We start from the raw sequence: 102730 nt of genomic DNA on the forward strand, positions 1-102730 counted from the left end.
TTGAAGAGGAAGCTGGTTCCTTGGTGGCTCCTGGCTTTACGCCTGAAGGGGCTCTGGAAGGAGGGGATATCTTATTCTTCGTGGTCTCAACACCACTTTCTTTTCTCCTCTTGAAACCCCAGGCCTGTCTTTGGGGGTGGAATCTGTTGTGTAGGATCACATTTACACAGAGTGTGGCTTCTCTGCTTCTCACTACCACAGGTAGTCCTGGACTAACAACACCTCATTTAGTGACCATTGAAAGTTACAACAGACCAGAAAAAGTGACTTACGACTGTTTTTCACACTTACGCCTCTTACAGTATCCCCAGGGTCACGTGATCAAAATTCAGACACTGGAGAACTGACTCATATTTGTGACAGTTGCTGTGTCCCGGGGTCGTATGATTACATTTTGCGACCTTCTGACCATCAGAGTCAGTGGGAAGCCAGATTCTCTTCATAACCATGTTACTAACGTAACAACTATGGGAAGAAAGATTGTAAAATGGGGCAAAACTCAGTTGACAAATGTCTCAGTTAAGAACATAAATTTTGGGCTCAATTGTGATCGTAGGTTGAGGACTACCTGTAGTAGTGGTTATTTTTTGGAGCAAGGGTGGTGGGAGTCCTTGATTGCAAGAAAGCAATCCCATGAGGATGGTAGGGCCTTTCCAAATCCACTTAGGGGGAAAAAATGAACTCTTGCCCTCAGTGAGTTCAGATGTTGTGCTACTCCTTGGTTTTTTTCTAACTTCAGTTTGTTGAATAAGCCCACACGGCTCTGTTCCACAGATTAGCAGAAGGCTAATGGCCTGAAGATAATAAATCAACTGCTGTTTTCCCCTGCTGAGTTTCTGCACCATGACATCATCTTGAACCAAGCAATGTTGTATATCTGGGTCAAGAAGATGGTGAGAAAAGTCAACTTTGTTTTTCCCCCGACTGGTATTGGATGAAACAGAACCAACAGCAGTTAAATGTCGATGGCCAGCTTGGTGTGTCCTCTGTCTTGGCCTTTATGCCTTGCAGAGGAATTCTTGAGGAGACGTGCAAAGTCAGCAGCCATCCAGCGGGACACTTCTGCCTGAGACTGGCCTCAAAATCTGAACGCTCCTTTTGCTCACACAGGAGCTGAAGTAATTTGTCCCCACCGCTAACTACCCAAAGAACTGCTTAGTGCTGTCTCAACTTGAAGTCCTCCAGAAAGAATTGGGGACAGAGTCATCATTTCAAACCTCCGCTTTGGCTGAAAATTCAGAATGATTGTCCGTCACTTCTAGAGGGCAGAAGAATGGATGGATATTTTTTTTTTAAAATTTGATTTATATGCCGCCCTTCTCCAGAGACTCAGGGCGGCTTACAGTGCGTTAAGCAATAGCCTTCATCCTTTTGTATATTTATACAAAGTCAGCTTATTGCCCCCACAAACTGGGTCCTCATTTAACCTACCTTAGAAAGGATGGAAGGCTGAGTCAACCTTGAGCCTGGCGAGATTCGATCTTACTTTAATTGCAGACAGCTGGTGTTAAATTACAGTGCTTTTAGTCTGCAGAGCTATCCAGGCTCCTATTGAGTTCTATAGTTAAATAAAACTGAAGCCATTGCTCAGAAGTACGTAATCTATCCTCCGCACACATTCAATTCTGGGTGATCCTTGGACATTGCCTGGACAAGTCCTTGCACCCTTCTGGGCAAGGTTTTTGCAGAAGTGCTTTGCCACTGCTTGCTTCCTAGGGCAAATCAGATTCCAAGCTCTTTGATCTAATAATCCCTTCTGACATTCCATACGCTAGTTGAAAGCCAACAAGCAAGATATTAATACAATACAGGTAGTCCTCAATTTACAACTACATTTGAGCCCAAAATGTTGTTGCTAAGCGAGATAGCTGTTAAGTGACTTTTGCCCCATTTTACGCCTTTTCTTACCACAGTTGTTAAGTGAATCACTGCCGTTCTTAAGTTACTAGCTGGGTTGTTAAATGAATTTGGCTTCCCCATTGACTTTGCTTGTCAGAAGGTCGCAAAAGGGGATCACGTGACCCCAAGAGACTGCAACCGTCGTAAATATAAACCAATTGCCAAGCATCTGAATTTTCATCACACGACCATGAGGATGCTGCAATGGTCGTAAGTGTGAAAAACGGTCAGAAATCACTTTTTTCAGTGCCGTTCCAACTTCAAACGGCCACTAAACAAATCATTGTAAGTTGAGGACTACCTGTAGCTATTTCATACTTCTATTCTCCAAGAACAGAAGCAACCATTTATGTCTCCTTCACTATGGAATGACCTCATTTCCTTTTACAATTTGGTGCGTCATGTAGCACCTCTTTTTTTTTACTTTCAAACTCTCATCAATCAGCTTTATGGGTTAAAATTACTAGGTTTTAGACATTTATTTATTTACTAAATTTTTAAGGTTGCCCAACTTCATTAGAGAACATCAGACTAGAAACCCAGAGACTATTGAGTTCCAGTCCTGCCTTTGGCACGAAGCCAGCTGGGTGACTTTTTTTTTTTAATTTGATTTATATGCCGCCCTTCTCCGAAGACTCAGGGCGGCTTACAATGTGCTCAGCAATAGCCTTCATCCTTTTGTATATTTATACAAAGTCAGCTTATTGCCCCCAAACTGGGTCCTCAATTTACCTACCTTAGAAAGGATGGAAGGCTGAGTCAACTTTGAGCCTTGGCAAGATTCGAACCTGCAGTAATTGCAGGCAGCTGGTCTTAATAACCAGCTTAATAACAGGGTGCCTTAGACCACTGTACTACCAAGGCTCTGACTTGGGCCAGTCACTGTCTCTCAGCCCTCGAAATCAGGCAATGGCAAACCATTTCAGAAATCCTGCCGAGAAAACTTCAGGAACCAATCCAGGCAATTGCTAGAAGTCAGCACTGAGTTGAAGGTACACACAACTCCACATTAAATGTGGGCAGCGTATAATGTCAAATCAAGTCAAGGGTAACTTTATTACAGGTCACTGACTCAGGCATCATTAAAACGAAGTACTTATGAGATACAAAGTACAATGTGACGTACATGATAAAAAGGCATGATAAAAAGATGTATAGCTGTGTTTGTGGTCAACAATGCACAAATTCAATTGGCTACAAATTTGAACTTTGCAACAGTCAAATTCTCATGGAGTCCTTTTCTACCAAATGAATTCTACTAACCCATCTGGACATCAGCCAAGAAGAGGGGACAGTAACAGGGGGCCTTAGTAAAAATTAAGGGTCAGTAAAAATTGCAATACAGTAGGATATGAGCTCATGATCCGATGCGCCCCTCTTTACAGGGAAAAAGCCTTTCAACATAGAGATTTTGCAGTATTTATTCTCCAGTGTCGCTGATGGCAAGATATTATACTGCAGTGTAATAGTATAAAAGCCCTCCAAAGTTTGTTGCTTGTAATTTGAGCCAGATATAATGTCGGTTTATAAAAATCCTAATGTGCCCCAGTTGAGCTCTAAGTGACATCTTGGCATATTCTATTTGCAATTCTATGTCAATAATTCCATGTTTAAGAGCTTTCATTGCCTGATCTTGTCCCAGGGGCAGCAGCATCTGACTTGGCAGCCCCGTTCTATGTAGTTTGTCATTTATTTGGCATGTACGATGTTAAAAAAATAGATTCATAACAACGAACAAGAACAACAAATGTCTGGAACAAGCAATAAAGTTCCGTACACAACCTGAACAGAAAATATTCCCCAAAGAAAAGGACTGCTACCCACCTTAGCCCAAGGCCTTGGCGTAGGAGCTATGAGCACATGAAAACTCACTTCTTCTTCTTTTTTCAGTTTGTGAGTTCCAAGTAGAACTAAGAAGAAAAATCTCCTGGACTGGCGTAGATGTTCCAAGTGCCTACAGCGACTTGGTTTTGCTAGAGTTGAGTTGGGGTCTGCTCCTCCCTATCTAGACCCCTCAGAATCTCCACACCCTGGACAAGACCTCAACAGGATCTCACATCTGAGATTGAATTAAGAGGTAGTCCAGTGGTGGGATTCAATTTTTTTTACTACCGGTTCTGTGGGTGTGGCTTGGTGGGCATGGCAGGGAAAGGATACTGCAAAATCCCCATTTCCTCCCAATCAGCTGGGACTCAGGAGGCAGAGAATAGATGGGGGCGGGGCCAGTCAGAGAAGCCAGGTATTTACAGGTTCTCCAAACTACTCAAAATTTCTGCTACCGGTTCTCCAGAACTGGTCAGAACCTGCTGAAACCCACCTCTGAGGTAATCCTCAATTTACGGCCACAATTGAGCCTAAAATGTCTGTCGCTGAGTGAGACAGCTCTTAAGTGAGGATTACCCGGTTTTATGACCTTTCTTGCCACAGTTGTTAAGTGAATCTAGCTTCCCCATTGACTTTGCTCGTCAGAAGGTCGTAAAAGGGGATCACATGATCCCAGGTCACTGCAACCGTCATAAAAATGAGTCTGTTGCCAAGCATCTGAATTATGATCATGTGACTATGGGACGTGCTGCAATGGTTGTAAGTGCGAAAAATGGTCATAAGTCGCTTTTTTCAGTGCCATTTAACATGGAATGGTCACTAAATGAATAGTTGTAAGTCAAGGACTATTTGTAGAGTATCAGGGAAATGTTGGGCTGAAAAAGGAGGTTAAGAGGTCTAAGCAATGGAGAAGCAGACCATCCTGTGGTTCAAAAATTATGCCTCCAGCAATTGGTCAGTAGATGGTGGTTTTTCTCTTGGAACCGGACGATGCTTCAAGGTTGCCCTCCTGTTTTTTGCCATTTTCTACAAAAGACAAGTGAATTGGATCCAATTGATTTACCTCTCTTTACTCCCATGGTCTAAGATGCCCAGGGCCCTTTTTGGAGTTGCACCTGAGAACTCATGTCGAAAGAGAGATTGGTATTGAGTCGCCAAGAATGAGAATTTAGAGATGTTCACTCGTCCTAAAGTAGGGAAGAGCCTGTCTGCTTTACCAAAAAATAGAAACTCTAAGATGATCATCACAAGAACATGTAGAATAATGTGAAAAACTGAATGAAGGGGATCTAGATGCTGCCTCCGTTTGAAGTTGATGAAAATTGTCTACGAGAGTTGGGACAATGATTTGGCCTCTTCAATGTTCTTCATATCATTTGTAGAGGAGTGCAGAGATGGCTTTGAATAAAATATGTGATAATTTTCTGGAAAAATATGAAGAGCTGAGGTGGCACAGTGGTTATGCAATGCAGTATTGCAGGCTAACTCTGCCGACTGTCAACAGTTCGATCCTGACCAGCTGAAGGTTGATTCAGCCTTCCATCCTTCTGAGGTGGGTAAAATGAGGACTCAGATCATTGGGGGCAACATGTTGACTCTGTAAACCGCTTAGAGAGGGCTGTAAAAGCACTATGAAGCGGTATATACTGTATTTTTTGGAGTATAAGACACACTTTTTCCCCCCTAAAAGAGGGTGAAAATTTGGGTGTGTCTTATACACCGAATGTAGCCCTGCCGCCGGCCCCCACCCTTTGGCCTCTGCCTCCCAGCAATTTACCTCCTTGCAACAAACAGCAAACAGCCCGTTTCAGCTTCAGCACAGCCTGATTAGCACAAGCAGTTGATTGTCGGTTGGATCGGCTTCCCTAACTCTCAGCTGTTTCAGGCTGCAGGGATTGCCATTGCCTATTGCCGCGCTGGTCTCCGCTGTTTGCTGCAAGCAGGCAAATTGCTGGGAGGCAGATTTCTTTTTCTTGTGCTAATCAGGCTGTGCTGAAAATGAAAGTAAAGCAGGCTGTTTGCGGTTTGCTGCAAGGAGGAAAATTGCTGGGAGGCAGAAGCAGAGGCAGATTTTTTTTTCTTGCTTTCCTCCCCAAAAAAGGTAGGTGCGTCTTATAGTCTGGAGCGTCTTATACTCTGAAAAATACGGTAAGTAAGCGCTATTGCTATTGCTATTAGCCTAGGAAAACAGGAAGCTGGGAAAAGAAAGATTACCAAGCTCTTCCTCTCTTTGGTATGAGATGGAGAGTGGTCAGGCTTCCATGATTCATCTATTATAGTCTATTTCAATAAAGTATATCCTAGAATTTCTTGTGGTCTGTTTTTGTAGGAGCCAATCTAATAATTGTCTCATTTTGAATCTCTGCAAACGTCAACTCCACTTTTTTGCAGAGATATTTTCTGCCTTCCATCTTCCTTCATCCAGTGTGATGCCTTCTACATATAAGCATAACTCTGAGAAATGTGGGGCCTTCTGAACTACTGAGTTGAGAAGGACCCTTTCTAGGATAAACTGAATTATTTGCAGCTGTTTCTTAAGATTCTACAAGAATGCAGAATGCAAAACAACAATGTTAGAAGGGACCTTGGAGGTCTTCTAGTCCAACCCCCTACTCAAGCAGGAGACCCGATATCATGTCAGACAAATGGTTATCCAGTCTCTTCTTGGGAACCTCCAGTGATGGAACAATCACCACTTCTGAAGGCGAGCTATCCCACTGGTTAATTGTTCTCACTGTTAGGAAATTCTTGGGAATTTGAGGTATTGATTCTTTCATTGCTCCTCTGTTCTCTTCTTTCTTTTTTTTTTATAAAAGTAGTTTTTATTGAATATAAATATTAAAAAAGACATACGTAACATATACATAACAAACATTTATACAACATATACACAAAAAGAGTATAATTTCTTCTTAAGCATTTTTTCAGAGTGACATTCTACAATTCTACTTATGATATATTCCTTCACTTCTCCTTAATCTAATAACATTTTTTATTATATATATATATTTAAATCGGTAACATTTCCCCCTATATTTTTTGTATATTTCTGATTTTTAACCAATTATACCAATTATTCCATATTTTATAATAGTCTGATTCTTCTCTTTCTTGTAATTCTTTGGTTAACCTACCCATTTCAGCGCATTCAAAAATTTTTCCTATTACTTCTGTTTCACTTGGTGTTTTTTCTTGCTTCCAATTTTTTGCGTAGGTTATTCTTGCAGCAGTTAATATGTGAATTGTGAGATATTTGATATCCTTAGGGTATGATTTGTTAAAGATTCCTAATAGAAATGTTTCTGGTTCTTTTTCAATCTGTGTTTTTGTTATTTGTTCCAACCATTTTTTGATGTTAGACCAAAATTTTTTTGCTGCCGGGCACGTCCACCATAAGTGATAGAAAGTCCCTTGTGTCTTTTTGCACTTCCAACAAATCGGGCTATTTTTAGGTTGTATTTTTGCCAATCTGGTTGGAGACATATGCCACCGATAAAACATTTTCAGTTGGTTTTCCTTGTATGCTGTTGCTTTCGTTAAATTTAGGTTTATCTGCCAGAACTTTTCCCATTTTTCCAAAGGTATTGTGTGTTTGATGTTTTTAGCCCACTTAATCATCGTTTCTTTGACTGTCTCTTCTTCCAATTTATAGCGTAGAAGAAATTTGTAAATTCTACTAATTAATTTATTTTCTGAATCTAATATAATTTTATCTATTTCTTGTTTTTGATTATAAATTTCGTATGTTTTTATATGTTCTCTGTATTTGGATTGTATTTGAGTATAGGTCCACCAGTCTATTTCTCTGTGTAAATCTGTCTCCAATTGTTGTTTTGTCTTTAATTTGCCTTGATAGTCAATTATATCTTTATATCTAATTATTTTTGTCTTATCTGTTAAATTTGGGTGCCTAATTGATTCTGCCGGTGCTAGCCAATTTGGTATCTTCATATAATGTTGTTTTTTAATTTTAAGCCAAATTTGTAGTAATGAGTTTCTTATTGTGTGTCTTTTAAAATATGAATGTGTTTTGTATTTCTCATCCCACATAAAGGAGTGCCAGCCAGTTTGGAGTTCGTGTCCCTCAATTGTTAAAATTCTAGAGTCCTTTAATTCTATCCAATCTTTGACCCACGATAGTACTGCTGCTTGGTAATATACCTTCCAGTCAGGGAGTGCAGCTCCTCCTCTATCTTTTGCTCTCTTCTTTCTATTTGTCATTCTTTCCCATACCACTTTTTACAATGTTGGCAAGAATTCCTTCATTTTATTTTGTTTTGATTTGCTTGATTTCATTTTGGTTTAATGGGTTAGGAAATGAATGCTATCAGTTTTCTAATCAAGATTTTGCAGTGACACATTCCGACTCCCAAAAGACAAAGATATATTAAGGTTTCTGGAAAGTTGCTGAAAGTTGTTTTTTTAGGAGAGTGAATTGGAGAAAGAGAAATGCATTTGACAAAGCTCAGAGGTTTGGTTAGCCACCTGTTTGTCATAACCCTAACCTTGCACCTTGTGAATGGACAGAACAATTGTGTCAAGGAACTTGATGGGTGCTTTTCTTTTGCTTAAAAATGCTTTTTAAAAGAAGCGAAGAGCAACCAAGATGATTAGGGGACTGGAGACTAAATGACGGTTGCAGGAATGGTTGCAGGATTTGGTCTAGTGAAGGGAAAGACCAGGGGTGATATGATAGCTGTCTTCCAATATTTGAGGGGCTGTCACAGAGAGGAGGGAGTCAACCTATTCTCCAAGGCACCCGAAGGCCAGACAAGGAATAATGAATTGAAACTGAACAAGGAGAGATTCAACCTGGAAATAAGGAGAAATTTTCTGACAGTGAGAACAATCAACCAATAGAACAGAAGCTGCCTACAGAAGTTGTGGGAGCTCCATCCCTGGAAGCTTTCAAGAAGAGACTGGACTGCCATCTGTCAGAAATGGTGTAGGGTCTCCTGCTTGGGCAGGGGGTTGGACTAGATGACCTATAAGGTCCCTTCCAACTCTGTTGATCTGTTATTTTACTTCTTCATCCACTGCATACTCCTGACCCAAACCACCATCTCCTCCTCCTCCTGCTGAATTTGAATTCAGAATGCATATTTTGAATCTTGATTGATTTGAATCTCAATCAAGTACTAATTTATTTATTTTATTAAATTTATTAGCTACCCATCTTATTCATCTTTCTGGTCCTAATTACCATGGTTAACTAAGGACTACTGGTGTAGTGGTGCATTTATCCTAATAGTAAACCAGTGACAATTGATGAGTACTAAAAAGATAGCTGATTCTGTGGACTGGTTTCAATATGGATGAATCATTTATTTATTCATGTCAATTGATTAGCTGCCCAACTCCAAAGGACTGCAAGATCCAGGTGGTTGGCTTGGCTTAGGATAGTGTATAAAGCAGTGGTGAAATCCAATTTTTTTTTTACTACCGGTTCTATGGGCGTGGCTTGGTGGGCATAGCTTGGCTTGGTGGGCGTAGCAGGGGAAGGATACTGCAAAATCCCCATTCCCTCCCCACTCCTGGGGGAAGGATATTGCAAAATCTCCATTTCCAAATCGCCAGCCAGAGGTGGTATTTGCCTGTTCACCAAACTACTCAAAATTTCTGCTATTGGTTCTCCAGAACCTGTCAGAACCTTCTGGATTTCACCGCTGGTATAAAGCCAGCCGATTGTGCTTCACTCAATATAAGCCATGGATAAAGAACCGCTTATATAAATGGATAAAGCAGCTTCTTGTAAGGATGAACCCAGCCTCTCACTAGGAGTAGAAAGCCGTCACTAGCAGGGAACTTCAGATCATTTTCTCTTTTCATCTGTGCTTCAAAGTCAACTTGAACTGAGGCCAGGATCAATTATTGCCAGGTCTATTTTTCCAGCCAAATCATTTTGCTCTCTATAAATCCACCAGGACACCTGCTGGCAAGCGGGAGGTAACTGAAAGGGAAGGCTTGTTCTTATCCTAGATAACAAACCAGGAATGGAGTGGAATGGAACAATGATATTATTAATAATATTATTATTAATAATATTATTGACACAATAATATTTATACAACATTAATTAAAAATAATTGAAAAACAACCAACTTACAGCAGGGTCCCCCCAAAGTGGACTTTTGGGAACTGCCCAAGAAGTTGATCTTATTGTTTTTGCTACTATTATTATTCATAGTGCTATTAGTTAAAGTAGTATTTATTAAATTATTTTCATATAATAAATGCTTGGGGGGGGGGGTCGATGAACAGTCTGAAACTTCATGAAGAGGTTGCTGAACTGAACAATTTTCGGACCCCCTGACTTAGATTGTTAGAAAGAACAGAACAGAACAGAACAGAACAGAACATTATTTATTGTCATAACAAAAATTCTTTCTTTGACTGACTTGTCTATCTGCTCAGGCATTTTTCAAGACATTACATTTATAAATAAATAATATAAATTTATATTAAATGAAACCAAATCTGGAATGAGACAAAATGGCACTTCTATTTTCTGCCTCTGCTGTTTTTGAGACATTCTGGCCCCACAGTTGTTTTCACCAAGCATTCATCATAGTTTCCATTCAACGTTTTTGCCTCCCTCCCTGATTCTTCCTTCTGGAGGAACCAAGAATTTTAGTGACACATTTGAAGGGCAGCTAAACCTCTTTGCTACATCCATTGGAACTGAATATATGCCCGGAGTAAGAGGGTAGCACGGCCCTGGTTGCTTCCCCCACCCCTCCGGCTCTGTTCGGAGGCCACTGATGGAATGAAAAAGCAGTGGGAGCTTTGGCCAAAGATCTCCAAGGACTCTCAAATCCCAAATTTAGAGGGAAGCATTTCCAAAAGAGCTGAGCTTTTTATGACCAATTGAAGAAGAATTTCTTTCCCCAGTAGGAAAGTTGCAGCAGGCTGGATGGGGAAGACAGAAAGCCAAACTCACTTAACAACTGTCTCATTTAACAGAAATTTTGGGCTCAATTCTGGTCGTAAGTCGAGGACTACTTGTCTTGGGTCTTTCTCTTTCATTCTGATTCCTTCCTTTCTGAATATTAAATTCAATTAATTAAACCAAGGTTGGGAAATTGAAGGAAGAATTACGGATGTGAATACTGTGACTTTTGAAAATGTGTGTAAAGTTTATTATTGCAATATGTACTGTAAGGACCCGGGAACTAGGAACAACCTGAAATTCCTGAAGAGAGGCACTTTCAGAAGGGTGAAAGAACTGGTGGTTTAATGGTGAAAGCTAAATAAATGCTTTAGCCAGAGAGAGATGACCTCTGTTCTCATTGCACCTGAAAGGCAATGGCTTAAACTGTCAGAACTAGTTAGTTTCTATTCTCTATTCCTTAAGGCTGTTTTTTTTAAAAAAATTCCAGTGAAATATATTTGCCAGGAGAGAGACTTTTGAGCAATAATTCTCTCCCCACCCCCCGCCCCCCGATGATTTAGGCTGTAATTTTCCAAAAATCCTGCTTCTGCTTCCCCACAGCCTTGGGTAGATGGCTCTTTCCATTGCTGGAGAATTCATTGATCAGAAAATCTCAAATGGACAGACAGATTGAAGGAGTTGAAGTCCAGACATCTTCCAATGGCCAAGGTTGAGAAACACTGCGGTGAAGAGTGAGTTTGCAAATCCCCTTCAGTTCTTTGGCAAGGATAAAGCACATAAATAAAACTACCAAACTGATGGAAATTTTGATGGCAAAATCTCACTGCAGGACAACACCTCCTTCCCCCCCTGGCTAGTCTTCGTGGACAACCATGATCTGTTCTTGACATTTCTAGGGTTGTATGGTTGCCATTAGTGACAGCAGTTTTTCTTCCTCTTCTTCCTATAGCTCTCTCAAGGCTTGCAAAACAAGATACGTGCCACGAAGTCACGATTTTCCAAATGTCACATCTCCACCCTGCATTTAGTTGAGTTCACTGGGTGCTGCTTAAAAAGAGGCATAAGGAAGGTGGCACAACCTCATGCGCCTTTGCTTGGTGAAATCTCGAGGGCTATCAGATGTAACCTTTAGTTGTCTCTTTGTTGCTCCAAGTTAGTTCACGCGGGGTTCTTCAATCCATCCTTTATTTGAGGATAATGAGACCCCAAGAAATTATTCCATGTGTTTTTGTGATGATCATCTCAGAGCTTCTGTGTTTGGTAAAGCAGATGGTAAAGCTACCACAGGGCAAGTGAACATCTCCAAATGCATTCTTGGCAACTCAGTACCAATCTCTCTTTCGACATGAGTTCTTGGGAGCAAGTCATGGGCATCTTACACCTTAATTGGTCTAAGTTGGTCCAAGATAGACAAATCAATTGGATCCAATTCACTTGTCTTTTGTAGAAAACAACAAGAAACAGGAGGGCAACCTTGAAGCACCGTCTGATTCCAAGAGAAAAACCACCATCTACCAACTCACTTTGTTGCTGGAGGTATCATTTTTGAACCACAGGATGCTCTGCTTCTCCATTTTTAGACCTCTTAACCTCCTTTTTCAACCCAACATTTCCCTGATACTCTACAGATAGTTCTTGACTTACAATCATTCGTTTAGTGACCCTTTGAAGTTACAACAGCACTGAAAAAGTGGCTTATGGATGCTTTTCATACTTATGACCGCCCCCATGATCATGTGATCAAAATGTGGATGATTAACTGTGGAACTTCTGGTCTCAATTGTGGTTGTAAGTCACGAACTATCTATATATCATTTATTTCAGATTTCCGTTCCTCCCTAAAATACAGCATTAGGTGAGTTTCAAAGTTCTGGATCACTTTTGAACCTACCCCAACCTGATGTTGTTACAAGCTATTCATCTTTTGGAACCCTGCACTTAGAAGGATCATCTTCAGCATGAAAGATCTGGCTCAGAAGGGACTGTGGACGCCCACAGTGCTCCTCCAAAGGATGACGTCGTCTCCATTTGATGGACTTACGATTGAAAATGGGTAGGAGTTACTGTTGCAGGCATCAAAGTCAGTAGGAACGGGATGAAGAGTGTTTAACAAGCAATGTCTCTTTGTTTTGTACCAGAGATACTACTCCTCTCCCACGTTGATCTAGTGCTAGTTTGATAGTTGGATCTAAAGAGCCAATTTGGTTTAGTGGTTAAGGCAATAGGCTAGAAATCAAGAGATGGTGAGTTCTAGTCCCACCTTAGGCACGAAAGCTGGCTGGGTGACTTTGGGCCAATCACTAGGAGATGGTGAGTTCTAGTCCTGCTTTAAGCAGAAAACTGGCTGGATGATTTTGAGCCACCTAGCCCACCTCACAGGATTGTTGATATGGGGGGTGGGAAGGAGGAGGAAGGAATATAATATTTGTTCGCTGCCTTGAATTATTTATGCTAATAATAAAGGCAGAATTAAAATGAATGAATGAATGAATACAGCTCCATGCTTGCTGGGATCAGGAAGATAGGGTCCTTAGCTCCAATGGCTTGGAAATAAGTTTAGAAAGTAATTTACTACCAACAGAGGGCAGAAGATACCAGGGTAGGCTACTCTTTAAAAAAAATAATAAAAGGAGTAAAACCTCTAGGCTGGAGGACTATTTCAATGAAAAACATATTGTTCTAGAATTGATACAACACAATCCTTCTCCACTTAACTATCCTCAGAAGATCTCATTAATCATCTGTCTGGGTCTCTGTGCTGCACCTGTTGAATATCACCCGTAGCTTTGGTGAGAGTTGGAGGTTCGTTGTTAACTTTTATGGCATCCTTCTTATAAATCTGGCCTGAACTAGTCTTAGCGTCCTCAGGCCCCGATGCTGGCAGAACGGTGCCCCATAAAGCTTAATATCTTTGCCTTAAAGAGTTTTACTGCCGCTGAGACAAAATTATTGACCTGGGTGTCATTGGGCAGACACACTAATATATTTGTTGAGGAAGATTTTTTCTTCTTCTATTCAATCCTGTCCAATTCTCAGAGACTCTAGACAAGTCGCTGCAGTTTTCTTGGCAAGGTTTTTCAGAAGTGGTTTGCCATTGCTTCCTTCCTGGGGCTGAGAGAGAGTGACTGGCCCAAGGTCCCCCACAGCTAACTTCGTGCCTAAAGCAGGACTGGAATTCATGGTCTCCCTCTTTCTAGCCTGATGCCTTAACCATTAGAACAGGGGTCTCCAAACTGGGCAACTTTAAGTCTTGTGGACTTCAACTCCCAGCTGGCTGAGGAATTCTGGTATTTGAAGTCGTCAAGTGTTAAAGTTGCCCGGTTTGGAGAGCCCTGCATTAGCACTAGGTACCAGTAGCTCTCACTAAGGAAGATTAAAAACCTAATAAAAATATTAATAAGACTTCACTTGCTCAATGGTTATGTTATTGATCTTCCAATCATGAATTCAACTGCTGTGTCTCTTGTAAAAATGAACTTATAATTGTCGCTGAAATCAGTGTTTAACTTTTCATTGCTACAGCTTGTTACTAATGCTTGCAGATTCCACCTTTGGCCCATCTGAGGTAAGGCAAAATAGCTGCATAGCCAGCACCTGGAAGGACTGAAATAGGATCAAATGCCAGCACAGAAGGGTGGAACTCATGGGGGGGGAGGGTTTGATATAAAAATTAAAAGATAGGGAACAGATAGTCCTTGATTTAGGACCACGATTGAGCCAAAATTTCCATTGCTAAGCAAAGGGATTAAGTGAGTTGAGCCCACTTTTACAACCTTTCTTACTACGCTTGTTAATTGAATTAGTGCCCTTCGTAAATGAATCATGCAGTTAAGTGAATCTGTCTTCCCCATTGACTTTGCTTGTAAGAAGGTCACAAAAGGTGATCACAGGAGCCTGGGACACTGTGACCGTCATAAATATGGGTCAATTACCAAGCATCTGAATTTTGATCATATGACCATGGGGATGTTGCAATGAAAAATGGCCATAAGTCAATTTTTTTCAGGGCTGCAGTAACTCTGAATGGTCACTAAATGAACTATTGCAAGTCAAGGACTGCCTGTACAGTACATGGTGCAATATACTTCAGAATACTTGTGGGGGTTGCTCTAGAAAAAAACAAAACAACATTGTTTGGCTGCGCCTTTTTCTAAAGTGAATATTTTGGGAAGAAAATGTTCCATGACTCCTTTTACGTCTTCCCCTCATCCCGAGGAATCCGTGAGGAAGAGGTGGCTTTGATCCTGCGATGACCCCCAAGGTCCCTCCCAACTCTATTACTGTCCATGTCCCTGTCCCTTGCTTCCATCAAGCCTCCTTGAAGCTTTGATCAAACGGCGCTTGTGGTTTTCGAACAGGAAGTTCCCAGAGGCCTCGTTCCAAAACAGGCTGGAGCTGCAGAGATACCGGGAAGCAGACTCTTCTCTCACCAGCCTGTTTCTAACACACAAACACACTCACACACCACTCCACAGGTTTGCACAGAATGCCAGCTTCAACACCCATTGTTTGAAGATCTGGAGGGCTGGTGAGCAGGCACAGACCCAGGAAACACCACAAAGGTCCACCCCCCCACCCCCTCGACTGATAGCATCCCTTGGCCACATCAAAAGAGTTCAGACCTGTTTGATATGCACGTCTCTCCCAGAATTGGGAAGATGTAAACAGAGGGCAGCCTCAAGCCTCAGGAAGGGTCTGTCAAAGGAAGGGTGGGAAAAAGAGGGTCTCCCCTCCAACTGGCTCCAGCTGCCCTCAAAGTGGGAGGCCTCTCTTCACCACAGAAGATCAAAGAGGCGCAGACATTGGGAAATCATCCAGGTAAACATTGGGGAACTGACTGGCACTCCATGGAAGAGTGGGTTTATGTGTAAGTTGGTGGGTGAGGGTATATCTGGGCGCATGTGCATGCACACCTATGGAGCTCTATGATGTTCCAAATTGCAACTTTATCCTATTGCCAAATTTTATCATGCTTAAGCAGAATCTCTTGAACTAAAGAGGACAAAAATATCGAAGACATATTGATACTATAAGTAAACTAAAAGCCAGAATATGTACTTGAATTGTTTGCATTTGCAATAATTACTGCTTTATTTTAATAAGTGTTGAAAGAAGGGAACTATTTTTATAATTTCAAAACTGTTTTATTCTTGAAAAATCACTGGTTATGACTAAAAGATATTCGTTGGATGACATCTTAATACAGGTAGTTCTTTACTTCAACCATTTGTTTAGTGATCGTCCGAAGTTACAACGGCACTGAAAAAAGTGACTTATGACCATTTTTCACACTTATGACCATTGCACGTGATCAAAATTCAACCACTTGGCAAATGGCACGTACTTATGATGGTTGCAATGTCCGGGGGTCACGTGATCACCTTTTGTGACTTTCTGACAAGCAAAGTCCGGTTACTAGCTTAACAACTGTGGCATTAAAGGTCATAAAATGAAACACAACTCACTTAACAACTGTCTAGCTTAGCAATGGGCTCTATTGTAGTCATAAGTTGAGAACTACCTGTACTGCAGTGATTCAGTTAACAACCATGGTAAAAAAAAGTCACAATCAGGCACAACACGACTATCTTGCTTAGCAACAGAAATTCTGATCCCAATTGTGATTGTAAATTGAGGACTGACCTGTATGTCAATATTATCCTATGAAGTAAAGTGTTCATAATGCAAAAGAAAAAAACTTTTGGGGAAAAAACGGCAAATTTCACTTAACAAATTTCTCACTTAGCAACAGAAATCTTGGGTTCAATTGTGGTCAAAAGTCGAGGATTACCTGTATTGGCTTTGGAGTTTCACTTTGTTAATATAATGTTAGGAGTAGCAGTTCTATACAGGTAATCCTTGATTTACAACAGTTCATTTAGTGACCGTTTGTAGTTACAATGGTACTGAAAACTGTGACTTATAACCGTTTTTCACACTTGCGACCTTTACAGCATCTCCATGCTCACATGCTTGGCAGCTGTTTCATATTTATGACAGTTGCTGTGTCCCGGGGTCATGTGATCCCCTTTTGTGACCTTCTGGCAAGCAAAGTCAGTGGGGAAGCCACATTCACTTAACAACAGAGTTACTAACTTAACAATTGCAGTGATTCACTTAACAGCTGTGGCAAGAAAGGTGGTAAAATGGAGCAAAATTCACATAACGAAAAATTCACTTAGTAACAGAAATTTTGGGCTCAGTTGTGGTTGTAAGTCGAGGATTACCTCTACAATGCTTCCCAAAAAAAGGGTCAATGTGCATACATCAAGAAGGTCCAGCACAAGTCTGTTGGGTGTTGTGTTGTTTTCACTGGCAGCCTATGAATATTAAGCTGCAGAGGCTGTGAAAGTCCATCAGAGGACGCCCAAGCTCTCCGCTTCTACTCTTCTAAATGAGGAAATTCACTCTGGATTTTCCAGCTGGCACAATTAGCAGAAATATCCTGTAGGACAGGGGTCTCCAACTTTGGGAATCTAAGACTTCAAGTGGACTTCCACTGTAGCAGATATTCAGTATATTAAATAATTTTATATTAAACCAAGAGGACGGAGGCATCCCTTAAGTCCTGGGAAGACGGAGGGGACTAAGAACAGACTCAGAATGATTCTTCCCCGAGGAATCCTCACTTGGAGAACGAGTGGAGGAGTCTGTCTCAAAGCTGGGTGGCCTCCTGGGGAAGAAGAACATTGTTAAAAGAATGAGAACACTTGTGAGAGAATGTGAAAGTGGCAGAGGGTGAAATTCATTCATTCAATCAATCAATCAATCAATCAATCAATCAATCAATCAATCAAAATAGAGCTTGGAGGTCTTCTAATCCAACCCCCTGCTCAAGCAGGAGACCCTATGGCATTTCAGATAAGTGGCTGTCCAGTCTCTTCTTAAAAACCTCCAGTGATGGAGCACCTACAACTTCTTGTGGCAAGCTGTTCCACTGGTTAATTGTTAGGAAGTTTCTCCTTAATTCTCTCCTTGGTTAGTTTCTATCCATTGTTTCTTGTCCTGCCTTCTGGTGCTTTGGAAAATAGGTTGACCCTCTCTTCTTTGTCCGTCACAAACAGGAGGGGGTCAGGTCAACCTATTCTCCAAAGCCTTCAGATACTGGAATCCTGCCATCACGTCCCTCCCCCGAGTCCTTCTTTTCCCTTGAGTGGCCAAGCCCCAATCCTGCAATCGTTCTTCATATGTTTTAGCCTTCAGCCCTTTAATCGTCTTAGTTGCTCTTCTCTGCACAGAATTCACCTGAGTGAGTCTATTTCTCCCTTTTTCCTCCAGTTATCTCTGCTTATTCTTCTCTGCAAAACAAATGGAGATCTGCCCATTTTATTGCCTCATCCTTTCATTGTTGGGTGGGTCAGAGACAGAGCAAGGTCGGTCGTAATGGTCATAAAGCTGGTCACCCATGTGACCAAATCAATTGTATGACCTTTTTTTGCAACGGTTGTTAAGGGAACACCACCTACGTTGTAGGTTGAACATTGGAACTGTAAAATGAATGCTACTGTCTACGGGACCGCCTGCTACCACCAATAGCCTCCCACCGGCCAGTACGCTCCCATAGAGAGGGGCTCCTCCGGGTGCCGTCAGCCAAACAATGTCGACTGGCGGCCCCCAGGGGGAGAGCCTTCTCTGTGGGGGCACCTACGATCTGGAACGAGCTCCCCCCAGAGATATGGAGGATCCCGGATCTGCACACCTTCCGTCGCGCGCTTAAAACATTTTTATTTCATCAAGCTGGCCTGGCCTAAATCATTTCCTCTTTTAAATTTAAATTTTAAACATAAATTTTAATCTGTTTAATTATGGGGTATTTTAAAATTCAGCCTAAATTATTTAATTTGTTTTAATTATTTTAGATTTTGTATTTCCTGTGTTTTATCTTCTGGCTGTTCACCGCCCTGAGTCCTTCGGGAGAAGGGCGGTATAGAAATTTAATAAAATAAAATAAAATAAATAAAATAAAATAAAAGCGAACAGTGTTCGGTAGGGGCCAAAAATGGAAACAAATGCCAAAATGTTGTAAAAGGAGGTCATATGACTGCAGGACACTGCAGGACACTGCAGGACACAGCCCTTAATGCACGCTGGTTGCTGAACGCCTGACAAACGGTCACATGACTCGGTCACATGACTCGGGGGCGGCAAGCATCATAACTTCAGAACCAGGTCCTAGGGAGATGCATTGTAACTTTGAATGGTCACTAAAGAACAGGTCATAAGTCAACTCACTACGTGTATACAATAGACTCCTGTCTGAAAGAGAAATAATGGATCAAATACCTTAAAAGAGGGGTCTCCAACCTTGGTAACTTTAAGACTTGTGGACTTCAACTCCCAGAATTCCCCAGCCAGCACAGTTAGAATTCCCCATAGCTGGCTGAGGAATTCTGGGAGTTTAACTCCACAAGTCTTAAAGTTGCCAAGGTTGGAGACCCCTGCCTTAAAGGATAGGTAGTCCTCAACCTATGACCACAACTGAGCCCAGAATTTATGTTGCTAAGGGAGACATTTGTTAAGTGAGTTTTGCCCCATTGTACGACCTTTTTTGCCACAGTTGCTAAGTGAATCACTGCAGTTGATAAGTTACTTGTTTAAGTGAATCTGGCTTCCCCCATTGACTTTGCTTATCAGAAGGTCGCAAAAGGGATCACGTGACCCCGGAACATTGCAACCGTCATAAATATGAACAGTTGTCAAGCATCTGAATGTAAATCCATGAATGACCATGGGGATACTGCAACCGTCATAAGTGTGAAAAATGGTCATGGGTCACTTTTTCAGTGCCGTTTTAACTTCAAATGGTCACTAAATGAGCTACCTGTGTTGTCTTCTAGACTTTGTGCCAGGAATCCAACTTCTAGAATTCCTGGTCAGTCCTGCCCTACAATCACCCTGCATGAAATACCACAAGCTGCAGTGCCAACATACCTGGAGAACCACAGGCAGAAGAAAACTGCTACAGGTAACAGTAATTAAAAGCCTGCTTGAATTCACCCATCTGGAAGACTTCCTCCGTTTCACTAAGCAATCCTTTCTGCTTGTTTTGTAAAAGAAGAGATAACTTTGAACTGATGGTGAGTTGACATTCTGAAGATGAATTTCCTAAGACGAAAACTTTCTGTATGTTTTCATTACAAGCCCTTCATAAGGAACACCTCGTAAATTCATTTTCCTCCTCCTAGCAGTACTTTTCAAAACCGCAAAGCAATTATGTTTGTCTCTGCCCTCCAGATGTTATCAAAGTTAAGAATAAAGGCATTTAGCACAGACCCTTTGAAGGCTTTAATGATAGGGTTTCTACCAGATGTTTAGCAGCAAAGATTATTTCTTCCCTCAATTATACACAGGAAATAGCAGGTCTCTAGCCATAAAAATGTAGCTATAAACGGCAATATCTTTGTGTTGAAGAAACCTTGGATTAGATATTGTGTTGCTGTTCTAGTTGACAGATTTATCCTCCCTCCTGGAGAGGAAATTATTTATTCAATTAAAAAACAAACAAACACAAGTAAGTACTTGGTTAAAGTTATTTCAAAATAAAAATGAATGCGCTGTAGTTTTTTTAAAATGCAGTTGTTACTGTGATGTGGCAACACCCACAGTCAATAAAATATTTCCTATCTTCCCTTCTGACAGATTCCTTAAACTCTGAAATTCAGAATAGTGTTCCTGAGGATGCTCTCCAACTTTTATCTCAGAATCTGATACAGGTACTCTTCGACTTACAACAGTTCATTTAGTGACTATTCAAAGCACTGAAAAAAGTTACTTTTGACCAGTTTTCACATTTATGTGAAATGTTTTCACACATTTGCAGCATCCCCATGGTCATGTGACCAAAATGCAAGTGGTTCATATTTATGACAGTTGGTGTGTCCCAAGGTCATGTGATCCCTTTTGCGACCTTCTCACAAGCAAAGTCGATGGGGAAGCAGATTCACTTAACAACGGGGTTACTAACTTATTAACTGCAGTGATTAACTTACCAACAAAAGAAAAGTCATAAAATGGGGTAAAACTCACTTTACAAATGTCTTCCTTAGCAACAGAAATTTGGGGCACAGTTATGGTCGTAAGTCAAAGACTACCTGTATTTAGGAGGTTTAATAATGCTTGCCAAACACCTTTAGAAAGTTATAATGTGTATATCGTTGCTACTTAGCTTTTATTACACAAGAGGCTTCTACTTCATAGATTGGCATGGAGAAGGATGATTATTTAAATTTACCATACATCAAGATTACACAACCTGAGGCTCCAGAGTGGGATGTGGCCTCTGAGCATTGATTGCAATTCCCAGAAAAATATGCTATTAAATTATAATTGGATCTGACAGAAGGAAATAATTATCACATAAACGAAGCATATTATGTTGAATTATTACTTAGTTGGGTCGTAGTTTATTCACTTCTTGTCTCCTTTGTTTTAAACCAATACAGGTAGTCTTTGACTTATGACCATCTTATGACAAGAGCCTGGTGGTGCAGTGGACTAAACTACTGTTAAAGTAGTATTTAGCTGCCAGCTGCCTGCAATTATTGTGAGTTCAAATCTCACCAGGCTCAAGGTTGACTCAGCCTTCCATCCTTCCGAGGTAGGTAAAATGAGGACCCGGATTGTGGGGGCAATAAGCTGACTTTGTATAAAATAGAACACCGCTCGGGGCGGGGGGGGGGGGCGGGCAAAAGCCCTACTAAGCAGGTATATACAAAAGTATGAAGGCTATTGCTTAAAAGCATTGTAAGCTGCCCTGAGTCTCCGGAGAAGGGTGGCATATAAATCAAACTAATAAATAAATAAATAAATCTTAATTTTGACCATGGGGATGCCGCAAAGATCGTAAGTGTGAAATACGGTCATGTCATTTTCAGTGCTGTTGTAACTTTGAAGTGTCACTAAACAAACTGTTGTAAATTGAGGATTACCTGTAGTGCATTATTGCTTTAAAATGTACTATGTAAGCACAAATCACAGAGGCCCAAATAGCAATACATGAATATAATATAGTCATAATTTCTATTCTGTTTTAGGAGATGTTTTCCCCTTGACACCACATTTTTTTTAAAAAATTTGATTTATATGCCGCCCTTCTCCAGAGACTCAGGGCGGCTTACAATGCGTCAAGCAATAGCCTTCATACTTTTGTATATTTATACAAAGTCATCTTACTGCCCCCACAAACTGGGTCCTCAATTTACCTACCTTAGAAAGGATGGAAGGCTGAGTCAACCTTGAGCCTGGTGGGATTTGAACTTACAGTAATTGCAGACAGCTGGTGTTAATCACAATGCTATCAGTCTGCTGAGCCACCAGGCCCTTTTACCTGACTGTGGCTAGCCTTGCCACAGTTTCATAGATAACCCTGAATGAGCAACTCACTTCAATGACAGCTAGAAAGGAGTTTTGGTCTCGATGTCCACTATACTTCACTTCCCCTGTGAGACCAAGTCTCAGCTTTGAAGATGGGTCCTCCTCTTTTACCTGAGGGCAGAACTTCTCCCAGAGAAGAAGGTGGAATTATTCTCCAAAGTACCTGAGGGCAGGACAAGAAGTAATGGATGGAAGCTTATCAGAGGGAGATCCATCCTGGAACTAAGGCAAACTTTCCTGACTGTGAGAACAATTAATTGTTAATTGGTTAATTGGAATAGTTTGCCTCTAGAAGTTGTAGTTCTCCATCACTGGAAATTTTAAAGATGAGATTGGACAGCCACTTGTCTGGAATGGCAGAGGCCTCCTGCTTGAGCAGGGGGTTGGACTATAGGACCTCCAAGGTCCCTTCGAACCCTGTTATTCCATATTCTATGTTCTACTTTGCATCCTGACATTAACCCTGCAGCACTGGAACAGGAATTATGGTTTCTTGGGTCTCGTGGAGATATTATTCTTAGAAGAGATATTTTCCAATTTAGGAAAATATAAATACCAGCATGAAGATAATGTATATAGCATTTTCATCTTTGATGATGGGATCATAGCTACCTATCAGAAGAAAGCCCAATTTATTTTTAAGTTATTATTTGACCAAAAGGTTATTAATTAATTCGATTAGTTGGGTTGTTGATAATCAAATACTCCTGGGGAGTAGTTTGGGAGGGCAGATTCAGTTCAGCCCTTCCCAAGATAATTTATTACAAAAGATTTACTTACGCAATTTAATATTTAATTTATTACGCAATTGTAATTATTATCTCTGTGGTAGAAAATAAAAATGTGCGGCCATCAGGAAGCCCACTGAACTCTTCCCTTCTTATTCAAATGAATAAACATCATTTTCTTTGACACAAAATTGTTTGTAAGAAGAAATACAGTACCTCTCACAATCCTCTGTGCCCCATCTCAATAAGATAGAATGATTTGCACACCTGTTCATGCCGTGAAAGTGTTTGCTCCTTTCCAACTGGCAAGATAAAACGCAACAGGCTACCTATGTTAGTCCAGAGAACACAATTCTTTATTTGAATACCTGATAGAGTAAGTACAAACTGAAAGTGTCTCAAAATAGTTTGCTGACACACCTGAATGACTCAGAATAAGGTGTGGCAAAAAGCAGGAACTTTAAAATGTTTGAGCAAATAGTCTGAGAAACGGATTTATATTTTATAGGAATTGCTCATAAAATCCATCTGGATTCAGCGCTTTTAAAGATTCCATTCTGTTATAGCTCACGCACACTTATTTCACATAAATATTTATCCAGTCCATGCGATACTTCTCTCTTCAGATCTATGTTGGCTACAAACACCGAAGTAAAAATCCGTTAATGCTATCTCCCAGTTTCCAAGTCATTAATAGTGCTACAGGTCATCCTCGACTTACAACCACAATTTTGCCCAACATTTCTGTTGCTAAGTGAGACATTTGTAAGTGAATTTTGCTCCATTTTACAACATTACTTGTTACAGTTGTTATCACTGTAGTTATTAAGTTAGTTAAGATGGTTAGTTAAGTGAATCCCTCTTCCCCATTGACTTTTCTTGCCAGGAGATCACAAAAGGGGACCAAATGACGGCGGGACAAAGCAACCATCATAAATATGAGTCAGTTGCCAAGAGTCTGAATTTTGATTACATACCATGTGGATGCTGCAATGGTAAGTGTGAAAAATGGTCATAAGTCACTTTTTTCAGTGTCGTCCTAACTTTGAATGGTCACTGTTGTAAGTCGAGGACCACCTGTTCTTAAGGGCGGACCTGCTGCCATTTGCAGAAGTGGCTTACAACAACACTGTGCACAGCAGCACCGAATTAACCCCTTTCCAGGTCACCAGGGGCATGGACTTTGTCCCCATGCCTGAACTGCCCAGAGAACCCCCCCTCCTCCATGACCCTGTCTGAGTGGATGGAATTGCTGAGGAAGGGCCGGGGAACACTATAAAAGTGCTAGCGGAAGCCGCTGAGGCATATAAAAAACAAGTGGATAAACACCGATCTCTTCAACCTCCCTTCCGTGTGGGAGATCGGGTTTATCCATCAAATCCAAATTGGCCATACAATTCATTTTAAGGATTACCTAGGAGCAGTAGTGGGATTCAAATAATTTAACAACCGGTTCTCTGCTCTAATGACCAGGTGGGTAAGTGGCTCAGTGGTTGTGTGGGCGTGGCCAACTCAACATCACTCACGCTGATGGGCGCTTCGCCTTACCTGTTACAATGTAATAAGGGTTAACCAGAGAGGCAGTTTCTGTAAGCAAGGCAATAAAGGTTAGGCTAGAAACAACAGCAGAATGTTTCCTTCCTACCTTCCTTACAGGATTAGCCCTGTAAAGTGAAAAAAAAAAACAAAATAAGATTTCTTCCCACAACCGGCCCTCTGAACTGCTTAGAAAGGTAACAACCGGTTCTCCCGAATAGGTGCGAACTGGCTGAATCCCACCACTGCCTAAGAGTGACCTAATACCTAAAAAGGGAGTAGACAGAAAACATATAAGCATATAGCTGTCCTGATATCCATTTTCCCTGCCAGCTCTAGTTAAAATCAATGCAGGATATTCGATAACGGCGTACATGTGACACACTTGCATACGTGCACATATCTATGTGCCGTGCTCCATTTGTCATTGCGTTCCATCAGTCGCTGGCAGGGGAGGACTCTGCTATTGTGAGCACTGAAGTGCTGTTAACGAGTGGAAATCTGGTGCAAAGGTAAGGAGCGAAGCCTGGACTTTGGACTCTCCTTTTGCATAGGCAATGATGCAAAATAGACGTTTTGTTCCCAAGAAAGGCTTGGGGGGAGGAGAGAGTTGGCCTAAAGAATATCTCTTCTGCGGCCAGTTATTGACAGTAGGGAGGAGGGGATGATGATGATGATGATCATTTACTCCTATATACTCAGATGTTACTTTAACAACTCTTACCAGTCCCAGACTGTGAATCAAACTGAACATTAAATCTATCATCATCATCATCATCATCATCACCTTGGGTGCAATCCCAAAACAACTGGAGCACCACTTGAACACCATAGGCATTGACAAATTTGCCATCAGTCAATTGCAGAAGGCGGCTTTACTTGGAACAGCTTCCATCCTGCGACGATATCTGTAAAAACCATCAAACATCCAGATCTGCCTATCCCAGGTCCTTGGTAAGGACTCGATAGGTAGACAAAAATGCCAAACCCAGTCTGAACATCTGGCTGAGTGTGCGATGGCTAATAATAACAATAACGACAATCACAACAACAATAATAATAATTTATTAAATTTATATGCTGCTGGACTTTCAGCAAATCTGGGTGGTTTATAATTGATAACAATTAGAAACAATTCTGAAAATAATTCAGAACAAACCACCACCACCCAAAAAACCCTCCAAACAACAGCACAAGGCAATCCTAGGCTTCATCAACAGAGGGATAGCATCAAGATCACGTGAGTACCAATTGATAAGGCTTTGGTAAGACCACCCTTGGAATACTGCATCCAATTTTGGTCCCCACAACACAAAAAAGATGTTGGGATTCTAGAAAGAGTGCAGAGAAGAGCGACAAAGATGATTAGGGGTAAAACCTGGTTACAGGAACTGGGTATATCTAGTTTAATGAAAAGAAGAACTAAGGCTGACATGATAGCCATCTTCCAATATTTGAGGGGTTGCCACAAAGAAGAGGGGGTTGACCTGTTCTCCAAAGAACCTGAAGGCAGGACAAGAAGCAATGGATGGAAACTAATCAAGAAGAGAAGCCATATGGAATTGAGGAGAAACTTCCTAACAGTGAGGACAATTAACCAGTGGAACTGCTTGCCTCCAGAAGCTGTGGATGCTCCAACACTGGAGGTTCTTCAGAAGAGATAATTTGTCTGGAATGGTAGAGGGCCTTGGACTAGAGGACCGCCAAGGTTCCTTTCATCTCTGTCATTTGTTCAAATGGCACAGAAAACAAACCTGAAGTGGAACAAAAATGAAGAAAGGGTCTCAGTCATCCTCACCAAAGGTTCGGTTGTCAGTTCCACAATTGTAATAAAGGGCCAGCAGAGATGGTTTCCTTGTGGTCTCAAGTGGTCCTTCTGGAGAGGAGGGGAAAGGGTCTTTTCAGTACCAAGGGAACTGGGACTGTTTTTCTCCACCTACCACTCTTTTACTCCCAGGGGATGTGAAGAGAAGAGGGAGCAAAGCAGTCCCTTTATCGCTTTCCTTTGATTTCTGTTGGAGAACTGATTGCAGAAGATCTCTCTTTCAAACATGGATTGGCAATAAAAGTAGAGGTGAGTTTTTAGCCCAGTGGATGAGACCCAACTATTTCGGCCAGAAAGTGGAAGACCTCCAAATCTATGGCTAAGGATTGGGACAAGTATTTGGGAATGGGTCTACAGTAACATCAGGAGCAGGGGCGGGTTCCAAATCCTGTCACTACTGGTTCGCTCGTGTGCATGTGCTCGTGTGTCACTTCTGTGTCCGGGCGGAGCTTCCCACCACCGCTGCTACTGAGGTAAATAGCAAATAAAGAATAATGTAGATAAAAGAAATAATGTGAATAAAATAGGAATCATACAGAGTCAGATATATGGGCTCTGGGGGACCCTCTCTATTCACATTATTATAAGGGGAAGACGTGCTTGGATACATGAACTCTGAGAGACCCTATCTATTCACATTATTATAAGAGAGGAAAGTGCTTGTTGGAAATTACATTAACAAATAGTTAAACCCCTTTAAGTGGTAATATATCTTCTGAGACCTAGATGTCACGGAAAGGACTGCCATATGGAAAAACATCTGAGTGACCTCACTGTGAATGACACAAAGACCTATATGTTACAAAGAGTTACTTAATCCAATGAATTTACCCAAGGACAGTAGTAACTCTCCCATTAGCAACTCTGAGCACTTAAGAAAAGTTGTGTGGCTAAGATAATTTTGTAAACTAAGATTAATGCTTTAAGTAATTAGATGAACTTATTATCCAGTGTATGTAACCATAGAAGGAAAATTGGATGTATGATCTCATGATTAAAATGGAAAATGTATGATCTTACTGAATCCTTTGTCTTAGAAATGTATAAAAACCATTGTATCAGAGTTCTTTGGTTGTTCAAAGCTTCAGGTACAAATCTGGCTCTGAACCTTGCGCAATAAAGCTGTCTCTGACTGACCTGGGAATGTTTTTTAGTCCTTCCATTCCACTACACTACCGGTTCGCCCGATCCGGTGTGAACCGGTAGCAACCCATGACTGATCAGGAGCCAAAGGTGCAGGATGGATATCCAACTGGTTGTCATGGCTTATGCTGGCGGGGGGAAGCAAACAGGGAAAGCAAACAGCTGCCTTTACCAAGGGCCAGGGATGAGCATCAGACCATGCCATGCTCAACCAGAGGCCCTTCTGTGCAAGTAGAACCAATGGACAGTCCTGAAGAAGAGGAATCTGGAAAAATACGTAGAATCTGTTGATGGCTTCCATGCATTTTTCTAGAGAAGAGCTTCAGATGTTCTTCTGATATAACTAGTCTTATTTGTTGCATTCCTTATAATTGGTGACTCTGTCTTTTCTTCTACTCTTTCATGTCTGCATTTGTAGCCTTTTGTAGAATGACCCTTTCCTTTAAAGATAATTACAGGTAGCCCTTGACTTACAACCACAACTGGGACCAACAGTTCATTTAGTGACCGTTCAAAGTTACCACAGCACTGAAAAAAGTGACTTATGACTGTTTTTCAGAGTTATGACCTTTGCAGCATCCCCACGGTCATGTGATCAAAATCCAGACACTTAGCAACTCGTATGTATTTGTGACGGTTGCAGTGTCCTGGGGTCATGCGATCCCGTTTTGTGACCTTTTGACAAGCAAAGTCAATGGGGAAGCCAGATTCACGTAACAACTGTGTTATTAAATTAACAACTGTAATGATTCACTTAACAACTGTAGCAGAAAGATCATAAAATGTGGCAAATCTCACTTAACAAATGCCCCACTTAGCAATAGAATATTGGGCTCAATTCTGGTTGTAAGTCAAGGACAACCTGTATAGAAGAAGCTCTATTCTAAGTTGCGGAATATACAAGTTGTACAATATAGTTTAAGTTGAGAAGACTCTAAGAGTTCCTTTAATTTATTACTGGGGTGCCTCATATGGACCCCCCCTAGGTTGGAATGCTTTTGTGGAAAAATTCTGGAAATTCTTCTACTGCTAAAATATTACTATTAATTCCTGCCTATTCTATATCAGGGGTGTCAAACTTGATTTCATTCACAACACATCAGGGTTGTGTTTGACCTCAGGGGGCCAGAGTGGGCGTGGCCAGCTCAACATCACTTGTGTCGGGGGCGCCTGTGGGGGCCCAATCGCTTTGCCAGAGAAAACAGGCTCTCCTCCTGCAACCCTCTGCCAGGGTGCGGTCCTCCCGAGCACCGTTTTCGCTGGCAGAGGCATTGCGGGCCAGGTCTTCACTGTTTCCAGGGCGGCCCCGCAGGCCAGATGTAAGCCCCCGGGCGGGCCAGATCCGTTCCCCGGGCCTTGAGTTTGACACCCCTGTTCTATATGGCATAGCCATTTATTTTATAAATAATACTCAGGACAAATGTGATACCATGGAACAAGAATTAAGAGAAGGCAAATTTACTTTATAGACTTATAGGCATCCACTTATGACATTCTGATGATTAAATGGGCTCTTTTTCTGAATTTCCACAGTAATTCCCAGTGGGCCAAAAGTCAGCAAATATGGAAAGACATAAGGAATCCTAACTTCCAAGACTGACTACAGTTGTTCGTTGGAGAGTTGCTCGGCAGTGAGATGGGCGGCATTTAAATTTAATAAATAAATGCAACAGTATTTCAGCTAGAAAATGGGATCTGTGAGATGCAGAAGAGCGTGGAGCTCTCGTACAACAAGTGCTTTAGAAAAATATTTCAGGAAAGGAAAGAAAGAGAAGAGGGAAGGAAGAAATAGAAAAAAGGAAGGAAAAGGAAAGAAAGAGAGAAAGAAGAAATAGAAAAAAGGAAGGAAAAGGAAAAAAAGAGGGAAGGAAGAAATAGAAAAAAGGAAGGAAAAGGAAAGGAAGAGGGAAGGAAGAAAAGAAAAAAGGAAGGAAAAGGAAAGAAAGAGGGAAAGAAGAAATAGAAGAAAGGAAGGAAAAGGAAAGAAAGAGGGAAGGAAGAAATAGAAAAAAGGAAGGAAAAGGAAAGAAAGAGGGAAAGAAGAAATAGAAAAAAAGAAGGAAAAGGAAAGAAAGAGGACGGAAAGAAGAAATAGAAAAAAGGAAGGAAAAGGAAAGGAAGAGGGAAAGAAGAAATAGAAAAAAGGAAGGAAAAGGAAAGGAAGAGGGAAAGAAGAAATAGAAAAAAGAAAGGAAAAGGAAAGGAAGAGGGAAAGAAGAAATAGAAAAAAGGAAGGAAAAGGAAAGGAAGAGGGAAGGAAGAAATAGAAAAAAGGAAGGAAAAGGAAAGAAAGAGGGAAGGAAGAAATAGAAGAAAGGAAGGAAAAGGAAAGGAAGAGGGAAAGAAGAAATAGAAAAAAGGAAGGAAAAGGAAAGAAAGAGGGAAGGAAGAAATAGAAGAAAGGAAGGAAAAGGAAAGAAAGAGGGAAGGAAGAAATAGAAGAAAGGAAGGAAAAGGAAAGGAAGAGGGAAAGAAGAAATAGAAAAAAGGAAGGAAAAGGAAAGAAAGAGGGAAGGAAGAAATAGAAAAAAGGAAGGAAAAGGAAAGAAAGAGGGAAAGAAGAAATAGAAAAAAGGAAGGAAAAGGAAAGAAAGAGGGAAGGAAGAAATAGAAGAAAGGAAGGAAAAGGAAAGGAAGAGGGAAAGAAGAAATAGAAAAAAGGAAGGAAAAGGAAAGAAAGAGGGAAGGAAGAAATAGAAGAAAGGAAGGAAAAGGAAAGAAAGAGGGAAAGAAGAAATAGAAAAAAGGAAGGAAAAGGAAAGAAAGAGGGAAGGAAGAAATAGAAGAAAGGAAGGAAAAGGAAAGAAAGAGGGAAAGAAGAAATAGAAAAAAGGAAGGAAAAGGAAAGAAAGAGGGAAGGAAGAAATAGAAGAAAGGAAGGAAAAGGAAAGAAAGAGGGAAGGAAGAAATAGAAAAAAGGAAGGAAAAGGAAAGAAAGAGGGAAGGAAGAAATAGAAGAAAGGAAGGAAAAGGAAAGAAAGAGGGAAAGAAGAAATAGAAAAAAGGAAGGAAAAGGAAAGAAAGAGGGAAAGAAGAAATAGAAAAAAGGAAGGAAAAGGAAAGAAAGAGGGAAGGAAGAAATAGAAAAAAGAAAGGAAAAGGAAAGAAAGAGGGAAGGAAGAAATAGAAAAAAGGAAGGAAAGAAAGAGAAGGAAGGAAAGAAAGAAAAGAAGGAAAGAGAAGGAAGGGATGGAGGGGGCGGAGTCAGGAGGAGGACCCACCCAATCCCTGGCCCCGCCCACCAGGGCCACTTCAGGCGCGGCGCAGCAGCCCCTCCCCCTCCGCCCTTTCTCCGCCCTCTGCTGGTTTCGACGCGCTCGCGGCTCGGCTCCTTTTCCCGCTGTCCGGAAACTCGCTGGCACCAGCGGCGGCGGCGGTGGCCACGTTGCCCGGGCCGGAGCGAGCGGGGCTTGCCTGGGTCGGCTGGCCGGGCGAACAGGCGGGCGGCGGGGCGACGAGGAGAAGGAAGGGCAGCAGCCCCGCCGCGCGCCCTGAGGCGGCGCCCCTCCCCCGCCAGGTGAGGAGGCTTCCCTTCAGGTAGCTCGATGCCGGGGGAGGGGGAGAGGGGGCAGCGCGTGCGCATGCGCGGGGCAGGGAGACCGGCCGCCGGCCACGCCCCTTCCCAGCAGGTGGCGCCCCCCCCCCCGTTTCCTCCCCCCCCTTGCGTCTTTTTTGTATTGTCCATGGCTGGATTGATTTCTCCGCAACTTCTTAATTTTCTTTTCATTTAATTCAGTGTTTCTCAACCTTGGTAGCTTGAAGATGGGTGGACTTCAACTCCCAGAATCCCCCAGCCAGCAGTGCTGGCTGGGGGATTCTGGGAGTTGAAGTCCACCCATCTTCAAGCTACCAAGGTTGAGAAACACTGATTTAATTGATCTTTCGCTTTCAAATAAGGAATGAATCCTGGGGGGAGGAAAGTTTAGATAGAGCCCCCCCCACTTCCCCAGGAGACACACTGCTTTCCCCAACTTTGCCTCCTTGTCCCCCCCCCCCCAAATCTTGGCTTCCAAGTCCCATCATCCCCCGTTGGCCAGGTGGGCGCCTCCTGCCAGCATCAGGTTGGACTGCCTATAACTAAGCAGGATTGCAGTTTGCATATTTCACTTTATAACTACTTTGGGTGCTTCAGGTGTGCCTCAGTTTTTTTCTTCAGCAAATGGTGCTTTTCCCCCAGGATTAAAAGGATTTCCATAAGCCACCAAAGTGCCTACCTTCCCTGTCCCTTTTTACTCCTTTTCTTTTCATGTATTCAAATCATGTTTATACTTTTATCTGTTCTCTTATATATGCTTGACAAATAAATGAAATGAAATGATTCCCCCCCTCTTTTTTTTTTAAACTTTCCAGACTCACTTTGTGGTCCCTTAGTATTAATGAGGATCCTGTGGGTTTCTAAGTCCTGATAAAGCTGCTGGTTAAGCCTGCTGAGAATTTAGGGGTATCCTCACTGGTGATGGAGAGATTTATTAATCTCGTAGTGAGTTTCTGTGGTTGAGAATGGATGGAATCTGCATCTTTTTTGTCCAGCTCTACTGTGATAATGTAATTAGGAAAGAAGGATACCTCAAATCCTGGCTTGATGCGGGTGCTATTGTTTACCTTACAAGGAGTCTTGTTCAAGAAATTTGGACCAACTGCTGATAATTGGGGGCCGGTTACTACAGGTAGCCCTCATTTAGCAACCACAATTGGGACTGGCAACTCAGCTGTTAAGTGAAGTGGTTGCTGAGTGAAAAGTAACCATGTTTATGAGCTTCCTTCAACTTTGCTTTACAAACTTGCAAAGATTGTTAGTGTGAGGCTTGGTCACAAAGTTCCTTTTTCATCACTGTTATAACTGCAAACAGTCGCTTATACAAGATAGTCATTAAATAAGGACAACCTGTAATTTTTAGCCTTGGTACTTACAGGGTTGCTGGGAGGGGAACATTTTCTTTGCCTTGTGGGTAAAGCAAGTGGCTACACACATATATATTCTGTCCAAACTATACCTCTGTTGGATAAAAACGGGTTACATTTATTACAGCTCTGCACTGTGCAGACATTAAATAGTTTAATTTCTCAAAGCAGTCTTTTGAGCTATGCATAAACTACAGAAAGAGTGGAGATTAAAGATTCAAACTTTTAAAAAAACTTTTTTGCCTATATAATCAGCATGATTAAAGATTCTTGTAGTATTTTTTTTGTATCTACAATAGCAAGAGCCATTGTGACTCGGTGCATCCCTGCAGGGAGTAATAGCAAACCACATTCTTAAAGCTACATATATCACCCATTCGGGACCCAGTATTAACTGTTTCCCTCCCTAACGGGAGAAACCATATGGGGTTTGGGCCCTGGTACACCTTTCGCCATTTCTGTTTGTGCATTCTTGACCCATGGCTACCCCAAGGGCAGTAACAGCTGCTGTGTAATTGAAGTTCTAGTAAATGTATTTAGGGGCATAATTCAGGATTGCTTTTAATTTGAACTGCCACATGTTCCTATTATATCAAATAGGAATGCTTTTAAGAAATAATATCTGGCTCTAGAAATGCAGTAATTTATTCCTGAGCCGAACATATTAAGAGGCTTTACCTGATATAATTGTCCACCTTGTTTTTCTTTTCCCCTCCTTTTTCTGATACGTCTGTAAAACCATGGAAAGGCTGTATTTGGAATAACACTGTGATTCACAGTTGCTCTTTTCGTTGGTTTAAATGTGGACTCTGCCCTTTTTGATTAGATAACCACTTGTTTGTCTTCGGTTTGAAAGAGTGTTAACTGAATTTGCTTAGCTTTAAGGAGAGCTTTGAGATGAAGGGATAATTTGCTGCTTTGGGAGTATCGCTCACTTTTGAATGTTAAATGTTTCACCAGACCTCTGGGTAAAACATTCAAAACATTCTGAAATAGCATCTTTCATTTTGCAAACACTCCGGTAAGAAAGGTGCATAATTACATAGGAATGAAACAGGCATGAAAAATGTACAGGCCAGGAAGAAGTACTGGTATTTCTGATAATGTTTTACTTGGGTGAGGCTAATAAAATGCATCCAAATAAACATTTTATACATGGCGAAGTATGTAGCAATTTTAATACAAAGTTCCATCTGGCCTATTTTTTGGTGGGATAAAATAGGGCATTTCTTATGTTTGAGTATGTAGTGGGGGAGAAAAAAATCTGCATTCGTAATTTATAATCCAGATTTTAGAAACATGGATAGAACAAGGGTACAATTTCAACATCTGGTGATAAAAAAAACAACTGTGATATTCCCATAAAATGTTCTTTTTAAAATTCAGATAAAGATGTTTTTGCTGCTTTAAAGAGCTCACCTTTTTAAATCCCAGGTGTTACACAGGAAATTCCTGGGTAAAGTTTGCCTTTTCATTTAGAGGCAACATAGTAGTTATAGTTCTTTACAGAAGAGAATTTAGGTGGAGCCTTAGATGGTGTGCTGATATATTATATAAAAACATATATTAGAGACTGGAAAATACAAATGACTACTTAATTTTTGTATAATAATTTTGGAGGGGTATCTTTGGTAACAAAGACAGCTTCATACCATCAATAATGTTATAATTTAAATAGCAACCACACTTAAACTTATATACCGCTTCATAGTGCTTTTATAGCCCTCTCTAAGCAGTTTACAGAGTCAGCATATTGCCCCCAACAATCTGGGTCCTCATTTTACCCACCTCAGAAGGCTGAGTCAACATTGAGCCGGTGAGATTTGAACTGCCAACTGCAGTGAAGTACCCTGCAGTGCCGCACTCTAACCACAGCGCCACCTCGGCTCTAAATATTAATCAACCAAAGACCATAGGGCCGTGATGGCGAACCTATGGCACGCATGGGCAAGCAAGCTGTTGCTCCAGTTCAGCTCCGCTGCCATGCTTCCTGCCAGCCAGCTGGTTATTGGGTCTCTGCCGCTCATGCACAGGTATGGGGCACATGTGGGGCGTGCGTACATGTGCGGGTTTCGGGCACATGCATGGGGGGGCGGGGTGCATGCCGGGGCCACACACGCATTGCATTTTGGGGGTTCAGTCACACACGGCGCATTCACACACACTTTGGGCACTCAGTCCGGAAAAGGTTAGCCATCACTGCCATAGGGTCATTTTAAGGAGCATGATGCTGCTGGCTTGTTTTTCCACATTTATGCTCTTTTCATTCCCTAAGCCAGTGATGACGAACCGTTTAGACACCAAGTGCCCAAACTGCACTCACATGTCCAAACTGAAATGTGTGTGCGCATGTGCACATGTGCAGACATGCGCACAGACATGCACAAATGTGCACATGTGTGGATATGCGTGCATGCACAGCAGACACCTGAAGACCAGCTGGCAGGCGGGAGGTGGGGCATCTCCACACGGGCAACATGCGCAGGCATGGACATGCGTGAACATGTCTATGCATGGACATGCGTGCATATGCAGCAGAGTCCTGATGACCAGCTTGCCAGCGGGCGGGGGGGCTTCCCAACACCAGCAACGTGCGCATGTGTGGACATGCCTGCACGCATGCATGGACATGTGCAAACATGTGCATGCATGGACATACGCACATGCGCAGCAGAGACCCAAAGACCAGCTGGCTGGTGGGAGGCAGGGCATCCCAACATTGTCAGCGCAGCAAGAGGTAAGATCTTTTTCTTTTGTGAGCTTCTGTTTTGTCGTTTGCCGGGAAACAGAAGCTCACAAAAGAAATGCCATGGAGATCTGATCTGGGGCGATGGCACGCATGCCAGCAGAGAGGGCTCTGCGTCAGTGGTGAAATTGAAAAAATTTCCCTACCGGTTCTGTGGGCATGGCTTGGTGGGCGTGGCTTGGTGGTCACCTGACCGAGTGGGCATGGCCAACTTGATGTCACTCACCTTACTCACTGTTAGAGCCAGGAAATGTCATGGATTGAGTAACATGTGGTGAAACTCACTTAACAACACGCTTGCTTAGCAACCAAAATTTTGGGTGCAATTGGCATAAGTCAAGGACTATCTCTGCCTTCCTCTGCATAGCAGCCTTGTCCTAGTAAACTCCTCCTTTCTTGCAATTTTCCTCTCTGTTAGAGGCACCAAAATAATCCAAACGATGTAAGGTTTCCTGCTGCAGTAGGGGGTTGGACTATAGATGACCTCCGAGATCCCTTCCAGCCCTAAATTGCGACTTCTGAAGCCACGTCTTGTGCCAGGGTTTGTGGTGCTTCCTTCCTCATCTTTTTTCTCTCTCTCTCTCCCTTCCTTCCTCCCTCCCCTCTCTTTCTTTCTTTCTTTCTTTCTTTCTTTCTTTCTTTCTTTCTTTCTTTCTTTCTTTCTTTCTTTCTTTCTTTCTTTCTTTCTTTCTTTCTTGTCTCTCTCTCCCTTCCTCCTTTTTCTTTTTCTTTCTCTCTTTCTCTTTCTTTCTCTTTCTTGTCTCTCTTTTCTCTCTCTATCTCTCTCCCTCCCTTCCTTCCTTCCTCTTTCTTTCTTTCTCTTTCTCTCTTTCTTTCAGTGGCAGAAGAAGGAAGAAAGTGCACTGGAGGGTGGGTGGCCTGGCCTGGCAAGTTCCCCGTCATGGGTTGGATGCGGGCAGCGGGACCCGAGGCGGAGGGGAAGGCAAGCAGATGGCAGTCACCCAAAGGCCCCGTGGAAGCCTCGCCATGTCCCCCCAAGGTGGCTCCTTGGCTGAGCGCAGCAGATCTCCCTCCTCGCCGCCAGTGTCAGCCTTACCTTTTAAATCCTCCACCGGCATATTCAGCATGCCCATCATCCCAACTGAGCCAGCATGTTGGTAAGGCTGACAACGGCCGGCCCTTGGTGGAGACGCAGCCAGTGCACTGCGGCTGAGGGGGCGGCAGTGCTCCGGAAGGGCAGACGGACGTCCTGGTGCTGCACATTCTGAAGCACATTCTGCCCTTCTGAAGCCCCCAATGCTTTGAGTTTCCCTTTGCCATCTGGCTTGACTGCCCAAGTGAACCTCGGAGCCTTCTCTTGCCCCGGTCTCTATCCTGGAGGGCTGCGCATTGCCCCCCGCCAATCCTTCGTACAAACTGCCCACCCCAATTCTGCAAAGGCAGAGTCCCCCACTTGCAGGGCAATCGAAAGAGGGTAGGGGGATGCCTCAGAAAGGGCTACCTTCCATCCGAGCTCACGTGCCTTCTGTGCCGACTCTGTGGGGCTTGGGGTCCGAAGTAGCCCACTGGCTTCCCATCCAGCCACCTGCTTGCTCTCTACAGATCGGCTCCTGGAGTCCGGCGCTCTGGAGGAAGGAGGCTTGGCCGTGGCACCACTTCCCACCAGTGAAGAAGTGGAGCGAGAGGTGTGGAAGTCGCCGATGGCCAGCTGGGCAGCAGCTCCCTATGTGGGGAGAGGGCCAGGCCCAGCTGTGCCATCATGGAGCCCGCAGTGCTTTCCCTTTCGCCTGGGCGGCAGCGCTTACCTGGGCAGGCCAGTGCGGATAGCCGTTCATCTTGGCAAAGACCAGGTCGCCACACTTGTAGTTGTGCGGCCGGCCGGAGCGGGACATGGTGCAGGCAGAGAGGCTGATGCAGCCCCCACCAAGGCTACCTTGGCCGAGCAATCTCTGTGTCTCCCCAGCAACAGTCACGCTGGGGCCGCCTTGCCCCCTGCCTCTGTGTGCTGCGCTTGGAAGGGGCCGCTGCTCTCGCCGCCCTCCTTCCCCCCTGGCTGCAGATGTCCACCTGCCCTCCTGAAGCACCACCGCCGCCGTTCGCTTTTGTTTCGCAGTGGGAGAGGAAAGAAAGCGAATGGCACCACCACAGCTGTGCTCCAGTGCTGCACATGTGGTGCGCATTTCCAACAGCCCTGGGACATCCGCCTACCCTCCTGGAGCACCGCCGCCGCCACCCCTCTCAGCCCCAGCGCAGCATCTGCATTTCCACCAAGGGCCGTCCATCCACCCACCGGTTGGCCCTGCCTGGGCACTGACCTCGGAAGGCAAGGTGGCGTGGGGGACCGCCAGGAAGGCCACGGGGAAGGCAGGCATATATGGCAGGGCTGCGGGGAAAGGAGTAGCCTGCTAGCTCCCTTCCCCGCAGCCCGTGGCCCTGACATGCTTGCCTGCCTTCCATGTGGCCTTCCGCTTGCCTGCCCGCAAGCTGGCCATGGGGACACTGGGAAGGCCGCATGGAAGGTAGGCAAACATGTCTGGGGTGCGGGGAAGGGAGTGGGGGAGGCAGGTTGGGACAGTGGGGGGGCAGAGGCAGCTAGCTAGGCTGCGACTTGCAGGCTTACCTGGCAGGCAGATCAGGGCCACTCAGTTGGGGCGCAGCACTTCAGGTAGGCAAGCTGCAGAGCAAAGACTCGGCAGGGCAAGTGAGCTGCGACTGGGGGACCAGTTCGGGGGCGTGGCCAGCCAGCGGTCGCTACTAGTTCGGCGACCCAGGCCAAATGTCCGCTACCAGTTTGCCCGAACTGATCGGATTTCACCTCTGCTCTCCCTGCCACAGGTTCACCATCACGACCCTAAGCAGTCAGACAATCTTTGAGAGATCTATTACAGTAGTATCATTACATATTAAGAACTGAATAAGATCCTAATCATAGCATTTGATTTGGGTGTAAATTTCCTCAAAATGAAAATGGAGGTGTGTGCTTTAACAATTCAGAAATCATGTTTTATCAAAAGGTCGTCATTAGATTTACAAGTATGCTTTTCTGCTACATATTAGCCCTCTCAGTACTGTATATTTATGTTGGAACCTGATACTCTCCTAATAAACATGGCATGGGGAAAGCCAACTGAAGTGAAAAACATTTAATACAACTAACCAATTGCTGATCTTAAGTGCCCTGAAATGCAGAGCTGTCTGCTAATTTTTATAAATTCACCGATTTCTAATATTTTCTGCAAAAACTTAATGCGGCGATGTTGAGATCTATTAGCTTATAAGATGGAAATGTATATGATGGTGATCAGAATCAGAAGTCTGAATTAAACATTGTATGCCCCAGAATGTTCTTTTTCTTTAATTGTGCTTGATTCTTGGAGAGTGAATGGTCAAGTTTCTGCAGTTTTCTTGGCAAGGTTTTTCAGAAGTTGTTTGCCATTGCTTCCTTCCTGGGGCTGAGAGAGTGACTGGCCCAAGGTCCCCCAGTCATTTTTGTGCCCATGGCAGGCCTGAAAGGCATGATCTCGTAATTTCTACCCTGATACCTTAAGCACTACACCAAACTGGCACTCACAATAAGCCCAGAATAAATTATGCTAAATATATGTACCGTGTTTCCCCCAAAATAAGACCCTGTCTTATATTTTTTTGAATCCCAAAATAAGCGCTTGGCCTTATTTTTGGGGAGGTCTTATTTTGGGGTGCATGGAGGAAACCAGAAGAAATGATTGACTCTGCATGCATTTAAATATTTTCAGGGAGGGCTATTTGAGTGCATGCGCTCAAAAGCCCAATTGGGCTTACTATCAGGGGATGTCTTATTTTAGGGGAAACGGTATATTTGGCCTATTATTAGTTTTCAAGAAATTCAGGTAGTTCTCAGCTTACGACTACAATTGAGCCCAAATTTTATGATGTTAAGTGATAAATTTGTTAAGTGAGTTTGCTCCATTTTATGACTTTTCTTGCCACATTTGTTAAGTGAATCACTGCAGTTCTTAAATTAGTAACATGGTTGTTAAGTGAATCTGGTTTCTCCATTGACTTTGCTTGTTAGAAGGTTGCAAAAGGGGATCCCATGACTCAGGAACACTGCAACTGTCATAAATGTGAGTCAGTTGTCAAGCATCCAAGTGTAAATCATGTAACCGTAGGGATGCTGCCACGGTCATAAGTGTGAAAAATGGTCATAAGTTATTTTTTAAAGTGCTGTTGTAACTTTGGTCACTAAGTGAACTGTTGTAAGTCTAGGACTACCTGTAATAGCAAAACCTCTAGCCTGAAGATTATTTCAATTTAAAACATCTCGTTCTAGAATTATTCTCATTAACCATCTGTCTGGGTCTCTGTGCTGCACCTGTTGAATATCACCCGTAGCTTTGGTGAGAGTTGGAGGTTCGTTGTTAACTTTTATGGCATCCTTCTTATAAATCATGCCTGAACTAGTCTTAGCGTCCTCAGGCCCCGATGCTGGCAGAACGGTGCCCCATAAAGCTTAATATCTTTGCCTTCAAGAGTTTTACTGCCGCTGAAACAAAATTATTGACCTGGGTGTCATTTGGGCAGACACACTAATATATTCGTTGAAGAAGATTTTTTTTCTTCTGTTCAATCCTGTCCAATTCTCAGACACTCGAGACAAGTCGCTGCAGTTTTCTTGGCAAGGTTTTTCAGAAGTGGTTTGCCATTGCTTCCTTCCTGGGGCTGGGAGAGAGTGACTGGCCCAAGGTCCCCCAGCTGGCATCTTGCCCAAGGCAGGACTAGAAGTCATGGTTTCACAATTTCTGGCCTGATGCCTTAAGCATACACCAAACTGGCTCTCATAGTAATTATGCTAAATAAGGTGTGTATTTGGCATATAGTGTTCAGGAGTAGATGAGTTTTGGATAGAGTCATTGGAAGGCAGAGGAGTAATGGAAATGAGTATTTGGCTACGGCCAGACATGGAAGTGGTGCATGGTTGCAGGGAACAGTCGAAGAGAAGAGAAGACGAGTTGTATAAATACATTGACATTTCAGCTATTCAAAATTCCTGAAGTTGTTTCTAAAAAAACTTTGAAATTAGGCCATTCTTAATATATTTCATGGAGGTAAGAAAATGGTCTTAAAAATAGCGTCTCAGGACGCTTACAAAAATAAAATAAGTTTTTGGGAGTCCTGTGTTTTCACTGTAATTTTATGAATGAAGAATGTAGTTTCACAATAGAATCATAGGGATGGAAAGGGCCTTGGAAATCTTCTATTACACACACACACACACACACACACACACACACACACACACACACCTCAGAGGTCTGGAATGGTGTAAGAGACCCTATACCATTCCAGAGAAATGGCTGTCCAATCTCTTCTTAAAAACCTCCAGTGATGGATCACCCACAACTTCTGGAAGCAAGTGGTTGCAATGATTAATTGTTCTCACTGTCAGGAAGTTTCTCCTTAGTTCTAGGTTGGTTCTCACTTTTACACTCTTCCACTCTACTTCTTGCCCTGCCCTCAGATGCTTTGGAGGATAGGTTGACCTTCTCATCTCTGTGACAGCCCCTCAAGTACCAGAAGACAGCTATCATGCCACCCCAATCCTTCTCTTCATTAGGCTAAGCATACCCAATTCCCTCAACTGTTCATCATACTTTTAGCTTCCAGGCCCTTTATCATCTTTGTTGATCTTCTCTGCATTCTTTCTAGAGTCTCAACATCTTTTCTGTGCCATAGTCACCAAATCTAGATGCAATATTCCAAGTGTTACCAGTGCAGTATAAAGTGGTACTAACAGTCTACATGAACTTGATTCTATGGGTCAGTGGTCTCCAACCTTGGCCACTGTAAGTCTGGAGGACTTCAACTCCCAGAATTCCCCAGCCAGCTTTGCAGAGTTGAAGTCCTCCAAGCTTACAGTGGCCAAGGTTGGAGACCCCTGTTCATTTAGTGACTATTTGAAGTTACAACAGCACTGAAAAAAGGGACATAGAACCATTTTTCAATTGGAGCATCCCCAGGGGCGTGTGATCAAAAATTGGAGGCTCATATTTATGAAGGTTGCAGCGTCCCAGGGTCGTGTGAGCCCCTTTTGCGACCTTCTCACAAGCAAAGTCAATGGGAAAGCCAGGTTCACTTAACAACTGTGTTACTTAACAATTGCAATGATTCACTTAACAACTGTGGCAAGAAAGGTCATAAAATGGGCCAAAACTCACTTAACAAATGTCTTACTTAGCAACAGAAATTTTGGGGCTCAATTGTGATTGTAAGTCGAGGACTACCTGTATCCTTTAAAGCCGCCTTGAATTGCCATGTGCGAGTAGGCGGCAATATATATTTTCTAAATAATAATAATCCTTCTGTTGATGCAGCCTAAGACTTCATTGGCTTTTTTGGCAGCTGCAGCACACTGCTGTCTCATATTTAAGTGATTAAGTAATTGTCCATTAGGACTCCAAGGTCTCTCTCAGTTACTATTGTTGAGCCAGGTACCATCTATTCTACACCTGTGCATTTGATTTTTCTTAGTCCAAGACCTTACTTTTCTCACCACTGAACTGCATCTAAAATTACTGTTAAATTCAAAACAGAAGGTGTTGTTTCTTGTCATTCTACTTCTGGAATGAATTGTTCATGATATGATATGCTAATAAGCGTCTGACTATCTCTTCTGAATAATATTTCCAAATTATATATTAGATAAGAGGATTTGTTGCTGTGCCACCTTTGAGGAATGATTGGGTATGGGAAAGTACATCACTGTTTGGCTAGACACTCTGATTAACATTTCCAAATTCTGTTGGATAAGGAATTTTTCTTGCCAAGTAAATTTCAGGGAGTATTAACGACGAGGTAGGGCAAAGAGTGTATCTGTGATTAGTATTGTATGGACAGTTTGCCCTTTCCAACAATCTCTTTCATGTCTGAAGCTGCTAAAAACGTTGTACGTGGCATGATTGGGCTAGAATGAAAAAAAAGGGCCAAACTAGAAATGTGGCTGTAGGCATTGTACTTCGCTAATACTTCTTAAGATAGAATAATTGTTTAGGATTAACTCTTGTAAAAGCAACTAAACTGTAATTTTCTGATAAAGATTGAATGGTGCGTGTATTGAAATGGGCTTTTTAAGAAAATTGTTGGTAGACACTGAGTCTCAACGTTGTATTTGCTGTTTAGAAGCTAAACATTTTATTGCTAAATCTTTTCAGTGAATGTGCTAAATCCTCTCTCATTTTCTTTTGTTTAGGGATTTTGTGTTTTAATTGCAGCAGACAGACATGATTTGTTCAGTCTTGGTCCTTAAAATTGCATACCAAGTTCTTTTCTGTCTTCTCTGAAATGAAAGACATAAAGAGCAAAGTGTGACGAATTGTGTCTAGATTTCTGTGTTTAAGAGTGAAGGAATATATTTTCAGGAAGATAAAACATATTCAGAATGAGAGTAGAAAATATTATCTATAGCCACTGAAATTTTCCAAAAATTTCATTTCCAGAGTAAAAAAAGCTGATAAATAAGAGGAATTAAAAATATGTGAGTATATTATTTTTATATAAATATTTATTTGATACACTTTTTTGGGATCCTGTTCCAGTTCGATGACATTTGAAAAAGATTCTTAAAAACAATATTCATACTAAAACCTAATAATAATCCCCAAACAATTTGAACATCACTTGAACACTGTCGGCACTGACAAATTCACCATCAGTTAATTGCCAAAGGCAGCTTTATTTGGAACAGCTTAGGTCTTTAACGCCTATAACACCAACAATGTGAAAAACATCTGCCATCCCAGGTTCTTGGGAAGGACTTGATAGGTGGATGAAAATGCCAAATCCAGTCTAAACATCTGTGTGACAAACCATAATTACAAAGCAAGTCCAGCGAGAAGAAAAAGAATGTAACAGTTCTGGAAAGAACAACATCCAGAATCAGAAAGAACAGAACAGAGGCTAGTAGATCAATGTCGATGTATACTATCGAATAAAGTATTGACTTGGTAGAACTGGTAGACTAGTAGAACTGCAGAGATACAAAGATACTGCAAAGAAATCAAAGCCTTGCCAGAAGAAGCTCAGATTGTAGAGGCAAACCAGGGGGAGTCAGCAGCAGAGGAAGCCAGCATGCTTACTTACTTACTTACTTACTTACTTACTTACTTACTTACTTACTTATTTATTTATTTATTTATTTATTTATTTATTTATTTATTTATTTATTTATTAAATTTTTATACTGCCCCCTCTCCCGAAGGACTCGGGGCAGTGAACAGCCAAGATTAAAAAACATATAATATAGACATTAAAATACAGTTAAAAGAAAATTAAATCCAAAATGGCTCCCCAATTTAAAACGCCTTACCTATAACCCTATAATTAAAACAAATTTAAAATTTCCACATGTAAAAGGGGGAAGATTTAGGCGAGGCCGGCTTGATGAAATAGATGAGTCTTAAGCGCGCGGCGGAAGGTGCGCAGATCCGGGATCCTCCGTATCTCCGGGGGGAGCTCGTTGAATTCTTTTTATTCCCAAAACCAAGCATCCTCTCCTATGCCTTCTCAAAAAGAACAAAGACCTCTAAAGAAGTAAAAGAATTGAAACAAAGAATGACTGAGCACTGAGGACAGCACAAAAAAGCAACCAGAATAAGGTTGCTTGCGTTGAAGAAACATCTAGCACAAGCATTGAAAGATGCCAATACTGTAATATCAAACATAAACCCTAGCTCACTTCAAGAAACAAACCAACTAATTTACAGCATGGCTGCAGTTATATCTGAATATCTGGAATGCAAATTCAATAAAGAAGGAAAAAAAATCAAACAGAACACCACCAAAACAGAAGATTTGACTGGGAAATAAGATCAGCATGCTAAGATCAAATGCAAGCAAGCTAGAACAGATGAATAAAAAAAGCTGAAGAACAAGAAGACCAAAGAATACCTGATCAATACTTAAGGAAGCTCTGGAAATAATAAAGTTGCAAATAATAGCCGGCTTGAGTCTTCGGAGAAAGGCAGCATACAAGTTGAACAAATAAATAAATAATAGCTATAGCCAAGAAGATCAGCAAATACAAAGCTCAAATTGCCCGTTATAGGCAGAATTGCCAATTTCAGTTAAATCAGAAACGTTTCCACCACTTTGCCATCTATGGAGAGACTACAATGAACCAATCAACACCTGACAACAAGAAACAATCCAAAAAAATACAGCAAAAATGTAGCTTGGATAAAGGAGGTAGACAACAATAAAATAAAAGTGTGAAGTGAACTTGGAATAACAGCAGAAATGATGGGAAAAAGGTAAGAAAGATAAAGAATTAGTCAGCACCAGGTGAAGATGAAGTGCATAGTTTTTGGTTGAAACATCTGACTGGTCTACACCCACTCATTGCCAAGCAGTTTAACAACATACTGCAAGCAGATGCAATTGAAGATTGGTTAACACCTGGCAAAACCTACCTGATAATGAAAGATTCAAAAACAAAAAGGGGGGGGGGGTGCACCAGGCAACTACAGACCAATTACCTTGTAATTGCACACGGCAGTCAAGAAGAAGGTTAGAAGTGAATATATCGTAAGAGTGATGAGAGAGATTTTAAAGTCTAAACTCAGTGGAGGAAATATCATTAAGACAATTAATACGGAGGCAATTCTAGTCATTAGATACACAACTGGAATAATGGACTGAAGTCAAGCAGAACGAAAAGCCCTAGATAGGAAAACCAGAAAAAATAATGACAATGAATCATGCCCTTCATCCTTCAAGTGATGTTGACAGACTCTACTTACCTAGGAAAATAGGTGGGCGTGGGATGTTGCAAGTACATCAGACAGTTGAAGAAGAACAAAGGGCTTTGCGAGAATATTGGAAGACCATGAAGAAGATGCGCTGTTGCTAATGGACCATGAAGTTTTACTGAGAGGCCACAATAGCCTACAAAAAAGACCAAATGGAAAATGGAAAAGAAAGTGCAAAGTACAGGTAGTCCTTGACTTACGATCACAATTGAGCCCAGAATTTATGTTGCTGAGAAATTATTTAAATGAGTTTTGCCTCATTTTACAACTTTTTCCACCATAGTTTTAAGTGAATCACTGCAGTTGTTAAATTAGTAACATGTTAAGTGAATCTAGTTTCCCCATTGACTTTGGTTGTCAGAAGGTCACAAAATATGATCATGTGGTCCTGGCACACTTACAACCAGGGGTGAAATGCTCCTGGTTCGGACTGGATCACCTGATCCAGTAGCAATGGCAGTAAGTGGTTCAGAGAACCGGTAGCAAAAATCCCTGCCACCCCCCCCATGCCCAGCTGAGCTGCGCGATCATCAGAGGCTTTTTTTTTTACTTTTAAAAGCATTTTTTTCTACAAAAAAAAAAGTAAAAAAAAAAGCCTCTGATGATCGCGTGGCTCAGCTGGGATCGTCAGAGCCTTTTAAAAGCATTGTTTTCTACAACCTCTTCAGCCGAAGAGGTTGTAGAAAAAATGCTTTTAAAAGCCTCTGACGATCCCAGCTGAGTTGCCTGATTGTCAGAGGCTTTTTTTTCTTTTAAAAACATTTTTTTAAAAAAAAGAAAAGGAAAAAAAAAACCTGACGATCAGACAACTCAGCATTTGTTCTGGCGAAGAGGTTGTAGAAAAAATGATTTTAAAAGAGAAAAAAAAGTTGGCCACGCCCACCCAGTCACATTACTCCCCACTAAGCCACGTCCACAGAACCGGTAGTAACAAATTTTACATTTCACCACTGCTTACAACCATCATAAATATGAACCAGTTGTCAAGCATCTGAATGTAAATCATGACCATAGAGATACTGCAACTGTCATAAGTTTGAAAAATGGTCATAAGTTACTTTTTCAGTAACTTCAAATGATCACTAAATGAACTGTTGTAAGTTGAGGCCTGTATTACAAAGTATACGAAAAACCTAGTAGGTAAAGCAGATAGCAAGAAGACCTGGCAATGGCCAAGAGCAGTAAAGTTGAATAAAGAGACAGAGGGGCTAATTCTGGCTGCAGAAGCCAAGCCTTAAGATGAAATGCACAGAAAGCCAGAATTGAGAAGACAGCAAAAGACAGCAAATGCCACCACTGCCAAGAACCTGAAGGAGCTGTGAACCACCTAGTTAGCTGCTGCAAGAAGATCACACAGATTGACTACAAATAATGGCATGACAAAGTAGCAATAATGTCTACAAGCAAGAACTGCTGGGACCCCAAAGTAGAAAAAGTAATAGAAAACAAAGAAACTAATGTGCTCTGAGGCTTATCTGCCCCATAATACCCCAGACGTTACAATTGTTGAGAAGAAAGACAAAAAAGTCTGGATAGTGGATGTTGCAGTACTTGGAGACAGCAGAATAAGAGAGAGACCTGGAGAAAATCACAAAAATATAAACGTAGAATGACTGTGGCAAAAGAGAACAAAGGTAGTACCAATAGTAGTAGGTACTATTACTATCCCAAAACAAGTACCACCGGCATTGATAAGGTCACCATCAGTCAATTCCAAAAGGCAGATTTAGTTTGGAGCATCTTACATCCTATGATGCTACCTTTAATACCATGAAACAATAGCAATAGCACTTAGACTTATATACCGCTTCACAGTGCTTTCCAGCCCTCTAAGCGGTTTACAGAATCAACATATTGTACTCAACAATCTGGGTCCTCATTTTACTGACTTGGGAAGGATGGAAGGTTGAGTCAACCTTGAGCTGGTCAGGATTGAACTGTTGAACTGCTGGCAGTCAGCAGAAGTAGCCTGCAGAACTGCATTCTAACCACTGCGCCACCACTGTTCATATAACATCTGCTAATAACATCTGCCTATCCCAAGTCTTATCCAACAGCTGGATAAAAATACTAACTTCAGTCTAAACATCTGACTGACTTGGTGACCAACTAATAATACTATAGCTAAATGGCACAAAGTAGCACAGAATACTAAAACTAGAAATTCGAAAGCCTGTCTTGGAAAAATAAAGATTTTAACCTGGTTTTGCACATACCAGCGATAGCTAACTCTGCTTATATTGTGTGTTGTGTTGTATTTCATAATTAAAGAATCACAACAGAGGTCTAATAATAAGGACACTTCTCACTTCAGAAGATGACACTATAGAAAATAACTATTTTCTAGAAGAAAATTTAAAGAATTTAAAACTCAAGCAGGTTTCGGCAGGTAGAAATAAGCCTTTCAGGGTGACCAGAGACTTAAAAATAAGATCTGGTATTTTGAATTGTGAGTAAAAATGAAGTTTTTCAACTCTGGTTAGATGTCCCTTTGAAATTTTGTCCAAGCATAAATTTAACTCTTTTCATGCCAGCTAATTACTTTCAAGTTGTCTTGTATGAATTTTAAACAATTAGAGTGTCACCTTTAGAAGATAGAATTAAAAGGTATTGAGCTTCTTTGAGACTAACGTATTATTCACAAAACAGATTTCCTTCGTTTTATAATTATGTTCCCCCCCCCCCCCAGCCATGTGTAATGTGAAATCAAACTAGGGGGAAAAAGGGAGTTGGAGTATGGTGTCAAATTTTGTAACCCAAATTTATAAAATTTTAGAGCCGTATTCTTAAAGCCCTACATTCCTCAGATGGACTTCTTTCCTTGTCTCATGTACTGTTTAAAGTGAAAGCATTTTATCCCATCTTTTCTACGTACAGCTGGATTTCTAATGTGTGTAGTTATGACAGTGGTACAATGCATCACAGCACTACAGATTTTATTAGCATTCTTCTTATGTTAATTCACAGTAGATTCACTAGGTCAAAAGCTGGAAAAGGAGCTGAAGCTCCTTTTCCAGCTTTGGAACACAATGTGGTACACCTAACTTACTTTCTGGTGTTACGAGAACTCTTTTCCCTTTATATTTTGCTATGAGTATTGGATAAGATGTTGATGGCCGTTTCAACCTCATAGTAACAATAGTCTTTGTTCAGTGACCGTTCAAAGTTACGACAGTGCTGATGAGGGAACTTCTGACTGATCCTCATGGTTGTGGCCATTGCAGCATCCCTGCAGTCACCTGACCATGATCTGGATGCTTGGCAGCTGGCTCACAATTACGATGGTTGCATCACCATGTGGTCACATGATCACCATTTGCAAGCTTCATTGCCGGCTTCCAACAAGCAGAGGCAATGGGGAAGCAAGCAGGAAGTTGTGAATCACGATCATGTGATCGCAGGAGGCTGAAACCCTGCTGGATTTGCCTAATTATGACACCTGGAACTGCTAGAACTGCCATTTTAAGTTGGCACAGTCACGCTTAGCAATGGACGTACTGGTCCCACAATTGAGTGCAGAATATCCTTTGCTAAGCAAAACAGTTATTGAGTGATTTTTCAACGTTTTTTCCTCTGTGGTTAAGCGAATCATTACAATTGTTAAGTGAATCACACACTCATTAAGTGAATCCAGCCTCCCCTGTTCACTTTGCTTGTTAGAATTTAATTTAATTTAATTAATTCAATTTATATGCCGCCCCTCTCCGAAGACTCAAGGCAGCTTACAATGCATTTAAAAACCATATATAAAACATTAAAAGTTAAACCATTAAAAACAATTAAAACCCATTCACATCATTCATGGCTGGATCTCGCCAAATCGCAAGAGCGAGATCAACAGCCCCAGGCCTGCCGGAAGAGCTGGGTCTTCACCGCTTTTCGGAAGGCCAATAGGGTGGGGATGGTCTGGACCTCAGGGGGTAACTGGTTCCAGAGAGCTGGGGCAGCCACAGAGAAGGCCCTCCCCCACAGGCCCGCCAGCCGGCATTGTTTAGCTGATGGGACCCAGAGGAGACCAACTCTGTGGGATCTTACCGGTCGCTGGGAGCTATGCGGCAGAAGGCGGTCTTGAAGATAACCTGGCCCTGATCCATGTAGGGCTTTAAAGGTAATAACCAACACCTTGAATTGTGACCGGAGACCAATAGGGAGCCAGTGCAGCTCGCGGAGAATTGGTGTAATGTGGGTGTACCTAGGTGCACCCAAGACAGCTTGCACGGCTGCGTTCTGGGCCAACTGTAGCCTCCAAACACTTTTTAAGGGTAGCCCCATGTAGAGCGTGTTGCAATAATCTAACCGTGAGGTGACAAGGGCATGAGTGACTGTGAGAAGAGCCTCCTGATCCAAGTAGGGTCACAATTGGTGCACCAGGCGAACTGTGCAAAGGTCCCCCTAGCCACAGCTGTCAGATGTTGCTCTAATCTTAGCTGTGAGTCTAGGAGGACACCCAAATTGTGAGCCCATTCTGAGGGGGACAATTTCTCTCCCCCCCCCCCAGAATCAAGGACGGACAATCGACATAGTCTTTAGGAGGCAATACCCACAGCCACTCAGTCTTGTCTGGATTAAGTCTGAGCCTGTTGACTCCCATCCAGACCCTCACAGCCTCCAGGCACCGGCACATCACATCCACCGCATCACTGAATTGACGTGGGGTAGAGATATACAGCTGGGTATCATCCGCGTATTGCTGCTATCCTACTCCGTGTCGTCGGATGATCTCACCCAGCGGCTTCATGTAGATGCCAGTTAGGAGGGTCTCAGATGGCAGTCACAAGACATCTGCATGCTGTAATGGCTGTAAGCGCGAAAAAGTCATAAGTCACTTTTTTCAGTGCCATTGTAATTTCGAATTGTCACTAAACAAATGTTGTAAGTTGAGGACTAACTGTATAACAAGTGTAGAAGCGCATAACAGGTGTGGAGACAGGACACAAAGTAGGAAAACACTGCCCATCCTAAAGGTGAATTCAGAAAGAGGTTTTGGCAGTAAGATCTCTTGGACATTTGCAGACCTTTGGCGCAAATTCATTGTATTGGTGTGAATTGCACACAGCAGTGTTTTCTGTTTGAATTCTTGGATGAAAATGATCAATTGCATAATAGCATAATTGCATAAAAGATATTTCTGTAAAACAAGGGAAACCCGTACCTCCTCCTCTTTTGATTGAACATCACAATGTAAACTTTTGAGTCCATCATTTCTTCCAGTTTCATGTTCAGCCCTGTCACCACTTCAGTTAAATGTTATCAAGGTGACAAGACAATTGAATATTTGGGTGAGGGGTCTTTGGTGCCCTCTGAGCTTGCTTGTTTTCTTGCAGACGTTTCATTACCCTAACTAGGTAACGTCATCAGTATTAGCAAGGAGTGTTGTTTGCTGTCAGTTTATATTCTGGTTTCTTGCCCGTCTGTGTGGGTTGGGTCGATCTTAGAGATTCGTTGGTTGGGCTGTTTACATCAAGAATATCTCAGAAACCACAAATAGACTACTACAACCACATGTAATCAGCGTAGCACACAAGCCAACTAAAGCCCTTCAAAACATCTTAAGCAAACCAAAAGACCCAACAACCCCAGAAGAAAAAACAGGAGTCATCTACAACATACAGTGTAAAACTGCAACCACCACTATGTTGGACAAATAGGCAGAAGACTGGCAAAACATATCCATGAACACCAACTGGCAGAAGACATGACGAAAATTCTTTAATTTCACAACATATAGATTTAACCATAGTTTCAGTTGGGAAAATGTGACCATCCTAGACCAGGCCAAGTCCAAAAGTGCCAGGGAATTTCTAGAAGCCTGGCACTCGGACAAATCAGCCATCAGTAGACACATGGACAACAGCTATAGACTATGCAATAGAGACAATCAACCAGCCCAAAAGAGAACAAAAAGACTCCAGCAGCTCTCCACCAGCACCCATATTAGCATAATGCCAAGGTCAAAGTCAGACCAACCATCAAATAAGCAACACCCCAGTCAAAGAGCCTTGATAGTACAGTGGTTTAGTGCACCCTGTTATTAACACAGCTGCCTGCAATTTCTGCTGGTTCGAATCTCACTAAGGCTCAAGGTTGACTCAGCCTTCCATCCTTTCTAAGGTAGGTGAAATGAGGACCCAGTTTGTGGGGGCAATAAGCTGACTTTGTATAAATATACAAAAGTATGAAGGCTATTGCTTAACGCATTGCAAGCTGCCCTGAGTCTCCAGAGAAGGGCGGCATATAAATCAAATTAAAAAACAAAACAAAAAAAAACTGCCATGAGCCATCAGTAAAGGGCCCAACCAAAGAATCCCTGCCCCAACCCACACAGACAGGCAAGCCACCAGAATCTAAACTGACAGCAAACAGCACTCCTTCTTGACACTGATGATGTTACCTAGTTAGGGCAGCGGTTGGCAACCTTACACACTCAAAGAGCCATTTGAACCTGTTTTCCACAGAAAAGAAAACACCGGGAGCCACAAAACCCTTTTGACATCTAAAATGAAGATAACACTGCATATATGGTTTTTTACCTTTATGCTATGTATAAAAAAACCTTATTTATCCATGGTTGGCTTACTGGGGGTCAAAAAGCTCAGTAAATTGTGTGTCGGCGGGTGTCACACATTGGTGGTTGTGACGCATATTTTGGGTGACAGGGAGCCGCAGCAGAGGGATGAAGGAGCCACATGCGGCTCCAGAGCTGCGGGTTGCTGACCCCTGAGTTAGAGTAATGAAGAAACATTACAAGAAAACAAGAAAGCTCAGAGAACACCTAGGACCCCTCATTTCAATCCTGAGCTACAAATATTCTCCTTTATTGGAATATTTGTGCATTGATGACCCCTTCAGTTCATTTTGTGTGTTCATACAGTTCTTAAATAGACAAAAAGTAAACTTTGTAAATAGGAAAAATTTCCAATCAACAAGTAGGTTAGAAATAAACCACCTAATAAGTCATATTTGATTGAAAGTAAGATAATGGCTTTTCTCCTTTGTACATTTGTGCCTGGATCCTTTGGCATTTTGGAGTATTTTGGGTGACTTAGTGTGCATTGACAGCTTATACAAAATGTATTAAAGCTTCTTTGATGTCTCCTTTGCATTCTGTGAACTCAGGCAAACAGCAAACAGCAAACAGCAGTTTGCTTTACAAGCATTACTTGGTATCTTGCCAAAAATTGGTGGCTGTGGGCAGATTCTTGTCCAGGATCTATTCCAGTTTTGATTTTTGCCATCTTGAGATAGAGCTAATAAATGCTGCTCTACGAAATGTCCAAGCACGAAGTATTGAATTACAGATAGTCCTCAATTTATGACCGGTCGCTTAGCAACCTTTTGAAATTATAACAGAGCCCCAAAAGTAAGTTACGACCCAGTTTCAAAGTTCTGATGTCACACACACACCTTGTGGTCATGTGCCGGCATTTTTGGTGCTTGGCATCCAGCCCTCACTGACAGCCAATTGTAGTCCTCTGTGGTCACGTGACTGTGATTTATGAAACCAGCTTTTACTTCTGGTTTATGGCGACATAGTACAGAGCCCTGTAGTTGAACAATGGGTTCTCTTCACAACTGCCATATTCGCTTAATGACTTCCACAAAATTGTGTCCAGTCATGTGGCGATCTGCTTTACAGCCATCACGACGTATGACTGTAATTGCAGGGCTCAATTGCGGTCCTAACTCGAGGAATATCTGTAGGACCAATGTTTTGATTTAGTGTAGAGAATCTTTCTCTGTGTCTAATACTGCTAACTATTCTCTTGCCCTACATTCTACTATTTTTGTATTCCTCCCACACTGCGCCAGTAAATACAAGCTGGTTTGTTTGAATTCTTCCTCTTGAACTTTTTGTAAACTTCTATTGCAGCTGCTTTCCTGTGTAACCTGATGTACAAAATACCTGTTGAGATCCTTACAGCAGATAAATTTAGGTGGTTGAACAGAAATGTATAGGCATTAAGCACTGGAAAAGGAGTTATCTATAACTTAGAGCTTAGGTTTAATTACTCAGAAAAGTACATTGTTTATAGATTTGAGGCTAGGGAAGTTATTTCCAGTTAAGGAGGCCATGAATGAAAAAGAATAAAGATCAGTACTCACACTTCCTACACCTGTATAGTATTTGATAATTCTAATACTTACATAACCACATCTGTGTGGCATTTCTGCATTATTATTTCTTAGAATATTGTTGCATTGTATTGTTGGTTATCTCTCTGATGTTGTTTCGTGATAATTGAAATGATGGTGAAACTCCATCGGTTTATTAGGATACACGACATGCACTTATATTACGAGTGCTTTAATATATACATACATTCCTACATTCACACACACACATACATAATGATAATGAAGTTACATTAATGAGTTGTTGCCGTCTTTACAAACCTGTGAAAGGCTGCTCAGGGTCTTCAGAATATGGATGGCTGACAGACAGAGCTGGGAAGCTTAGATTCACCTGCTAAGCTGCCTCTTGGCTGTCATTTTAGCCAGAGATGATGGCACTGTGAGCTGAGCTCGATGGCAGAAAAATGATGGTGAATCCATGCTGGTATGGATGCAGAAAGCTGGTTCAGAGTTATAGACAAGAAGCAATACAGGTAGTCCTCGACTTACAACCATAGACAAGGGAACCATTTCAGGAGCGAGATCATGCCATTGCAAATCCCTGTCTCGGGAAATTCCAGATTTTCTTGCATTGTGCACCTTCTGTTATGCCTTACAGGTAGTCCTCAAGTTACAACCATTCATTAACCATTTATTTGAAATTACAGTGGCACTGAAAAAAGAGACAGCTGTTCCACACACTTATGACCATTGCAGCATCCCCACAGTCACGTGATCCCATGATCGAAAATCAGTATACATTTACAATGGTTGCAGCACCCCAGGGTCTTGTGATGGCCACTTGCAACCTTCCCAGCTGGCTTCTGACAAGCAAAATCAATGGGGGAAGTCAGATCAGATTCTGTTAACTGTTGCATGATTCACTTAGGGATTTGCTTTTTCAAAAGGCAACTGGAATTTGTTTTTTTTCTTGAGGAGGACATTTCGCTTCTCATCCAAGAAGCTTCTTTCAGTTCCGAATGAATCAGTCAGCCAGACTGAATCAATCATTCAGCCAGAACTGAAGAAGCTTCTTGGATGAGAAGCGAAATGTCTTCCTCAAGAAAAAAACAAAAAAATTCGAGTTGCCTTTTGAAAAAGCACCTTTGAGATGAGCAAGATGGTTGTTAATCACCTGATTTTGCAAATTTTGCCATAGTTAAGCAAATCACTGCAGTCCAGTTGCCTTTTGAAAAAGCACCTTTGGGACAATCGCGATCTGGATGACTGAGAATCTCCATAGACATTTAACCATTTGCTTAGCAATGGAAATTCTGCTCCCGATTGTGGCCATAATTCGAGGACTAGCTGTACACCTCTTTTAGATTGCCTGGGGCTTCCAACCATTTAACATAATATATTTGTGAGACTTGAATTTATAGAAGGGTTTGTGCTTCACTCAGGCAACATAAAGCATCAGACTTTTCAAGATCAGATATCATTAGTCACCAGGTAGTAATTGTATGTGTTTGTGTACAGTCTATATTGCACGAAATGTTCTTTTGTCGTCAACTAATACTTCCTGTTTACCTGTCTTTTCTTGTTTCTGATCTTTGCCATAATTTCAGTTCCTTCTCACTGTGTAGTCCAGTGCTGCAGTATCTTTCAAATGGCATCTTTTACAGAGGTATTCTAGTTTTATTAACACATGTATCCCTATTAAATGCAAATATTAAATGGAATCAAAACATACGATTGTGTCTCGGCTGCATCACCTTTCAATTTCTTAGAATTGTTTGGGAAAATGAGGCAATTTGAGTATCTTTCTATAATTAATATTTGCAATTTGAGCAGGCTGCTAACCTATTAAATGCATTTGTATTTGCATTATGGCTAATTACGGATTTCCAAATGGTGCTTTATGGAACTCTGGTCAGTGATAAAGGTTAAGCTGATTGATGCTTTCTCCCAGTTGTGGCACTAAAAAGGCCAGTGTGCTCAAATTGGACATCAGCAATGAGATCAACACATATATCCACCAATCAAAATAAGAAATAGATTTTCCCTTAGGCCAATATTTGAATTTAAAGGCTAAGAGCCAGAATTTCAAGGTCACTGCTTTTTATAAGCTAGTTTTATTACGGATACTAGAAAAGCCGCCTCTAGCTACTCCCAACTTTAAACCTCAGGTTTTATATATATGAACAGTTCCCGGATTCAAAGCTTACATCTGCTCTTATTAATGCACCTTAATGGAATAAAAGCAGGGGAGGGGGCTTGACATCTGCGCTACTGTTGCAGAATAAAACCTCAGGCTCTTTGCCTTGTCCTTCTAGCCCTTATTCCAACTTTTATTTATTTCCTCTTCCTCCAAGAACAGAATAGGCATCTTAAGGCAGGGGTGGAATGTAAAATCTATTACTACAGGTTCTGTGGGCGTGGCTTGGTAGGGGGGTAATGTGACGGTGGGCGTGGTCAACTTTTTTTTTTTTTTACTTTTAAAAGCATTTTTCCTAATGCTTTGAAAAGCTTCTCTGCCAATCAGGGAACTCAGCTGGGATTGTCAGAGACTTTTCAAACCATTTTTTTTACCACCTCTTTGGCCAAGAGGTTGCAGAAAAAAATGCTTTGAAAAGCCTCTGATGATCCCAGCTGAGCCGCGCGATCATCAGAGGCTTTTTTTTTTTACTTTTAAAAGCATTTTTTTTCATCGGAAGAGGCTGTAGAAAAAATGCTTTTAAAAGTAAAAAAATAAAAAAGCCTCTGATGATCGTGCGACTCATGGGGGAGGGGCGTAGGGATTTTTGCTACCGGTTCTCCGAACCACCCGCTGCCATCACTACCGGATCGGGTGATCCGGTCCGAACTGGGAGCATTTCACCCCTGTCTTAAGGTCTAAAAAGAGAGATTTGTAGTAAATTAAAATTTTACCAACTGAAAACCAAAGAACTGTTTGCCATTGTAGAGGCAATTTTCCGCTAAGCTCAAACAACAGTGAAAGTAGTTTACCAAACTTTACATGAAGTGGTCCAAATATTTACATAATTTTTGTGATAATGTCACCATGCAAATGATAACCTACTCTCCAGACATTTCTCGGCATTGAAGAATACCCATGCTCTTGGCAACTTCATCTTCTGCTTGCCCCCTGTGGCAGGGGTCCCCAAACCCCGGTCCGTGGCCCAGTGCTGGACTGCAGCCAGTTTGGAACCGGGCAGCGGGAGTGGTGGGTAAATGCGTGAAGCTGCATTCATGAAAGTGGTGGCGCCTGTGTGAAACCATCCTCTCTTCCGCCACTCTGCTGCCGCTGCTTCCGTCAGTCCGCCCAGCTGGAAAGTTTGGGGACCGCTGGTCCATGGGACAGAGGCGGTGAGGCCACTTGTTTACTGAGGAACTGTGGGAAATGAAGTGATTGGAAAGCTGCCTAGCACAATGGTGAAAAACAAGTGGCGGTGACTGAGTTCTGGTAACAGCAAAGTCTGAACCTGCGCACAGGTGATAATAGTGGAAAACATCGGCTCACCTCTGTACTGTCTGCATTTGTAGATTCCGCCCTAGTCCCATTGAAAACAATCTGGATCCCGCTGTGGAAAGATGGCTGGGACAAATCTCCTGTGGGTATGTCAGAAGTGGTGCATTTATTCTGGGCTGGAATAATTAGGGCAGAGCTATGGAGGAGAACAAGACAAAGCTTTGTGATGTGATCTAGATTCTTTCAAGCATGTGGAACATGAGGAAGTGGAGAGGGTTCTTTGTGGTTTGAGTCAGTAGGCTTGAGCAGTGCATTTTTCTGGTTCTTTTTGGTGGCCAGGCAGGGTGTGAGATAATTAACTCTTCCTTGTGGGAGGAGGTAATGCTACCTGCCCTAATCAGGTAGCAATCCTTTGGAATCTCTCAGTGTAATTCAGTACCATCAACAGTATCTTTGTACTGTTAGTTAACGTGATTAATGATAGCGATGGTGGTTGGCAGCGATCAACCCCGTTGCCTAAGTCGATAATTCCTGTCTGTAATTGTATATGAGAATTCAGAGAATGCAGAATAACGGAGTTGGAAGGGACCTTGGAGGTCTTCTAGTCCAACCCTCTGATCAAGCAGGAGACCTTACACCAGCGGCCCCCAACCTTTTGGGCACTGGAGACCGCTTCCATGGATAGAGGTTTTTCTGTGGACCGGAAGGGGCATGGTTTTGCATGCTGCCTGCATCCCACGGATGAGGCTTTGCTTGTTTGTGTGGGCCAGTTTCTGGCATGCCACAGCCCAGTGTTGATCCATGGACCAGGGGTTAGGGACAGTGGTGGGATTCTGCCGGTTCTAGGCGGTTCAGCCGAGCCGTTTGTTAAATTGTTGGCTCGTCCCGCCCCTTACTCCGCCCCTCTGCATCACTATTTATTCCCAATAAATAGTGGTGGGCGGGGTGGGGCGAGGGGCGGGCGAGCCAGCAATTTAACAAATGGTTCGGTGTTTTTTTGTAATTTATTGGCCTCGCAGCACACCGAACCATTTGTTAAATTGCTGGCTCACCCGTCCCTCACCCCTCCCCGCCTCCCACCCATGTGGCGCCAGCCTACCCTAGCCCATCCAGTCGCTGGGGGAGACGTGCGACTTTTCTCCGCCCCGGAACACTGGCTGCCCAGGCTGCAGCTGAAGCTCCGCATCGTAATGGGCTCCAGGAGGAGGAGGGGTGCCGTCTGCCTCATTGCGAAGCTCAGTAAGAGCAACCAGAGCCGGCTGCAGGCGCAGCTAGGCGGATGCACGCACAGTGGGGCACAGACTTAAGGTGCCGCCTCCAAGCCAAGGGGCGACCTGATGGTGCAGTAGGTGCGCTGCCGCCACTGCCCAAATGGGAGAGGAGAAAGAGATGGAGAGAAAGAGAGGTGAAGGAGAGAAAGGGGGGGAGAAAGAGAGATGGAGAGAAAGAGATGAAGGAGAGAAAGGGGGGGAGAAAGAGAGATGGAGAGAAAGGGGGGAGAAAGAGAGATGGAGAGAAAGAGATGAAGGAGAGAAAGGGGAGAAAGAGATGGAGAGAAAGAGATGAAGGGGAGAAAGGGGGGGAGAAAGAGATGGAGAGAAAGAGATGAAGGAGAGAAAGGGGGGGAGAAAGGGGGGGAGAAAGAGATGAAGGAGAGAAAGAGAGGGGGAGAAAGATGGAGAGAAAGATGAAGGAAAGAGGGGGGAGAAAAAGGGATGGAGAGAAAGAGATGAAGGAGAGAAAGGGGGGAGAAAGGGATGGAGAGAAAGAGATGAAGGAGAGAAAGGGGGGGAGAAAGAGATGGAGAGAAAGAGATGAAGAAGAGAAAGGGAGGGAGAAAGAGAGATGGAGAGAAAGAGATGAAGGAGAGAAAGGGGGGGAGAAAGAGAGATGGAGAGAAAGAGATGGAGAGAAAGGGGGGGAGAAAGAGAGATGGAGAGAAAGAGATGAAGGAGAGAAAGGGGAGAAAGAGAGATGGAGAGAAAGAGATGAAGGAGAGAAGGGGGGAGAAAGAGAGATGGAGAGAAAGAGATGAAGGAGAGAAAGGGGAGAAAGAGAGATGGAGAGAAAGAGATGAAGGAGAGAAAGGGGGGAGAAAGGGGGGGGAGAAAGAGATGAAGGAGAGAAAGAAGGGGAGAAAGATGTAGAGAAAGATGAAGGAAAGAGGGGGGAGAAAAAGGAATGGAGAGAAAGAGAGATGAAGGAGAGAAAGGGGGGAGAAAGAGAGATGGAGAGAAAGAGATGAAGGAGAGAAAGGGGGGGAGAAAGAGATGGAGAGAAAGATGAAGGAGAGAAAGGGGGGGAGAAAGAGATGGAGAGAAAGAGATGGAGAGAAAGGGGGGAGAAAGAGAGATGGAGAGAAAGAGATGAAGGAGAGAAAGGGGGGGAGAAAGAGAGATGGAGAGAAAGAGATGAAGGAGAGAAAGGGGGGGAGAAAGAGAGATGGAGAGAAAGAGATGAAGGAGAGAAAGGGGGGGAGAAAGAGGGGGGAGAAAGAGATGAAGGAGAGAAAGAGGGGGAGAAAGATGGAGAGAAAGATGAAGGAAAGAGGGGGGAGAAAAAGGGATGGAGAGAAAGAGAGATGAAGGAGAGAAAGGGGGGGAGAAAGAGATGAAGGAGAGAAAGGGGGGGAGAAAGAGAGATGGAGAGAAAGGGGAGAAAGAGAGATGGAGAGAAAGAGATGAAGGAGAGAAAGGGGGGGAGAAAGAGAGATGGAGAGAAAGAGATGAAGGAGAGAAAGGGAGGGAGAAAGAGATGGAGAGAAAGAGATGAAGGAGAGAAAGGGGGGAGAAAGAGAGATGGAGAGAAAGAGATGAAGGAGAGAAAGGGGGGAGAAAGAGAGATGGAGAGAAAGGGGGGGAGAAAGAGAGATGGAGAGAAAGAGATGAAGGAGAGAAAGGGAGGGAGAAAGAGATGGAGAGAAAGAGATGAAGGAGAGAAAGGGGGGAGAAAGAGAGATGGAGAGAAAGAGATGAAGGAGAGAAAGGGGGGAGAAAGAGAGATGGAGAGAAAGAGATGAAGGAGAGAAAGGGGAGAAAGAGAGATGGAGAGAAAGAGATGAAGGAGAGAAAGGGGGGAGAGAAAGAGATGAAGGAGAGAAAAGGGAGGGAGAAAGAGAGATGAAGAGGAGAAAGGGGGAGAAAGAGAGATGAAGGAGAGAAAGGGGAGGAGATAGAGAGATGAAGGAGAGAAAGGGGGTGGAGAAAGAAAGAGATGAAAGAGATGAAAGAGACACACAGATATACCTGTTTAAAAGAAAATACTGGGAGCCACAAAATCTGGGTTGGGAGTAAGTGATATGGAGTTGGCAATGCCCACCCAGGTTTAAGGTTGTGTTTCAGTGTTTACATGTGTTTAAGGTTGAGTGTTTAAAGTTGCAGACCCCTGACCTACCCATCCGATTGCTTCACCCTGCAGCCAGCCCTGTAGGCCTGCGCCTGCCTCCCACCTGGACAGCAGCAGCCTATCTACCCCGCTTGTATCACCTTGCCCTGCAGCCGGCCCGAACACCCCCCTTGGACTGCCTCAGACTGCTCCAGCAGGTCATTTTTATTTAATTAATTTAATTAAGAATGCTGCAATGGGCATAAATGATGATTGGTCAAAAGTGCGAAGACTTGTCAGAAATCACTTTTTTCAGCCCTCTGGGTAGTCCCTATGTGCATATGGACTACTCAGAGGGCTGAAAAAGTTATTTTTGAGTGGTCCTCGCACTTTTGACCGGTCCTTGCACTTAACAACTGTCCTCACATTTTACATTTAGCGCCCTATCTTTTCACCGTAGTGAAGAGAAGTAGTTGTGAAATGAGTGACACAGGTGTTAAGAATGCTGCAACGGGCATAAATGTGAGGACGGTCATAAGTGCGAGGACTGGTCAAAAGTGCGAGGACCAGTCAGAAATCACTTTTTTCAGCCCTCTGGGTAGTCCCTATGTGCATATGGACTACTCGGAGGTCTGGAAAAGTTATTTTTGACAGGTCCTCACACTTTTGACCAATCCTTGCACTTACGACTGTCCTCACATTTTATGTTTTGCGCCCTATCTTCTCACCGTGGTGAAGAGAACTAGTTGTGAAATGACTGACACGGTTGTTAAGAATGCTGCAACGGGCAGAAATGTGAGGATGGTCAAAAGTGTGAGGACCAGTCAGAAATGACTTTTTTCAGCCCTCTGAGTAGTCCCTATGCACATAGCCACGCCCACCCGGTCACATGGCCAGCTAGCCATGCCCACCCAGTCACATGGCCAGCTAGCCACGCCTACCCAGTCACATGACCACCGGGCCACACCCCCAACTAAGCCACGCCCACAGAACCGGTTGTTAAAAAATTGAATCCCACCACTGGTTAGGGACCCCTGCCTTACACCATTCTGGACAAATGGCTGTCCAGCCCCTTTGTAAAAAACCTCCAGTGATGGAACACAGAAGTCCACAAGTCTTAAAGTTGCCAAGATTGGAAACCCTTGTTGTAATGTAGAGATAAGGAAGATGTCCTTCCTGGAGATGCTCAAGTGATGTTGCTGAGGCAAAACAAGCCAAGTGCAGGACATTTCATTTCATTTTTCATTTTATTAAATTTGTATACCGCCCTACTCCCGAAGGACTCGGGGCGGTGAACAGCCATAAAATAAAACAGATAGATACAAAATTTAAAATGGAGATAAAACAAATTAAATAAATTTGGCTGAACCGTTTTAAAACCCAATAATTTAAAATTCCCATTTAAAAAGAGGAAAAGTTTAGGTCAGGCCAGCTTGATGGAATAGGAACGTCTTAAGCGCGCGACGGAAGGTACGCAGATCCGGAATCCTCCGTATCTCGGGGGGGAGCTCGTTCCAGATGGCAGGTGCCCCCACAGAGAAGGCCCTCCCCCTGGGGGCCGCCAGTCGACATTGTTTGGCTGACGGCACCCAGAGGAGCCCCTCTCTATGGGAGCGTACTGGTCGGTGGGAGGCTATTGGTGGTAGCAGGCGGTCCCGCAAATAGCCAGGTCCTAAGCCATGGAGCGCTTTGAAGGTGATAACCAAAACCTTGAAGCGCACTCGGAAGACCTCCGGGAGCCATTGCAGCTCGCGCAGGAGAGGCGTTACATGGGAGCGCCTCTCATGTCTAGATCATGTTCAGAAGCCGTTCAGATGGACACCTGCCCCAGAGGAAGGAGAAGGGGCAGCACAATCAGACTTGAAAGTTTCTGTTCTTAATAGCCAATCTCAAAAAGTGTGGTTTTAACCATCCTGTGGTGTTGATTTGTTGGCCTGTCTACCTACAGTTCTTCCTTTGGCCTGAGCTCATCGTAGACTCTTGAGTATTTGTTGGGAATACGTTGGATCTAATTTAAGACATGGAACCCTGCCCAGAATTCATTAAGGTTAGAAATGTTTAAAAAATAAATAAGTGCAACATTTCTTTTATGCAGTGAGGTAATGAATAAAAGGTAATTGCATACCAGTAGCCACAAAAGGCAAATTTGCCACAGCTGAAGAATGAAAGTAATTCTCAGCATATTGCTCTGGTTGTTACTTGTGTTGCATGTCAGGAGGATTTGAATCCCTTTATTTTCCTCATTTGTCCTATGTTGGACTCTCCACCAGCCCCGTGTTTTATAGAAGTCGCACATGTTTCTTTTTCTGGATGGCTTTGTAAACACCCTCTCCTTTGGGGAATACCAGGAAGTGACTGTAGTTTTACAATGCTTTTGTCTGTTGGTTCATAGTGCAACAATTGGGTTTTGAAAAGAAAAAAAAAACTTGGTTCTGTGTCAGGGAAATCCTGATCTAGAATAATAACGCCCATTTTTTCCTGAGTTAAGGACAAATTTAACTCAGCTGCCCAAAGTATTACTAGGTAGAAAAACTACCTTCTGTCCTTCCTACAGCAAAGGATACTGACGGAACTGCCACAACTTAAGCCTCTAAATAGAAATGATCCTTGGCTCCTTTTGTTGAGAAAAGGTATCGTTTAATTAGAGGCCAAGGTTATTGCAGTATTGCAAAGCCAGAACTGAGAATTGTGTGCCAAAATCCTTAAGTTTATTTATTTATTTATTGGTTCGATTTATATATGCCGCTCTTCTCCGGAGACTCAGGGCGGCTTACAATGCCTTAAGCAATAGCCTTCATACTTTTGTATATACCTGCTTAGTAGGGCTTTCGGGCCCCCCGTAAGCAGTGTTCTTTTTTTTATACAAAGTCAGCTTATTGCCCCCACAATCCGGGTCCTCATTTTACCTACCTCGGAAGGATGGAAGGCTGAGTCAACCTTGAGCCTGGTGAGATTTGAACTTGCAGTAATTGCAGGCAGCTGATGTTAATCACAGTGCTTTAGTCTACTTTTCCTTCCCTTAACAATCTCTCATTGCCCACCCCAGCATAACCAATCAGGTTCAAGCAAGAAGTTTTCATAACGGTCAGACCAAGCTCATTTTGATATGTGTCTCCCTCCTCCTTCTAGCTGCTTGGCCTTGAGGCAGCGTCTCAACAAGGCACAGCACTTACTTTCGTTTTCCCAAACCTTCCCCCCTTCATCCCCCCTACCCACAGTTCATGGCAGTATGTCACCACATAGCAGTAAAGCACAAGCAAGCATAAGATGGAAGCTGACATATACTTTATTCAATTTGGACCAAGCTTGGATTCCTAGTTGAACACAAAGCTCAGAGGATGACTCTGGACAATTGGGAATCCAAGCGTGGTCCAAATTCAAGTGACCCTGTCACTAGATCTCTTTTTAGCAGGGATGAGCAACTGTGACAACTTTATGGCCTGTGGACTTCAATTCCCAGAATTCCTGAACCAGCCACGCTGGCTCGGGAATTCTGGGAGTTGAAATCCACAGGTTTTAAAGTTGTCATAGTTGCCCACCCCGGTTTATAAGATGATTATATTTTCTTTAACATTCCTATTGCTGCTTCTTCCTTTTTCTCCCTCCCCTCATGTAGAGAATACAGGGCATCCTCAGCTTACAATGTGCAAGCATCAACACCCACAAACTGAAAAGCAAATTTCTCTGATTCTTCATAGGCTGTGAATCGTGTGATTTTGAGTAGGTTACAGTAGGATTGGATCATTTTCAGTAAATCATCTGGTAGCTGTGGGAAAACACACAACTTTTCTGAAAAGGTTGATTTCTCTTGTAATTGAGGTGGAAGAATGTGGGGTCAAGGTAGCCTGTGGCTTTTCTTATCTAAGGTTTTTTCTTCAGGAATATACTTGGAAAACTGGCATAGACACTTAAGGGATCTTTTTTAAACAAGTTCCTTCAGATTTTGTTATCACAAATTATAGTCAAGTACTTAGTGGATGGAAGAGAAAGCTGCTCTGCAGAGCAGCTGCAACCCCTTTGGAAAAAGTAAAGAATTACAATATCTCTAGTTTTTGGTATTTCAACTTCCTGGAAAAAACCCTGCGTTATAGAAAGAAACTGGACACTCTTTGCTCTTGTTTTGGCTCTTAGGCTTTCTGGAGGCGAGTTTTCCTGTTGAGCACTGAAAAAGTTTAATGAAAGAGGACAGAATTCGACAGGACTGCAGGGCCAACTTCTTCTAGTTTTTGAATGGGCTGGAAGATATTGAGGTTACATAATTAAGAGAATTGCTTCCAGCCTCCAATTCTTTCACTTTTTAGAAAGGTAAAAGAAAGTTTTCTGTTCTGCCAGGACTTTCGAATTTTATTAATAGAGGTAGTCTCACTGTTTGCAATAGGGACCAGCAACTCCATTGCTAAATGACATGGTTGTAAAGGGAAACATGTGACTACACCTTAACGCCATCAGTTCCTGCTGCAGTTGTTAAGTGAATCACCACAGTGATAACATGTGACCATGACTTTTGACTTCCTGCTGGCTTCCGCAGTGATTTTGCTTGTTGGAACCAGGTTGTGAAGTGACTATGGTGCAACTTCGTAAATATGTGTCGGTTGCCAGTTAGCTTAATTATGATCACATGACTGCAGGGATATTATAATGGCTGCAAATTCAAGAACTGATCATAAAACTCCTTTTTCAACGCTGTTATAACTTTGAATAGTCGCTGAACAAGCAGTCAGTAAGTGAGGACTACCTGTACAAATTAGATTTTAGTTATTTCAAATGGCTAACTGCTTTAGATGCCTCTGGGTAAAAAGGCAAGGTTTCGATTGATTGATTGAATAAATAGAACTTTCTATTTTACTCTCCTGACATAAGGGACAGAGTAAAGAAGTCCTTGCGGATTTTATTCCACCAGTCATTTCCACCTATGGGGTGTGTGTGTGTGTGCTCATCTCCATTTCAAATCCATTGAGCCAGCCTGTCGGAAGACATTTCCGCCAATGCTATTTCCTCCTCACCGATGTGGTACCTCTTTATCTACTCGCATTTGCATGCTTTCGAACTGTTTGGTTGGCGGGAGCTGGGGTGAGGACGGGAACTCACTGCATCGCATGATGCTTGGGTCTCGAACTGGGCTGCCGGCTTTCCAACTGACAAGTCCAGTGTCTTAACTGTTGAGCCACCACGCCACCAATAAGCAACCGAGTGGCATCTCAATATTCCGCGAATGGTATTATGAAGTTGGTTATTAGTGAACTCAGTAGGAAAAAATGTTGGAAGGATTGCGCAAATCCTTCTGTTTGGGAAAGAATCTTTGGTTCTGTTACTCCTGGTTCTTCTGGTCCATACGGGACATTGATTTTTTGCATCTCTGTTGTTCTTACGCCTAGTCTCTGGTGGAATTGTTGGGCAGTCTTGGCTGTAAAAACAGAACATATCTCAGCCAGCAGGCTTAGGTGTATCTTTTTATCTACTACGCACCAAAACGGTATTGGGGGTGCTACTTGTTTGTTTGTTCTGGAATGTTGCACATCCTGCCTCATATTTCTAATCTGCTTTGCTACTGTATCATTGAAATAATTGGGGAATTAAGTATGCCTAAATTTGCAGACATATTAGTATTAGAACTAAAAAAATTAAATCTAAATTAGATCTAAATTCTAAATTAGAACTGGGTATTAGTACTTTGGGTAAACATTTGTAGAAGTGAATTCTCAAAACGGCCTCAGTTAAATAGAAAAGTAAAAAAAAAATGCAGACTTCCTTTAGACCATTGTGTTCCACAGTTTATTTGTAGATTGAAAATTCAGTCGAAATAAAACCCAACTAAAAGATGTGTTGCCTTCCCTTGTTCCTTTAAAATGTTTCCTGAAGTTACTGATTAAGTAAGTAACAAGAGAAGGCACGGTGAAAACAAGCATGAGCAACTTGCTAATATTGTAGTGAATAATTTTAAATTAACGAGAGAATTGTGCTATGTTTGAAGGTCAAGGTGTGACGTTGAGTGTATGTAGGTGTGTGCAGAGCACCTGTCGGGACTATCTCAAACCAGACACGTTGTTCTCGGAGGTCGCATGGCAGTTGCAGAAGGAGCTGAGAAAAAGCCCATCTGCTGCTTTAAGATCCTCCCAACAGGTGTGATGGGTGTGGCCACCTGTGCTCCAATCACATTTTGCCCTCCTGTTCCTTCCTTATACACAGAGTGGGCAGCTATGGCTCCTTTACAGCCGGTGGACTTCAATTCCCAGAATTCCAGAGCCAGCATGGCTGACCGGTTGTAAAGGGGTCATAGTTGCCCACCCCTGCTATACAGGTAGTCCTTGACTTACAACAGTTCATTTAGTGACCATTCAAAGTTACAACGGCACTGAAAAAAGTGACTTATGACCATTTTTCACAGTTACAACCTTTGTAGCATCCCCATGATCATGTGATCAAAATTCAGATGTTTGGCAACTGGTGCATACTTATCTCACCATTCCTGTTTCCCAAGGTCATGTGATCGTCTTTTGCAGCCTGTTGACAAGCAAAGTCAGTGGGGAAGCCAGATTCCCTTGACAACCAGGTTATTAAATTATCAACTGCAGTGATTCACTTAACAACTGTGGCAAGGAAGGTTGTAAAATGGGACAAAACTGACTTAACAAATGTCTCATTTAACAACAGAAATTTTGTGCTCAATTGTGATTGTAAGTCTAGGGCTACCTGTACAGCGTTCATATAAATGTTTCGTTAGAATCTTGTGGGGAAACACAACAGAATAACAAGAGTTGGAAGGGACTTTGGAGATCTTCTATTAGTCCAATCCTCTGCTCAAGCAGGAAACCTTATACCATTTCAGATAGATGGCTGTCCAGTCTTTTCTTAAAAACCAACATTTTTGGAACACCCACCAAGTTCTGAAGGCAAACTGTTCCATTGGTTAATTGTTCTCACTGTTAAGAAATGTCTCCTTAGTTCTAGGTTGCTTCTCTCCTTGATTAGTTTCCATTCATTGTTGTCTTGCCTTCTGGTGCTTTGGAAAATAAGTTGACCCCTTTAAATATTGGAACACTGCTATCATGTCACCCCTAGTCTTCCTTTTCTTTTCACTAGATAGACGAGACCCATGATGGTGAACCTATGGCATGCGTGTCACAGATAGCACACGGAGCCATATCGGTGGGCACATGAGCTCAGCTCCGGCGCATATATGCGCGCCGGCCACCTGATTTTCGGGCGTTCTGGGCCCACCGGAAGTAGGGAAACAGGCTGCTTCCTGCCTCTTGAGGGCCTGGGGATGGGTGGGGAAGGCCTGTTTTTTGCTCTCCCCAGGCTCCAGAGTCTCTAAAAGCCTGGGGAGGGTGAAAACAGCCTCCCCCCACCTGGAGGCCCTCCGGAGGCTGGAAACGGCCCATTTGCCAACTTTCGGTGGGACCGGAAGGTCCATTTTTTGCTCTCCCCAGACTCCTAGAGAGGCTCTGGAGCCTGGGGACAGCAAAAAACGGGCCTACTGGGCCCCCATGCCATTGTGTGCCCAAAGCGGGGGGAGTGCGGGGGGGCGTTAGGCATGCATGCTCGGGGGGCGGGGCTCATAGAATTATGGGTGTGGGCATATGTATGCACGACCCCCCGCCCGCGCTCCCCCCACTTTTGGCACGCGATGGCAAAAAGGTTAGACATCATTGGACTAGACAAACACAATTCCTGCAACTGTTCTTTGTATGTTTTAGCCTTAGTCCCCTAATCATCTTTGTTGCTCTTCTGTTCACTTTGGCCAGTGTTTCATTAGCAACTGTTTTAATTCCTCTCCCTCTAGAGCACATGTGTCCAACCTGGGACAACATTAATGTGGGAACTTCAACTCCCTGAATTCCCCATCCGTCCACGCTGGCTGGGGAATTCGGGGAGATTAAATCCACAGGTCTTAAAGTTGCCAAGGTTGCAGACTCGTGCTCTAGACTTCCTGCTGCACTTATCAGTCTGACTGCTCTTTTTAAAAGCATTCCCTCCCCATCCAAACCGTTTCTGGAGGTTGGACTCTGATTGTTTCCTTTAAAAAAAAAAAGAAAAAGCTTTAATGATCAGGATGTTCTTGTTTTAAGGCAGAGTTTTGTGGAGAATTGGATTTAACCAGGATGGATAAAAATCAATGATTTTTTTAAAAAAATCAAAAAAATCAGATTTTTTTTATTTAAATTGGATTTTTTTTATTTAAATTGGATTTTTTTTTATTTTTATCGAATTTATTTTAATAAAAAACTTTTGGGGTAAAAATCTATCGTAAGATAGTTTTCTATTTAAGATACATAAATAATTTAGCTTATTCAGCATGAAATGGAGCTTAGTTATGTAGCACGAGGCTGTATATTCTGCAACACTGGGACTATCGGTGAGTCAACAGTGGGTCAAAGGAGTAGCAGAGATGACAGTTGCTCTTTAAAAATTATGATTTAAATTGAGTTGATTTAAATCAAGCCTTTTTACTAGTGATTTAAATCATGATTTAAATTGTGATTTAAATCAACTCGATTTAAATCAAATCCACCCTGGATTTAACTAATCTGTGCATGCTGGCAAGGCAAGAAGACACAACATGCCCGTCCTCTCTCTCTCCCCCCCCCCCCCCCCGCCCCAGAAAAAAAGATTAGTACCAACCTTGCAAGTTGAATCTGATCAGTGCTGGGGCAAAAAAAAAAGGGGGGGGAGTGAGAGAGGGAGAGACTGGGAACATTCTGGAAATTGAGATGCCAGGTTTCAGGTGGGAAAAACTCAGACAGAGTTAAAATCTGTTCATGGCATGGGCCCTTCATGGCATGGGCCCGGGGTATTTGCAGGACCACCTCCTACCAGCCTCCCTGCGCCCAGTGCGCTCACATAGGACTGCCCTCCTTCAGGTGCCATTGGCCAGACAATGTCAGCTGGTGGTGCCCAGGATGAGGGCGTTCTCTGTGGCCGCACCGACCCTCTGGAACGAGCTACCCACTGGGCTCCAGACAGCCCCCGACCTCCGCTCCTTCCGCGGCGACCTGAAGACATGGCTTTTTCAACAAATCTCCTGATCTGTTGGAAATTCAGTTTTAATTGTTGGGTTTTTAATTGAATTATTTTTCTATTTCCTTTTATTGTTGTTGTTTTATTGTTGTGAGCCGCCCCGAGTCCTTTGGGAGAGGGGCGGCATATAAATGTAAATAAATAAATAAATAAAATCCACTTCAGTGAAAGAGAGGAGAAGCTTCTTTCAAGGGAAGGACGAAAAAAACCCCTTCATTTTTCAAAATTTTGGAGTGTGTCAACAGGTGAAAATGAGGCGTTACTAACAGCAGTAGAATCTGGCAGTGATAACTCAGAGAATGTGACTAAATAGACAGCAATTGTTTTATCTTATTTTTTTCTCGAAAGCATGGGAATCCTGTTTTCAGATTTACATTTTGCCACCTTGTTAAATTGGCAAAATTAAAAAAAAAACATCCTAGTTTCTTAAGAGCTCCACAATTTAATTCTATTTAAATATGCTTAATTAGAATGAATTAGTATAATTACCCTATTGTGTGTATTAGAGCTTTTCATTTAACATGGATGAGTAAAGCAAAGTACGTCAGATCAAGTTTATGTCATTAAAAAGCAAAATAAACTTAGTTCAGTAAAGTATAAAAATGAATATTGCATAAATGTAAGTTTTCTCCAACTTTCACTTTTTCTGGAAAATGATGAAAAAATACGCCCTCCCCCCAGCCTCATGATATCAATATTTCTAGAACATTTGCACTTCTAGAGGGATTCAACTTTTATTCTCTGGAATTTATCCAAAATTGATTTTTTTGTGTCCTTGAATGCCTGCTGTGAGTTGCAGACAATTTTGGAATAGATTCAGATATGCAGGTGATAGTGAGAGAAAAACCTCAGGATCTTGCAGAAAGTAAAAATGTGCTTAGTATAGATGTAGGCTGTTTGCTGCAGCTCTGTGTTGCAAAGAACATTTGATATTTTTATTGCTGCTCTTCTAATTGAGCCATTTTTAAAAACTTCCCAGGGAGCCAAGCTTTATTAAGGCATGATTGAAAATGTAGAGGTTCCCTTCCTCTCTCTGTATCTGAGTAGAAAAACTGAATAAATTAAATCCACAATAGTGAAATGGAATCTACTACAAAGAAATTAATTGAAATCCCCATTAAATGCATGTTTAGTTTTGTGGACTTAATGGAGCACTGGGTGTCAGATATTCTTTTGCAGGAGACACAATTGACCAGTTGCAGCTTGCAGTCTCGAAGAGAGCTGCTCACCTTCCTGTTTTGCAGACAGGTGTGGATTACCTTTTATCTCTTAAAATCAAGTCTAGTTTCCAGGAATTTAAAGCAGATTCAGAGAAACTATTGAACTATTGAAGCTGCCTGAATGCTAGAAAACTGACAGCTCAGCGATGAAACTCTAAATAGATCAAGAAGAATGGTGATGTTCAGGCAGAAATTGACTGATGAATGCAGAACCAAATAATAAAAGCTCAGAATGTTTATTTTTAAATCTTTGCCTGCCTACCTTCCTTCCTTCCTTCCTTCCTTCCTTCCTTCCTTCCTTCCTTCCTTCCTTCCTTCCTTCCTTCCTTCCTTCCTTCCCCTATAAATATTTCAGTTTCTCCCATGTATAGTTCATATTGATTTGCACTGTTAACATCAAATCTTACCTAGTTGTCTAGGTAAGTTAAGTGTAGTTGTCTTACCTAGTTAAGTGTAGATTGCTCCTTCAATTAAATTCCAGTTCTTAGTTTTAATATACCAGAAAATATCTTTCAGTCCAAGTTGCAAAGTTGATCATGGATTGTGTTTGTCTTTCTTCCTCTTTTAACGGATGTGTTCTCTGATTGGCTTCTAAGAACTCTTGTTATCAATGAACAAAATTTGAAAGCTACAGAACATTAAATTAGATTCATGCCATTATATGTTAGATAAGTGGGCTTTAGAAAATAACAGATTTATTTTACAACTAGAATAAATAAAATACTTTTCAATTTAATGTTTGCAGTTGATATGGTGTATTTGGCTGCCGTATGAGCTAGAACAGCCCAGCTGACTGCACAAGAGGATTGGAATTATGCTGTATTGAGCTAGACTAGAATAAACAAACCTTTCAAGTCTGGTTGTGTTTTTCCTCTCCCCACTCCCCCCCTCCCCCTGAGTCAGGGAAAAGCCAGCCTGAGCCTCTTCCTAATACTACCTCCTTTCCCGGGGCTTCAGGAATGCTTCTACCCTTCTGGTTTCTGTAAAGGCTTCTGAATATTCCCTTCAAGGTCATCTCTTTGGCTTTCTATAGTACTTCAGAGAAAAAAGTTCAATGTGAAGTCTGCTTCCCCAAAACATTGGAATTTGATCATCCTACTGGTGGTTTTACTAATTTAATCTGATCTAAAGCTATACAGTATTCATTTTTCCTTTTCATTTTAGGAACTTGCTCTTCATCATCGCCAGTCGGCTGACGTAAGCTCATTAGAGGTTTGAAGTCATGGCCAATCCTGCAGGAGAAGAACCTGTCTCCAAATCTGGAGAACTTTGCCACGAATGTGGACAGATTCACTTGTTGCCCGACAACCATCTTTATAACTTCCAGGATGAAGTAGATGATGACTTGACTTGTCACATTTGCCTCCAGCCTTTGCTCCAGCCTATGGACACGCCTTGTGGACACACGTATTGTTTCAGATGTCTTGAAAACTTCATGCAGGAGTACAGCTTCTGTCCCATGGATCGGAAGAAACTGTCCTTTCAGAACTGCCGGAAGTCTAGCTTGTTGGTGCGGAATCTGCTGGATAAGCTCCTTGTCCTTTGTCCCTTTCAAGAAGACTGTGCACAGACGATGCAGCGATGTGAACTCGAAGCTCACTTGCAGAACAGGTGCGTGTGCCTAATTTTCCCTTGTAGCCTCAGCGATGCTTGCATGTTATTCTTTATTCTGGACACGGCTAGTAACTTACAATTTTATGTCAGCCTTGTGCTGAATATTGCACATAATCATGACAATTCAGAGAGGAATATCCTTGAGTGACTCATATTCTGTCCACATTACTCAATTAAAAGCCGTAAGTGTCTGAATGACGCTAGGATGACATTCTGCTTAGTTACCTATTAGTTTTGGGAAGAAACTGAAACTAATTAAGGAAGGCTGGGTGGAGAAAGAAACTTGAATGGAAGAAATTGAATTGAGAAATTTAGGTAGGGAATTACTAAAAAAAAAAAGGATGTTTTTGAAAACAGAATAACAGAGTTGGAAGGATAATTCTAGTGCAACTTCCTGTTAAAGCAGGAGACTCTATGCCATTTTAGATAATCTATCCAGTCTCTTCTTTAAAATCTCCATTGATGGACACTCCCGGTGTTTCTGAAAGTATTAATCTGCACTTTTTTGGTTCTTGAAAGTTTTAGAAGGAATGTGATAGTTTGAAAAAAACATATTTGGCTCAAGGTAAAACTCCAACTATTTATAAGTTCACTTTTTTTTTTTTTAATTTGATTTATATGCCGCCCTTCTCCGAAGACTCAGGGCGGCTTACAATGTGCTCAGCAATAGCCTTCATCCTTTTGTATATTTATACAAAGTCAGCTTATTGCCCCCACAAACTGGGTCCTCATTTCACCTACCTTAGAAAGGATGGAAGGCTGAGTCAACCTTGAGCCTTGGCGAGATTCGAACCCTGCAGTAATTGCAGACAGCTGGTCTTAATAACCAGCTTAATAACAGGGTGCCTTAAACCCCTGTACTACCAAGGCTCACTTAAGGAAATTGTGCATATAAGAAGCATTTTTAAAATAACTATAGTTTGCCAATGTGCCTGCTTCTTCTCAGGCTCACCTATTTACTTATATCTCAAAAATAGTATACGGTCACACCTTGGTACTTGACTGCTTTGAAACTTGTCGAGTGTCATATTAAATGCATTTTGATGTGAAAATGTTGTCCCAGTATAGGTTGATTTATGATCACAGTTGAGTCACAAAATTCTGTTGTTAAGCGAGACAGCAGTGAATTTTGCCCCATTTTGCAGCTTTTCTTGTTAAGTGACTCACTGCAGATTGCTTGCCAGAAGGTTGCAAAAGCTGATCAGATGATCCTGGGACACTGCATTTGTCGTAAATATGAATCACGTGCCAAGTGTTCAAATTTTTATCATGTGTCCACGGGGATGCTGCAATGGTCGTAAGTGTGAGAAGTGGCCATAAGTCACTTTTTTCAGTGCCGTTGTAACTTTGAACGGTCACTAAATGACCGTTCAATGTTGTAAGTTGAACTACATGTACTCATCATTTGTTTGGTATTTATTTTATTGTTTATATTTATATACCGCCCTTCTCCTGAAGGACTCGGGGCGGTGAACAGCCAACAAATAAAACACAAGAAATACAAAATTTAAAAACAGTATTAAAATCCAATTAAATTAATTTGGCCCACAATTAAAAGCACCCCTGAATTAAGACCCATAATTAAACAATTTAAAAATTAAAAGAATTTAAAAGAATTAGGCCAGCCCGGCTTGTTGGAATAAAAACGTCTTTTGGGCACGGTGAAAGGTGTGAAATCCGGGATCTGCCGTATCTCCGGGGGCAGCTCATTCCAGAGGGTAGGTGCCCCCACAGAGAAGGCTCTCCCCCTGGGGGCCGCCAGTCGGCATTGTTTTACCAACAGCACCCTGAGGAGCCTCTCTCTGTGGGAGCGTACTGGTCGGTGGGAGGCCATCGGTGGCAGAAGGTGGTCTCGTAAATATGTGTAAGCTAGAACTTGTCGTTGTTGGCTGCCTTGTGACTTGCTATCTTTTCCAGCCAAAACAAAGGATCATATGTTTTACACGCTTATGACGTGAAAAGATGTTTTCACGCTTATGACATGGTAGGCCTTGCCCTGTGCACATCCCCTTGCAGTGTTATCTTAGCTTCTGTGGTCATTTTGAGTATGTTTGTGCTTTTTTCATCAGTACTTTAAGTGACATTTTTATTTTATTTAATCTAAGTATTTATTAATTTTTAGGTTTATTTCTCATGCAAATAATGATATACAATCCCATTTTTTTATTTACATTGCCTTAAAAATGTGCATCGTCTTTGGTTTGGGAATGCATTGCATTTATTTACATTATTCTTTATGGGAAAAAATTGTTTGGTACTCTTCATTTTTGGTATTCACTGTGCCTCCTGGAACCAATTAATGATGAGTACTGAGGTATCACTGTATATTTGAAAGATCAGGGTTTCATTAGCAACTGTTCTAATTCCTTTCTCTCTAGAGCAGTGATGGCTAACCTTTTTGTCATCGCGTGCCAGGAGGGGGGACGGTGGAGGTTTGCGCACGTGTGTTCCCACACCCATGTCTGAGCCCCGCTCTGCGCATGCATGTGCAACCCCCCTTGCCCCCCGCTCCTGGCACATGATGGCCCGGTAGGCCCGTTTTTCTTTCTCACCTGGCTCCAGATCCTCTCTCTGCATCTGGGGAGGGTGAAGACAGCCTTCCCCTCCCCCTCGGAGACCCTCCGGAGGCCTGAAAGGGCCCATTTCCCAACTCCCAGTTGGACAGGAAGTGACTTTTTTGCTGTCCCTAGCCTCCGGAAGCCTCTCTAGGAGTCTCTGGAGGCTGGGGACAGCAAAAAAGTCACTTCCTGTCCAACCGGGAGTTGGGAAATGAGGCCTTTCAGGCCTCCGGAGCGCCTCCGAGGGGGAAGGCTGTTTTCGCCCTCCCCAGATGCATAGAGAGGATCTGGAGCCAGGTGAGAAAGAAAAACGGGCCTTCCCCACCCTCCCCAGGCCCTCCGGAGGCAGGAAACAACCTGTTTCCCTACTTCTGGTGGGCCCAGAAGGCCCGAAAATCAGCTGGCCAGCACGCGCATGTGCGCCAGAGCTGAGCTGGTATGCCCACTGATATGGCTACACATGCCACAAGTTCGCCATCACAGCTCTAGAGCATGTATGTCCAACCTTGACAACCTTAATGTGTGGACTTCAACTCCCAGAATTCCCTAGCTGTCTATGCTGGCAGAATTCTGGGAGTTTAAGTGTGGAAGACTTTGCCATGGTTGCACACTCGTGCTCTAGACTTTCTGCTGCACTTATTAAACTTTTGCTTTTCTTAAAAAGCATCCGTGTCCACCCAAACTCAGACACAAGTTACAAAAATATTTCAGGTGGTTAATTTAGGGTGTGGGAGGACCGACATGGAGCTCTTTTGGGAATTGGTGTTTGCTGTCTAATGCAGGTGTCCTGGCTTCAAGAAATACATGGAGCGCCTGGAAAGGAAGAGGCATCCTCGGTCCAGGATGAAGGGAGATTCTCTTTCTAGGCTGGAAACAAAGGCTGTCAAAGATCCCGAAGTATCAAATGGAGTGTCCTCTTCAGCCACTGGAGGCTCGGTAGCTGCCGTTGTGTCACCAGAGACCCCAGATCCTGGGCTGGTTAACCCAGCCTTTGATGGGAGTGAAGAAGGTAGGCCTCTCTTAAACTTGTAGAGAAATGAAGGCTGATGTGGGAGCGCATGTGAGCAAATTTCCAGAATAACGGAACTGAAAAACAGAGTTGGAAGGGACCTTGGAGGTCTTGTAGTCCAACCCCCTGCACAAGCAGGAGACCCTTTACCATTCCAGATGAATGATTGTCCAGCCTCTTCTTAAAAGTCTCCCGCGATGGAGCATCCACAACTTCTCACTGTCAGGAAATTTCTTTTTCGTTCTATGTTACAATAAAGTACTTAATTCTCTCCAATAGTTTCCAACCATTGCTTCTTATTTTGCCTTCTGGTGCTTTGGAAAATAAGTTGACCCCCCTTCTTTGTGGCAGCCCCTCAAATATTGGAACACTGCTAACATGTCACCCCTAGCCCTTCTTTTCACCAGACTAGACATACCCAATGTCAGGGTTCCAAGTAACACCCCCAACCCAATTTTTGCAGAGAAATTATATTGAGGTCTTCTGTCGTGTCTTCTGTGTACAAGTAGTGCTCAACATACGATCATAACTGAACCCCAAATTTCCATTGCTAAGCAAGTGAATCTTGCCCCATTTTACAGCCTTTCCTCCCGCTGTTATTAAGTAAATCACTGCAGTCGTTAAGTTAATAACATGGTTGTTAAGTGAATGGCTTCCCCATTGACTTTGCTTGTCAGAAGTTTGCAAAGGGGATCACATGACCCTGGGACATTGCAACCGTCCTAAACCGTCCTAAATACAAGTCAGTTGCCAAGCGTCTGGATTTTGATCATGTGATCAAGGGGGTGCTGTAACAGTCGTAAGTGTGAAAATGGTCATAAGTCACTTTTTTCAGTGCCATTGTAACTTCAAATGATCACTAAACAAATGGTTGTAAGTTGAGGGCTACCTGTACAGGCAGTCCAGCAGTCACTTAACAACTGTACGAAGTCACAACGGAGCCTGAAAAAGGAACTTATGACTCATATTTGAAGTTCTGAACTCCCTGGTCATGTGACCGCCCTCTGAGTGCTTGGCAACTGGCCATTTGCAGCAGCCCACAATCATGTATCACAATTTATGAAGTTTCTGCCAGAAACCAGCGTTTACTTCCGGTTTCTGGCAAAAAAATTGCCCCTTTAGTGAATTATGTCCGTGTTTAACAACCGCCGCAAAAAAGATCATAAAATCAGATGTAGTCACATAGTCACCTGCTTGATGTCCATCATGATTTATGACTGAAATTTCAGGTTCAGTTTGGTTGTAAATCGAGGACTACCTTAATAAATACCCACTGATTTGATAGATAACAAATCTGTAATTTTAATGTACAAAATTGTGTTTATCCTCTAGTTCCGTGGATTCCCAGAATGTGATGAAACTTACCTTTCAAAGACATTGTTTTGGGTTTTTCTCCTTTTCCCTTGGCAGCTTTAAGTCTTGTGGAATTCTGGGAGTTGAAGTCCACAAGTCTTAAAGTTGCCAAGTTTGGAGACCCCAGCTGTAGGAGATTAAAATAGTGAGGTACAAATGTTCACATTCTCCTCTTGGGTGGTTCGTGAAGTGTGTGACTAGTCTGGCTTTGCTGCAGCTCAATTTCCTTCTGGTGATTCTGAACTTAATCGTCGTTTCAAAATGTCAAGCATTGCAGCACACTGCTCTGAATTGATAATGGTTCCAAATTCAAGGAAGTGAATAACACCATATGCATCCCAGAAAATTATCACCATGAATTTTTTTCACAAATCTTAGGCTTATTTTCCCCCCCTCCCAGAAGCTTTGTAATTATATTATGTGAATTGATATTAATTTCCCAGGTTGGTCTAGTGGTTAAGGCACTAGACTAGAAACTGGGAGACCGTGAATTCTAGTCCTGCCTTGGGCATGAAAGCTGGTTGGGTGACCTAGAGCCAATCAGTATCTCTCAGACTAACTCACCTCACAGGGTGGTTGTTGTTGGAAGAATAGCAGGCGGAAGGAGCATCAGGTATGTTTGTTGTCTTGAGTCATTCATATAAAATAAAGGCGGGATAGAAATAAATACATAAAAATAAATAAAAAATGATCCCATGTTCTGTCAGCTGTCACAATGCTGTGAAGAAATTCCTTCTCTTCCTTCTCATTACTTCTTTCATTCCCATGGGGAAATAATGCATGTCGCTCAGGGTAGAACACTGGAGTTCAACCACTAAGGTGGATGATGATAATGAAAATCTGCAAACAATCAATCCGCCTCAGAGAGCACCAAAGACCCTGCGGTTCTTTCATTCTCATAACATGAAAATCGTTGCAGGAATCAGGTATTACTAGCCTAACAAAGAGAAGAATTAGGGGTGACATAATAGCAGTCTTCCACTATTTGAGGGGCTGCCACAAAGAAGGAGGGGGACAATCTATTCTCCAAAATACCTGAGGGCAGGACAAGAAGCAATAGGTGGAAACCTATCAAGGAGAGAAGCAACCTAGAACTAAGGAGAAACTTCCTGACTGCGAGAGCAATGAATCAGTGGAACGGCTTGTCTCCAGAAATTGTGGGTGCTCCGTTGTTGGCAATCTTCAAGAAGAGACTGGACAGCCACTTGTCTGAAATTTATTTATTTATTTATTTATTTTATTTAATTTATATACCGCCCTTCTCCCGAAGGACTCAGGGCGGTGAACAGCCGTAATAAAACAATGTACAAAATAGAATTTAAAAGCAGATTAAAATAATTAAATCATAGGCCGAATTTAAAACTCTCATTTTAAAACCAATTTTAAAACCCCATTAAAACCAAATTAAAATCATTTATCCCATCAGAGCGGCTTGCTGGAATAACAAAATGATCTAGGCTTGGACTAGCAATTTTCAACTGTGAAGCTTTCATCTCACCCACCCGCATTTCATCTTTGCACAAGCCTTCCAATATTGAAGAACATCGGTGATACGACCCACATATTCCTGTGAAATGCCAAGCTTGACACAGTGTCCCTTTGAGAGTGATATGTTGATTGTCTTTCACCAGTTATCAGCCTTTCTCGTGTGCAAAAATCTATCTCTGCATTTTTTTTGACCAAATGATGCACAATACTCCTGTCAATGAAATCGCGTAAACAGTCTTCATAGGGCAGTGAATTTCAATTGGAGGGACTCCTTTGGCAGTTAAGAATTCAGTCACAGCCCTTTGAGGAGTATTCACTGCAGGCTTCCATTTCATGAATAAAAACAACACAACCTTTTCACACAGCAAATTCCCCTAACTGAAGTGAAAGAATAACAGAATCACAGAGTTGGAAAGGACCCTGGAGGTCTTCTAGTCCAACCCCCTGCTCAAGCAGGAGAACCAATAGCAAATGCTGAAGAACATGTCAGAGCTTTCAAGTGTTATCTATTGGCAATTTACTACATTGGAGGCATTTTCATTTGATCCCTGTAACTTCTATCCATGGGCCATTGTCGTGAATGGACTATATTTGTACAATTAATCGTCAGATTAACTGCCTCAACTGATTAATTTCTTAGTAAAAATGATCCCTAACTCCATTTGTTGAAAAAGGTATATTTTACTTGGAGCCATGTGAATTGCAGTAGAGCAAAGCCAGAACTAAGGCTTTGCGTGCCAGGTTTTCCCAGTTAACTTTCCTCCCTTGGTTCCTTCCCATTGCTTGTCTCTCAATGTCCAATCAATTTAAAAAGAGATGCTTTGGAAACATTCACTCTACTTGTTGCCATTCTTCTCCCAGGGAAACGGCCTTGAAGACTTCTGGGTTCTCACAGTTCAGTTCCAGTTTCCCCTAAGGCCTTGCCCCCTCTTCCAGCCACCCCCGAGGGTTCATGGCAGACTGGCAGTGAGGTGGCACTTCTGACATTGATATTCGTTGATGAAACGAGGCAAAGTGCCCCCAACAACTAAAATATATATTTGCCTTGCTTTTCCGTTTCATGTTCCTTTTAAGGATTTTAAGATATCCAGGAAAAATTCCATATTAGTCAAAAATTTTGATTTGAGTATAACTGGCCAGAAGGCATTTTGGGATTTATGGTAGATCTCTGTATGGATTTCTGTATAATTACAAAAAGCTTAAAAGTTTGTAAATGTTGCATAAATAAATGTATTCTGTTATGATTATACTTGTGTTGATGGAATAGCACTATGCAATTGTGTTGTTCAGTTTGAAAATTGTGTCATGTAGTTTTCATCCGTAATAACAGAAGGGCATACTTTGACTTGCACATCTTTGCTCAGAAGTAGTGGTTGAAAGTTTTTCCACAGTTTTCTACTTTGGAAAAGTTTTTCATCAACTTCAGGCGTCTGAAATGTACTTTGGAAAAGCTTTCCAAAGTACATTTCAGACGCCTGAAGTCAAGTAATTCCAAGGTTAGCTTCTAGAAACAAGGAAGGACAAACTCTAGATACAAAATTTAGTATTTATTTAATTATTAAGAAATTTATTTAATGCCTATCTTTGGCGGTTTACAGGATAAGAACATTAACAAGCATGAAAATCTTCAGATATAAAATGACAAAGAAGATAAATTAAAATAATGAACACAAGACAGCGGCAAGGGAGCTGGATACATGGGGGAGGAATGGGAGGTGGGATTAGCTTTTAATTAGTCAGCCACTTCTAGTGTGAAGCTCCCCCACGGGGGTCTCCAAGCCATTAGGCAGAGCCAGGGCTTCAGGCTCTTATGAAAAATCAGGAGGGTGGGAGCCCATGTCATCTCAGGGGTTAAGAGGTCCCAAAGGGCAGGAGCCACAGCCGAGAAGGCCCTTCTCCTGGACCCCACCAGCTGGCATTCCTTGACTGATGGGACCTGCAGAATGCTCCTCTGCCGGTGGGACGGGGCAGGTCAGTCCCATCAGTTCCTCAAGCAGCCAAAATTCCACCTTCACCAAGCTGGAGATTGCAGGACCACTGGTGAGAAAGGATGGGATGGATGCAGGTTGCTCATATTTGCTGTACGTTGTTACAAATCCAGGCCTTCCTCTTCATTCATGCACTTTCTGACTTCTCTGTCAGATTTACCTCAGAGAGCGAGTCTTGTGGCGGAGACAAACACCATCGAAATCCACCGAGAGGCCCCCGAGGAAGAGCTTGGCATGCGTATAGTTGGTGGGAAAGACACTCCTCTCGGGAACATCGTTGTGCAAGAGATATTTCAGGATTCCGTGGTGGCTGCCGATGGGAAACTCGCACCTGGAGACCACATCCTAGAGGTGGGTTTGCTATGGTTAAAACCTCATGGCAAAATGACCAGTTGGTAATCGGCTGTAGCAGATATATTTTTTTTAATTGAAAAAGTTTTACAAACAACAATTTTTCCCCTTTCCCCCCCATCCCTCCCTAACCCCCCCCAAACCCTCCCTCCCCATGACTTCCCCAAGGTGAAATCCATCCACATTGTATTATATCATACTTTACCACCCCTCTATTCTCCTCCCTGTGCACTATAAATTTCTACATAACAATAAGCTGTTTTGCCCCCTATAAACTATACATTTCTACACAACATTTAGCTATAGCAGATTTTAATCAGAGTTAAAAACTAGTGATATCATCAGACTTGGATTTTTTAAGGTTGTACAGGTAGTCCTTGATTTACAACCACAATTGAGCCCAGTTGTTAAGGGATTTGCCTCATTTTACAACTTTTCTTGCCACGGTTGTTAAGTGAATCACTGCAATTGTTAAATTAGTAACCCGGTTGCTAAATGAATCTGGTTTCCCCCTTGACTTTGCTTGTCAGAGGGTCGCAGAAGGGGATCACATGACCTTGGGACACTGGAACTGTCATAAATGGGAACCAGTTGGCAAGCATTTGAATTTTGATCATGTAATCATGGGGATGCTGCAACAGTTGTGTGAGAAATTATAAGTTACTTTTTTCAGTGCCATTGTAATTTTGAACTGTCACTAAATGAATGGTTGTAAGCTGAGGACTACTTGTAAAGCATGGAGGAGAGAGAGGAGTGGAAGCCATAAAATAGGTACGGTGTCAGGAAGTGTGGAAGCTGGGCAGTGCTTTTGAATGAACCATGGTGTATTAAGAATCTTTGCAACTTTTCTGGTTTACTTTTTCTGATTTTTATGAGAGAAAGGGAATGCTTCTCCTGGTCCATTTTCAGAGATTTTCATGACCTTCCATGCTGATGATTTGCACCTGCCCTCCATGAATCACAACCAGTACAACCAGTATATTTAATATTTCAGAATAATCATGTTTTATTTGCTCTTATTTAAGCAAATCGGCAAATTTCTGGAGAAATCAAATGTTTCTGTCAGGTGTCCCAACTTTTTCAGTTAGAAAAGAAACACTTTCGAGGCCATGGTTTGCAAAAATTACACTTTACTAAAGCCAAGTAGTTACAGAAGAAGCAAAGCTAGATCTGAGGCTTTCGTGCCCAAAGCATATGGTTAAGTTTTTCCTTGTTCCCACCTTTTCCCCTAGTTATCATCGAGTGTCCAATCAGGTGCCAACAAATTGTTTGGGCAACGGTCCCTGCCTTTGCGGGGTGATTGATTCTGCATTCCACAACGTGACCTTGTGACCTTGGAACGGCCGATTCCTCTCATGCTAAGCCCTCCTTTATCCTGCCCTGCAGCTCTCCCTCCCCTTCAAGCATGGTAGGCTGCCAGCAAGCAATGCATAGGGTAGCAGCATGGCAGTCCTGACAGTTTTTTGTAGGATTTCCTTCCTACAGTGCTTACATTCTTTCATTTTCTTTTGCCGTAGTACAGAGAGGAGGGAAGGGTATCCTGAGAGAAGGACCTTTAGGAAACCATCTTCTGACCAGTACTTCTTTCTGTCCTTCTCCCAGGTGAATGGTGTGAACATCAGCAGTGTGACCCACTGCCAAGCCATCTCGCTCTTGCGCCAACCCTGTGATGAGCTCCATTTCCTCGTGCTCCAAGAAAAGGGCTTTACCAACCGGACGGCTCCCCCGGTCGTGAACCAGGAAGTGGTCCATGTTATCCTCGTCAAAAGAGACCGATCCGAACCCCTCGGCATTAAACTGATCAGAAAAGCAGACGGGCCTGGGATCTTTATTCTGGACCTGTTAGACGGAGGGTTGGCAGCCAAGAATGGGAAGCTGCGTCAGAACGATAAAGTCCTGTCTATAAATGGTCAGGATCTACGCCAAGGAACGCCTGAAGCAGCTGCACAGATAATCCAGGTAAGTTTGGAAGACAGTCCAGGTAGTCCTCAATTTATAACAGTTCAGACCGTTCGAAGCTACAACGGTACAGAAAAAAGGGACTTGTGATCGTTTTTCACAGTTAACAACCATTGTGGCATCCTCATGATCATGTGATCAAAATTCATGCTTGGGAACTGACTCATGTTTATGACGGTTGCAGTGTCTTGGGATCGTGTGATCCTCTTTTGCAACCTTCTAACAAACAAAGTCAATGGAGAAGGCAGATACATTTAACCAACTGCATTACTAACTTAACAAATGCAGGGATTAATTTAACAACTGTAGCAGGAAAGGTTGTAAAATGGGGCAAAATTCACCTGACAATTGTCTTACTTAGCACCATAAATTTTGGGCTAGAGTGTGCGTTCTAAGTCAAGGACTACCTGTAATCTGGAGTATGGTAGTTCAATCTAGAGAAGCTTTGGTTGTATGAAGCCACTGCAATTTGAGAGACAGCGTCTTGATGCGTATCCTGTAGTGTTGACTGTTTTGGATTGCTGCAGCTATCAAAGTGAGATGTTTCTTCACCCTTGTAATCTGAGGTCTTTCTGTGGAAAGTACTACAGCAGTCCTCGACTTTGGACCATGAAATTTCGTTGCTAAGCAAGACGATTGTTGTCACCCCTGATTCTATGACCTTTTATGCCAGGGTTAAATGAATCATGTGGTTGTTAAGTGAATCTTTATTGAATTTGCTCGTCAGAAGCTGACTGGGAAGGTCATAAACGGCAATCACATGACCTCACAGGATGCTGCAAGACTCCTAAAGAATTTTGATCACATGACTGTGGGGATGTTGCGATGGTTGTAAATGTGAAAACTGGTCACGTCATTTTTTTCAGTGTCATTGCCACTTTGGTTGCTAAACAAATGGCTGTGAGTCGAGGACGACCTGTGGCAACTAAACTTGGCTCCTCCTGCATTCAGAGCATGTTTGCCAGCGAGGAGATACGGCCCCTCCCCAAGACGAGGAGGAACCACAGACTGTAATCAAAGTGAGATAATTGCCTTGCACATCTTCATTTTCCTGTCAGCTCAGAAACAAATACATCAAAGCACATCGTAGTCTGGGGTTGGGCTTCATTTTAATTTTCTTTCTTTGATTTTGGCACGGAATTCCTGGAATCCGTTCTGTTTGTGCACCAAGGTCTCCTAGCTTTCCAGACATGTTTTTTTCCCTAAATGCTGTTAAGCGTTTTTCAAATATTTGATAAATACTGGAGCACAGACATGATTTAATTTTTCAGCTGCGAAATTGGAAAGATATTGAGTAAGAACTAAGAAGAAGAAAGGGGACAAATGAATCTGCAAGAAAGGTTGGGGAAAATAAGCCAAGTGTGTCACTTTGTGAATTCATAGTGCTGGTGGGGAGTTAAACAATAAAACAAAACAATTATTGGTAAAATAGAAAGAATTGGGCCACGTTTTACGGAGCAAGGATTGCAAGCACGTGTGAAGAAATACAGATACAATAGAAACACAAATGCAAGGAGTTAAAGCAAATATTTTTGTACTGAGCAGTGTATTTATGTACTAGACTGATACAGCCACCCATCTCATGCTTGTGACTCTGGGCTGTGTACACAACTAAAAGAAAAAAAAAACAATTACAATAATTAAAAAACAATTAAAATTAAATTAGCTGCCCAGAGTTGCAGTTACAGTCAGATGGGCGGCATATACTTTTAATAAATAAAAACAGTTAAAACTATAATAACAAAACGGGCCTGGTGGCTCAGCAGACTGATAGCATTGTGATTAACACCAGCTGTCTGCAATTACTGTAAGTTCGAATCTTGCCAGGCTCAAGGTTGACTCAGCCTTCCATCCTTTCTAAGGTGGGTAAAATGAGGACCCAGTTTGTGGGGGCAGTAAGCTGACTTTGTATAAATATACAAAAGTATGAAGGCTGTTGCTTAGCACATTGTAAGCTGCCCTGAGTCTCCGGAGAAGGGCGGCATATAAATAAAAATAAAAATAAAAAAAATATGAGAGAATGCCGTACACACCACACAACCGTTTCATCGGCCCCACACTTCCATGGGATCCCCAAGCCCCAAGAGTTTGAAGGGTCTTCTGGACAAGCCAATCGGGTTGGGCCAATTTCACACGATGTGTTAAAGGGACACATCCACTTTAACACTTCTCTACTACAGCAGAGAAGGCCCTCTTCCTAGGTCCTGCCAAAAGCTCTTTGGCTGATGTTGACCCAAAACTATGGCCCTCCTGCCAGATCTGTTTGGGGAGAGGCCGTCCCTCAGGTAACCTGGCCCCATGCCATGTATAGCTTCATTAGTCATCCCCAACACCTTGAATTGAAACTGGAAAACAGTACAGCTCACAGAGCAGAGGTGTAACCTATGCGGTTCTAGGAGCACACCTAACTAATAGAAAGGAAGAATATTTGTAGCTCAGGGATGAACTGTGTGGTCCTTGGTTTAGCAAGTGTGGTCTGAGTTTAGCAATAGCACTTAGACACATATACCACATCACAGTTCTTTACAGCCCTCTCTTAAGTGGTTTACAGTATCACCATCTTGCCCCCAACAATCTGGGTCCTCATTGACTTCGGAAGGATGGAAGACTGAGTCAACATTGAGCCGGTCAGGATCGAACTGTTGGCAGAATTAGCCTGCAATACTGGATTCTAACCACTGCACCACCACGGCTCTTGGTGGCTTTCTTATAGACAAACTAGGCAATGAGGGGTCCTTGGTCAGACTTTTCATTACCAAACTAGGTAACCTCATTAGTGCTGTTGCTTCTGTTACCTAGTTTGGTAATGAAAGATCTGCAAAAAAAAATCCATCACATTCAGAGAGCATCAAAGACTCCAGTATGTGCTTTTATTTGGATGCTGATGATAAGTTACACATAAATAGGACAGGAAGAAAATATGCATTGTTGCTAAGGAATTCCATTTGGTGATTAAGATAATGGGTAACTAATCCCCTGTCTTTCTTTCTAACAAAACCAAGAGAAACTCTGTTGATAGACTGGTATGCTGACTCATATTTTATTGTATAAACCATAATTGGTGTGATGTACAAACCTTAAGCTTTATACTGTGGTTTGCAAATCATAATTATGGGATTGCATTGAGTAAACAACAACACTGCGCTGTAGTGTGATGTGTCAACAGGTTTTAGAATAATTGTATTAGTAAATGAGCAATTATTTTAGGCCACAGTTTAAGTGTTCACTTGAGCTGGGTTAAGAGTAAATCCAAGAATTCGACAGAACAGATTAACACTAACTTGCATTAATATTCCAAGGTTATGCATTATAAATTGCAGTTGTCCAGTTTTTCGAAATATGCACAGTAATCGTGACCCTTCCTGTTATAAGAGAGGAATTTTTTTGGGGGTGGGGGAATCAGGAATTCCTTCTTGGATTTTTCCATGCCGATTTCCTGTTCTGGCCCTAAATTTTGAATTCAAGGATATGCAGGTAAAACAAAAACTGCTGCAGTTTTATAACGTGATGGTGCAGTGGTTGGAATGCAGTATTGCAGCTAATTCTGCTGACTGTCAACTGCCGGCAGTTCGATCCTGACAGGCTCAAGGTTGACTCAGCCTTCCATCCTTCCGAGGTCGGTAAAATGAGGACCTAGGTTGTTAGGGGCAACATGCTGACTCTGTAAACCGCTTAGAGAGGGCTGTGAAGCACTACGAAGCAGTCTAAGTGCTATTGCTTATGTCATGCTTCATAGTTATGTAGAGCCAGTTTGGTTTAACGGTGAAGGCACCAGGCTAGAAATCCGGAGACCACGCCCACCTTAGGCATGAATGGCGGCTGGGTGACTTTGGGCCAGTCCCTCTCTCTCTTAGGGTGGTTGTTGTGGGAAAAATAGAAGGAGTGATAGGTATGTTTGTCACTTTGAGTTATTTATACAAATAATGAGGTTAGGATATAAATAATGACATGTTTCATTATCCATAATGAGTTACGTATTGATTATGCAAATGGCTAATTGCTCACTTCTATTTCAGTTATTTTAGGTCTCTGTGTTTGAATAGATCAGGTGCCCCCATTTGACATATATTGAATGCTCTATTTTTTAAGGCTGTCACAAAGCCACTTCAGTTTTAAAAAACAGAACAAACCCTTAATGGAAGCCTCCTCTAGCTTTCCCAGAGACCCTTGAGGACTTTTAAGAGCCTCTGATTAAATTATCTCATTGGGCGCTAAAGAGGTTGGGCTGTTTCTCTTCTAAGCGTCTTCTTTTCTGTGACGTCCCCTGACAGAACAGTGAAGCCCGGGTCAGCTTTGTGGTCCTCCGTCAGTCTGGGGTGCAGCATCCGGAAGCCGCTGAGGACAGCAGCAGCACCTCCAACGCCAGCAGCAGCAGCAGCAACGGGGGAAGCCCTGTGCAGCACAGTCGCCGGAAGCCGGAGCAAAATCACTTCCGGCGAAGATCCAACTATCAGAAGGTATTGGCCACTCAGTCAGTTTTGGTTGGGACGTCGACTTGATCTCTGCTCTGCTTTGAGCAAAGATTGTTATCAAAATGCCATTTGTGAAGGAACGATACGACATACAGGTAGCCCTCAGCTTATCACCGTTTTTCACACTTACGACCGTTGCAGCAACCCCATGGTCACGTGATCAAATTTCAGCCGCTTGGCAACTGGCACATACTTATGACAGTTGCTGTGTCTGAAGGTCACATGATCACCTTTGTTGACCTTTGGACAAGCAGAGTCAATGGGGAAGCCAGATTCACTTAACAACCATGTTACTAACTGTGGCAAGCAAGGTGGGGCAAAACTCACTTAACTGTCTTGCTTAACAACAGAAATTTGGGGCTCAGTTGTGGTCATAAGTCGAGGGCTACCTGTAATTGGTTAAAGATCTTTGCATGGGAATGTTTTTAACTTGCAATGTTAAGATGATCTCCTTTACAAAGGTCTACATTGCTCCAGGATGCAGACGGTGTCCTTTACTTTAATGTATAAGGAAGAATTTAGCTCCCCACCCATCCCTCCCAAGTCTTAAGCCCAGCCCCTAGAACCCCCCAAATGGCTCTCAGATGGTAACTTTTAAAATATGACCTGGGCGGGATTGTTAAATACATTGTGCGAGAGTAAGTAATTAGGTTAACTATATTTCTGTAAACAGAAGTGAAATGAGATGAAAAATAATTTTTGCCTTGGCTCTGCTCTCTGTTTTTGGGCACCTCTCAGCCTGGCAAGAGGGTGTGCTATTTTGTGTAATGGCTCTGCCAGTGGGCTGGGGGGCCCTAATGGAGGCGCTCTAGACTGGAGGCGGTTGGTGCAACGACATAGAGACCTTGGCTTTTATTTTGGCAGTGGTTTGCTCTCCAAACGTGTTTCAATTTAGTTGCTGAACATTTCGTTACCAAAGTAGGTAACCTCATCATCAGGATTTTCTGGCGCTTTTCTCCCTAGCTTATTATCTTGTGTGCCAGTTTGGTCAGTTGGTCGTGTGCTTGGCTTTCAGTCTGCATTTAATTCTTGTAATTTTTAAATTAGTGTTATATTTATAATTGTTCTTATGTTTATATTTTCTATTGTGTTACCAGGATGATTAGGGGACTGGAGGCTAAAACATGCGATGAACTGTTGCAGGAACTGGGCATGGCTAGTCTAGTGAAGAGAAGGATCAGGGGTGGCTTCCGGTTTGCTGCTGGCCGCCGCTAGACGTTCCTTTGGGATCGTCAGCTTCCTTTGCCTGTCAGAGCCGCCTTCACAGCGGAATGGCGGCTCGAAAAAACTCCGTTTCCATGAGGCAAAGGAGATAGAGCCGGCAGGGGTGGGTGGAACTCTCTGCAGAGTCCCAAAAGTTTTTTTTTTACTTTTGGGACGGAGCGGATGAGATGCCCCATATCCCCAGCCGCTGCTCCGGGCTTTGGGAGACCTCTGCTAATGCAGAGCCAGGCGTGAAGAGCAAGCCTGCGAATTTAACAGATTACTCAAAGAAAATGTGAGCTGGACCTGTAATATTGAATCGCAAGTATTTTACTTATCTTTTAAAAAAATTATTTAAGAGAAAAGAGGAAAGGAAAGGGGGAGAAAAAAAGCCTTTTAAAATGGCGTCTGCCGCGGCTGGAGAAGAGGCTGAAAGGAAAAGTCCTTCCGTTTTCTATTAATACAATGTAGCGGAATAAACACCACTGGCTACATTTGTAGACAAAACTTCGCTCCTGCGTCTTTTTCTCTCTTTTTTTTCCCTGGAGACTTGACATTGTTATTGACTGGAAAGAAGTCTTTTTTCTTGTTTTTTTTTCTTTTAACAAAGCTTGCCTGGGCGGAAATATGGCACTGAAACTTATAAAGTCAAACAAACAAGTAGTGGGGGGGGGATTCCCCCACTAACAACTTAAAAGAACAAGTTTTAACTCTTCAATCTCAGAAACCTGATTTCAATATAATAGAATTTCTTTTAGAGGAGATTGTAAGAAGGGATGAGATTGTGAATCAGCACCTTGAAAAATTTAAGCAGGAAATTAAAGAATTGGTGAAATCTAAGTTTGATTTTTTGGAGCAAAAAATTTTAAAAGTGGCTAATGGTTTGTCAGAATTTATGATACAGTTGGCTACAAATACTAATTTACTAGAGTCTAAAATGGAAGAAATTCAAGATAAATTGGACAATAGAACTCAAAAAATTGAAAATGATTTGATAAACACTCAGGATAATAGCTCAGAAGAAAAACCTAAAATGGAGGCTGATCAAAAGTCTGGTAATGTAGAAAATCTGCAACAGAGGATTGAAAGAGAGGTTTTAATGGTACAATATAATTTCACAGAATATGCGATAAGACTGAGAGGTTTGCAGGAAGATAACAGAGATGATTTAAGGAAAATATCTTCTGAATGTAGATAAAAGCTGGGATTTTAAAGGTTCAACCCGAGGAAGTGTTTTGTAGGATTGACAGAGTTTACAGAATAAATTCCTGGATTGCCAAGCAAAGGCAATTGCCTAGAGATGTAGTGATTTATTTTACAGACAAAGAAATTAGGAATAATATTGTGCAAAATTCCTTCAATTCTAATTTGCAACTGCATGGAAGAAAGATTTGGATTTACAAAGAACTCCCACCTAAGATATTAATGGAAAGGAAGAAATTTGCTTTTCTGGTGACTGAGTTAAAAAAGAGAAATATCCTATTCAGGTGGGACGCTCCAGTTGGTATCATATTGAGATATCAAGGAGAAAGATACCAGTTAAATACTGTTGAAAGAGCGGAAGAATTTTATCAAAACAGATTGAAAATGAACTTAACGTCTTCAGGTATAATACAGAATAAGCAGGAGTTGGAAATAAAGGGAAAATATCGAGCTACAGAGACTGTACCAGATAAACCGCCTTTGGATTTTTTGGATACCCCAGCTGGATTATTTACAAATCTGAGAGAAGTGGCATCTGACTTTAATGTGATGACCTATCAAGTCAAGGACAAGCACGGAAACCAATTAGGGGATATACAAGGGGCAAAAAAGAAAGATGAGACACAAAAACAAAACCAACAAGATCAATCTACAGAGCAGAATCAAAATCGACTAGTTGATACACAATCCGTAGAAAGGAAACCAGGATGGAAATCAAACCCGCAAAAAGAAAAGAAAAAAAGAAATAGGTTGCATAAAAATAGAAATTTCTAAATCAAGCAACAGTGAAGCCAGTGACTTTAAAAATGAATGAGTATGTGAAAATATAGAGGAGGCGACGTATTGGTCAATATTATCCTGAGGATGGTGACAGGCCTCTGCATTGCCGTAATTTTGGGATGTGAAAAGAGCCTTAAACTGATGGATTTTAATTATCTACTTTGGAACTCCTTTTCGTGCTGATAACTATATTATAATTATCTTGAATTATAAGGCAAAAGAGTCATACTGGGGCATGCAGAAGATCTGGTTGTTACCCACTACGATGATGGGAATTAATAATCCTGATGAAAGCCACAATTATTACTATATGGAATATAACTATAATGTCACTCGGGTGGTTGTTTTTACTTTCATATATATAAGAGGATATTTACTACTGATGGGGGTAGATATGACTGAAGATTTTGAATATACTGTTGCATCAGCAAGCTATGTTACCCTATTATGGATGATGGTTTTAATAATCCAGTGGAAAGACTTTAAAGAAGATATCATATGGATTATAAATTTAAAGTTATTGTCTTTTCTTTTTTACTTAGATATAATGGAATATATATACATATACTTTTAAGTAGAGTGGGCAATGAATTAAAGATATTAAGAATTGTTGTGTATGATAATTTTGCAGGACAGTGGGTGAATAAGCTAGTTTGCAGACTGATTAGTTTAAGAAAAGGGATTTTTAAGTGATATGTTTAGGGGAGTGGAGGAAATGGATAGAGTGGAATAAATGTTAAATTAGGTTTTACGGGGAGGGCCGCTTTGAAATGCTATAGTAATATATATAGATCAAATGTTAAAGTAGGATTTATTGTATAGTTTTTAAAGTGGAAGGTGGTTTTGAATTGTTGTAATAGATATAAGTTTGGGAGAGGAGAAAAAGGGTAGATTATTGCCAAATTGGGAGTTATAATACTATTTTGCTAAATTAGAAGTTATTATACAATGTTATAGTATAATGTCTTTTTTTTTTTCCTTTCTTGAAATGTATGGATAAAGGGGGATGTTATAATATTAATAATATTTTTAGTAAGTAAAGGTCAGTATTTAGAGGAGGGGGTAAGTAATCTGTTATGAATTAGGTTTTTTGTTATGAAGAAGTCACGGGGGGACGGGTGGGGAGGGGGGGTTAGGGAGGGGGAGGGGGAGGGGGGGGGAAAGGGGGGAAAATTTGTATTTGAAAACTTTTTCAATAAAAAAAAAAAAAAAGAGAAGGATCAGGGAGACATGAGAGCATCTTCCAATATTTGAAGGGCTGCCACAGAGAGGAGGAAGGGGGTCTAGCTATTTTCCAAGGTACCTGAAGGCCAGACAAGGAATAATGGATGGAAACTGACCAAGGAGAGATTCAACCTGGAAATAAGGAGGAATTTCCTGACAGTGAGAGCAATCAACCAATGAAACAGAAGTTGCCTTCGGAGGTTGTGGGAGCTTCATCACTTGAGACTTTCAAAAAAAGATTGAACTGCCATTTGTCAGAAATGGTGTAGGGTCTCTTGCTTGAGCGGGGGGTTGGACTAGATGACCTATAAGGTCCCGTCCAACTCTGTTAATCTGTAACTCAGAGACTCTGAATAACAAGATGGGCAGCAAATAAATTTAATAAATAAATAACTAGGAACTTAGAAATTGTACAGAATAGGAAACTGATGACAGTGGGTAAGAAAAGAGCTCATGACAGGGAGTTGGTTATAGTGATTTGATGCTCTAATTTCATTTTAAACTGACTTTGCAACATTTTCCCCCTTGCCACTTATAAGGGCTCATGTGGAATCTTCTGGGTAAAAACACAAGAATGTCATGAAAATGGTACAAAGTGCCCAGTCATTAAAGTAGCAGAGAAAGTCAAAAGTAAGGCAAGGTAGAATAGAACGTAGGGGGAGCGGGAAATGTGTTTGTGTGTGTGTGTGTGAGAGAGAGTGTGTGTAAATAAATCTGTATTGATTTGGGGAGAGAAATTCAAAAGTGGAAGTGCTGTTTGTGAGAAGGCCTGTTCTAGTGTCATCATCAACGTCGTCTTCTGGTAGAGAAACACTGATTTCACTGGATGGGATCAGGTAAAAGCCTGATCATAGAACATAAGGCTGGAAGGGACATTGGAGACCTTATTCCATCCCGGATAAATGGTTGTCCAATGTCTTCTTGAAAGCTTCCAGTGATGGAGCATCCACAACTTCTGGAGGCACTGTTCCATTGATTAATTGTGCTCATTGTCAGGAAATTCCTCCTTAGTTCCAAGTTGGATCTCTCTTTAATGATCTTCTACCCATTGATTCTGACCTCAGATGCTTTGGAGAATAAGTCAATCCCCTCTTCTCTGTGACAGCCCCTCAAGTATTGGATGACTGCTATCATGTCACCCCTATTAGTTTATAGTTTACTCTTTTCAATTAACTAAACATACTTAGTTCCTTCAATTGTCCATCATATGTTTTAGCCCCCAGACCCCTTATCCTGGTTAATTAAAACATAATTAAAGGAGCTATGGTGACAAAGTGGTTAGAATGCAGTATTGCAGGCAAACTCTGCCCACTGCCAGCAGTTTGATCCTGACCGGCTCAAGGTTGACTCAGCCTTCCATCCTTCCAAGGTCGGTAAAATGAGGACCCAGATTGTTAGGGGGAAAATGCTGACTCTGTAAACCGCTTAGAGCGGGATGTAAAGCACTGTGAAAAGTCTTAAGTGCTATTGCTAGTGCTATGAGATTGCTAATTTTCCATGATTGGCGAGGATCTGCATATTACTCTCAGGACTTAATTGTCCAAAATCTATTGCCACAGAGAGGGCTTCTGTCTCCTGGAAAAAACAGTATGATTAATGAATTTTCCATACCCTGTTAATCCCACAAAGACGGTCCCTGTAGGGGGTATTTCTCATTTTACCATTATTGGGAGTTCATCTTAATTCTGCATTGAAGCAGTTATTTATCTGTCCCTATTGAAGTGTGAACAAAACAGGCACGATTTAAATCATGATTTAAATCACTAGTAAAAAGGCTTGATTTAAATCAACTCAATTTAAATCATAATTTTTAAAGAGCAATTGTCATCTCTGTCCCACAGCGGCTCTTCCTCTGACCTGCTCACCGATTGTTGACTCACCGACAGTCCCAATACTGCAGAATATATAGCCTCATGCTACATAACTAAGCTCCATTTCATGCTGAATGCTTTTACTCTAAAAGCATTTTATTAAAATAAATTCAATTTTAAAAAATCCAATTTAAATTTAAAAAATCTGATTATTTTTTTTTAACAATCAATTTTTATCCACCCTGGAACAGAAAATGCACTACTACAAACATTCCGTATGGTACAGAAATAGTTCAGGCAGCTGGTGATCCACACAAAAGCATAAATATACTTTTTGAAATAATTTTCAACAGCTGCCCTTAATTATATTCAGGAACATTTTGCAAAATGCTTTCTGCAAAAGATGGGCTGACATGTTTTCTAGCCAGGATGCCTGTCTGACTCACTTCCTGTTCACCTTTAACTTCAGGAAAGAAACTGACTCTGTATCCCTTTCATGAAAATTAAGCATATAGTGAAGACCTGAGAAATAATAGGTCACAATTGTGAGGGTGTCGGGCATAACATTTGCAGCTGAGAAACGTGTTTTGAATACATCATTTTATCTTTCTCTCTTAGCCTATTACTGAGGAATTCAAACCTAAAAAAAAATAGGTTTTTGACTCTGAAAGTTGTCCCAGACAAAATACTTTTGTGTTTCATTTAAACATAACTTTTTTTTTCCTTTCTCCAAATCAAACTTTTTAGAATTTCTCATGTCTATGGAGATTCTCAGTCATCCAGGTCATGGTTGTCCCAAAGATGCTTTTTCAAAAGGCAACTGAACCTTTTTTTCCCCCTTGAAGATGTTTCACTTCTCATCCAAGAAGCTTCTTCAGTTCTGACTGAATGGTAGAGAATGGAGGATTTATATTCCTTGCAGTATTCAGGTGACCCTGAGGGCACAGATAAACCTCCAAATGACCTTAATGACTCTTGAGAGTGCTAATGACCAGGTGACTGCAAGGAATATTAATCCTTCTATTCTCCACCATTCAGTCAGAACAGAGGAAGCTTTTTGGATGAGAAGTGTAAAACATCTTCAAGGAAAAACAAAGGAAGTCCAGTTGCCTTTGGAAAAAGCACCTATGGATTCTCATGAGAAATGTCTTCTAATATTTTTAACCATTATGTAGCTCCTCTGGATATCACCATAGTATCATCCATCCTTTGCAAAATCTCCCTTGGAAATGAAAATACAAAAATGAGCTGCTTCAGTCTGATGTAATGGGGATTCTGCTGGCTTGGGATATATATCTTACCAACTTAGTTAATTAACATTAACTGTTGTAAATTTAATATATAGGTTATTTTCTTTCTTCCCTGTCTTCCTCTGAACTTTTAGATACTCCCCCAAGGATACTTCAGCCAGGAAAAGGTGGTTACCATAAAAAAGGACCCCAAAGAGTCTTTTGGGATAACGATAGGAGGAGGACGAGACGGCAAAGCAAAACTCCCTATTTATGTAACCAGCGTCCAACCAGTTGGATGTCTCTTGAGGGATGGGAGGATTAAGAAAGGTAGGATACAGCCCCCCCTTCTTCTCTTTTTTTAAAAAAAGTTGATTAAACTGTCACTGACATAGGAATGGTGCTTTCATGAATTTGCAAAGATCTTAGTGAACGAAACTAGGAAGATGCATTTTTTACCCAAATCTTGGTTCTAATCTGTCTCCTCCTGATTTCTGTAACAGGAGATATTCTTTTGAGCATCAACAATATCGATTTGACTCATCTCAATTATAACGAAGCTGTCTCTGCACTGAAGTCAAACGCAGCGTTGCAGACAGTGGTGCTGAAAGCGCTGGAGGTTGTAATCCCAGAGAAGGCGTTGGAAGGGGCTGAGGGCCTGGACAGCAGGGAAAACGGGCACAGCTGGGCAAGCTGGTCTCCTCTCTGGATCACCTGGCTCGGATTGCCAAGGTAAGGTTGGTGTTGGCAGAGGGAATCTTCCTGATAAGTAGTTCTTGCTTATCTCAGCCGGATCAACGAAACGGTGTAATGCTTTAGGGCAGTGTTTCTCAACCTTGGAAGCTTGAAGATGGGTGGACTTCAACTCCCAGAATCCCCCAGCCAGCAGCTGGGAGTTGAAGTCCACCCATCTTCAAGCTTCCAAGGTTGAGAAACACTGCTTTAGGGCATTTTTCTTGACTTAGCCTTTCAACAGTCGTGCTTGAAAGTGTTCTTAGGATGCCACCGGAATTAAAATACAGAATTCAGAATAATAACGCTGGAGGGGAACTTGGAGTCTTCCAGTCCAGCCCCCTGGTTGAATGGAGACCCTGTACCATTCTGGTCAAAGGGCTGTCTAATCTCTTCTTGAAAACCTCCAGTGATGGAGCACTCACAACTTCTGTTCGTTCCACCGATTAATTGTTCTCACTGTCAGGAAATTTCTCTTTAGTTCCAAGTTGGATGTCTCCGTGATAAGTTTCCATCTCTTACTTCTTGACTTGCCCTCAGGTGCTTTGGAGAATAGATGAACCTCTTACTCTCTGTGATGGCCCCTCAAATATTTGAAGACTGCTATCACATAAGGCCTAGCCCTTCTCTTCGTTAGGTTAGACCAGGGGTGTCAAACTCTATTTCATTGAGGGCCACATCAGGGTTGTGTTTGACCTCGGGGGTGGTGGTGGGCATGGCCAGCTCAGTGTCACTCGTGTCAGGGGGCCCTGTGGTGGCCTGAGCGCTCTGCCATTGAAAACGGAGTTTGGGCCAGTCCTTTGCTGTTCCCAAGGCAGCACCGTAGACCAGATCCAGCCTGCGGGCCTTGAGTTTGATACTCCTGGGCCAGACATACCAGTTCCCACAACTGTTCAACCCCTTTTTTTGTGACAGCCAGTTAAATATGTCACCACACTCTTCCTCTTCATTAGACTAGACCCGTGATGGCGAACCTATGGCACGTGTGCCAGAGGTGGCACGCGGAGCCATATTAGTGGGCATGCCAGCTCAGCTCTGGGGCGCATGTGTGCGCCGGCCAGCTGATTTTCGGGCCTTCTGGGCCAACCGGAAGTAGGGAAACAGGCTGTTTCCTGCCTCTGGAGGGCCTGGGGGAGGGGTGGGGAAGGCCCATTTTTCTTTCTTACCTGGCTCCAGATCCTCTCCGTGTATCTGGGAATGGCGAAAACAGCCTTTCCCACTCCCTTGGAAGCCCTATGGAGGCTGAAAGGGCCCATTTCCTGACTCCCAGTAGGACAGGAAGTGATGTTTTTTCCTGTCCCCAACCTCCAGAGACTCCTAGAGAGGCTCCTAGAGACTCATAGAGAGGTTCTGGAGGCTGGGGACAGCAAAAAATGTCACTTCCTGTCCCACCGAGAGTTGGAAAATGGGCTCTTTCAGCCTCCGTAGGGCCTCCAAGGGAGTGGGAAAGGCTGTTTTCACCCTTCCCAGATACACACAGAGGATCTGGAACCAGGTAAGAAAGAAAAATGGGCCTACCAGGCCATCATGTGCCAGGAGCGGGGGGGGGGAGGGGGTTGCGCATGCATGCGCGTGGGCACGTGCGCGCGCGACCCTTCCCCGCCCCCCCTCTCCTGGCACGCGATGGCAAAAAGGTTAGCCATCACTGGACTAGAGTCCCAGTTCCTGCAACCATTTTCATATATTTTAGCCTCCAGTCCCCTAATTATCTTTGATGCTCTTCTCTGCACCCAACATCTTTTTTGTATTATGGTGACTAGAACTGGATGCAGCATTCTAAGTGTGGTCTTATCAAGGCAGTATTAGAGCAGTACTGTAATTTCCAGCGATCTTGATGTTATGTCTCTGTTGATGCAGCTTAGGACTGTGTTGGCTTTTTTAGCAGCTGCTGCACACTGCTGGCTCATTCTTAAGTAATAGTCCACTAGGAAACCTAGATCCCTCTGCTGTTGAACCAAGTGTCACCTATTCTGTATCTGCATTTGGGTTGTCTTGCCTAAACAGCCACCGTTAACACTTGAATTGAAATGCTGTCATTTAAAGCTGTTTCACTGTTCTAAACCTGAGATGATTGAAAATGCAGACCTGCAATGCTAAAGGACTTTCCCCATTTTATCCTGTGGCTTTTCAAAGGACACTTTTTAGTAGGTGATCAGGCAGGGAGACTCCCCTCCCCCATTCCAAATCAGGGGACTGCAGTAGATTCCCATAGAAGAGAACATCTGTAGGGCTCCACTCCATATTGCAGCGGAATTGGGGAGGATTCTGCCTGGGCTTCTTTAGACTGACTTGCCTGGCCCTCGTTCCAAGCTCTCCTTAAGCATCTTCCAAGTTTGCATGATGTGAAATAATGAAACATGGGAAGCCAATATGACGGATACTGCTTTGGAGGAAAGAGATGGATCTTGGCATGATTGTGTGAACAAGTAAAGCATGATGGAATGGAATCACTGAATAACTGAAGCTGACCCTCTGGACTTTTTTTAATGGTGGGATGGATGTTTGTGTGTTCATGACTGAAGCTGATAAACTCAGGGAAACTGGAATATAAACTGCAGAAGACCAGTTTGTCATCCTTTATTATTTCTTGGACACTGGAGTGAATGTTACCCGAGATAACTGCAGGACTGTTTCATAGTTCTACCACCAGGTGCAATTCCCCACCTCTGCATTACAGGAAGTTCAAGTCCACAGGTCGTAAAGTTGCCATAGTTACTCACTCCTGCTGTGATGCTTCTTCCTTCTCTCTACACAAAGGTAAGCGATAACTCCAATCGGCTGTTCTTGTTTGTTCTTTTTCCTTTCAGCCAGCTCCACTGCTGTCAAGATATCGTCTTGCGCAAAAGCAACTCGGAGAGCTGGGGATTCAGCATAGTGGGTGGATTCGAAGAAAGCAAAGGAAACCAGCCGTTCTTCATTAAAACCATCGTGCCTGAGACTCCTGCCTTCTGGGACCGGCGGCTGAAGTGCGTGCATTCTTGCTCCTATAGTTTGGGTTTTCCGCTTGAGAGGCAGGCTGGGGTAGCGGTTAAAGGCCCCAGGCTGGAAACCAAAAGACACTGAATTCCTGCCTTAGGCATGAAGCCAGCTGGATGACCCTGGACCATCCCTCTCTCTCACCTCTAGGAAAGAGGGGGCCATGACATGCTGAAAAATGTTGCCCAGAAAACTGCAGGGCTAGTCTAGGCAAGCACCAGAAGTCAAAAGGTCAATATTGCTTTAAGATTTCCCCAGAGTGTGCAAAAACTGCAATTGCCCCTAAGAGCAGGACTTGAAGGTGAGGGTTGAATGGGCAATTTAGCTGGCTTTTCATGACCTCACCTCAAATAGCACTTAGACTTATATACCGCTTCACAGTGTTTTACAGCCCTCTCTAAGCAGTTTATAGAGTCAGCATCTTGCCCCAAACAATTTGGGTCCTCTTTTTATTGACCTCGGAAGGATAGAAGGCTAAATCAACCTTGAGCTGGTCAGGATCGAACTCCTGGCAGTCAACAGAATTAGCCTGCAGTACTGTATTCTAACCACTGTGCACCACGGCTCAATGTCTGGGAAGGAAGTGTTAGCTTCCCCCCTTTTGTTTCCTGAAAAACAGAAGGAGTGACTAGGTACGCAGCATGTAAGAAAAGCAAGGCTGTAATTGAGAGAGTCAGCAAATGCCATCTTTATAAACTGGGTTACACACCTGTAGTATAGTGGTACCTTGGTGCCCATTGTTAATTGGTTCCAGGATGTGCAATGAGTATCAAAAACAGATTTTTCCCATAAGGAATAATGTAGTGAGTCACAAGGCAGGTGACACTGAAAAGTTCTAGCTTGTGCGTTGAGTACCAAACAAACAATGAATACCAGGAAAAAAACTTCTGCTACAAAATTCAATGAGTTTTGAAGCAGTTGAGTACCAAGGTACCACTATAAACTCATTTGCAATTGGGAGTTAGTGCATGAATTGGCTTGAAAATATTTTGGGCTGGATGTTTGTTATTGTTTCTTTTGTCAGATGATATTTAAAAACTTTATTATTATTTTTTTATAAAACAAAGAAAAGAAGTGCAAAAAAGTAAAAATGGTAGGAAGAAACAAATGTACAAGAAAAGTGACTTGTGTTTGTGTAAAAGTGTTGTAGGGGATTGAACACAAGGCACGTTTTAGTTGCTGTCCGAGTCCCAGTGAAGGAGACCTTGAGGATGCTGTTGTAACAGGGCTGTTTCCTTTCCCCTCACTAGGTGCGGAGATGAAATTGTGGCTGTCAACGGAGTGTCTGCTGTTGGGATGAGCAACAGCCAGCTCATTCCCATGCTGAAAGAACAGCGGAATAAAGTGACTCTAACGGTGGTCTCGTGGCCTGGGAGCCACGTCTAAGGTGCCAACTGCAATAGGATGCCTTTGGGGGAGCCTTTCCTTGGAGTGAACCAACCAACCAACCGATGGCTGAGCAGGTCTCAGACAGGCTTCCTCCAAGGTGTAGATTCTTCTACAGAAAAGGCAAATGTAGCTTGTTGTTGAGTTTGATTTTAGATCCATCCACTCGGTAAGCTAAAAACTGTACTCTGATAAGCAGCAGGAGGTATCTTGTGCTATGGTTACTTTTTTGTTGAACAGGGAAACTCTGAGCCACAGCCTCCTTCTCCTGAATCCTTCCCTTAAACCTGCCGAACTAAAGGACAGCAGGCTGAAACTCAACTGATTGATGGCCTTTAATACAATAATCTCTGCTCTTAATGAACTGAAGTAGCAACCTTCAAGATACTAATCGTTGCAATGGGTGAATCATTTAGCTCAATCTCACTGTAGTTACTGGTGCCTTGCAAAGTAGGAGGCCTGGGAAGACTCAGCCATTGTTGAGGTGTATTTATGCCTCTTGCTCAATCTGATTGTTCAGCCTTGAGCCAGTCTCAAGAGTTATGTATGGCCTCACAGCCTTGTTTGACTTCAGGAGTTGCTTTCAAGGAGGTTTGGAAGCCCCAATGGAAGGATGTTCCTACTCAACTGAGCCCCCTTTCTGGGTTTCTCTCCTGTCACTTATTTCCCTTGTAAGAGGGGATATAAATGAGCTCCGGAAGAGCGTTCCACTACTGAAAGACAGACTTTGGCCATTTGATATACACTTAAATAGAGGCTTATTGTGTCTCTGCAGACAATGGGGTTTTTTCAAACAGGACCAGCTGCCCTATCCCTCCCACAGGGATTCCCATCCCGACAATCTCATTAGGACCACAATCCTGGTTGAGTTAGCTTCTTATCACAGCAGCTCATTAAGACGGCCAAAGAAAATACTTAGGAGGAAATAAAGCCATCTACCCCTGCTGTCCTTTCAGGGGCATTCTCCCTCTGCATACATAAATTTGCAGACCTTCAGCTGTCTTTTTTATCCACGGTTTACTGGGGAAAAAAGGAGAATAACAGGTGTTCAGCGTACCATCCTTACCCGCTTGGAAAAGCCATCTCCCTGAGTTGTTTTCCTTTGATCCCCTGCACTGTTTGTTTGTTTTTAGATTGGTCATATCCCTTAACTAATTGAGCATCTTTGTGATTGCTTAACAAGTATGCTTAACAATCCTAACAAGATTGCTTAACAAGAACGTCCTTTTGTCCGTGGCAGAGACTTTGTCCTGTGAACAGATGCGCAGCAAATTAAAAAAAGGAATAAGCAGCCCACCCTATGGAAAGATAGCAAAACCTGTGCCTAAGGAAGTCTTTTGCTATGTTTTCTTGCATATGTGTGCATGCATGCATATGCTGACACTTGAAGATAGACATTTTCTTTTTATAAAAGTAATCTTTTTTTCCTTAAATAGCCTTAATAATTATTTTCTAAGCATAGGATACACTACATTTATTTCACTGGGTTGAAAACCTACTTTCTGTTGTCCGTGCTCTACAAAGTTTCATGATTTACAAAGGGATTCCACTAGCCCATTTGCAAATATTGTGTGGTTGTGGAATAAGTTAGAGAATTTATTAGTTTGTCGTAATTAGGAAATTAATAGGGCCTGCTACCTCCAATTATAAAAGGGATTTCTCAGACCTTGATTTGCACAGAAACTTTAGGTTGCTGAAACATGGCAACCTTCTACTATGGGGCTCTCCAACCTTGGCCTCTTTAAGGCTTGTGGACTTCATCTTCCAGAATTCCCCAGCCAGCATGGATAGCTGAGGAATTCTGGAGGTTGAACTCCACAAGTCTAAAAGCTGCCAAGCTTTTTGGAGGCCCTGCTGTACAATGTGCTTCTCTCACTTGCTCACAAGATGGGTGGGTGAGTGGGAGGTACATACATCTCAGGAAACAACTTACAAGGGGCTTCTGCTTCCCCCAGGACCTTCACTTCCTGGAGGTTCTGGTGTTCCTCTCAGTTGGAGCCTTATTTCAACTGAACAGCAAGTCAGGCTGACAAAAACACAGGACTTGGCATTCGCAGAGGCTGTGTGAAATAGCAAATAAACAAAAAAGGACTTATGATTTATGTTTAAATCTGATTCATGCTTGGACTCTGTTGCCTCATTTGAATCTGGCAAGTAGGTACTAGTGCTCCATTTAAGGATGTTGATTCACTTAAAAATGTATTTGTCAAAGTATATTTCTGAAAGTCAGTGTCTGCCTTCAGATGTGCTTTGAAAGGATATTGGTCTGCCTAATTGACTGACTTCTGTCTTCGACTTTGAGTCCCGTATGACCACTGTAATGTGTGACTCTTGCAATAGCTATAAAAAGGATGCCAAACCTTTTTTTTTTCTCAAATGAAGGGGACGTGCGTTTTCATTTCATTGTATTGTCTGATTTCAATGTGCCTTCAACAATCAGCAGGAAATCTAGTAGCTACTGTATTATTTTGCACCAAAGAATTTGTTGAAACTTGTAGAGACGTTTGTCACTGCTCTGATGCATTTATAAATTATTATTCTGAAGTTACGCAAGACGTTTGGGTTTTCTGTTCCGACCAGATCAACTTTCACAGACTTCTTTCATTTTTCCTTGTGATCACTGGTATCTTTCTATTATGCAGAAAAGACTGGGCTCCCTCCTGCAAGCTTGAAATGTATTCTTACCTTAGTTGTGGTGTTTGGAAGATCATATCCCTTCCTAGCGCTCAGCATCTGAAATATTCCATGAAGATATTCCAAGACAGATTGGGCTCTTAACAACATTCCTAATAAAACATTATGGCAGCTTTTATCAGCCATAAAGGTAAAAACACTAAGAACCATACACTTTATAAATAGTCATCTTTGAAGGCCACAAAGTCATTGAGACAACCAAGTTACTGAAGGTTTGGTTTTTGTTTTGTTTTTTTAAACAAAATGCTCTTTATATCCTTGTATGGGGAGCCTATAATCTGTTTTGGCTATTCTGCAGTATCATTTCCATGATTACACAGCATGTCTAGACCAGTGTTTCTCAATCTCAGCGACTTAAAAACTCCCAGAATTCCCCAACCAGCATGGCCACTGCAAAGGATTCTGGGATTTGAAGTCCACACATAAACAGTACGCTAGAGCAGCTGCCCTCAACCTTTTGGGCACCAGGGACCAGTTACGTGGAGAGAGGTTTTTCCACGGACCAGAAGGGGTCTGGTTTCACGCACTGCCCGCATCCCACAGATTGGACTTTGCTTGTTTGCATGGACTGGGCATGGGGGGGGGGGGGCTGCTCCAGAGCAGTGTTGGTAACCGGAAAATGTGAGGACCAACTTCCAGAATTGACCCTCAAATGATGGCAGGATTCCAATATTTGAGGGGCTGCCACAAAGAAAAGGGGGTCAACCTATTCTCCAAAGCACCAGAAGGCAGGACAAGAAACAATGGATGGAAACTAATCAAGGAGAGAAGCAATCTAGAACTAAGGAGAAATTTCTTGACCGTGAGAATTAACCAGTGGAATGGCTTCCCTTCAGAAGTTGTGGGAGCTCCATCACTGGAGGGTTTTAATTTAATTTAATTTAATTTCCAATTTATTTACCGCCCTTCTCCCTGAGGACTCAGGGCGGTGTACAGCCAAGATAAAAAACATAGAATACAAATATTAAAAACATTTAAAAATACATATAAATTTTGGCCT

General features: G+C 42.4%; 1 protein-coding gene across 2 annotated transcripts; it reads left to right on the forward strand.

Moving 5' to 3' along the window:
• Positions 1–30450: 30450 nt before the first annotated feature.
• On the forward strand, positions 30451–101584 carry LOC117675996 (ligand of Numb protein X 2-like). 2 transcript variants are annotated; one of them, XM_060692044.2, is made up of 10 exons: positions 30451–30737; positions 70865–71311; positions 74655–74881; positions 79865–80061; positions 81664–82020; positions 86292–86477; positions 94098–94272; positions 94446–94674; positions 97482–97640; positions 98901–101584. In XM_060692044.2, exons 2-10 carry the CDS (start codon positions 70923–70925, stop codon positions 99034–99036), a joined length of 2055 nt encoding a protein of 684 aa, XP_060548027.1. In that variant the 5' UTR covers positions 30451–30737; positions 70865–70922; the 3' UTR covers positions 99037–101584. The 2 variants fall into 2 exon arrangements, with proteins under 2 accessions (XP_060548027.1, XP_060548028.1); XM_060692045.2 differs by having other exon boundaries at positions 30497–30757.
• The last annotated feature ends 1146 nt before the right edge of the window (positions 101585–102730 follow it).

The sequence above is a fragment of the Pantherophis guttatus genome, chromosome 12, assembly GCF_059756535.1.
Source record: "Pantherophis guttatus breed Tessera chromosome 12, ASM5975653v1, whole genome shotgun sequence".
Classification (NCBI taxonomy): Eukaryota; Metazoa; Chordata; class Lepidosauria; order Squamata; family Colubridae; genus Pantherophis; species Pantherophis guttatus.

What these genes read in the sequence shown, in the direction of transcription:
- LOC117675996 (XM_060692044.2), top strand. Translation starts at nt 70,923, where the DNA reads ATGGCCAATCCTGCAGGAGAAGAACCTGTCTCCAAATCTGGAGAACTT. An exon ending in CTGGAGACCACATCCTAGAG is followed by an intron (nt 80,062 to 81,663) that starts GTGGGTTTGCTA and finishes TCCTTCTCCCAG; the next exon opens with GTGAATGGTGTGAACATCAG. An exon ending in ACCTGGCTCGGATTGCCAAG is followed by an intron (nt 94,675 to 97,481) that starts GTAAGGTTGGTG and finishes TTTTCCTTTCAG; the next exon opens with CCAGCTCCACTGCTGTCAAG.